The 144179-nt window shown below is 46.6% G+C and overlaps 1 long non-coding RNA gene across 1 annotated transcript; it reads left to right on the top strand.

Moving 5' to 3' along the window:
* The first annotated feature begins 72113 nt into the window (after positions 1-72113).
* On the top strand, positions 72114-74757 carry LOC123408846. Its single transcript, XR_006612793.1, has 2 exons — positions 72114-72649; positions 72743-74757. It is a non-coding gene; the product is annotated as an uncharacterized LOC123408846 (long non-coding RNA).
* The last annotated feature ends 69422 nt before the right edge of the window (positions 74758-144179 follow it).

The following is a 144179-nucleotide window of genomic DNA, read 5'->3' as shown; positions in this document are numbered from 1 at the left end:
CATTCCACATCAAAAATTATGTTTTCATAATTTACCTACTCGAGGACGAGCATGAATTAAGCTTGGGGATACTGATACATCTCCAACATATCTCTAATTCTTTTACTCTTCCATGTTGTTATATTATCATTCTTGGATGTTTTATAATCATTTTATAGCAACTATATATCATTCTTTGGGACTAACCTATTGAGATAGTGGCTAGTGCTAGTTGTTGTCTTTTCCATCATAGAAAATCCATATCACATGAGTTCCAATTGCCATGAAACTTTATGATGAATTTGTTTGGACCAGAAGGAAAATTGAGAGCCAAGAATGAGCAGCAGACGAGGCCCGACGGGCCCACTAGACATAAGGGCGTACCAGAGGACACTGGCACGGCCTGGTGTCTAGTGGGGTCCTCGGGCACCTCCTCCACCGCCTCTGAGCTCCATAAATACCCCAATATTCAGAAATCCCTAGAGGAGTCGACGTAAAATCATTTCAACCACTAAAAGTTCCATAGCCACGAAATCCAATCTAGAGCCCGTTCTGGAGAGAGGAACACGATCACAGAGGGGTTCACCATCCTCATTGGTGCTCCTCTGATGATGCGTGAGTACTTCATGTCAGATTTATAGGTCCGTAGGCAGTAGCTAGATGGATTGATCTCTTGTTTTGTTTCTCAATACAATGGTCTCTTGGAGATCCATATGATGTAACTCTTCCTTTTGCGGTGTGTTTGTTGGCATCCGATGAATTGTGAGTTTATGATCAGATCTATGAAAAATATTCATGCTTGATTATTATAGCCTCATATTTATTCTCCGTTATTTGGTTTTTGTCTCGCCAACTTGATCTTTTACCTTGTAATGGGAAGAGGTGCTTTGTGATAGATTCGATCTGGTGGTGCTCAATCTCAGTGACACAAAGATACATGACACACATGTATCATTTCTATCAAGGATAAAACGATGGGGTCTATTCCTACATGAATTGATCTCATCTACATCATCTCATCGTTCTTAAGGCATTACTCTGTTTCTCCATGGTCTCAATAAACTAGATTCATGTTGGATAGCGGTCGATGTGTGGAGTAATAGAAGTAGATGCAGGCAGAAGTTGATCTAGTTATCTTGGACGTGATGCGTATATACATGATCATTGTCTTGAATATCGTCATCGTTATTTGCTCTTCTATCAATTGCCCAACAGTAATTTTTCTAACCACAGTTTGCTATTTCTCGAGAGAAGCCACTAGTGAAACCTATGGCCCCTGGGTCTACTTCACACCATCTATTTGCAATCTCTACTTTGCTATTTGTGTTTCTAATTTATTTGCACTTTTTCTGATCTATATTATAAAAAAAACAAAGTACCTTTCTGCATTCTATTTTCTATCATTTTTATTTGCTACGATCAATCCATCCTTACTTTATTCACGGGGAATTGACAACCCCTCCACATGTTGGGTTGCGAGGATTTGCTATTTGTGTGTAGGTGCCGCTTACATAGTCTTGTGGATCTTCCTAGTGGATTGATACCTTGGTTTCTTAATTGGGATAAATACTTGTCGTCGATGTGCTACATGTCCCTTTAAGCTTGGAGGGAAACCAACGCATCAGCGAGAATAAGGAGTTAACGCCTCCCAACCTCCTCCCTAGGGGCATGCGAGTAATACTTTGCTTCGACAGAGCTAATAAAGCTTTGCAATAAGTATTTGAGTTATTTATGACTAATGTGAATCCATGTATGTACGCACTCTCACCTCCGCATATTGGTTGGCCTCTTCTATATCATGCATTGCCCATTCTCACCACAAGGATCCGTGCAAACTTCGCTGGTGCATCCAAATCCCACTGCCTCATACGCACTATCGCACATAAGCCACCTTATATCTTCCTCCAAACAGCTACCATACGTACCTATCATGGCATTTTCATATCCATTACGAGGTATATTTCCATGTGATACGTCTCCGTCGTATCTACTAACCCGGACTAACGCTGTTTTCAGCAGAATTGCCATGGTGTTGTTTTTGCGCAGAAATAAAAGTTCTCGGAATGACCTGGAAATTTACGAGGTTTTTTTGTGGAATATATAAAAAATATTGGCGCAAGAATCAACCAGAGGACTGGAGCATGGAGCCCACAAGCCCACTAGGCGCGGTCCCCCCTGGCCGCGCCTAGCAGGCTTGTGGGGCCCAGGGAGCTCCACCGCCTCCAATTCCAGCTCTATTTAGTCCCTTTCGTCCGAAAAAAAATCAAGGAGAAGAGTTCATCACAGTTTACGATACGGAGGCGCTGCCACCACCTGTTCTTCTTCTGGAGGGCAGATCTGGAGTCCGTTCTGGGCTCCAGAGAGGGGACATCGTCGCCATCATCATCACCAACCTTCCTTCATCGCCAATTCCATGATGCTCTTCACCGTTCGTGAGTAATGTCATCGTAGGCTTGCTGGACGGTGATGGGTTGGATGAGATCTATCATGTAATCGAGTTAGTTTTGACGGGGATTGATCCCTAGTATCCACCATGTTCTGAGATTGATGTTGCTACTACTTTGCCATGCTTAATGCTTGTCACTAGGGCCCGAGTGCCATGATTTCAGATTTTAACCTATTATGTTCTCGTCAATATATGTGTGTTCTTGATCCTATCTTGCAAGTTGTAGTCACCTACTATGTGTTATGACCCGGCAACCCCGGAGTGACAATAGCCGAAACCTCTCCCAGAGATGACCATAGTATGAGGAGTTCATGTATTCACTAAGTGCTAATGCTTTTTCCGGTTCTCTATTAAAAGGAGAACCTTAATATCCCGTAGTTTCCATTAGGACCCCGCTACCACGGGAGGGATGGGCAATAGATGTCATGCAAGTTCTTTTCCCTAAGCACGAATGACTATATACGGAATACATGCCTACATTACATTGACGAACTGGAGCAAGTTACATATCTCTCCGTGTTATAAGTGTTGCATGATGAATACCATCCGGCATAATTATCCATCACCGATCCAAAGCCTACGAGTTTTTCCTACTGGTCCTTGCTACGTTACTTTGCCGCTACTGCTGTCACTCCTGCTACTGTTACTCTGTCGCTACTGCTGTCACTGCTGCTACTGTTACTGCTACTACTGTCACTGCTACTATTACTGTTCCTACTGTTGCGATCACACTACTTTGGTACTGATACTTTGCTGCAGATACTAAGTCTTTCAGGTGTGGTTGAATATTCTTTGGCTTCCCCTTGTGTCGAATCAACAAATTTGGGTTGAATACTCTATCCTCGAAAACTGTTGCGATCCTCTATACTTGTGGGTTATCACCATGCAACTTTCAGTGTTGCATCATATGACTAGTACACTCATTGTCATATTGCTTTGCATGATCATGCAGCTGACATAGTATTTGTGGAAAAGCCACATTTCATCATTATTTACATGTTATGCTAGATCATCACACATCCTGGTACACTGCCAGAGGCATTCATGTAGAGTCATATTGTTTAGTAGTTTTTCATATCAAGTTGTAAGTAAATAAAAGTGTGATGTTTTTCATTATTAGGGCATTGTCTTAGTGAGGAACGGATGATGGAGCCAATGATTTCCCCAAAAGTTGGGATTAGACTCTGGACGGAAAAAATGAAAAAAGGAGAGGACAAGAAAAAAAATAAAAAGAAAAAGAAAAAGGGAATAAAGAAATGAGAAGAAATAGAGAAGGGACATTGCTACTACCTCCTTTTCCACACTTGTGCTTCAAAGTAGAAACGTGTTTTTCATATAGAGAGTCTCATGTTTTGTCACTTTCATATGCTATTGGGAATTTTTCGTTATAGAACCTGGATTGTATATTCCGGTAATGGGCTTCCTGAAATGTCCGAGGTCTTCATGAGCAAGAGAGTTGGATGCACACCCACTTAACTTCAGTTGATCTTTCATACACTTGTAGCTCTAGTACATCTATTGCACGGCAATCCCTACTCCTCACATTGATATCTATTGATGTGCATCTTTGTAGCCCGTTGATCCGCCTAGTTGATGCAACACTTTCTTCTCCACTTTTACCCCTTTGAAACCTACCACTATATTCTATTACACCTATATGCTATGTCCATGGTTCACGCTCATGTATTGAGTGAGGTGTAAAAAACTCAAGCGCGTTAAGAAGTATGATCGAATTGCTTGTCTTAAGACCGTGGTGCTTAACATATGTATTTATGTGGTGAAGACGGAGCCATGCCATCCTAATATGATGGAATTATGGGGGTAAACATTCTTTAAGGATCATATATTTTGGAATTTGATGATTGTCGGCGTCAAAACCGACAGATCTCGAGTAGGGGGTCCCGAACTACGGATCTTGGATTGATGGTAACCGGAGACGAAACATACAATGTTTACCCAGGTTTGGGCCCTCTTGATGGAGGTAAAACCCTATGTCATGCTCTTATTTATATTGATGAAAGAGTACCGAGTAGAGAGTTCATCTACCTCCAGATTGTATATTGTGGTCTAAATCCCTATGAGTAATGATCTTAACCTGCCCTACACTTCAAAGCCCTCTCGTTTATATAGATACCCGGGGTACTAGTGTTACGCTATGCCGGTTACACCAAGGAGAAAACATGGTGGTCATCATCCTGCTTTGGAGCGTACACCCAGTCTTCAAAGGAGTCCATTTTGGATACAACGTCATCTTGTAGTTCAAGTCCCAATGACAATTATAAGACGACCCATGAGTCCGGTTCATGAAAGTAGGTAGGCGGCCCGAGGACCCCCAAGTCCCGGACCCCCTGAGTAGCCCTCGAACTAGACTACAATGCCATAGTCTTGATCTAGCATCTTCACGCATCCAAATTCTTTGGCTTGCAGGGGTTCTCATCTTCCCCTATGTTCTGCTGACTCCAGTTCGACTTGTGTCGTATTCCCAATTATGGAAGCATCGCTTGGCCCAAAAAATTAACCTTTCCTCTATAGGTTTGACAACACCCCTTGATCCCAATGTGCCGATAAGAAATAGGCGGTTCCTATAATGTTTTCAAGAAAAACCTTCACCCGTAGGGGGGAAACCACTTATTAAGTAAGTCGAGCGCACTTCCAGCAACACACCCTGTTTCCCCAACCGTCAAGAAGAACATCAGAGAGACCAGAGACATGGCGAGTGCTCCAAGCTCTTCCCCTACCCCTCACAACCCTCTCCCATGCGACCGGGCAAGGTTCTCCATTTCCGTCTTCGTTTGCAAAAATTAGAGGTGTGGGGATATCTTCCTCCCTCAGATCTGGCGCCTTCCCATTCCGGATTAACTTCCGCAAATGGTGAAGCTTTCGCAGAGAAATTCCCTACTCCCCACAAGGACGAGAGGGTATGTTTCATTCCTTTCCTCTTACAAGGCCTAGGCTTTTCAGTTCACCCTTTTAAGGGGCTTATTAGAATTTTACGGGATTCAACTCCACCACCTCAGCCATGGATCCATTCTTCACATCACGGGCTTCATTGCCCTATGAGAGATGCTTCTGGGCTGTGAAGGCCATTTTGATACATGGAGGAAGTTTTTTTGCCTCGTCCCTCGTACTCAAGGAGGGACAATTTGTGAAGTAGGCAGAGCCGAAGTGTGACGTATAGATGGGACTGGGTAACTTTTAGGGACCCCAAAGAAAGCCTCTGAAGAGTGGACCTCCTAGTGGTTCTATATTGAAGACGTCCCTTTATTCAAACCAGTTCGGAGGGGGCCGCCCAAATTCTCAACCGTTCCTCTATTGAAATGATTCAACTGGCGCCCGAATAGCCCTTCCCACGAGGATAGTTAAGAAGTGAGAGAGCTGGTTGCCAAGGTGAGATGGTTAGCACATCATAAGCTAGCTATCATCAACGCGATCTCCACGGTCATTAATCGATGTGTCCATCCTCTTCAACAAAGATCCCATCCTCTGTGGCATTACAATGGATTAAGTGATGCGACAAGGTACACACGAGAAGGTCCTGCCAACCAGGCAGGCACCGCTGCTATATTGGTCGATCTCTTAAAAGGAGAAAAGGAAGAGTTCATCTGTATGAGCACCAACGAAGGCTGCTTGAATTATAACCCGTCGACTTGGTGAGCATTATCCTATTTTTATAATTCAGATTTTAATAGTAATTTTGGCTAATTGGACCTTTGGGATTCTCCAAACAGGACTGGAGGCGATGGATCAAGAAAATTAACTGTCCTCCTCCGTAACCAGAGAATTATGCTCGTGACGACGATCGAGGGTTCCATGATGACCCAGATACGTCTATCATATTCTGCAACAACGGGAGGTAATGCAGAGGTTCCTCCTTTCAACAAACTCCGAGAGGATCCGGAGGAGGTTTCAGTTACTAACTCTGAGGTTGAAAGCGTCATGAATCACCGTGACGGAAGAGTCACTACACCACCCTGAATTTTCAGAACATGAGCTTAACGGTTTTAATTCGATTTATGCATACCTCTTCGCTGCTCGAGTAGGTCTTGAGGGTGTTGCCAAGTGTGTATCAACAAGTCTTAAAGTACACATTAGATTTTAACAACCGGCCACAAACACTAACCCAGTAGCCCGCGAGCCTTAATTTGGTCAGGACGATCGAGTTAAGGATCTAAATAATCATGTTGCAATATTTTACAGGACTCAAGAGATCAAAACAAGAAACTGTCAAAGGAGCTTGAGATCAGCCGAACACGGGCTAATGGTTGCGAAGGCCGAATTGGAAGAAGTTAAGAAATTCACAAGAGAAACACACGGTGAGTGATTATTGCAAATAATTCTCCGTTGTACTATGTACCATTTTTAATGAAAGTTTACCTTATAGCAGTCGAGTCCATAGGTCCATTGCAAAAAGATCTGGACACGACCAAAGAATCACAAAGACATGCCGAATCGCGATAACAACCGAGCCCATAGGTTAGTTGCAAAAAGATGTGGATGCGGCCAAAAAATCACAAATAAATGTCGAATTGCGAAGACAGGTTGCGATTCGACATGTCTTTTATCATGTACCTACTCGCGGACGACCAAGAATTAAGCTTGGGGATGGTGATATGTCTACAACACATCTATAATTTTTTATCATTCCATGCTATTATATTATCATTCGAGGATTCGTTTTAAACATTTACTTGCTCATTTATATTATTTTTGAACACTAACCTATTAACCTAGTGCAAGTGCCAGTTGTTGTTTTGTACATGTTTCCGGATTTTCAGGAATACTATACCAAATGAAGTCCAAATACCCTCAAACTTTTTAATGATTTTTTCTAGACAAAATGAAGACCTGGAAGCTTCGGAGGAAGATCGGAAGGCACATGGGGTGCCCGCAAGTCAAGAGGGCGCTCCGAGGGGGTGGTTGCACCCTGATGGTTTGGGGCCACCTCCCAGCTCCTCTAGCGTCGTTATCTGGCATATAAATGCAAGTATATCCTAAAAACCCTAGAGAGCCGCCCAAATCACTTTTTTCCGCTACCGAAAGCCTCTGTCCGGTCGTGTGCCATCTAGAGCCCTGTTCTGGTGCCCTGTTGGAGGGGGGTCGATCACAGAGGGCCTCTACATCAACCTTGATGCTCCATGGTGATGTGTGAGTACTTCACTACAAACCTACGGGTCCATTGTTAGTACCTAGATGGCTATCTCTCTCTATGTTATTCGTTGCCATGATCTCCATGATTCCCCGCGGTGATCTATCTTATGTAATCACTCTTGAGTGGTGTGTTTGTTGGTATTCGATGAATTGTTGGTTTTTGTTCAGATTATTCATGAGATTATATTGATTTCATTGTTGGTCTTTCATTTATATGCATGATTATGATAGCTTCATAATTCTTCCCGATCTGTCAATTTGGTTAGGCCTACTAGGTTGATTTATCTTCAGTGGGAGTGGTGCATTGTAGTGGGTTCAATCTTGTTGTGCTCAATCCCAATGACAGAAAGGGACATGACATGTATTGTATTGCTGCCACTAAGGGTAAAATGATGGGGTTCATTCATATTATCTAGACTTACTTTGTCTACATCATGCCATTAACCTCCAAGCATTACTCAATTTTTACTTAATACTCTAGATGTGTGTTGGTTAATAGTCAAAGGGTGCAGTAATGGTAGTAGATGCAGGCATGATTTAATCTACTTGGTTACAAATGTGATGACTATATGTGCATTTTGATGAATAAATATTGCATAACCATGCACTTTTCTATCAATTGCCCAACAGTAATTTGTTTACCCACCGTATGCTTTCTCTGAGAGAGAAGCCTCTAGCAAAAATTGTGGCCCATGACTTTATTTACAAATAAAATTATAAAAACTATAAATAGTTTGATCCAATTATTTAATTTTTACTTATTTTAAATGTATATTTATCAAACTATCTCTCTACCAGTACTTATCGCTTGCAAGTAACGAGTTCAAGGGGATTGACAACCCTATTGCCCGCTTTGGGTGCACGTGTGTGCTCTTTTGTGTGTAGGCACTTCAGACGGGAAATTGTGTGGTTCTCCTATAGGTTCAATGACCTTGTTTCTCACCCATGGAAATATTTACCTCGACTGTGCTTCATGATCCCCTCCTCTTCGGGGAAAAACCCAATGCAGATCACAAGTATCATGAGGTAAGAGAGTCCTAATATTTTCTATATAAACATAAATTTATCGGGGTGCTATAAAATATAGAAGTGAAGTCCAAGAGAAATTTTGAAAAAATCCTCAACTAAACTAAAAAATGTCTAAGTGGAGATCAATGAGTATTCTATACAAATAGGACCTGGCGGGCCCGTGGGACTGGGGGTGCCGAGGCCCGTGTGTGTGCGGCCCAAGACGGGACGCATGCCATGGGTCCAGAATGGTCCACCAATGGACTTGATGCGCAAGGCCCTTGCGAGGTGCATCGTCAGGATCCACACAAAGCCCCCCCGCGAGGTCGCCTCCCAAGGCTGCCCGCGAGGTCCTTGCAGGACAGACTAATCCAGGGAGGCCCGACGGGGTCGCGTTGTCCTGCATTGTGACGTTGGTGACGTGCGCCGTGCCGAGCAGCGCCATGAGTCGTGCCAGCAAGTATGGATGAGGAGGCTTTCCTCTTCTGTGCTAAGGGAGCAGGGCCAGCTCACCGGTTCCCAAAGCAGCCTCCAAAGGTTTCCTACTTGGTGCAAGAAGACCAAGGCTCGGGCTCACTAGGACGGGGGTCATCCCCGAGCCCACCAGCGCGTCATGGTAGAAGGCTTTTGCAAGCGAAGACTAGTTTTGTTAGGATAAGCTGCAGTCCTCTCCCCCTTCAAACTTATTGTTGTGGCAATCCTTCCCGCTTTGTGTTCTCGCGGGAAGAGGACCGGGCTGGTATAATGTAGGGTAGGCTGTCGCCATAGAAGTGGATCGACCCAAAAGCCAGCGAGAAACCACCTTTGTACTCTCTCTCTCTCACACCCTCAAGCAATCCACACAAGCAGGAGTAGGGTTTTACTACACAAGGTGGCCCGAACCTGGGTAAACTGCCACATTCATTGTTCTTCTTCCTTAGCTCGAGCACATCACAGTGTGACCGTGAGGTTGTGAGGTAGAGTAGGGCGGGAGAACCAGCGGACCCCAGAGTTCGAACCTCTTTGGTTCCCTGGACCCCTAATTCTGACATTTGGCGCGCTAGATAGGGGTGCACCACGGTTCTTCACCTCCTTTTTGGCTCCAGCTCCACCAACCCTATGGATGACGCTTGTCGTGCTCATGCTTAGCGCCGGGCGGCCCGCATCGCCTAGACTACGCATGTTGGCAGCAATGTGCGCCACCATTATGTCGGCACTGCCGCTAGTGCCGCCACCGGCCGTGCTGCCCGTGAGTAGCATGACTCCTCCTTGCACCCTTCCGTGCAGCAGGATGGCGCACCGCCATGGCTTCCTCCTCCCATGCCCGCCTTGTGAACATGAACGTGCAGGCCACGCTCCTCATGGCGCATGAGCTGCTTCGCTACCGCCTGATGGACGCTGGCTATGACACCTGGCTACGTCGCATCATTGAGCTCGTCACCGCCACCGGAGAAGCCCATGCACCCTCTCCCTCGCTTTGCCCTCCATCCTGTCATGCTGGGGACATGGAGCACAAAGCGCCTCCATGACCTCCCTTGACCAACGACCTAGTCGAGCCTCGGCGTGACGCACGCCAACGCGACTAGCCCGGCGGAGCACCTTCACAAGCTCAAGATGAGCCCAACTGCCACGTCATGTAGAACGCTCCGCCCGACGCGCACGTGATCCTGGAGTAGCAGCACCAACGCCAGGACCGGATCGTCCAGGATGTCAAGGCGGCCGGGCGCCAGAACTAGGCGGACCTTGCACTTGGCGTCCCTTTGAGGAGTGTGGGTTGCCGAGCCTTCACCCGTGGGTTGCGCCGGGTGGTTTGGCCCATCAAGTTCAAGCGCAAGCTTGAGAAGCACAGAAGGTCCCCGTGTGGTTTGGCTCGTCATATTCAAACCCGAGGGAGGGCGGCCCCTTAGGGGGGTGGAGGCCCCCACTGCCCCTGACACCATGCCTCCGAGAGCCCCCGCAGCCCCGCCTCTTGAGCCTTCCGGCGAACACGACATGGACACCGCGGTCACGCGCCATGTAGAGCATCTTGTGTACTTTGCCAGCACGGTGCTGAGGGATGCACGCGAGCACTACCCCATGCAGCAAAAGCTCCTCCTCGTACTCCCCTTCACCTCGAGGAAACTAAACCACTATTTCCACAACTGTCCTATTAGGGTGATTTCTGCCTGCCCGTTGGAGCAAGTCTTGCACAACACCAACGCCGTTGGCATAGTTGCCGAGTGGAACATCAAGTTGCAGGCCTCCCACCTGGAGTTCTGCACCACCAGAGTCATCAAAGGTGCAACCCAAGCTGACTTCATAGCATAATAGACGGACCTGCGCAAGGAGGTGCCTCGCAAAAGCAAATGCCTCTTGCCTAGGGATAAGGCGCCCTGCGGCTAGATCCTGTATTCCGACAGCGTCTTCTCTAGGCAGGGTGCTGTGGGGACCCGACTCATAAGTCGTGATCACCGAATGCACGGGTACATCGATCCGAGGGATCAATGCTCACTAATCACTCATAAGCGGAAATACAAGAGTCTTACATCCTTACATACCGTCTGATACAAATAGAGACCATTAAGGTCAAGTCTTACATAGGTTGGGCCTCAAAGGCCGACACACCAAACATAACTAGTAGTGGGAATCTTGTACGAAAGCATGAACCAATGCCATCTGCCTGAACCTACATGCATTCTGAGTGGGAAGCATCCTAGTTCGCATGTTCGACACCGATGAACTCTTCTCCAAATTCATGCTCTTCCATGCCCGATCAATTAAATAACTATTGTCAAGCCAATGAGTACTTTGGATGTACTCGCAAGAAAACCATGATGTGGAACAAGGCAATAATAATGCATGATATAGCACTAAGTAGGTAATTTGCAGAAAGCTAGTTTTGAGCGCATTGAGATGATCAATATCTTGTGAGAGCATGCAGCGAGAGGTAAACGCTATCCATAAGAACATTTTACGGATATCAATTTCCACTGAGGGTCAGACACTCTCGTGTCCACCCATCTCGCCAAGTCGTCTGACTTAGCTCAGCATTCCTACTACCACCATTCTCACATAACCACCTTTCTTCCTCTCTCTCTCTCTCTCTCACACACACACACACACACATTTGGTTTGTGTGAAGACTTCTGGACATAGTTTAAGCAGCACCACCCAACTGTCCTTGACCGTGGACGTGACTATTCGAATAGTTTTACACTCCACACATGTAGCACACTTTACCCACAAGACCCGGGAAAGTTTCATGTCATTCCATGACTCGCGGTATTTCTCTTACCCGAGGTAAGTACCCGAACATTACCTTTCCCATGACGATAGTAGCAAAGAGTCCACTCGTTGGTGAGAATCCCTCGTAATGTAGATCACACATATCATCCACAAGGGCATGCAACAGTGTGCCCGGTGTTTGTGATAATAGCCCATGGCCGTCCTTTCCTAGCATGACCCCGTCTTGAGAGTGACCATGTCATTCATGCCACTAGTAATACAGTCTCTCTACTAGCAACAACCATGGTAATCAGCAAAGCCCATTCCCATAAGGGGTATCACGTTTGTACATGTAAGGTTGGGATGGTCGACAAATCTTAAATCTAATCCTGTTTTTGAAACCACACACACAACTTGCTTCGGTACACCACTTGTTTACCGAGGTGTTACCTAGCTCAACACTTCTCCCTTGGGCATTAGTGGCACCCGACGAGGTTTTCGAAAAGGTTTTGAAACCATTTTCCTTCGTCGTCACCATGCATAATCCCATCCCATTGCATAGCAACTACTATGAACCTAACTACTTCCCACCCGCACAACCCTCATAGGAAGATAAGGCCATTCTCAAGTGCAGGTATCAACGAGGAGTTACCGGAAACATCCCACTGAGGTAGACACCGATTTAAAATGATATTGTGCATCAGAATGAAATGCTATATGTGACATGAATAAAAGTAGTTTCTTAGACATCGTCAAAGGGTTGCTTGCGTTGCTCAACAAAGTCTTTGGGGTCTTCAAAGTCTTTTGGTCCAAGTCCCTAGTAAACAACGCAATCTATCATCACAGTAATAATAGGCAAAAATAAGAACTCAACAAAAACAGAGAAAATAATCTACTCAGAAAAATGTCAAACCATTTTTGTAAAATACTACGGTGACTATGGGTATTCTAAAATTGTTGGGTTTTATTTCTGAAGTGTAAAAAGTTGTGACAATCATTTTAACAAAGTGCTAAAATACCTTAAATAAGGTTTTAAAATAAAATAGTGCATGCAACAACCTGTAAAAAATACACGAGTAGCACTATAAAATACTACACAATATTACAAGATTTCAGGTGGAGGAATATTTGGATTTGGATACATATTTATCATTGTGGTATTTTCGCAAAATAAAACAAAAAATAAAAAATAAATAGGGCCACACCACCTGGGCTAGAGTCGGCCTTCAATTGGGCCGTCCCAAAGGCCAACCATCCCAAGCGAGCCAGGGAGCCATCCGCGGCAGGTTTAAACCCGACAGGCGGGGATCGGGGACCAGTGGGAGAGAGAGATGAGGGAGAGGCACTAGAGGATGAAGGTTGGACCTTACCTATGGGGTCAATCGTCAACCCCTCGCCATAGAGCGACCAGGCTCACTGGCGGCGACATGGACCACGATGAGGCAAGCCGGCGAATGGAATGGACTCGGGAGTGAGTCGCTGATCTGGTGGAGGTGGAAAGGACCATCGGAGTGCAGGGAGTCTCCGCTGACGAGATCTCACAACGGAGGAGCTTCGGGAGGTGGTCGTCGAGGCTTTTCCTGCAGCAAAAATACATGGGCCGGAGCGGCTTCCTACTACGAGATCGACGGCAGGCCGAGGCGGCGCAGCACCGGCTCCATCTTGAGCTCAGGGAGCTTTGGGGGGCCAAATGGGGGCACTCGCGCATAATTAGGAGGTGGGGAGAGTGACCAGAGGGGAGAGGGGGTCCCGGGGGATCCTTATATAGGCATAGCACGAGACCACTGTGGACCCGTGCACCGGAGCTGGCTACAACGGCCACTAGGGGCATGCGAGGAGAGATGGATGGCTCGGGGGTCTTCCTGGGGTCGTCCACGACCGCAAGGAAAGAGAGAGGAGAGAGGGGAGCATGCTCGAGCGAGCTCATGCATTGGATGACTTGGGATGCGTCGGCATGGGCTGGGAGGGCCGCTGGAGGAGGACAGAGGAGAGGGCCGACTGTCTAGCTTGTTGTGGATGCGAAGGCGCCTCGACTCGCGCGAGGGGAGAGGCTTGAGGTGGCCTCGGGACGGGCGTGGAGCTGGCTTGTGCTCGGCCGTCACTGTAGCATGCTCCAGAGCACAACTTTGGCCGGCATGACCATGCTTTTGTCGTGCTGTGGCAGGCCCTAAAGTGTGTGCCGGTTGCGGGGAGATTAAACAAAGGGGAAGGGGCATGGGATGCTCTGGAAATGCCGGGGTGGAGGAGAGCAGAGAGAGGGGAAATAAGTTCATGTCCAAGTGCGTGCATGTGGGTTTTCACCCCTGCATTCATGGATCTTGGTGCTAGGAAACTTACCAGTGGTGCTAGGGGTTCCTATCGAGTTGTGGTAAAAATTTGGGGTGAAGGGGAAAAGCTTTGGATGCTCTAGCAGCAGATTTGATATTCTCGCAGAAGGTGTTTGATGGGGGTTTGGGCAAGATTACTTTTCCCAAATGCTGTGAAACTTAACAGGATTCTATTGGGTTTAAAATCAATAGGGATAACCAAGTTTGAGCTCATCTCAGCAAAGTTGGCAATGTAGACATGAAAACCCTTAGAAATGGACAAAATCAGATTCCTTTGAACCTAAGTGATCAAATCAACTCCCACTAATGTACAACTTGGTGTAGAATCCTTATTTGGGGTCTAGGTCACTGTTGTAAAGTTTGCGACCAATTGGATAAACTTGGAAACGCAAAGTTGCTCAAATTTAGTTTTGGACACACAAGGTTCTAGGGTATTTTGGTGAATCAAATCAACTTGGATTGAGATGAATCTTTGCATGATCACCACATATATCATGTGTCACTTGCTAGAGTTTTCCTGGAATTTATTGAGAACATTTTCGATGGAAACATTTCAAAAGCTTGTAATAGGCATAAAGGGTTTTGAGGGGTTTCGTCAAATATTTTGAACATGACCATGCATTGAAATTCTTATGTATGGAAAATATATGTCCACTCAGTTTCCCTAATGTTTCTCAAATATTTTTGAAATGATAAAATAATTTTTCCTTATGAATTACCATTTCTGTCTTTAGGAAGAAGTGTTTAAATAAAGTAGGAAAATAATTTCTAAAATAATTATTTTATGGTTTTGGGAAACCTTTTTGATAATAGGTTCCAAATAAAATCTTTGGGGTAGGGAGCTCTCCTAAATTAAGGACTTGTAGTGCAAATCTCAAATGAGGGGTTTTAGAAAGCTTAAAATGAATAAATGTCTTTTGTTGAAATAATACTTTATAAAAATTGTTTTGTGGTCCTATTCACATGGCATGCTCATTGGGCAAAGGTTTGGGGTCAAGGAGATGAATTCTTAAGAGGAGAATAAATATAGTGATTCAAAAGTCAAACACACACACAAGCAAGTAGCAACCAAATCAATTACCACAAACATGCAAAAAGTTTCATTTGGCTCTAATTTTTATAAAAAATAACATGTGTCAAAAGTGGTACAAACAGAGTATGTTACATACCTAACCCCTTACAAGAATCTCATCCCCGAGATTCCTAGGCTAGGCGCTAAAAAGAGAAGGAATCTCTGATCTGAGGTAGTCTTCACGCTCCAATGTTGCTTCTGCTTCCGTGTGGTTGCTCCACTCGACCTTGAAGTACTCTATGGTGCGGCTTGTGGTGCAACTCTGGGCTTCATCCAGGATACAGATTGGTCTCTCATGATAAGTGAGGTTTGGTTGAAGATCGATGGATTGATGATCGATGTGCTTGTAGAGATCAGGGTGGTTGGGAACTTGGAGGCACTTTCGCAGTCGCGACATGTGGAAAACGTTGTGCACATCCGAAATTCAGATGGTAGCTCCAGCTAGTAGGCAACTTCCCCTTGTCTTCCGGTGATTTTGAAGGGGCCAATGTATCTTGGTGCAGCTTCCCCTTGACGTGGAAACGCTTTGTTCCTTTGAGAGGCGTGACTCGAAGATGACATGATCCCCGGGGTTGAGGTCCATCTGTCGGCGGTGGGAGTCAATGTAGCTCCTGTGTCTTGACTTGTTGGTCCCGAGATGCTCTTTTCCCAGTAAAACTTGTTCTTCGACTTCCCAGAGAATATCTGGTCCAAAGACTAGCCCTTCTTTGGTTTATGACGAGTTGAGGGGATTACGACACTTGTGTCCATACAACACCTCAAATGGTGCCATTTGAAGGCTAGACTGATAGTTGTTGTTGTAGGAGAACTCGGCAAAGGGCAAGCAATCTTCCCACTTGGCTCCATATGCCAGGACACAAGCAGGGAGCATGTCCTCGAGTATCTGATTTACTCGTTCCATTTGTCCGCCGTTTTGAGGGTGAAAGGCGGTGCTGAAGGATAGCTTGGTTCCAATGGCTTCTTGAAACTTCTTTTGGAATCTCGAGGTGAACTAGGTGCCATGATCTAATACAATCTCCTTAGGAACCTCGTGAAGACTCACGATGCGGTTGGTGTAAAGATTGGCCAACTAGCTTCCATCATAGGTGTTGTTGTCGGGGATGAAGTGGGCTACCTTGGTCACGTGGTCGACAATGAGCCATATGGAATCATGTCCTTTGCTTGACCTAGGTAGACCAATGATGAAATCCATTCCGAACTTGTCCCACTTCCATTCATGCACCTTGAGAGGTTTTAGCAGTCCAGTGGGTCGCTGATGCTCAGCCTTGACGCTTTGGCATATGTCACACTTAGAGACCTAATAAGTTATCTCTCTCTTCATGCCATGCCACAAGAATCTTTCCTTGAGGTCTTGGTAAATCTTGGTTCCACCGGGATGGATGGAATATGTAGTCTCATGTGCTTCTTGCAAGAGTAGGTTCTCGATCTCGACTTTGTTGGTTATGCAAAGGCAATCCCCAAACCATACAATTCCTCGTTCATCCATGGAGAATCCTGGGGCCTTTCCATTCTTGATCTTCTTCTTGATACCTTCAATGCTCTTGTGTCTCTTCTCAGCTTCCTTGATATCATCCATCAGCGTAGGCTTTGCTTCAAGATTGATGGGAAATCCTGGTGCGACTAGCTCCAACCCGAAGCTTTCAAGTTCCCCATACAAGGCCTGTAGCCTTTCCTTCATCATAGCATTCAAGGAAAAAGTTTTTCTGCTCAAGGCATCACATACCACATTGGCCTTTCCGGGGTGGTATTGAACACTGAGGTTGTAATCTTTGATCAACTCCAACCATCTTCGTTGCCTCATGTTCAATTCCTTCTGAGTGAAAATATACTTCAAACTCTTGGTGTGTGTATATCTTACATCGCTTTCCCAGATGGTACTGTCGCCATGTCTTCAAGGCATGAACCACTCCTGCCAGCTGAATCTCACGAGTGGCGTAGTTCTCTTCATGAGGGCATAGGTGTCTGGACAGATATGCCACGACACTGCCTTCTTGCATCAGGACACCACCAAGCTCGATCCTTGATGCGTCACAATATATCACAAACTCCTTGTGAATATCAGGGGTGGCCAGAACTGGGCCGTTGTCAACCTCTTCTTGAGATCGTGTAAACTTTCCTTGCACTTGGACGTCCATTCAAACTTCTTCTCCTTCTTCAAGAATTGAGTCATTGGTCAGCGATGCTTGAGAATCCTTCGTAGAACTTGTGGTAGTATCCCGCGAGTCCGAGGAAGCTTCTAACTTCCTTCATATTGGTTGGATATTGCCACTCCGTCATTGTCACCATTTTCTCACGTCATATGCCATGGGTAGGCTTATCGAGAGTGGTTGGGACCGAGAGGACACCGGTGGGCTCCGGTAATGGCATTGGTAACTAACGATGCAAGACACACGACCTACCCAGGTTCGGGGCCCTTCGTGGGAGGTAACACCCCTCTTCCTGCCAGAGTGGTTGATGAACCAATGGAACTACAATGTGCTCCTTGAGCTGTTTGACGGAGGAGGAAGATGAAGCAGCCGCCTTGTAGTCTACCTCTCTTGTATGAGAGTGTGTGTGGGTTGATACGTCCGTTTTGCATCATGCTTTTATGTTGATATGTATCGCATTATGGGTTGTTATTACACTTTACGATACAATACTTATGCCTTTTCTCTCTTATTTTATAAGGTTTACATGAAGAGGGAGAATGCCGGTAGTTGGAATTCTGGGCTGAAAAAGGAGCAAGTTTGATATACCTATTCCTACCAGAGTGGTTGATGAACCAACCAATCTAGAGCTCCGGCAGGGCCGTCCTACCGGGGAAAGTTCCCTTCTAGAGGGGGAAATCGTCGCCATCGTCATCACCAACACTCCCCTCATCGGAGGGGACTCATCTCCATCAACATCTTCATCAGCACCATCTCATCTCCAAACCCTAGTTCATCTCTTGTAACCAATCTCCGTTTCGCGACTCCGATTGGTACTTGTAAGGTTGCTAGTAGTGTTAATTACTCTTTGTAGTTGATGCTAGTTGGATTACTCAGTGGAAGATCATATGTTCAGATCCTTAATGCTATTCAATATCTCTCTCGTCATGAACATAATTATGCTTTGTGAGTAGTTACGTTTGTTCCTGAGGACATGGGATAAGTTTTGCTATAAGTAGTCATGTGAATTTGGTATTCGGTCGATATTTTGATGTGGTGTATGTTGTCTTTCCTCTAGTGGTGTTATGTGAACGTCGACTACATAAAAATTCACCATTATTTGGGCCTAGAAGAAGGTATTGGGAAGTAATAAGTAGATGATGGGTTGCTAGAGTGACAGACGCTTAAACCCTACTTTATGCGATTCTTCGTAAGGGGCTGATTTGGATCCACTAGTTTATGCATTTCTGCACAACTCCAAAAGCCATGAAAATCAACGAGGAATTATTTTGGAATATATAAACAATACTGGGCGGAAGAAACACTAGAGGGGAGCCACCAGGAGGCCACAAGCCTGCCAGGTGCGCCCTACCCCCCTGGTCGCGCCTGGGTGGCTTGTGGGCCCCCTGTTACCCCTTCCGTCTCCCATCTTCTCCTATAAGGAGGATTTCGTCCTAGAAAAAAATCACAAGAAGGCTTTCGGGATGAGACGCCGCTGCCACGAGGAGGAACTTGAGCAGAACCAATCTAGAGCTCCGGCAGGGCCGTCCTACCGGGGAAAGTTCCCTTCTAGAGGGGGAAATCGTCGCCATCGTCATCACCAACACTCCCCTCATCGGAGGGGACTCATCTCCATCAACATCTTCATCAGCACCATCTCATCTCCAAACCCTAGTTCATCTCTTGTAACCAATCTCCATCTCGCGACTCCGATTGGTACTTGTAAGGTTGCTAGTGGTGTCAATTACTCTTTGTAGTTGATGCTAGTTGGATTATTCGGTGGAAGATCATATGTTCAGATCCTTAATGCTATTCAATATCTCTCTCGTCATGAACATAATTATGCTTTGTGAGTAGTTACGTTTGTTCCTGAGGACATGGGATAAGTCTTGCTATAAGTAGTCATGTGAATTTGGTATTCGGTCGATATTTTGATGTGGTGTATGTTGTCTTTCCTCTAGTGGTGTTATGTGAACGTCGACTACATAAAAATTCACCATTATTTGGGCCTAGAAGAAGGCATTGGGAAGTAATAAGTAGATGATGGGTTGCTAGAGTGACAGACGCTTAAACCCTACTTTATGCGTTTCTTCGTAAGGGGCTGATTTGGATCCACTAGTTTAATGCTATGGTTAGACTTAGTCTTAATTCTTCTTTCGTAGTTGCGCATGCTTGCGAGAGGGGTTAATCATGAGTGGGATGTTTGTCCAAGTAAGTACAGCACCCAAGCACTGGTCCACCCACATATCAAACTATCAAAGTAGCGAACGCGAATCATATGAACATGATGAAAACTAGCTTGACAGAAATTCCCATTTGTCCTCGGGAGCGCTTTACCTCATATAAGAGTTCGTCCAGGCCTATCCCTTTCTACAAAAGGGATTGGGCCACCTTTCTGTACCTTTGTTACTATTTTTACTTGCTACTCGCTACGAATTATCTTATCACACAACTATCTGTTACCGATAGTTGCAGTGCCTGCAGAGAATACCTTGCTGAAAACGAGTTGTCAGTTCCTTCTGCTCCTCGTTGGGTTCGACACTCTTATTTATCGAAAGGACTATGATAGATCCCCTACACTTGTGGGTCATCAATACTCTTTTCTGGCGCCGTTGCCGGGGAGTGAAGTGCCTTTGGTAAGTGGAATTTGGTAAGGAAACATTTATATAGTGTGCTGAAATTTATTATCACTTGTCACTATAGAAACTAACACTTTGAGGAGCTTGTTCGGGGTATCTTCACCTCGATCGGAAGCACAAGGAGTTCCTCCTCAACCTACTGCACCTACTGAAAATATTTATTATGAAATTCCTTCGGGTATGCTAGAGAAACTATTGGCTAATCCTTTCTCAAGAGATGGAACATCGCATCCCGACTTGCATCTAATCTATGTAGATGAAGTTTGTGGTTTATTTAAGCTAGCAGGTTTGCCCGAGGATGAGGTTAAGAAGAAGGTCTTTCCCTTATCTTTGAGGGATAAAGCATTGACATGGTATAGGCTATGTGATGATACTGGATCATGGAACTACAACCGACTGAAATTGGAATTCCATCAAAAGTTTTATCCTATGCATTTGGTACATCGTGATCGGAATTATATCTATAATTTTTGGCCTCGTGATAGAGAAAGTATCGCTCAAGCTTGGGGGAGGCTTAAGTCAATGTTATATTCATGCCCCAACCATGAGCTCTAGAGAGGAATTGTTATTCAGAACTTCTATGCTCGGCTTTCTCATGATAATCGCACCATGGTTGACACTTCTTGTACCAGTTCTTTTATGAATTGAGATATTGACTTCAAATGGAATTTATTGGAAGAATTAAATGCAACTCTGAAGACTGGGAGTTTGATGAAGGTAAGGAGTCATGTATGAATCTTAAGTTTGATTGCGTTAAATCCTTCGTTGAAACAAATACTTTTTGTGATTTTAGCGCTAAACATGGACTTGACTCTGAGATAGTAGCTTCATTATGTGAATCATTTGCTGCTCATATTAATCTCCCTAAAGAGAAGTGGTTTAAATATCATCCTCCCATAGAAGTCAATGTAGTAAAACCCAATCTAGTTGAAGAGAAAGTCATTGCTTATAATGATCCTATTGTTCCTAGTGCTTACATTGAGAAACCACCTTTCCCTGTTAGAATAAAGGATCATGATAAAGCTTCAACTATGACACGTAAGGGCTATATTAGAACACCTACGCCCCCTGAGAAAATTAAAGTTGAACCTAGAATTGCTATTATCAAAGATCTCTTGTCCGACAATGTTGATGGGCATGTTATTCACTTATGTGATGCTGCTGCTAGAATTGCTAAACCTCATGCTAGAGAAAAACATAAGCCTGTTGTCGGCATGCCTGTTGTTTCTGTTAAGATAGGAGATCATTGTTATCATGGTTTATGTGACAAGGGTGCTAGTGTTAGTGCAATACCTCAATCTTTATATAATGAAATTAAATATGAGATTGCACCTGTCGATATGGAATTTATCGATGTAACTATTCAGCTTGCCAATAGAGATACTATCTGCCCTATGGGAATTGTTAGTGATGTTGAAGTCTTGTGTGGTAAAACTAAGTATCCTACTGATTTTCTCATTCTTGCTACCACACAAGATATCTTTTGTACCATCATATTTGGTAGACCTTTTCTCAATACTTTCAATGCTCAGATTAATTGTGAGAAACAAACTGTCACTATTGGCTTTGAAGGTGTGTCACATGAGTTTAATTTTTCCAAGTTAGGTAGACAACATCATGAAAAAGAATTGTCTAGTAAGGATGAAATTATGTCTACTGCTTCTATTGCTGTACCTCCTACTGATCCTTTAGAGAAATACTTGCTTGAGCATGAAAATGATATGCATATGGATGAAAGGAATGAGATAGATAGAGTTATCTTTGAACAACATCCTATCCTGAAGAATAATTTGTCTGTTGAACTACTTGGAGATACACCCCACCAAAGGGTGATCCTGTGTTTGAGCTTACACAGTTACCTGATACTCTTAAGTATGCTTATCTCGATGAAAAACAGATATATCCTGTTATTATTAGTGCTATCCTTTCACATCATGAAGAAAAGAAATTATTGAAAACTCTGAGGAAGCATTGTGCTGCTATTGGATATACTCTTGATGATCTTAAAGGCATTAGTCCCACTCTATGCTAGCATAAAATTAAAACTGATCCCGATTGCAAACCAGTTGTCGATCATCAACGAAGATTAAATCCTGCGATGAAAGATGTGGTAAGAAAAGAAATACTAAAGCTGCTGGAAGCAGGTATTATCTATCCTGTTGCTCATAGTGATTGGGTAAGTCTAGTGCATTGCGTCCCTAAGAAGGGAGGTATTACCGTTGTCCCTACTGATAAAGATGAATTGATCCCACAGAGAATTGTTACTGGCTATAGGATGGTAATTGATTTTAGGAAATTGAATAAAGCCACTAGGAAAGATCATTACACTTTTCCTTTTATTGACCAAATGCTAGAAAGATTGTCTAAACACACACACTTTTGCTTTCTAGTCGGTTATTCTGGTTTCTCCCAAATACCAGTTGCACAATCTGATCAAGAGAAAACCACTTTTACCTGCCCTTTCGGTACCTTTGCTTATAGACGTGTGCCTTTTGGCTTAGGTAATGCACCTGCTACCTTTCAAAGATGTATGATGGCTATATTCTCTGACTTTTGTGAAAAGATTGTTGAGGTTTTCATGGATGATTTCTCCGTTTACGGGTCTTCTTTTGATGATTGCCTCAGGAACCTTGATCGAGTTTTGCAGAGATGTAAAGATACCAACCTTGTCTTGAATTGGGAGAAGTGCCACTTTATGGTTAATGAAGGCATCGTCTTACGACCTAAAATTTCTAAAAGAGGTATTGAAGTCGATAAGGCTAAAGTTGATGCGATCGAGAAAATGCCATGCCCTACAGACATTAAAGGTATAAGAAGTTTCCTTGGTCATGTTGGTTTCTATAGAAGGTTCATTAAAGACTTCTCTAAGATTTCTAGGCCTCTTACCAATCTGTTGAAAAAAGATATTCCTTTTGTTTTTGACGATGATTGTGAGGAAGCATTTGAAATACTTAAGAATGCCTTGATAACTGCACCTATTGTTCAACCACCTGATTGGAACCTACCTTTTGAAATTATATGCGATGCTAGTGATTATGTTGTTGGTGCTGTTCTAGGGCAAAGAGTTGATAATAAATTGAATTTTATTCATTATGCTAGTAAAACTCTAGACAACGCCCAAAGAAACTATGCTACTACTGAAAAATAATTTTAGCAGTCATGTTTGCATGTGATAAGCTCAGATCTTACATCGTTGATTCCAAAGTTACTATTCACACTGATCATGCTGTTATTAAGTATCTCATGGAAAAGAAAGATGCTAAACCTAGACTTATTAGATGAGTTCTCTTGCTACAAGAATTTGATTTGCATGTTGTTGATAGGAAGGATGCTGAGAACCCCATAGCAGATAACTTGTCTAGGTTGGAGAATGTTCTTGATGACCCACAACCTATTGATGATAGCTTTCCTGATGAACAATTGAATGTCATCAATGCTTCATGTGGTACACCTTGGTATGCTAATTATGCAAATTATATTGTTGCTAAATATATACCACCTAGTTTCACATACCAACAAAAGAAGAAATTCTTCTTTGATTTGAGACATTACTTTTGGGATGATCCTCACCTTTATAAAGGAGTAGATGGTGTTATTAGACGTTGTGTATGTGAGCATGAACAGGGACATATCCTATAGAAGTTTCACTCCGAGCCTTACGGAGGACACCATGCGGGAGATAGAACTACACACAAGGTATTGCAATCCGGTTTTATTGGCCTACTCTCTTACAGGATGCTCGTAAGTTTGTCTTGTCTTGTGATGAATGTCAAAGAATAGGTAATATCAATAAACGTCAGGAAATGCCTATGAATTATTCACTTCTCATTGAACCTTTTGATGTTTGGGGTTTCGATTATATGGTACCTTTTCCAAAGTCTAACGGGTATACTCATATTCTAGTTGTTGTTGTTTACGTTACTAATTGGGTAGAAGCTATCCCAACTAGTAGTGCTGATCATAACACCTCTATTAGGATGCTTAAAGAAGTTATTTTCCCTAGATTTGGAGTCCCTAGATATTTAATGACTGATGGTGGTTCACATTTTATTCATGGTGCTTTCCGTAAAACGCTTGCTAAGTATGATGTCAACCATAGAATTGCATCTCCTTATCACACTCAGTCCAGTTGTCAAGTAGAGTTAAGTAATAGAGAGATTAAACTAATTCTGCAAAAGACTGTTAATAGGTCCAGAAAGAATTGGTCTAAGAAGGTTGATGATGCACTGTGGGCTTATAGAACTGCTTATTAGAATCCCATGGGCATGTCTCCGTACAAAATGGTTTACGGTAAAGCATGTCATTTACCTCTTGAGCTATAGCATAAGACTTATTGGGCAATCAAAGAGGTCAACTTCTATTTCCAACTTGCTGGTGAGAAGAGGTTATTTGATATTAGCTCACTTGATGAATGGAGAACTCAGGCATATGAAAATGCCAAGTTGTTTAAAGAAAAAGTTAAGGGGTGGCATGATAAAAGGATACAAAAACGTGAGTTCAATGTAGGTGATTATGTCTTGCTATACAATTCTCGTTTAAGATTTTTTCCAGGCAAGCTTCTCTCTAAATGGGAAGGTCCTTACATTGTCGAAGAAGTGTATTGTTCCGGTGCCATCAAAATCAACAACACAGAAGGGAATTTTCCAAGAGTTCTAAATGGGCAAAGAATCAAGCATTATATCTCAGGTACTCCCATAAATGTTGAAAGCAATATTATTAATACCATAACTCCGGAGGAGTACATAAGGGATATTCACCAGCTTGTTTCAGACTCCAAAAACGAAGAGACAGGTCTAGATCGCTATGGCGTCCCCAAAAGTTCTGAAGGACAAGTTCTTCGAGAAGGTCATCAACCCCTACCTCGCGGGAGTGCTGCAACACCCTCAATCTATCGAGATGCATGAGGGGGTGCTGCACATCCGTGATGTTGAGGGGCCCAAGAAGACCGGAAGAGTAGAGGCGAGGCTCGAAGCAATGGAGCAGCAAGTCTTGAAGTGCCAAGGGATGGTGGAACGCAGACTCAACGCCAACGAAATGATGATCACAGAGTTCACCAACAAGCACAAGATCGATGCTAATGACATCGGGAAGCACCTCTCGAGGCTCTATGACAGAATTGATCACCTCCAAGCCGAGATCTACGACCTGCAGAACCAAAACTGTGAGTATGAGTATAGATTTAAATCAATACGGTTGGCTGCAGATTTGAGGATTTTGGGGACTCGATCATCTTTCCATGATGGAGCACCTATGCCTTGGAAGACAGAGAATCAACCCCAGACTGCAACAACTTCAGCACCATCACCTTCGAAGGAAGACAATTAAGCACGGGTATGGGCACTCCCCTTGGCTTGTGCCAAGCTTGGGGGAGTTGCCCCGGTGTCGTATCACCATCACATCTTTTGCCTTTACCTTTATCTTAGTTTGATCCTTTTTGGTTTTATATTTTTCTAGTAGAATAAAGTTCTTAGTATGATCTAGGCTTGAGTTTTGCTTTGTGTTACCCCCAATGTATTCGAGTTCGTGAGTCATATAATACAGAGTATTTTAGTTAAGGGCCTTGCTTCATGCCATGATCTAAAGAAAAGAATAATAAAAGAACAAAAGCATGAAAGATCATGTAATGATCTTATGGGAAGTGATGGCTTCACATATAAAAAGAATGTTGATGGAAACCCGTTGTGGGTGGACAATCGTAGACCTTGGTCATTGTTGCAATTAATAGGAAGTAATAAATTAAGAGATGTTCACATATAAATATATCATCTTTGACACCGTCTATGATTGTGACCACTCATTAAACTATTACATGCTAAGAGGTAGATGTTGGACAAGGAAGACAACATAATGAATTATGTTTGCTTGGTTTCGAACAATGTTATATGACTAGAGATCCCTTAGCATATGACAATTGCTTCCACCTCATATCATCCAAAACTTCCGCACTAAGTAGATATACTACTTGTGCATCCATAAACCCTTAACCCGGTTTTGCCATGAGAGTCCACCATACCTACATATGGATTGAATAAGATCCCTCAAGTAAGTTGTCATAGGTGCAAGCAATAAAAATTTCTCCCTAAATATGTATGATCTATTAGTGTGTGGGAAATAAGCTTTGTACAAACCTGTGATGAGGAAGACATAAAATCGTAAACTGCATAATAAAGTTCTTTATCACAGGAGGCAATATAAAGTGACATTCCTTCACACTAAGAGGTCACACATCCAAACCTCAAAAGCACATGACAACCTCTGCTTCCCTCTGCGAAGGGCCTATCTTGTACCTTTACTTTTTATCTTTAAAAGAGTCATGGTGATCGACACCAATTCCTTATTTCACCATTATCTTGGCTAACGTCATGTGCTAGGGAAAGATCTATATTCATATGTCAACTTGGAAGTAAGTACTCATGAAGTATTATTATTGACATTACCCTTGAGGTAAATAGATGGGAGGCGAAACTGTAAGCCCCTATCTTTCTCCGTGTCCAACTGAAACTTTGATCTCATGAGTACCACATGAGTTTTAGCAATTGTAGAAGACTAAAAGATGATTGAGTATGTGGATTTGCTTTACAAGCTCTTATTTGACTCTTTCCGATGTTATGATAAGTAGCAATTTCTTCAATGACTAAAGACTATTGGTTGTTAATTCTCAATAAGGTTCTTGACCCATACTTTACATTGTGAAGGAATTGTCACTTTGGCCTAAGATATTTTATGACGATATTGCTATTCTCAATATGATCATGATGGTTGCATGTCCGTATTTTGTTTTGTCGACACCTCTATCTCTAAACATGTGGGCATATTTATTGATCTCGGCTTCCGCTTGAGGACAAGCGAGGTCTAAGCTTGGGGGAGTTGATACGTCCATTTTGCATCATGCTTTTATGTTGATACTTATCGCATTATGGGCTATTATTCACTTTACAGTACAATACTTATGCCTTTTCTCTCTTATTTTATAAAGTTTACATGAAGAGGGAGAATGCTGGTAGTTGGAATTCTCGGCTGAAAAGTAGCAAGTTTGAGATACCTATTCTGCACAACTCCAAAAGTCATGAAAATCAACGAGGAATTATTTTGGAATATATAAAAAAATACTGGGCGGAAGAAACACTGGAGGAGAGCCACGAGGAGGCCAGAAGCCTGCCAGGCGCGCCCTACCCCCCGGCCGCGCCTTTGTGGCTTGTGGCCCCCCCTGTTACCCCTCCGGCTCCAATCTTCTGCTATAAGGAGGATTTCGTCCTAGAAAAAATCATAAGAAGGCTTTGGGGAAGAGACGCCGCAGCCACGAGGCGGAAATTGAGCAGAACCAATCTAGAGCTCCGGGAGGGCCGTCCTGTCGGGGAAACTTCCCTCCCGGAGGGGGAAATCGTCGCCATCGTCATCACCAATACTCCTCTCATCAGAGGGGACTCATCTCCATCAACATATTCATTAGCACCATCTCATCTCCAAACCCTAGTTCATCTGTTGTAACCAATCTCCGTCACGCGACTCCGATTGGTACTTGTAAGGTTGCTAGTAGTGTCCATTACTCTTTGTAGTTGATGCTAGTTGGATTACTCGGTGGAAGATCATATGTTCAGTTCCTTAATGCTATTCAATACCACTCTGGTCATGAACATAATTATGCTTTGTGAGTAGTTACGTTTGTTCCTAAGGACATGGGATTAGTCTTGCTATAAGTAGTCATGTGAATTTGGTATTCGTTCGATATTTTGATGTGTTGTATGCTGTCTTTCCTCTAGTGGTGTTATGTGAACGTCAACTACTTAACACTTCACCATTATTTGGGCCTAGAATAAGGCATTGGGAAGTAATAAGTAGATGATGGGTTGATAGAGCGACAGAAGCTTAAACCCTAGTTTATGCGTTTCTTCGTAAGGGGCTGATTTGGATCCACTAGTTTAATGCTATGGTTAGACTTAGTCTTAATTCTTCTTTCGTAGTTGCGGATTCTTGCGAGAGGGGTTAATCATAAGTGGGATGTTTGTCCAAGTAAGGACAACACCCAAGCACTATTCCACCCACATATCGAACTATCAAAGTAGGGAACGCGAATCATATGAACATGATGAAAACTAGCTTGACAGAAATTCCCATGTGTCCTGGGGAGCGCTTTACCTCATATAAGAGTGCGTCCAGGCTAGTACCTTGCTACAAAATGGATTGGGAAACCTTTCTGCACATTTGTTACTATTGTTACTTGCTACTCGCTACGAACTATCTTATCACACAACTATCTATTACCGATAATTTCAGTGCCTGCATAGAATACCTTGCTGAACACCACTTGTCAGTTCCTTCTGCTCCTCGTTGGGTTCGACACTCTTACTTATCGAAAGAACTACTTTGGATCCCCTATATTTGTGGGTTATCACATGTAAGAATGGTCGACCCTCTTCATGGAGGGGGGACGGGGGGTTTTATAGATGAACCCCCCGGCCTAGAATATTAATATAAGGTAAAACGAGGGGGCCAGCTGGCAGCCTCCGGCTAGCCACAGGGCCCGCGGTTGATCGGTCTTGTTGCTGGCAGGGCCTACCGGCTGCAGGTTCCCATGAGGCTCTGGGACCCGCCGGCTGGCCTATGGGATTGGTGCGTGCTCCCTATTGGGGCATGAATGGTACGATGTTCGTCGTCTTGCGGGATCCGGCGCCGGTCAGCAGTACGGCCACCTCCACTATAGCCACGTCGGGCCAGGTAATGGAGTGGGTGGTGGCGTGCGGAAACTGTGCATGGTTGATGGGTCACAGCCGGCACCGGTCAGCGGTACGGCCGCAACAACTATAGCACGCGTATTCCTCTCAATCGTACTCGAGCTGATGTATTTTCGTCTTTAATCGAAGGCCTCCGTCACATCATAGGGGCTCATGCGACGGGTGCTCCCCAGCCGGCTGGCGGCTAGCCATCTGTCCAGAGAGTAGACGACAATGCTCCTAGCTTGCGCATCCCACGCAGCCGGCCAGGAGGAGCCAGCTGTGAGGAGGCTTTCGCCACACTCTATGCCGAAACATGAAGGAGTAGGCTTGGTGAGCCTACCCCGGGTTAACCCCCGTCAGTAGTACCCAAAGCAGGGGAGGTCCGCCGGCTTGGAGGTCATGCCCGCGGGCCCTGGGAGCCTGCGGCCAGCGAACCCATGTGTTAGAGATGGCCAGGCGGGTAGCCGGCCTGCTTCCGCGAGGCACCTCGGCTTCTCCGTTTAATGTGGCGTTGTGCCACACGTCGGGCTTCGGGGGTTGCGCCCTGACAGAACATGCGTGTGACGGGACTGGGGCTGCATGATGGGGCCCGCCATGTGGTAGCCTCGGCCCACGTGCGAGGATCTTCTGCGGATACGGGGCGACGGTTGACGTCCCCGGGTGCATTAATGTCTCCGTGTGGCGCGGTGGGAACGGGGATCATGTGCATCGGATCCCCTTCCCACTACCCTGATCGGCGTTTAAGTGGACACGTGGGGAGGCTGAAGAGGCCATTCGCCCCATCTTCATGTACTTCCAGCGCCCCTCCCCTCCTAAAGCGAGAGAGAGAGAGACGCCGGTCGCAAGCTCGCCGCCGCTCACCGTTGACATCCAGTGCATCTTCAAAGTCTTGCGCCGCGCCCTTTCCATGTCTCGAGACACCACCAGAGCAAAGAGGGCCCGAGGTGCTTGGGAATGCAACATCGTTTGCAAGGGGCACATCGAGTACCTCCGCCATCGCCGCATGCTGCCTCCAGCAGAACTCGTTGCCGCGCGCGTCCCTGGGAGAGAGGGTTCTCTGGCCCCGAGAGTTGGCGAGGTGGTGGTGTTCACTGAACACTTCGCTCACAGTTCGGAGTGCCGGCGAGCGACTTCTTCTCGAGTTTTTGGCGCACTTTGGCCTGCAGCCGCACCAACTTGCGACGAACGTTGTGCTGTAGTTGACCACCTATGTCACCCTCCGAGGGTTCCGTACGGATCGAGCCGCGCCTGGATCTTTGGCACTGGCTGTTTTTCTTCAAGCAACAGTTGATGCCGGACGGGACCGCCAACAAGAAATGGATGACCTACTGTGGCGCGGCCCTCATCCATCACCGGACCGCATGCGACTTCCCGAAGCTCCCTCTACACGACTCGGTGAAGAAGTAGTAGAAGGGGTTCTTTTGCATATAGAACATAGACCCCAAGAACGACTGCATCAACGTGCCGCCGAAGGTGAAACTGAACTGGAAGAGCACCCATCCGAAGCTGGCTGGGGAGGTGAAGCTGATATGTTCCCACCTCGAGGTTCTCAAGCCGGAAGGCCTCACGGCGTAGGAACTTCTTGCCACCATGGTGGCGCGCCAGATTCTACCGTTGCAGCATGGACCGCATATGATTGGTTAGATGAGCGGCCGGCGTGACGCATGTTGTCTCTTGACGAAGGATTTGTGTGCCGGCAAGGTGGCGGAGCGAGTGAATCTGATCTCCTCCACCTCCATGGACGAGGGCGGCGCATGGGAATGGGGCAAGGCCCCTTACGACCGGGATCATCCGGCCCTGATGGTAAGCTGCACCATGATATTGTTCTTTACTTTTGTTTGGGATGCAGCCCAGCTCTTGACGTCGGATGCCGGCTACTCCACCGGTTGTTCGACCGTCTACAGGTCGACCGCTAGTCGGCTGCCGAACTAGACGTGTCAGACCCTGAAGAGATCGAGGATGTGGACGAGGTGGAGCCACGACCGGCAGGCTCCAAAGAAGTCGAGGATGTGGCGGAGTCGAAGGGGACCGAGCTGGCTGGTGAGTTTCTTGCATCTGGATTGCTTGACTGGGCCGATGGTGACGGAGAATCACCCCCGTTGTGTGTTGCAGTCGCCACAGAAAATTTGGAGGAGCTGGAGGACGTCTCCAACCCACCGGTAATACTGCCGTGCCGAGCGATTGCCAAGCCGGCCGAGGATGACGAAGGAGCGATGAGGAAGGGCAAGCAAGCCGTTGTCGCTAAGCCGGCTCCCAAGCGCGTGGCGGGAGGACCCCCAGTTGGGGGCCGGGACGCCAATTCAAAGAAGCAACGTGTCGGCCCGCCCATCCTCTGCCAACGGCTGGTTCCCGTCGTCGTCGGGTGAGCAGCCGCACCTTTCATTTCCATTGCTTTGTTCTTGTTTCTTTTTTGGGGGCCCCTCACCCATTAGGATATGACAAGCAGGGCCGCCCAATCGGCGATGGGGGAGGAAGTCTCCGACAAGGAGTAGGCCACCTAGGCTGAGGCGTATGCGGCGAGGAAGGTGCTAATCGAAGAAGAGAGCCGCCCGTGAGAGGAGGCTACTCGGAAGGCGGTTGCAGGCCGGGACCACCTCGAGAAGCGAGCAGCTGACACCACTCAGAAACCACCGTCCTAGGAGAGGTGGTCCAAGAGGAAGCACGACCCTACATCACGGAGGGACGTGGACCTGCGGGCCGGCGAACAGACGCGTACCAGCACGAGCGTAGGAGACACCGCGAAGGAGGCCGAGCCGGAGCTTGACGTCACGCCGGAGGCACCTGATGCAGCGCCTGAAGTGCCCAAATTTGGGATGGACGTCGCACCAGATGTGTCGATGGACATGCCAGGGACCGAGAGCCCGCCACCGAGGATGGAGACCCCCGGTGGAGGATCCGAAGTGACCAGCGAGTCGACCTCCATGGCGAGAGATGGGGCCCTGAGGATAGAGGATCCGGCACCGCAACCGCCCCGTCGGCCTGACGCATTGAAGGAGCCCACCAGGAGTGCACCACTGGGAGACGACACTCTGGTTGTGTCTGTCCGCACCCCTCCCGCCTCCGGAGCCGGTACCATCGCCGGGAGCCGGCCCATGGAGTCCTGGAGCGCGGCCAGAGCGAGCCGTATGAGCATTCTCCCTCGAACCACGCTGAGCAGAGTTCCGGCGCTCATCGCGACGTTTGCCCGAAGCTGCGATCACATGGTGCATGCAGCCTAGGTGGCACGGGAGGATCTGAACCACCTTGAGGAGTGGGTTGCGATAAGTTTTCCTTCTCCTTATGTGTTCATCGAGTATTTTCTTCTTCCCTGTTCATTTTAGTAGGGGGCATCAACACACCCACTAGGTGTAGCTCCCAAGGGCTGGGCCGGATTAAATTTAGGCGACTCGAGTCTCACTCATGGCACCTATTTCTTCCCTTTCTTTCAGTGGGGGCACGCAAGCGCACACATTGGGTGTAGCCACCGAGAGGCGGGCCTACTGGAAATCCGCCGGGTCGAGTCTTACTCGCGGCTAATATTTTGGTTTTTTGTGTTGTAGGAACACCACGACGACCGTGCTCAAGCTCACAATGCGCTGTTGAATTGGCTCCAAGAGGCGAGGGACAACTGGCCGACATTCGGGGCCGGCTGGACCGAGCCGGCCCGGACCGTGACACCTTGCGCAATGAATGAAGGCGCCCGGCTATGCCAGGAGATAGAGCTTCTCCAGGCAGAGAAGAAGGACCACGAGGTGGTCCATCAGACGACGTTGCAGCAGCTGCCTCCCACCCATGTTGATGCCTTGGTGCAGATGGATGCATCCCACCGCGATGCTCTATCGCAAAAGGAGACGTCCCACACCGCCGAGCTAGAGCGGTTGGAGCTAGCGCACCACAACAAGAAGGCGAAGCAGGACGCGTCCATGAAGGCCAAGGACACCCAACTGGCAAAGGAGGTCTAGGTGGCGCAGGCCGTGCAGGACGAGCTTGCCTGCGGATCCAGTAGTACGCGACCCAGGACTGCGTGCTTGAAGCAGAAGCGGGTGAAGTCGACATCCTTCTCACGAGTAAGTCATCTTGTCATTTCGTCGTTGGTTCTGCCTCTTTTTTCCTTTTCCCCACACCGTGCAACCGCCATTGCTCCCCAGACCTCTTTTCACGGACAAGGGCGGTGGAGGACGCGGTCGTGGAGGCCCACCGCGAGGAACGACAAGCCGCAGCTGTCGAAGTGAGGGCCGACGCTTGCTGGACCGTAGATTAGGTGGGAATTGCTACCAAGGCCCGGATGCAGGAGTTGGCGCGATCCCTAACCCGGCTCCAAGACGCCGGGCTGTTGATGGTCGACGCCCTCTGGATGGATGTGGTGCAGCCGGCATCGATGAGCCAGCTATCTCGGTGGCTCGAAGCAGGGAGCACCCGGTTGGACGCCTGGCGTGCGCCCGCAGCGCGAGCCGGAGCATAGATGGCGCTTCGGCTCGCCAAGTCATGGTACTACAACCTTGACTTGGGCCTGCACACGGCGTAGCACGCTGGCACGGACGCGGTGTTGGCCGCCGCCGAGGAGGAGTTGCACGTGCGGGCCAGTGACATCGCGTCGTTCGCCGCGTGGAACAAGTACATCGTGGAATGGAGGGCCGACGGAGGTTTGATCCCGGAAGATCGCTACCGGCTAGTGATACTTCTCCGTTGTATCTATTTTTCCGAACTCTTTTGCCCTTGTTTTGGACTCTAACTTGCATGATTTGAATGGAACTAACCCGGGCTAACGCTATTTTCAGCGGAATTGCCATGGAGTTGTTTTGTGTAGAAATAAAATTTCTCGGAATGACCTGAAAATTTACGGAGAATTTTTCTAGAATTAATGAAAAATACCTACGCAAAGAACCACCGGAGGAGGTGAGCCAGTGGGCCACAAGCCCAGGGGGCGCGGCAACCCCCAGGTCGCGCCATGAGGGCTTCTGGGGCCCACGAGGCTCCACCGCCTCCAATCTCAGTTCTATATATTCCATTTCGCCCGGAAAAAAATCAGAAAGAAGGATTCATCGCATTTTACGATACGGAGGCGCCGCCACCTCCTGTTCTTCATCCGGAGGGCAGGTCTGGAGTCCGTTCTGGGCTCCGAAGAGAGGAAATCGTCGTCATCGTCATCATCAACCTTCCTCCATCGCCAATTCCATGATGCTCTTCACCGTTCATGAGTAATCTCATCGTAGGCTTGCTGGACGGTGATGAGTTAGATGAGATCTATCATGTAATCGAGTTAGTTTTGACGGGGATTTATCCCTAGTATCCACTATGTTGTGAGATTGATGTTGCTACTACTTTGCCATGCTTAATGCTTGTCACTAGGGCCCAAGTGCCATGATTTCAGATCTGAACCTATTATGTTGTCGCCAATATAAGTGTGTTCTTGATCCTATCTTGCAAGTTGTAGTCACCTACTATGTGTTATGACCCGACAACCCCGGAGTGACAATAGCCGGAACCACTCCCGGAGATGACCACAGTGTGAGGAGTTCATGTATTCACCAAGTGTTAATGCGTTGGTCCGGTTCTATATTAAAAGGAGAACCTTAATATCCCGTAATTTCCATTAGGACCCCGCTGCCACGGGAGGGATGGACAATAGATGTCATGCAAGTTCTTTTCCCTAAGCACGTATGACTACATACGGAATACATGCCTACATTAGATTGACGAACGAGAGCTAGTTACTTATCTCTCCGTGTTATAGCTGTTACATGATGAATCACATCCGCCATAATCATCCATCACCAATCCAATGCCTTCAAGTATTTTACTACTGGTCCTTGCTACGTTGCTTTGCCGCTACTGTTGTTACTTGCTACTGTTGTCACTTGTTGTTACTTGCTACTTCTGTCACTACTACTGTTCCTTGCTACTGCTATCACTACTGTTGTTCCTTGCTACTGTTGTCACTATTGTTGTTACTTGTTACTTTGATGTTACGTGCTGCAAGACCTTTTTCTGGCGCCATTGATACAACAAGTCAGGAATAGTCTGCAGTCAACAGACCCTTTTCTGGCACCGTTGCTATCATACTACTTTGCTACTGATACTTTGGTTGCAGATACTAATCTTTTAGGTGTGGTTGAATTAACAACTCAACTACTAATACTTGAGAATATTCTTGCGCTTCCCCTTGAGCCGAATCAATAAATTTGGTTTGAATACTCTACCCTCGAAAACTGTTGCGATCCCCTATACTTGTGGGTCATCAAGACTATTTTCTGGCGCCGTTGCTAGGGAAGCATATCTATATTCTCTGAGTCACTTGGGATTGACGTCTCCTTGTCACTATGAGGAATCCGAAAGATCCAAGAACTGAAATCTTGCCCTCAACTATGAGGACAGGTGAGGAACTGCCATCTAGCTCTGCACTTGATTCACCTTCAGTTTTGAGAAAGTTTGCAACATCACCTCGTGCTAGAAATCTTGATATGTCGCCTGTGCTTGATGATGCTACTTCTGCTGCCCATGATGCTTATGATGATGCTATGCATGATACTGCTTTGCCTGATGATGCTATGCTAGATACTGCTTTGCCACTTCGTGCATTCCTTGATGCACAAATTGCTAGAGTTGTTGCTAGGTGTGATGATACTTCTGAAACTACTAATACCATTGAAGTAGAAGCTGCTACCATGCGTGAATTGCCTGTTACGCCTGAGCGTTATGTCATGGAGGGAGAGATAGCCGAGGATTTTTTTGCGTGTAAGGATAGCTATGATGTTGAGAAATTACTGCTCAAGTGGAAAGAAAAATCTCTGAACGCTAGGATGAAAGATGACCCAAAGTTTGCTACTTCGCCTATCTTTGTGACCGATAAGGATTATGAATTCTCTGTCGACCCTGAGTTAATCACTCTGGTCGAATCAGATACTTTTCACGGTTATGAGTCTGAAACGGCTGTAGCCCATCTTATGAAACTGCACTATATAGCCACCCTATTCACGAGTGAGGAAAAGATCCGCCACTACTATATCCTCAAGTTGTTTCCTTTCTCGCTAAAGGATGATGCTGAGACCTGGTTCACTTCTCTTGCTCCTGGTTGTGTGCGTAGCCCCCAGGATATGGTCTACTACTTCTCTGAAAAATATTTCCCCGCCCATAAGAAGCAAGCTGCGTTGCAGGAAATATACAACTTTGCTCAAGTTGAGGAAGAGAGTCTCCCACAAGCTTGGGGGAGGCTCGTCCAGCTACTGAATGCTTTGCCTGATCACCCTCTTGAGAAGAATGAAATACTTGGCATCTTCTATAATGGACTTACCGATGCTTCCAAAGACCACCTAGATAGTTCTGCCGGTTGTGTTTTTAGGGAACGAACCGTAGAACAAGCTGAGATCCTACTGAATAACATCTTGTGCAATGAGAATGCTTGGACTATTCCCGAACCACCTCCTAAGGCAACTCCGAAGAAAAGAGGTATTCTATTCCTCAGTCCTGAAGATATGCAAGAAGCAAAGAAATCTATGCAAGAGAAAGGCATTAAATCCGAAGATGTCAAAAAACTACCACCTATCGAAGAGATCCATGGTCTCTATAACCTGATACAGGTAGTAGAAGTAAATTCTCTGCGTATGTTGGATGAGAGTGATATTCCTTTTGATAAACCTGCTAGCCTATGCCTGGATGAATTTGATAACTTTGTTGCCAAACAACAGAGTTTCAATGCTTATGTTAGCACACAATTGGAACAGAATGCTCGTATGCTTAGTCATTTTAGTGCTTGTGTGGACAGAAATGTCAATGATCTTAAGCTTCTGAGTAAACATGCCTCTATGGTTACTACTCAAGTAGAACAAGTACTTAAAGCTCAGAATGACTTGCTCAATGAGTTGAATGATAATTCTGTTAGAGTCGTTACTAGAGGCGATAGAATGACCTAGGAACCTTTGTATCCTGAGGGTCATCCAAAGAGAATTGAACAAAATTCTCAAGGAGTTAGCACTGATGCACCTAGTCATCCTAGGAAGATGAAGAAAGATGATAGGAATCTGCACGCTAGCAACCCTGTTGCTGCTACACCTGAGAGTCCAAACGATGCCTCTGTTTCTGATGCTGAAACACAATCTGGTGATGAACATGAGCCTAATGATAATATCAATAGTGATGTTCATGATGATGCTCAACCTAGCAATGATAAGGATGTGGAGATTGAACCTGTTGATCTTGATAACCCACGGCCTAAGAATATAAGATACGATAAGAATGACTTCACTGCTAGGAAGCATGGTAAAGAAAGGAAACCATGGGTTCAGAAACCTATGCCCTTTCCTCCCAAACCATCCAAGAAAAAGGATGATCAGGATTTTGAGCGATTCGTTGAAATGATCAGACCTGTCTTTCTGCAAATGCATTAAGATATGCTTAGAATGTCTCCCTATGCTAAGTACATGAAAGATATTGTGACTAATAAGAGGAGGATACTTGAGGTTGAGATTTCCACCATGCTTGCTAATTATACCTTCAAGGGTGGAACTCCTAAGAAACTAGGTGATCCCGGTGTGCCCACTATACCTTGCTCCATTAAAATTAACTATGTTAGAACTGCTTTATGCGACCTTGGAGCTGGTGTTAGTGTTATGCCTCTCTCTCTTTATCATAGACTTGAACTAGATAAGTTGACACCCACTGAAATCTCTCTACAAATGGCTGACAAATCAACTGCTTTCCCTATCGGCATTTGCGAGGATGTGCCTGTTGTGATTGCCAATGTCACTATCTTAACAGACTTTGTTATCTTGGATATTCCCGAGGACGATGCCATGGTGGTCACGCTCGGAAGACCCTTTTTAAACACTGCAGGGGCTGTTATAGATTGCAACAAAGGCAATGTCACTTTCCATGTCAACGGTAATGAGCATACCGTGCACTTTACGAAGAAACAATATCGAGTACATTGCATCAATGCTATCGAAAAAACTTCATCGATTCTTATTGGGAGCTTTGAATGCCCTATTCCTCGTGTCAAGATGAAGTATGATTTGCTTGTTGGGGAGATACACATCCCCATTGAGGTGACCTAGTGACTATTCGAGAACTCTCCGTTCTCTTCTGCGATTCGAAAAGGTTTCTCGAGGAGACTTGATCAACCTCATTGACGGATTTCTTTTGATGACCATGAGATGGATGAATCGAGGATTCACGAACCTCTGTTCCAAGCTTTCACCTTTGGTTGCTTGGAAGAAAAATAATAGATTTAGATTAGTTTTTCCTGTTTTTTGTTTTTGCGTCCGGTAGAAAAGTACCCCGAAAATAAAAGTTCTCCCAACGTCCTGAAAATCTAGTATGATTTTTCTGGAATTTTTAAAAATACTGGGACGAAGAGCTTGTCTGGGGGCTGCACCAGTGGGCCACAAGCCCTTGGGGCGCCGGCGCCCCCTGGTCGCGCCACCCAGGCTTGTGGGACCCACAGGCACCCCTCCACTCATTCTTGCTCTCATATGGTTCTCCTACCTCCAGGAAAAATCGTTTCGCAGCTCAAACCCGTGTTCTTGCTCCTCTTGCTAGGATTTTCGATCTCTTTGCTCAAATCACCATTCTCCGAACTGTTTTGGGGAAATTACTCCTTGGTAAGTGACTCCTCCATTGGTCCAATTAGTTTTTGCTCTTGTGCATCATACTCCGCATATTTTTGCTGCCTTGGTGACCATGTTCTTGAGCATTGCATGCTAGTTATAGCTGGTCCCAAGTGGTTTTGATGTGTAATATGGCCTCTAGGAACTTGTGGGAGTAGTTGCTATGAGTTTTGTTGAGCCTTGTTCACTTTTCCTTAGAATCACTAAAAATTTCAGAAATTTTCAGAGATAGAAAAGGGAAAAGTTGAGGAGGTTCTTAAGATGCTCTTCAAGCCGTGACCCCAAGGATGATGGAAGTGAGAAGAAGCCCAAGTATCTGGTCCCTCGAGTCGCGGAAGTTTGAGCGTGCGAGTGGCCAAGCGACGTGTTCTTACGCGCCGCTGGAATTTATGAGGACTTTTATCACTTGGTGGAAAACGCAGGCCTTACCGCCTTCTTTGAAGATAAGTGTCCGCAATACCTCCTCCTCACTAATATCTTCGTACGAAGCTTTAACTTCTATCTGAGGAAGAATCCTGCTATGGTTGAGTTCAAACTTTATGATATCCCCCAGCGCATGTTACTCCAGGATTTTTGCAATGTTTGCAAATTACCTTACGTTGAGGATATTCATGAACCTCGTCCACGGGACTTGGAAGCTTTCATCAATACAATTGATGTAGGAGAGGAGAGAGGAGTGTCTTGCGCTAGAGCCGCTAGCATTCATTTTCCCGTGCTTCGATACTTCTCACTTTTTGTGGGAAAATGTTTGATTGGTCGTGGGAAAGCTGGGTCACTTAGTTCCCTAGATCTTGCGGTCTTGCGTGAAGCCCTTTACAATGATAAAACTTATAGCTTGGGTGCCATAGTAGCTCAACGGTTGAACACCAACCGTTCTAAGGGCATTGTCTATGGAGGTATATATGCTACTCGTCTTGCTAGACACTTTGAGATACCTATTAGGCTGCAGGAGGAAGAAGAGATTCTTCTTCCCCGGAGATATCTAGATTACTATAGCATGGTTTGCCATGACTTTCTTGATAGAGATATAAATAGAAGGATGATTTATAACCTGGTATTTAGTCAGGGTACTCGTGACACTATTACTTTGCCTGCTCCTTCTTTGTTCAATCTTCATACAGGCAGGTACATTATTATGCCCTCAGACATCTACGCATATTGGGGCCTAGCCCAACCACAGGTGCCCGTGCCCGAGCCACGAGTCGAGTACCAGACGCCAGTTTATCAGTGGGAGCCAGAGGAGCTCACACAGTAGTGGCATCCTTAGTCCACTCCGGAGTATCCCGGAGCTGGTTATTTCCCTCCTTGGGAGTAGACCAACTTAGGCCAAAAGCCTAAGCTTGGGGGAGTACGTGTTCTCACCGACTTTACATTCTTGCTTATGCTTTCGCTTTGTTCGTCGGTGTTCACACTTTGCCACAGTATCATCCATGCTAGTTTATTTTCTTTTTCTAGTTTTCTTTTCGTGTGTCTGTCTAGTTTGAGACAAAGCAAAAAGATTTTATTTTTCTTCTTTTGCTTGTTGGGAGCTTTCCCGTGTAAATAGTTTTCTTTTTCTTTGGGTCAAGGTAGAAGATAATGGTTACAATGTTTAGTGTCTCTCGCATGCATACCTGTTTAGCTCTCAAAGAGCCATATTACTTTGTCTTCTCCTTTGTGTTTGCCTGTAGATTCCAGCTTTAGTCCAATGCACGAGCACGCTTATTATCATTCACATCGTTCGGTCGTGCAAGTGAAAGGCAATAATGACGATATATGATGAAGTGACTGAGCCTGGAAAGGTTGGTATGAACTCAATCTATTTTGTTTTTGTAAATATGACTAGCTCGTCATGCCTGATTCAGCTTTGTTGTGAGAGAAACATGTTTGCAATGACAACTTAGAGATCATAGTTTGTTATGCCATGCTTACTTAGCTAGGAGCTTATAATGGTTTGTCTTGGATGCCCACATGAATTTTGAGATGACTGTGTTGTAGTATGATAGGATGGTATCCTCCTTTGAATTATTCAAGTGGCTTGACTTGGCGCATGTTCACGCATGTAGTTGAAACAAAATCAACATAGCCTCTATGATATTCATGTTCATGGTGATTTATGTCCTACTCATGCTTGCACTCAATGTTAGTTAATCTCATTGCATTTTGATGACCGTTGTCGCTCTCTAGTTGGTCGCTTCCCACTCTTTTGCTAGCCTTCACTTGTACTAAGCGGGAATACTGCTTGTGCATCCACCCCCATAAACCCAAAGTTGTTCCATATGAGTCCACCATACCTACCTATATGCGGTATCTACCTGCCGTTCCAAGTAAATTTGCATGTGCCACTCTCTAAACCTTCAAGAAATAATCTATTTTGCATGCCCGAACCGCTCATGTGGTGACAGGGGGCTATCAGTATCTTGTGTGCTAGGCGTGTTATCCTCGATATGTGTTTATTCACTATCATTCACAAGAAAGGGGTTGGTAATTGGAATTCCCAGTTCAATGCTCAAATATAATTGCAAACAAAACTCCCCCAGGATTGATGTTGGCATGGACGGCACCCGAGGATTCGGCTAGTCGTGGAGTGTGTTTGATTAGTGGTGGGGGAGCCGTCTATAGCGTGTGTATAGCGTGTTTGGGAACCGTCTATAGCGTGTGTAGCGTGGAAGATGTTGAGAACTCTTAGTCAATGTGTTGACAATGAAAGCATGCCACCCAAAATTATTATCTCTATTTTCAAAGCTTGAGCTCTGGCACCTCTGCAAATCAATGCTTCCCTCTGCGAAGGGCCTGTCTATTTATGTTCCTGTCGAGTCATCCTCCTCTTATAAAAGCACCAATTAGAGAGCACCTCTGTCGTTTTTATGCTTTGCTTTTAACTCTGTTGAGTATGACTGTGACTGGATCTTCTTTGCCATGAATTACGATGTTTAGTCAGCCCTTGGTCTGTGAAGGTGCTCTGCATTTATGTTTTGCGGTCTCAGAAAGAGCTAGCGAGATACCACCTATTCGTACTGCTTCATGTTGTTTTGATTGAAGTGTTGACATTTGAGGCTTATTATTATTTGCTCTCTAGTTCATTATGCCATTGAGATGTGTTTACCGTGAGACCTAGATGTCATTTGCTTTTGTGGTTTGCTTGTGATCTTGCTGAAATTCTGGTTATGAGTTAGACATAGTTGCAACAACAAGATCAAACAGAGTTCGTCAAAGTTTTTTTTTGTCTCCTTCAGTTTGTCAACTGAATTGCTTGAGGACAAGCAAGGCTTTAATCTTGGGGGAGTTGATACGTCTCCGTCGTATCTACTTTTCCGAACTCTTTTGCCCTTGTTTTGGACTCTGACTTGCATGATTTGAATGGAACTAACCCGGACTAACGCTGTTTTCAGCAGAATTGCCATGGTGTTGTTTTTGTGCAGAAATAAAAGTTCTCGGAATGACGTGAAAATTTACGGAGAATTTTTTCTGGAATTAGTGTAAAATACCTGCGCAAAGATCCACCGGAGGAGGTGAGCCAGTGGGCCACAAGCCCAGGGGGCGCGGCCACCCCCAGGCTGCGCCGTGAGGGCTTGTGGGACCCACGAGGCTCCACCGTCTCCAATCTTAGCTCTATATATTCCGTTTCGCCCGGAAAAAAAATCAGAAAGAAGGATTCATCGCGTTTTACGATACGGAGGCGCCGCCACCTCCTGTTCTTCATCTGGAGGGCAGATCTGGAGTCCGTTCTCGGCTCCGGAGATGGGAAATCGTCGCCATCGTCATCATCAACCTTCCTCCATCGCCAATTCCGTGATGCTCTTCACCGTTCGTGAGTAATCTCATCGTAGGCTTGCTCGACGGTGATGAGTTGGATGAGATCTATCATGTAATCGAGTTAGTTTTGACGGGGATTGATCCCTAGTATCCACTATGTTCTCAGATTGATGTTGCTACTACTTTGCCATGCTTAATGCTTGTCACTAGCGCCCGAGTGCCATGATTTCAGATCTGAACCTATTATGTTGTCGCCAATATATGTCTGTTTTAGATCCTATCCTGCAAGTTGTAGTCACCTACTATGTGTTATGACTCGGCAACCTCGGAATGACAATAGCAAGAACCACCCCCGGAGATGACCATAGTATGAGGAGTTCATGTATTCACCACGTGTTAATGCATTGGTCCGGTTCTTTATTAAAAGGATAACCTTAATATCCCGTAGTTTCCATTAGGACCCCACTGCCATGGGAGGGATGGACAATAGATGTCATGCAAGTTCTTTTCCCTAAGCACATATGACTACATACGGAATACATGCCTACATTAGATTGACGAACAGGAGCTAGTTACTTATCTCTCCGTGTTATAGCTATTACATGATGAATCACATCCGGCATAATCATCCATCACCGATCCAATGCCTACGAGTCTTCTACTACTGGTCCTTGCTATGTTGCTTTGCCGCTACTGCTGTTACTTGCTACTGCTGTCACTACTTCTGTTACTTGCTACCGCTGTGTGACAACCCGATGCCGACGTTCCAGAAGATTCCCCCTTTTTTTTCCGTTTCCGTCGTGTGCTTATTTTTTATTTGTTGCATCATCATGTAGTTGCATCATCGCATCATGCATGGCATCTTGCATCGTCTGTCGCGTGTGGTGTTTGGAGTATTGTGCTTCGAGTGATCACCGAGACGTAGAGCGATAGTAGCTCTCCCTCTCTCTCCCTCTTATTTCGTTTTTGTGGTTTTTGCTAAAGAACAGTTTTAACCCCGTCAAGGGTTTGTTTTCTTCTTTTCATTAAAAATCATTTTATTAAATGTGGGGGCAACCCTTTGGGTTTTGATTTTATTTTTCCTTTTGTTTTATTTTAAAACCGTCTCATTTTCTTTTCGATTTTAAAAGGCTTTTATTTTATCCTTTAAATGAAAGAGGTTCTAATTTATCCTTCAAAAGGGTTTCATTTTTTTTATTTGTTTTGAATAAAATGCCCAATCTATTTTATAGTTTTGGTATATTTTTAAAGGAGTCAAAAGGCATTTATTTTATGTTGTTAAAACCATTTTCTTTTGTGGTTGATTTCTGATTTTTTTAGGAAAGAGAGAGCAAGAGAGGAGAGAGGCCCATTAAGCCAGTCGGCCTAGGCGAGCCAGCCCCTGCCCTAGCGAGCCTCGCCCGACCTCCTCGTCGCTCTCCCTTGCATCCTCCCGCAGCGCCGTCGCTCCCATCTCCCTCTCGTCATCCCCTCCTCTGCGCCTCGCCTCGGCCTCGCCCCGCCATGCCCGCCGCCGCGCGCCGGCTCCCCTCCCTGCGTGCTCGCTAGCCTGCCGAGGAGCCCCGAACCCCTGCCGTGGCCTCTCCAGCGCCGCCTCGCCCCCTCGCCCGCGTGCGCGCCTCCAGGCCGCCGGAGCAGCCCCGTGCCTCGTGCCTCCCAGGTCGCCGCCGTCGGCCTCGTCCTCCCGCATCCGTGCCGCCGCCCCTGCCTGCGAGATGCAGAGCCGAGCCCCCTTCTCCCTCGACCTCACCCCGCCATGGCTGCTGCCGCCATGCTCGTCGTGCTCGTGCCGCCCCACCGCACCTGTCCGCGCGCCGACCTCGCCCCTCCCCACGCCGTGCTGGCCTGCCTTGGTCCTCTGTGTGCCCAAGCCGGAGCTAGCTGCTGCTGTGCCATGCTGGTTGTTGCTGCGTGCTTGTTGTTGCTGTGGCCCGCTAGCCGCTGGCGATTTCTTGCTGCTGTGCCGGTTGCTTGCTGTTGTTACTTGCTGTCGTTGCTGCTTGATGCTGCTTAGCTGCTAGTCACTAGTGATGTCACTTCTGTGCTCTTGCTGCTGCCTAGTTGATTGCTGCTACTAGATGTTGCTCTTTCTTGCCGATGTTGTAGCCTGATGCTGCCAGCTTGCCTGCTGCCGTTGTGTGCCGATGCTAGTAGTTGCCTGATGCATGTTGCTGCCTGCTGCGCTGCCGACTTGTTGCTGCTGCCTGTAGGTATCTAGCTGTTGGCGTTGCCGTTGCTGCCACTGCTTGCATGTGCAGCCGTGTCGTGTCGCTGCTGCTTTGTTAGCTTGCTGTTTGCCTTGCATGCTAGGCTAGTTGCTTAGCTCGGTTGGTCGCTTGCTGCTGCTAGGTTAGTTGCTGCTTGTAGTCTGCTACTAGATGGCTTAGTGCTATTAGCTGTTAGCTGCTGCTGTAGTTTGCATGCTTGCTAGCTTGCTAGTTGCCGTAGCTTACATGCTAGAAGATGTCGTTGCTTGTTTTGCTGTGTTGCCGCTTGCGTCGCCGCGTGCGCCGTTTCCCTCCGCCGTGGAACCGACAAGATCACCGGGCACAACGACGACCCCCGACCATCTTCGGAAGACGTGATCGACTACCGACGCCGAAGACCGTGAACCACGACGCCGAGCGAACGACTACCCTCGACGAGACCAAGTACCTCGACTTCCACGACGACCACGACTTCCACGACGAACGTTGGTCTCCTTCTTCGAACCGAACCGCTCTGATATGCACGCGTCGAAGGTATACCGTTGGAACGTGTCGTGACCGTGTAAATATGATGTATGAGTTGAATATATGTATGCACCTTATGTTGTCCTTTGTCTTTTTTCGTCGTGCCTCGACACATGGGAACCCGAGATACGGGATCACCCCATTCTTTGTTTAACGTTCCCGCACACGCTTCATATACGTTGGCACGATATCTCGACGAGTTATCGGGATAGGAACGTTGCTGTGGCATCGTTTCCGTCTTGCCGCCATGGTTCCCTCTTGCTCGCCGTGGCGACACCTGTTTCTTTCCGTTCTTGCCCGTGTTATGAACTCGCATGCATGACGCACTCATGGCATGTACATCTTGTGTTGCATGTCTCTTGTGCAGTAGCGTCCGTTCTATGCTCCGCGTGTTAACCGTCTAGGATGCCATGTAGGATCATCGCTACACCCTTGCCATGTTAAAAACATTTAATATTGTTGTGTAAATAATCGGGAGTGAATTAAATAATTGATCGTGGAGTTTCGCCAATATGAAACTCATGGCATATTGAACTTCCCTTAATGTGTAGTGTTTGACTGTGTGAATTTTCATGACGTGACTTGCATGTATCCAGCTGCTCATGCATCATTTGTGTTGTGCATCGTGTGGTGAATTCCGTGTGATGATTTGTGTTTCTGGTTTGCTCCGTCTAGATAAAGTTCCGCAAGCGTGTCGGGATGTGAGGACCGTTCGACTACGTTGGTTCGCCGACTTCGCGGAATCATTCTTCTTCCAAGCGGGATCTCAGACAAGATGATCATTTCCCCAGATACCATTACTATCATTGCCATGCTAGTTTTATCGCTTCTATCGATTATGTCTTGTTGCCTACAACATGTTAAATATCAGCCTCTCAACAATGCCATGAAACTTTCAACCTGTTGCTAGTTGCAGGAGCAGATGCTTCCATGTGAAAGCATGGGTTCCTTGTTCTATCACCATATTAATGGTATTTAATTTATTGCACCTATATACTTGCTAAAAGGTGGAAGGCTTGGCCTTTCTAGCCTGGTGTTTTGTTCCACCTTTGCCCCCTTAGTTTCGGCTACCGGTGTTATGTTCCATAAACGAGCGTTCCTAACACGTTCGGGGTTGTTATGGGGACCCCCTTGATAATTCGTTTTAGATTAAAGCTGGTCTGGCAAGGCCCAACATTGGTACTATTTGCCCAACATAATAATTCTGTTATTTGGAAATGCATAGGGAGTTAGCGCTATCCGAGGAGTAATTCTACATAATACAGGGGGGCCAGTTATGTTGGTGCTGGTCCAAAACTAGAGCCGTTTGCGCGGCCAACCCGGGGAAACTCGGGAGATTTCTATCAGGCCACCGCACGCTGTGCTTATCCGCCGTGTCCTGAGAACGAGATACGCGGCTCCTATCGGGATCGTCGACACGCCGGGCGGCCTTGCTGGATTAGTTTTACCTTTGACGAGATATCTTGTGCATCGGGATTCCGGTGATGCTTTGGGTAATCTCAGAGTTGAGGTTTTCCACTAGGGAATCCGACGAGATCGCGAGCTTCGTGATTGAGGATTTCTATGTGGCTTGTGGTAATTTGTGATGGACTAGTTGGAGCACCCCTGCAGGGTTAAATCTTTTCGAAAAGCCGTGCCCGCAGTTATGTGGCAACGTGGAGACTTTGTTTAACACTGGTTCTAGATAACTTGAAGTTAACTTAATTAAAATATGCCAACTGTGTGCGTAACCGTGACTGTCTCTTTCGTGAGTGCCTTCTCCGATCGAGGACATGGTGGGGTTATGTCTGACGTAGGTAGGTGTTTAGGATCATTCATTTGATCATCAGTAGTTCACGTCCGCTATGCGTAGATCATCCCCCTCTTATTTCTTGTACTCGTAAGTTTAGCCACCAAATATGTGCTTAGTCGCTGCTGCAACCTCACCACTTAACCATGCCTCACCCATTAAGCTTTGCTAGTCTTGATACCTTTGGAAATGAGATTGCTGAGTCCCATGTGGCTCACATATTACTACAACACCAGTTGCAGGTACATGTAAAGGTTATTGACGCGAGTGCGTTGATTGTTCATTTGGAGTTGCTTCTTCTTCTTCTTCTTCATCGATCTAGGATGGGTTCCAGGCCGGCAGCCTGGGATAGCAAGGATGGACGTCGTTCTTCTTTTGTCGTTTGTTTTCGTCCATAGTCGGACCCTGCTCTTACTCTTGATGATTATGTAATGTAGTGATGTGACTCTGATGTAGCTTGTAGCGAGTGTAAGCCAATTCTGTATATATATCTCTTCTTTTCAGTACATGCACTTGTAACGATATCCATTCTTGCGACACGACGAGATGCGCTTCTATCCCTGACGGGGCCTTCGGGCCAAATTGAGGATAGGGTCGCATCTTGGGCGTGACAAGTTGGTATCAGACCAGTACCGACCTAGGAGCTCCCTTGTTTGATCGAACTTGGCCGAGTCGAGTCTAGTGAAAAACTGCTTTGAGTCTAGTTATATATCGGAGAGTAGGATTCTTTTTTCTCCTCTTCTTTGCTCTGGTGAGGCATCTTGACGTAATAATTTATTCTACTCCTCTTCTCACTCAAATTTTTTTTAGGATCACGCGGATATTTTTGATATCTATATGATGCCGATGTAACGGAGTTCTGTCTTCGTGCCTCCTGTCTGTTTTAAGTTTCAGGGGAGTTGAGCTCCAGGGGATTCTTGAGCACATCGTTATCATTCAGATTTCTTAGTATCTCAGTACGAAGGATGTTCGTAATTGCTTCAATACTAGTAGTGGCGAGATAACCCCGATGTCCCCAGTACTGGTGCAAATTGTTCGGGAGTACTGCCATACTTTGTATCGTTGTGATCACGAGGGTCTGTTGTAGATGAAGGTCCGAAATTCTTGTTGTGTGTTGACGGATGTGATACAGGTGATGGGTTAGTATAGGAGTTGTGTGACCTACTCCTTGTATGCGTGTACCAGATTGCATGACCAGTTATTTCGGGAATTCATAGGTGGGAATTCAAGTAGTTGCTTATAGGACAATCTTCCAACAAATGCATGATGTTAGGTTGGGGTTCGATATCTAGTGGATTCGTTTGTTCACGGCCGACTTACAGCGGTACACGTTGTGTCTTAAAGAGTCCTTGTAGCTTGCTACGACTCGGGGACGCTTCGTATGTCGGGTGCACTGCCTTGCACTTGATGGCTACTGTAAAATCGAGCCCCTGCGATCCTGTCCACGAAAATATCGGACGAAATCTTTCTCATGAGTGTCTTCTGGCTAATTGTAAGCCGCATCCTTTGTTTTGTTGAATATGGTAATTCGAGTTGCTTCGATGTCAAGTGGTGATTTCAAATCTTTTCTAAGTAGTGTTCTCATATTCATACGAGAGTGCTAATCCTTTTGCTTAATCAATTGTCTTATCAATTTTGGCAACCGGAGTTGTTATGTCAAGTCTTTTCAACCGGTGTGCTTCTCTTCAGTGAATTCAACCCTCTCCAATATTACAGATCGTTCTCTCATTTCGTACGGAGTTCATCTCATCTAGCCCAAGTTGTCTTTGTTTTTCCCCACCCTCCCGCCCTTTTCTCAGTGATTCAATTTTCATCCAAGAGTTTTCTTTCATATGCTTCCGTTTTCTGTTCTTTTCTCTCTTACATGGTGTTTCATTGTGAAGATTCTTAGGAGGTTCGTGTCATATTTGATCATTCTTGTCATGCTTACCGGTGAATTTAATTCAGTTGTCCGTGTTCATCATATCCTACTTATCCTTGTAATTCTTTCATGTGTTGGAAATTCTTATCAGTCTTCTTGTTATTTATTCCTCTCTTTTCGATCCGGAGCGTTGAAGCTATCTTAGAAGTTTTTGTTTCCAATCTTTTCAATTATTTTGTGGTGCTAACCTCATATAGTTCTCTTCATACCGGTGCATTATCTCTCTTCTAAGCAATCTTTTCTAACGGTGGTTTCTTTGAGTGGGCCCATAACCCATAGGTTTTTCCCAGGATCTGTTATAGCTCTTGCAATCTTCCGAAGATCTTTAAATTCTTTTCAGCTATGACGTAAGTATGATTTTCATCAGTCATATCCCTTCTCCAAGATCTATTTGAATTAATTCTCATATTTGGCTCAACCTTGCATTCTTCTTTATTCCGGAGTGTCTCAGCTATTCTTGGTGTTGTTCCTCGTCATCATTCTCAGCTTGCAAATTCGAAGGAGTGTTTCTCTCAATCTTGGCCTATTCTCTTGGATATTCGTCATTTTAGCTTCATGTTATCATCTTGAATTTGTTCCAATCATGAGTAATCCCTTTCTTGCGATCCGGTGCATTTCTGATTTGTTTTATTTCTCGTTCCTCCGAAGGCCATCATTTTAGAAGATTCTTCGTTCTCAGCTTTCAGCTTTCATCCTCAATTCTTCTCCATTGTTGTCTCTTTGTTCGTCTCTCGGTTATTCCGGTGCCTTGTTCTAGTTTTTCTCTCAGGTGGCTCATGATCTCTTCGTTCTCATGTTTCTCCATTGATTCTTGGTTTTCCATTCAACTGTGAATTCTCACCGGTGCTTCCTTCAATCATGCCTCAAGTGATGCTTATCTCTCTCCTCAATCATTTCTAGAAGAATAAGTTGTATGCTAAATCCGTTGCTTGTAATCAATTAAACTTGATGAAGGATAAGCATAACATAATTCTTATTCTTGTTCTTCCTTCTTCCAAGAGATTTCAATTCTTCTTCCGGAGTGGCTCATGATATCAATTCTTTTCTCAGGTGCTTATCTTTCTTTTCTGGAGTTCCAACTTCTTTTAAGTATCTCTTTGTGAGGCTTCATCCAAATCATTGCAAGGTCATTATCTTATTATTTTCTACCTTCGTATCGTTGCTTCATTCTTACGGAGGTCCTTCATGGCGGTTCATCATCATATCAATTCATTCTCAAAGTGTTCTTCAAGATTCTTGTTGGAGAACCTCAAGTATTCTTTGTCTTGCATTTGAAATTGCAATTCTTCCTCCTTTATCCTATGTGGTGGTGTTATAACATTCTTGTTAGGTGAGGAGTCTCTAAGAGAATTTGTTTCAAGAATTAATATGTAAACCCACCAATTCTATGATCATGAGATATTTTCAACCCATGATTTCCTCATTGAGCTACCTTGGTTTAGATTTCACCTAAAGCTTTTCCTATGGATTGTTGCTATCATGGAGCTTGTCATTAATCCAAGTTCTCAATGCACCCTCGGTGTAAGAAGTTTTGATATATTTGCTTTCAACTATCCTTGTTTCTTTTAGTGGTTGGTTGTGACCTCATATATGTTGAGATGATTTTCATAAGTCCACTACTATATTGTTATTTTCGTTGTTGGTTTTCCAACTACTACGTCAATTCTATGATCGGAGGCTCTTCAATTCTATTGTGATGATAATTGGCATTCTTTCTTCATTCTCTTCTTCCGCTTGAGCTAGTTCATATTCTCTTGTTCCGGAGGCATTGTGATGTTGCTCTTTTGGGTCTATTATGTTGTTCTATCAAGATCATGGTGTCCCCTTGCTCTACTTAGTTGTTTGTTGTGCATATTGTCTAATTCTCTCTTCTTATCGAATTCTTTGTCCCATTTTTCCTACCGAAGTGCTGCCGAAATTTTCCGTGAATTCTTGCCTCTTTCTCATATCATTCCTCATCTCTTTGCAACCTTCAAGGATCGTTGGTTTCACTCGTTTGTCAAAGAAGCGACTAAGTTTTTACCTTTTGTTCTTTCTCATCCTCTCCCCCCTTTCATTCTTGGATCTCGGGGCGAGATCCTCTTGTAGTGTAGGAGAGTTGTGACAGCCCGATGCCGACGTTCCAGAAGATTCCCCCTTTTATTTCCGTTTCCGTCGTGTGCTTATTTTTTATTTGTTGCGTCATCATGTAGCCGCATCATCGCATCATGCATGTCATCTTGCATCGTCTGTTGCGTGTGGTGTTTGGAGTGTTGTGCTTCGAGTGATCACCGAGTCGTAGAGCGATAGTAGCTCCCCCTCTCTCTCCCTCTTATTTCGGTTTTGTGGTTTTTGCTAAAGAACAGTTTTAACCCCGTCAAGGGTTCGTTTTCTTCTTTTCATTAAAAATCATTTTATTAAATGTGGGGGCAACCCTTGGGTTTTGATTTTATTTTTCCTTTTGTTTTATTTTAAAACCGTTTCATTTTCTTTTCTCTTTTAAAAGGCTTTTATTTTATCCTTTAAATGAAAGAGGTTTTATTTTATCCTTCAAAAGGGTTTTATTTTTTTTATTTGTTTTATAAAAATGCCCAATCTATTTTATAGTTTTGGTATATTTTTAAAGGAGTCAAAAGGCATTTATTTTATTTTGTTAAAACCATTTTCTTTTGTGGTTGATTTCTGATTTTTTTTAGGAAAGAGAGAGCAAGAGAGGAGAGAGGCCCAGCAAGCCAGCCGGCCCAGGCGAGCTAGCTCCTGCCCTAGCGAGCCTCGCCCGACCTCCTCGTCGCTCTCCCTCGCATCCTCCCGCAGCGCCGTCTCTCCCATCTCCCTCTCGTCATCCCCTCCTCTGCGCCTCGCCTCGGCCTCGCCCCGCCATGCCCGCCGCCGCGCGCCTGCTCCCCTCCCCGTGTGCTCGCCAGCCTGCCGAGGAGCCCCAAACCCCTGTCGTGGCCTCTCCAGCGCCGCCTCACCCCCTCGCCCGCGTGCGCGCCTCCATGCCGCCGGCGCCGCCCAGCGCCTCGTGCCTCCCAGGTCGCCGCCGCCGGCCTCGTCCTCCCGCATCCGTGCCGCCACCCCTGCCTGCGAGATGCAGCGCTGAGCCCCTTCCTCCCTCGGCCTCGCCCCGCCATGGCTGCTACCGCCATGCTCGCCGTGCTCGCGCCACCCCCCCCCCCCCCCCGCACCTGTCCGCGCGCCAACCTCGCCCCTCCCTGCGCCTTGCTGCCCTGCCTTCGTCCTCTGCGTGCCCAAGCCGGAGCTAGCTGCTGCTGCTGTTTATGCTGCTGCTGCGCCATGCTGGTTGTTGCTGCGTGCTTGCTGTTGATGTGGCCCGCTAGCTGCTGTGCCGGCTGCTTGCTGTTGTTACTTGCTGTAGTTGCTGCTTGATGCTGCTTAGCTGCTAGTCGCTGGTGATGTCGCTGCTGTGCTCTTGCTGCTGCCCAGTTGATAGCTGCTACTAGATGTTGCTCTTGCTTGCCGATGTTGTAGCCTGCTGCTGCCAGCTTGCCTGCTGCCGTTGTGTGCCGATGCTAGTAGCTGCCTGATGCATGTTGCTGCCTGCTGCGCTGCCTACTTGTTGCTGCTGCCTGTAGGTATCTAGCTGTTGGCGTTGCCGTTGCTGCCAATGTTTGCATGTGCAACCGTGCCGTGTCGCTGCTGCTTTGCTAGCTTGCTGTTTGCCTTGCATGCTAGGCTAGTTGCTTAGCTCGGTTGCTAGCTTGCTGCAGCTAGGTTAGTTGCTGCTAGATGGTTTCGTGCTATTAGCTGTTAGCTGCTGCTGTAGTTTGCATGCTTGCTAGCTCGCTAGTTGCCGTAGCTTACATGCTAGGAGATGTCGTTGCTTGTTTTGTTGTGTTGCCGCTTGCGTCGCCGCGTGCGCTATTTCCCTCCGCCGTGGAACCGAGATACGGGATCACCCCATTCTTTGTTTAACGTTCCCGCACACGCTTCATATACATTGGCACGATATCTCGATGATTTATCGGGATAGGAACGTTGCCGTGGCATCGTTTCCGTCTTGCCGCCATGGTTCCCTCTTGCTCGCCGTGGCGACACCTGTTTCTTTCCCTTCTTGCCCGTGTTATTAACTCGCATGCATGACGCATTCATGGCATATACATCTTGTGTTGCATGTCTCTTGTGCCGTAGCGTCCGTTCTATGCTCCGCGTGTTAACCGTCTAGGATGCCATGTAGGAGCATCGCTACACCCTTGCCATGTTAAAAACATTTAATAATTCCGTGTAAATAATCGGGAGTCAATTAAATAATTGATCGTGGAGTTTCGTCAATATGCAACTCGTGGCATATTGAACTTCACTTAATGTGTAGTGTTTGATTGTGTGAATTGTCATGACATTACTTGCATGTATCCAGTTGCTCATGCATCATTTGTGTTGTGCATCGTGTGGTGAGTTCCGTGTGATGATTTGTGTTTCCGGTTTGCTCCGTCTAGATAGAGTTCAGCAAGCGTGTCGGGATGTGAGGACCGTTCGACTACGTTGGTTCGCCGACTTCGCGGAGTCATTCTTCTTCCAAGCGGGATCTCAGGCAAGATGATCATTTCCCCAGATACCATTACTATCATTGCCATGCTAGTTTTATCGCTTCTATTGATTATGTCTCGTTGCCTACCACATGTCAAATATCAGCTTCTCAACAATGCCATGAAACCTTCAACCTGTTCGACCTAACAAACCACTGATTGGCTATGTTACTGCTTGCTTAACCCTGTTGATAGCGTTGCTAGTTGCAGGTGCAGATGCTTCCATGTGAAAGCATGGGTTCCTTGTTCTATCACCATATTAATGCTATTTAATTTATTGCACCTATATACTTGGTAAAAGGTTGAAGGCTCGACCTTTCTAGCCTGGTGTTTTGTTCCACCTTTGCCCCCTTAGTTTCGGCTACCGGTGTTATGTTCCATAAACGAGCGCTCCTAACACGTTTGGGGTTGTTATGGGGACCCCTTGATAATTCGTTTTAGATTAAAGCTGGTGTGGCAAGGCCCAACATTGGTACTATTTGCCCAACATAATAATTCTGTTATTTTGAAATGCATAGGGAGCTAGCGCTACCCGAGGAGTAATTCTACATAATATAGGGGGGCCAGTGCTGTTGGTGCTGGTCCAAAACTAGAGCCGTTTGCGGAGCCAACCCGGGGCAACTCGGGAGATTTCTATCAGGCCACCGTACGCTGTGCTTATCCGTCGTGTCCTATCGGGATCGTCGACACGCCGGGCGGCCTTGCTGGATTAGTTTTACCTTTGACGAGATATCTTGTGCATCGGGATTCCGGTGATGCTTTGGGTAATCTCAGAGTTGAGGTTTTCCACTAGGGAATCCGACGAGATCGCGAGCTTCGTGATTGAGGATTTCTATGTGGCTTGTGGTAATTTGTGATGGACTAGTTGGAGCACCCCTGCAGGGTTAAATCTTTTCGAAAAGCCGTGCCCGCAGTTATGTGGCAACGTGGAGACTTTGTTTAACACTGGTTCTAGATAACTTGAAGTTAACTTAATTAAAATATGCCAACTGTGTGCGTAACCGTGACTGTCTCTTTCGTGAGTGCCTTCTCCGATCGAGGACACGGTGGGGTTATGTCTGACGTAGGTAGGTGTTCAGGATCATTCATTTGATCATCAGTAGTTCACGTCCGCTATGCGTAGATCATCCCCCTCTTATTTCTTGTACTCGTAAGTTTAGCCACCAAATATGTCGTTAGTCGCTGCTGCAACCTCACCACTTAACCATGCCTCACCCATTAAGCTTTTCTAGTCCTGATACCTTTGGAAATGAGATTGCTGAGTCCCCTGTGGCTCACAGATTACTACAACACCAGTTGCAGGTACAGGTAAAGGTTATTGACGCGAGCGCGTTGATTGTTCATTTGGAGTTGCTTCTTCTTCTTCTTCTTCTTCTTCTTGTTCATCGATCTAGGATGGGTTCCAGGCCGGCAACCTGGGATAGCAAGGATCGACGTCGTTCTTCTTTTGTCGTTTGTTTTCGTCCGTAGTCGGACCCTGCTCTTACTCTTGATGATTATGTAATGTACTGATGTGACTCTGATGTAGCTTGTGGCGAGTGTAAGCCAATTCTGTATATATATCTCTTCTTTTCAGTACATGTACTTGTAACGATATCCATTCTTGCGACACGACGAGATGCGCTTCTATCCCTGACGAGGCCTTCGTGCCAAATTGAGGATAGGGTCGCATCTTGGGCGTGACATGCTGTCACTACTGCTATTCCTTGCTACTGCTTTCACTACTGCTGTTCCTTGCTACTTGTGTCACTACTGCTGTTACTTGTTACTTTGTTGTTACCTGCTGCAAGACCTTTTTCTGGCGCCATTGATACAACAAGTCAGGAATAGTCTGCCGTCAACAGACCCTTTTCTAGCACCATTGCTATCATACTACTTTGCTTGCAGATACTAATCTTTCAGGTGTGGTTGAATTGACAACTCAGCTGCTAATACTTGAGAAAATTATTTCGCTTCCCCTTGAGTCGAATTAATAAACTTGGGTTAAATACTCTACCCTCGAAAACTGTTGCGATCCCCTATACTTGTGGGTCATCACCTAGCCCTTAGCGATCCCGATGGCAACTCCAGCAAGATGACTTTCGAGGACGCCGACTCGTGCGACGAAGGCTACGCCGACTCCACCACGGGTCGTGGCTCAACCGCGAAGTCCGATGCGGAAGGCGCTCGAGCGGATGACGGAGCATCTACCTCAACTACCGCGGTCGATGCCGGAGGCAAGGGTGGAGCCACCACCCGCTGAAAATTTTCCTACTTCCAGCACTTCTTGTTAATTCTGCAGTTCCACTCACTTGGGGTGTAATGTAATGAACCTTGGCCGTGGGCCTTTGCATGTTTTGTGTAATATATGCTTGCTTGTTTTCATTTTTGCCTCCGAAGGTTGTGCTTGCCGACTCGCTCTTCCGTCCTTTGTTCCCCTTGGCTTCCATCTACCCAAAAGCTTGCCCCTTCGAACTTCCGCCCCGCCAGTCTGATAGCCTGGAGCCGTTCGGTGACTGGGATGAGCCTTTTGCCATTTGGGGTACCAGCCTTGGATTTCTCAAAGCCGTGAGGATCCTTAGACTTGGAACGAGTCGGCAGAGGCCAGCTAAAAAATGGGGATCAGAAACGATCAGACCAGCCCGAGCCGGTGACCCCTTCGTAGTCGAACTTTGTGTGCAGCCGGCCTTCCATCCAAGAGACCCTTAGCCGAACAGCCGGGAGACGGTCTGTAGCTTACACGTGGGTGGTAAGGGTTTCGGCTCGACACACACCATGTGTTCGACTACGGCTAGTAGGTTAATTCAAGCCAGCTAGCAAGCCCCTGAATCCGAGGAGTCGGATCGAGGAACTTACTGTTGAAGCGACATCTATTTAGGAAATCGAAAAGGTATGCCATAAGTGTTGGCTTGAGACACCCATTGCATTCATTTAATCCCAAAAGGGTAAGGGATACATACGTACACATTTTTCTCTCTTGTTCTAGCAGTAGAATGGGCAAACTAGTGCCGCGTTCCAAGGACGCTCCGTTTCTTCGCCGGAGGCATCTCTCTTGCGGTTCTACGACTTCTGGGCGTTGATGACGAGATGTTGTATATAATTCTCGCACCTCGTTGGTTACCCCAAGTGGAAGGTTGAGATGTAGTTAGCAACAAGTTTTCCCTCACACGAAGACTGTAAGGTTTATCGAACCAGGAGGATTCCTAGGATAGACAAGTAGGTGTCTGCTATCCTGGCTAGCAGTAGACATGGACCTGCACACACACAAATAACTTTCCTCCCAACGAGTACAGAGAGGTTGTCAATCTCTCCGGCCTCGTAGTTTGCAAAGGATCAAAACACAAGAGGGAAAAGTAATAGTGATTGAAACGGAAAAGTAAATGATGGAGGTGTAAACACTGATGGTGATATGGACCGGAGTCACATGATGTTCACTAGTGATGTCTCTCTCCCAAAAGATGATAAACAATTATGCTTGGGTAAACAAATTACAGTTGGGCAATCGACAGAATTATGAACGCACCGCAATGCGAATTATGCTACTTGATAGTTAGAGGTTCAATAGTAATGGGCAGTACGCCAAGACAAGTAGACCGTTTATTCATCAACATCTACTTACTAATCATCCACCTTGAGATATCTATCCAGAACATCTCGCCGATATTAATTTGCGAGCCCCACCCAAAGTGTAAACTCAAAGCAACGGACAATTGCATTAACGAACTATGCGTAAGGTAAACAATCCTTTCAACCATGGTCACAAGCACCGTTGTTTTCCCCCTGGTGGCAACAGCACATCCCCTAGTCTCATGTTTTTCTCACTAAAGCTAGACATCGAGGGGCATGAACCCACAATCATACATAACGTTCCCTCTTGGAGTTACAATCTACTACTCGGCCAAAGCAATAAATAGCAACGGAGAACATGCATGAATCACTAAGGAACATAATATAAAAGGATAATCAAATATATAACTCATAACAATCTGAACATAATCTCATAATCCATCGGATCCCAATAAAACAAGCATAGCAATAGCAAGATAATTACATAGATGCCTTGATCATGTAGGGAAGCTCACAAGGACTAACCATTGAAGCACAAGATTGGAGAGAAGACATCACATAGCTACTGGTCATGGACCCATGGTCCAAGGAGGACTACTCACGGTAGGTCCGGGAAGCGTCCATGGCGGTGGAGAAGCTCTCGGAGGTCAATCCTCCCTCCGGCAGGGTGCCGGGAAGAGGTCTCATGACGCTCCCGATCTCGGAAGCGCTGCGGCATCGGAAAAATGGAGAAATTCGCGATTCTGGATCTCGTATAGGGTTTTTCTCGTCAAGTGGTAAATATAGGCGAAAGGAGGGCACCAGAGGGCATGGGACACACCCAGGAGGCCTCTTGGCGCGGCCAGGGGGTAGTCCGCGCCCATAGGTTGCCTGGGCGGCTCCTGGCCCCCTTTCGTGCTTCGTGAAGGTTCTGGTGTGCCGATTTTTTATATATTTTTCTCGGGATTTTTTGGGCTTCGGAAAATTGGGTAAAAGTCGCTACAAAATAGACATCATCAAATAGAAACTGGCACTTGGCGCAACGAGTCAGTAGGTGATACATCTCCAACGTCTCTATAATTTTTTATGGTTTCATGCTGTTATCTTGTCAAACTTTGGATGTTTTATATGCCTTTTATATCTTTTTTGGGACTAACCTATTAATTCAGTGCCAAGTGCTAGTTCCTATTCTTTCCGTGTTTTCGACCCTTTTTCAGGCGGAGTCCAAACGGAATAATTCTTTCGCGATGATTTTTTATGGAAAATATCAAAAATACCGAGAAGAAAAATATACAGGAGAGGGGTCCCGAGGAAGCCACAAGCCCTGTCGGCGCCCCCAGGCCGCACCAACCAAGCTTGTGGGCCCCTCAGGGGCCCACTTGACGCAACTCCACCGCCATCTGGTCCTACAAATCCAGAAACCTCCAGAAAGAAACCTAGATCGGGAGTTCCGCCGCCGCAAGCCTCTGTAGCCACCAAAAACCAATCTGGAACCCGTTCCGGCACCCTGCCGGAGGGGGAATCCATCTCCGGTGGCCATATTCATCATCCCGGCGATCTCCATGACGAGGAGGGAGTAGTTCTCCCTCGGGGCTGAGGGTATGTACCAGTAGCTGTGTGTTTGATCTCTCTCTGTCGTGTTCTGGAGATATCTTGATCTCGATGTACCATGGGCTTTGCTACTATAGTTGGATCTTATGATGTTCTTCCCCCTCTCCCTCTTGTAATGAATTGAGTTTCCCCTTTGGAGTTATCTTATCGGATTGAGTCTTTGAGAACACTTGATGTATGTCTTGCACGTGTCTATCTGCTGTGATCAACTTGCGGGTTTGTGACAATTGGGAACCTATGCATATGGGCTGGCACACGTGGATTCATGTGAGTACTTGATGTATGTTTTGGTGATCAACTTGCGGGTTCATGACATTGGGAACCTATGCATAGGGGTTGGCACACGTTTTGACTCTCCGGTTGAAACTTTGGGGCACTCTTTGAAGTTCTATGTGTTGGTTGAATAGATGATTCTGAGATTATGTGATGCATATCGTATAATCATTCCCACGGATACTTGATGTGACAATGGAGTATCTAGGTGACATTAGGGTCTTGGTTGATATGTATCTTAAGGTGTTATTCTAGTATGAACTCTATGATGGATCGAATGGAAAGAATAGCTTCGTGTTATTTTACTACGGACTCTTGAATAGATCGATCAGAAAGAATAACTTTGTGGTGGTTTCGTACCCGACAATAATCTCTTCGTGTGTTCTCCCTATTAGTGACTTTGGAGTGAATCTTTGTTGCATGTTGAGGACTAGTTATATGATCCAATTATGTTATTATTGTCGAGAGAACTTCACTAGTGAAAGTATGAACCCCAGGCCTTGTTTCCACGCATTGCAATACCGTTCGTGCTCACTTTTGTGACTAGTTTCCTTGCTGTTTTTGTAATTTCAGATTACAAAAACCTATATCTACCATCCATATTGCACTTGTTTCACCATCTCTTCGCCGAACTAGTGCACCTATACAACTTACCATTGTATTGGGTGTGTTGAGGACACAAGAGACTCTTTGTAATTTGGTTACAGGGTTGCTTGAGAGAGACCATCTTAATCCTACGCCTCCCGCGGATTGATAAACCTTAGGTCACCCACTTGAGGGAAAATTGCTACTGTCCTACAAACCTCTGCACTTGGAGGCCCAACAACGTCTACAAGGAGAAGGTTGCGTAGTAGACATCAATCTCTTTTCCAGCGCCATTGCCGGGGAGGTTAGCGCTTGAAGGTATATCTTTAGATCTTGCAATCGAATCTTTTTGTTTCTTGTTCTTTCTCTAGAAAACTACAAAAAAATAGAATTGAGGATGCCTCATATGCTCCATCTTTTCAATGTCTTTCGTGAGCATGATGGGAAGGAAAATTGTGCGCAAGTACTGAAAGAAGAATTACATAGAATGCTTGGCATAGAATATGTGAATGATGAGCATGATTGCAATGTTGTTAGCTTGAACTCTTTGAATACCCATGATGCTAATGATATGAAAACCCACAAGCTTGGGGATGCTATATTTGATGAAAATGATCTAATTATTTCTTCCCCTTTGAATGATCAGAATCATTTTGATGAAAGCATGCCCCCTATCTATGATGATTATTGTGAGGATACTTATGCTATAAAGAAGAGGGATAATAAAACTTGTCATACTCTCAAGAACCCCTTTGCTAATCCTTGCTTTTTCATTGTGGACACAATTTGTAGTGCTCAAGTCTTTTACGATACTCCCACTACTATTCTTGAGAATAGATTTCCTTATGTGGATTGTAGTAAAATTCCTATGCTTGTAGATCATGAAAAGAAAGCATTAGGTGCTGGTTATATTGTTGAATTCATTCATTATGCTACTGAAAATTACTATGAGAGAGCATCATATGCTTCTACTTATTGCAATAGTATAAAGCTTCCTCTCCATATGTTGAAATTTTTGAAGCTATGCTTGTTTTCCCTTCCTATGCTAGTTGATTCTTGCTCCAATAAATTGTTTGATCACAAAATCCCTATGCATAGGAAGTGGGTTAGACTTAAATGTGCTAGCCATTTGCTCCATGATGCTCTCGTTGTGTTTCAATCCTTACCTTTTTATGTGAGCATCATTGAAATCAATGCCTAGCTAAGGGCGTTAAACGATAGCGCTTGTTGGGAGGCAACCCAATGAATAAATTTTTCTTTGCTTTTTGCTTCCTGTTTTGTTTTCTCCACACCATCATAATTCTGTTATGATTGTGTCTTTTGTGTTTCTTTTTGTGTTTGTGCCAAGCAAAACCTTTATGATTAGTCTTGGTGATGATTGTTTGATCATGCTGGAAAAAGACAGAAACTTTCTGCTCACGAAAAGAATTTTCATTTTTATTTTGTAAGAGATTTTGAGTTGATTCTTTTTGCTGCCGATTTCTATGCAATGTCTTCAGACTGTCGTAATTGTTCAGATTTTTTGAAGGAACAGAAGTATACGAAGTATACGAAGTATACAGATTGCTACAGACTGGTCTGCTGTTAACAGATTCTGTTTTTGTTGAGTTGGTTGCTTATTTTGATGAAACTATGGATAGTATGGGAGGGTACTAGCCATGGAAAAGTGAAAATACAGCAACCCAACAACAACATAAGTAGAATTTAAGTTTGCTACAGTACCTAAGGAAGTGGTGATTTGCTTTCTTATACTAATGATATCACGAGTTTCTGTTTAAGTTTTGTGTTGTGAAGTTTTCAAGTTCTGGGAGAAGTTCTTATGGACAAAGAGATAAAGAGTGGAAATAGCTCAATCTTGGGGATGCCCAAGGCACCCTAAATTGATTCAAGGATGCCTAAAAAGCCTAAGCATGGGCATGCCCCGAGAAGGCATCCCCTCTTTCGTCTTCAATCCATCGGTAATGTTACTTGGAGCTATATTTTTATTCACCACATGATATGTGTTTTGCTTGGAGTGTCTTGTATCGTAGGAGTCTTTTCTTTTTGTTGTGTCACAATAATACTTTCTGCACACCTTTTTGAGAGAGAGAGACATGCACTCATCGTGATTTTGCTAGAATGCTCATTGTGCTTCACTTATATCTTTTGAGCTAGTTGATTTTGCTCTATGTGCTTCACTTATATCTTTTAGAGCACAGCGGTGCGTGGCTTGGTAGTTGATCTATGCTATGAAAGTAGTCTCAAAAGGGGTAGTTATCCAAAGGGATATGAAAACTTCCACCTTCATGTGTATTGAATAGTTAGAGAAGTTTGATTCATCTGAACTAGTTTTGAGTTGTGGTTATGGTAATATTGAAGTTATATTAGTAAGGTGTTGTGGATCTAGAAATACTTGTGTTGAAGTTAGTGATTCTCGTAGCATGCACGCATGGTGAACCTCTATGTGATGAAGTCTGAGCATGATTAGTCTATTGATTGTCATCCTTTATGTGGCGGTCGGGATCGCGCGATGGTTTATACTTCCTCCGTCCCAAAATAACTGTCTCAAGCTTAGTACAAATTTATATTACAACTAGTACAAAGTTGAGACACTTATTTTGAGACGGAGGGAGTACCTACCAACCCTTCCCCTAGGAGTATGCGTTGAATGCTTTGTTTCGATTACTACTAAAACTTTTGCAACAAGTATATGAGCTCTTCATGACTAATGTTGAGTCCATGGTTTAGATGCACTTTCACCTTCCACCATCACTATCTTCTTTAGTGCTGTGGAATTTTCGCCGGTGCACAAAACCCACCATTAGCCTCCCTCAAAACAGCCACCATACCTACCTACTATGGCTTTTTAAAAGCCATTCCGAGATATATTGCCATGCAACTACCACCATGACATATGCCACAGCTTCTACATTGCCATCGCATGATCATAAGATAGCTAGCATGATGTTTCCATTGATGTCTATGCCATGCTAGATCATTGTCACGGTACACTACCGAAGGCATTCCATATAGAGTCGTCGTTGCTCTAAGTTTTGAGTTGTAAGTGTGATGATCATCATTGATGGAGCATTGTCCCATGTGAGGAAATAAAGGAGGCCAGCGAAGCCCATTTACAAAAAGAGGCCAAAGATGCCCACCAAAATAAATAAATAAATAAAAGAGGCCAAAGAGCCCAACAAAAAAATGAGAGAAAAAGAGAGAAGGGGCAATGCTACTATCTCCTTTCCACACTTGTGCTTCATATTAAGCACCATGATCTTCATGATTGAGAGTCTCTCGTTTTGTCACCACCACATAGCTAGTGGGAATTCTTCATTATATAACTTGGCTTGTATATTCCTATGATGGGCTTCCTCAAAATTGCCCTATGTCTTCGTGAGCAAGCAAGTTGGATGCAGACCCACTAGTTTTCCTTAAGAGCTTTCACATACTCATAGCTCTAGTGCATCTTTTGTATGGCATTCCCTACTCATTCACATTGATTTCTATTAAGGGGCATATCCATAGCCTTCTTAATATTCCTAGTCAATGTGACCATCTTCTTGCTTTTTGTCTCACAACCTCCACCACTCCATTCCACCTATAGTGCCATAATCATGGCTCACGCTCATGTATTGCGTGAGAGTTGAAAAAGTTTGAGAAAGTAAAGGTGTGAAAACAATTACTTGGCCAATAGCGAGGTTGTGCATGATAAAATTTTGTTGTGCAAGGATGATAGAGCATAGCCAGACTATATGATTTTGTAGGGATAACTTTCTTTTGGCCTTGTTATTTTGAAAGTTCATAATTACCTTGCTAGTTTGCTTGAAGTATTATTGTCTCCACATCAATAGCAAACTATTGTTTTGAATCTAACGGATCTGAACATTCATGTCACATAAGAGGAGTTACAAAGGACATCTATGCTAGGTAGCATTAAAGCATCAAAAATTCATTCTTTATCACTTCCCTACTCGAAGACGAGCAGGAGTTAAGCTTGGGGATGTTCGATATGTCTCCAACGTATCTATAATTTTTTATGGTTTCATGTTGTTATCTTGTCAAACTTTGGATGTTTTATATGCCTTATATATATTTTTTTGGACTAACCTATTAATTCAGTGCCAAGTGCCAGTTCCTGTTCTTTCCATGTTTTTGACCCTTTTTCAGGCGGAGTCCAAACGGAATAATTCTTTCGCGATGATTTTTTATGGAAAATATCAAAAATACTGGGAAGAAAAAGATACCGGAGAGGGGTCCCGAGGAAGCCACAAGCCCTGTCGGCGCGCCCCCCCAGGACGCACCAACCAAGCTTGTGGGCCCCTCAGGGGCCCACTTGACGCAACTCCACCGCCATCTGGTCCTATAAATCCAGAAACCTCCAGAAAGAAACATACATCGGGAGTTCCGCCGCCGCAAACCTCTGTAGCCACGAAAAACCGATCTGGAACCCGTTCCGACACCCTGCCAGAGGGGGAATCCATCTCCGGTGGCCATCTTCATCATCCCGGCGATCTCCGTGACGAGGAGGGAGTAGTTCTCCCTCGGGGCTGAGGGTATGTACCAGTAGCTATGTGTTTGATCTCTCTCTCTCGTGTTCTTGAGATGTCTTGATCTCGATGTACCATGGTCTTTGCTACTATAGTTGGATCTTATGATGTTTTTGCCCCTCTTCCTCTTGTAATGAATTGAGTATCCCCTTTGGATTTATCTTATCGGAATGAGTCTTTGAGAACACTTGATGTATGTCTTGCACGTGTCTATCTGCTGTGATCAACTTGCGGGTTTGTGACATCTGGGAACCTATGCATATGGGTTGGCACACGTGGATTCATGTGAGTACTTGATGTATGTTTTGGTGATCAACTTGCGGGTTCGTGACATTGGGAACCTATGCATAGGGGTTGGCACACGTTTTGACTCTCCGGTAGAAACTTTGGGGCACTCTTTGAAGTTCTATGTGTTGATTGAATAGATGATTCTGAGATTATGTGATGCATATCGTATAATCATGCCCACGGATACTTGAGGTGACAATGGAGTATCTAGGTGACATTAGGGTCTTGGTTGATATGTATCTTAAGGTGTTATTCTAGTACGAACTCTATGATGGATCGAACGGAAAGAATAGCTTCGTGTTATTTTACTACGGACTCTTGAATAGATCGATCAGAAAGAATAACTTTGTGGTGGTTTCGTACCCGACAATAATCTCTTCGTTTGTTATCCGCTATTAGTGACTTTGGAGTGAATCTTTGTTGCATCTTGAGGACTAGTTATATGATCCAATTATGTTATTATTGTCGAGAGAACTTCACTACTGAAAGTATGAACCCTAGGCCTTGTTTCCACGCATTGCAATACCGTTCGTGCTCACTTTTGTTACTAGTTACCTTGATATTTTTGTAATTTCAGATTAGAAAAACCTATATCTACCATCCATATTGCACTTGTTTCACCATCTCTTCGTTGAACTAGTGCACCTATACAACTCACCATTGTATTGGGTGTGTTGGGGACATAAGAGACTCTTTGTTATTTGGTTGCAGGCTTGCTTGAGAGAGACCATCTTCATCCTACGCCTCCCGCGGATTGATAAACCTTAGGTCACCCACTTGCGGGAAAATTGCTACTGTCCTACAAACCTCTGCACTTGGAGGCCCAACAACGTCTACAAGGAGAAGGTTGCGTAGTAGACATCAGTAGGTTAGTCCATATATGTGTAAAATGATATATAAGTGTAGCAAAACATATAATAATGTCACCCAAAATATCATGGAATAAGCAAAAATTATATATACGTTTGGGACGTATCAACATCCCCAAGCTTAATTTCTGCTCATCCTCGAGTAGATAAATGATAACACAATAATTTCTGTGGTGACATGCTAACACACATATAAGAACTTCAAAGTAAAGCAAGTGAGATATGCAATCCAGGTCAAGACAATAACAAGCTAGAGTGTATATCTAGTATTGAAATTAGCAAAGTAAGAACAAAATGGTGCAAGGGCTCTCGCTGTCCGTGACTCGAATGTCTCCAAATGGTGTTTGAGTGCAAGAAGTAGGAGATGGGTTGAGATCATAATATTTTCTTTAATTGAGAACTCAATCTACTAAAATTTTAGACTTGGTCTCCTTCGGAATCTTAGTTTGACTCATCCCCAGACCACTAGTCAGACACAAGTGAAAATGATCCTCTCCCTTTCGACTTTGAGCACTCATGCAATGGATGAGCGTAAGCAAGATATGTTGGCACTTAGGATGGTAAATAGAATAATGATGGGGAAGAAGACAAAAATGTGTGGAAGGCTCACATAAATGAGGACAACCATAGGCGAGAGAAAGGCAAATGATAGATATGATACGAGGAGTAGGGATTGCCATGTAACGGATGCACATATGAGCTAAGGTAAGCTCTCCAATGGAACTAGTGGGGGTGCATCCAACTTGTCAGCTCATGAAGACCTAGAGCTCCTTTGAGGAGGCTCGTCATTGGAATATGCAAACCAAGTTCTATAGTGTAAGGGTCCCCACATAGTTATGCATGAATGATAATCTCTATGTATTACGAATATAGCAATGGAGTACGAGTGTGGATCTTTCAAAAGGAATAGTAGTGTTTCCCCCTTCTATCTTTTTATTTCTTTTTCTCTCTTTTTTTTGTGGCCTCTTTGGCTCTTTCTTTTATCTCTCATTTGTCCTCTTTGGGATCTTTTGTTTTGTCCTTTTTGGGATCTTTTCCTCACTTAAGGGAAACACTCTATGTTTTACATGAATAAAAAGAAGATCATCACACTTTATAAGAAGTACTCAACATAAAGACAAGTGAAAACTATCATGATGTATGCAAATGTATGCCCCTACGAGTGTAGCGGGATATTCAATGATACTAGCGCGTCATGTAGCAATAATAAGGGAAAGGCCCAACTCATGCAGCTCCTCGATCAAGCAAAATCATGTATGACATGAAGATCAGGTCATGAGATGGTGGATGTTGCATGGGAATGTATCTCGGAAAGGCTATGGAAATGCCTTAATAGGTAGGTATGGTGGCTGTTTTTAGGAAACATATGATGAGGCTTATGTATGACAGAGCGTATCATGTCATGGGTTTGGATGCACCGGCGGAGTTTGCACCAACTCTCAATGTGAGAAAGGGCAATGCACGGTACCGAAGAGGCAAGCAACATATGGATGGTGGAAGTGCCAACAATCGGATACTCACATTAGTCCGAAGAACTCATATACTTATTATCGGTAACTCCCTATCTAGTTAGGAAATTCTCAAAGAGAAAAGTACCCGAGGAGGAGTGTTTGGGGGTTTGCTTATCCTTGCGCATCCTCGACTCATGGTAATGTGAGGATACTCTATATATTCCAACCCCTCCATAGGTTAGCGATCAATTTAGTAGCTAGAGTTATCAACTAATTTTTAGTTTTTGAAAAACACACGGATTTCCCAAAATACGACACCTATCACTAATAGGCTCAAGCTCTTGGTACCAATAGTCCAAACATTACTCAAATCAATACCTCAAAACTATTGCAAGTTACTACTATACTTAAATAGCAACCTCAATTACCTACTCATGGAAGACACACAACTCAGTGCAACAAGCCAACTCTCTAAACAAGATAAGCATGATAACTCAAGAGAGTTCCAAAAGCAACCTAAATAAAAGCTCTTAAAAATATAACCATGAAAACTATGAGCTAGGCATGACAGTAGCAATGGAAAGATAAAGAACACACAAAAAAGATAAGCATGCAAACATATGTTGTGTTCTAGAGTGGAATGGAGCGTGTTTCTCTCCCAAACAAGGTAGGCTAGGTTCCGACTTTTTATGAACAGCAAGAAAAACTAAAACCAACTAAAAAGTAAAGAGTGGGACGCTCCAAGCATAGGACATAACATATGAATTGATAAAAATATAGCATGGAGATGGACGAACTATTGATTGATGATAGAGAAAGGGATGCACGGGGGCATCCCCAAGCTTAGACGCGTGAGTCTCCTTGAATATTTCTTGGGGTGCATGGGGCATCCCCAAGCTTGAGCGCTTGACACTCCTATATCTTCTTTCATCATCTTCCATCGCATACTTGAAAACTCCCTTCATACGAAACTCATCATAAGCTGATTAGAGTGGTTAGTACCCTTAATAAAATAAATTATTACCTGCTGGAAATAAAAAATTTCATGAATAGCTACTGGTTATCATGATTGCCAAAAGGTTTTTTCAAATAAAAAGTAAGCTTAGGATTTGCAAAACAATGAAAACTCAAAACATGGCAGAATATGTGAAAAATAGAACAACATGTAGTAAATAATTTATTCGGGGCACTTATGCAACTCAAACCAAAAAACTCAGAACAGATGCCTGAAAGGAAATTATGTAGAGCATGTTGTCAAACAAATTCAGACCAAAAATATGATCTGGTGATGTTTGGCAAATTTTTCCGTCAAGCAGACAAAATCTGTTTCTGGAAAGCATGTCACAATTTTTGAACTTTCTTGCAATCGGAGGCTATAACTTGGCACAAAGCTAAAAAATAAAGATACAACGATGTTGCTATAGTAGTAACAAACATCAATACCACTAAAATTGAAAGTAAAAACAAATTGGGTTGCCTTCCAACAAGCACTTTCTTTTATGCCTTTGAGCTAGGCATAATGCAAGAAGATCAAGTGTTATCAACTCCAATAACATAACTTGCCTGAGTAACAGACTTGTAAGGTAACTTAACCTTCTTTCGAGGGAAGTGTTCCATTCCATTTTTAAGGGAAAATTGGAATTTAATGATCCCCTCTTTCATGTTAATGATAGCACCAGCGATGCCGAGAAAAGGACATCCCAAAATAATTGGACATGAGGGATCACACTCAATGTCCATAATAATAAAATCAACGGGCACATAATTATCATTGACAATAACAAGCACATCATCAATTCTCCCAAAAGGTTTCTTTATGGAAGAATCAACAAGACGAACACCAAAAGAACATTGATCATAAGGTTTCAAATCAAGCATATCATACATTCTTTTGGGCATAACGGAAGCACTAGCTCATACATCACATAAGGCAAAGCAAAAGATATTATTCAATTTAATATTGACCATAGGATCCCATCCATCTTCTAGTTTCCCAGGAATAGAAGTAGCTAGGTTGAGCTTATCCTCGCTAGCTTTATAAAGAGCATTTGTAATATGCTCGGTGAAGGCAATATTGAGTGTACTAGTGTGGGGGTCTTTAGCCATTCTTTGCAAAAAGGTGGTAACTTCAAAAATACTACAATTGTCAAAATCAAGGTTACTACCATTAATTAAAGCGGTAGTAATTTCATCTAAGCTCATTCTTTTGGTAGTCTATAAATTCGAAGGACCTTCTTTTCCTATAGATGAGGTATTAGCATCACCATTAATAGGTTCATTGGGACTAGGGGTGTGGTGTGTGGTAAAAGTTTTGAGATCCTCAACAACTTGTATAGTAGCAATGGTAGTGTGTGTAGGAAGGCTCTTAGTCCTATATTCCTCTTCTTTTTCTCTAGCCCATCTATCTTTAAGTTTGGCTAGCATTCTTATGTTCTCATTAATTTGGACTTGGATAGCATTCATGGGTGTGGTGTTCGTTTCCTCAAGGGGGGAAGTTCTAATTTTAAGCATCTCTACATCATGAGCTATGTTGTCCACCTTCAAAGAGAGACGATCTAATTTTTCTAATTTCTGTTCTACTCTCTTGTTGAAGGATTTTTGAGAAGTGATAAAGTCTTTAAGCATGCTCTCTAATTCAGTAGTGGAGTTTTTGGTGCTAGGATAATTGTTGTTGTTCCACGGTTGTTGGATGGAAACGGTCTAGGATTTCTACCAAAATTACTCCTATAGGCATTATTATTTAAGTTGTTCCTAGAGATAAAATTAACATCAACTTGCTCTCTTTCTTGAGCAACCAAAGAATTTAAAGGAACATCATGATGATCAATAGGAGCTTGCTTAGTAAGTGGAGTCATGATCATGTCAACCTTATCATTAAGGGAGGAGATCTCCTGAACAGAGTTTACCTTCCTACATATTTGAGCTCTCTTGGTGTGCCATTGAGAATAATTTATCATCATCTCATCCAGTAATTTTGTGGCAGCACCAAGTGTAGTTGACATAAAGGTTCCTCCCACGGTCGAGTATAATAGATTCCGCGAGGTAAAGTTCAATCTTGCATAGAAAGTTTGGATAACCATCCAAGTAGTCAAACCATGTGTAGGGCAATTCTTAACAAGAGATTTCATACGTTCCCAAGCTTGAGCAACATGTTCATTATCCAATTGTCTAAAATTCATAATGTTACTTCTTAACTGGATAATCTTAACAGGAGGGTAGTACTTCCCAATAAAAGCATCTTTGCACTTATCCCAAGAATCTATGCTATTCCTAGGCAAAGATTGAAGCCACACTTTAGCTCCTCCTCTCAAGGAGAAGGAAAAAGCTTAACTTTAACAATATCACCATCTACTTCATTATATGTTTGCATATCACAAAGCTCAACAAAATTGTTCAAGTGATAAGCAACATCATCTCCAACACCGGAAAATTGATCTTTCATCACTACAAGAAATATGCTCATACATGACGTTTCTTAAGATGTCGTTGATGAATTCGTCATAAATCTATGACGATTTCATCCGAGATCGTCGTAAACCGTTTGAGGGGATCAAATCTACATATAAATTACGACGATGTGAGTTAAAAACATCGTAACCGCATAAGATGAGATCGTCATAACTTTTACGACGATTGTAAAAATGTCGTAACATGTTCTAACTATGTTGACATGTCACTCGTGGGTCCATTCTATCCCATTTCATCCTAGTTTGTGAAGCAACCTACTATTCTGTCAGTCCAAAAATTCTCGAACAATTCTCATAAATACTTTGGATCATATATTCCTCAAATATGTGAAGACCCTTCCTTCCATAGTTCAAAAATAATTCAACAATATTCATTTTCCTATTTTGTTCAGAATAGCACTTTGTGAAGGAATTGTTATTTATATTTCTTTAATTACCCTCATATTTTTTGGGCACTGTTTCATATCCAAATCATTGCCTCATGAAAACTTTCGTAACCATTTGCCTAGTAAATCTTTCTCAGCAAATTTCCAAAGTTTGTGTTCAACTAACAGCTTTGTGAAGAAAGTACTAGATAGGAATATCCTGATGAGTTGAATTTTTCCACATCTTTTATGTGCCCAAAACATAGCTCTCCACAGAATTTTATACCCATCTAACAATCCATGTGAGCTCATCATCCAATCTTTGTTTCTGGTAATATTTTCGTTTTGTGAAGCAACTATATTTTATATTGATTTATAGTTGATGAAACTTTACCACGGGATGAAACTGACCATATAATCTCACTTCACAAATTTTAGCTCATTTAATTCAGCCATTTTCCCTCAATATTTTTTCCAATATTCTGTTCAGTAGAGAGCATTATGAACGAAGTACAATTTTTATTTATCCAAAATTTATTAAATTTTAGAGTGCCTTAATGTGCCCAAATTACCGTTCTCCTTCAAATTTCAGCTCAATCCAATTATCTATGTAAGCACAATTTCAGTTACCATTTTCTGTTCAGATTGGCACATTGTGAAGGAAGTGTCACTTTGGCATGTCCAAATCTAACCCGCTTCGAGCTGAATCGACATAAATTTGTCCTTTTTACGAGAGGTGGATAAAAGCTTTTAACACCGAACAATTTTATAAATTGTACATTAAATATGACCTAGTATTTTAGAAAAGTGATTTGGTCCAATTTTGAAACAAATATATGGTAGGTCCTTCACAAAAAAACTCATTTTGGGCACTTCAAAAATGGAAAATGAATTTTTCATACAAGGAAAATGAAAACTTCCTTAAACAACATTGTTTGCCATTGCAATATGCATCTTTGTGCATAATATTAGATCTTTTGTACAAACTATGTCATGAATGTGGACATAAGATTGATCATTTGACTTGAAAGTCATGAATCTTCACACATGATAGCTCATTTTTTAGAACTCTTTTTAAAATTAATTACTGTATTATAAGTTTTTTATTTTTCCTCGTAACTTGGTCACATATAATGACACAAATGGGAAGGTTTTCCAATTTTTTGATATTTTTTTGAAATTTTTATGGCCATTTCAAAAAGCGGTCAAAACGACGGGTATAACCGTTCCTACGTAGTTGTTGACTCTTGGAATTATTCTGTGTTGCTATCATTAAATAGATACCTGTGTAACTCCCATCCCAAGGATCCCACATCGCCGCCTGCGCGAGGGACCCAACGATCAAGGGCCGCCTAAGCCGGGATGCGGGTGAATCGGACGCTGGTCGATCTTGCCAGTCCGGGCGATCCTCGTGCGGTGAACAAAGGTATGGGTGTTGGCGATAATGGCCGATGCTTCACCTACACGAAACTGCTCGACTCAGTTTCTAGGCACGCATTCATGGCGGGTAATGGCGTACATAAACTGATCGGTCCACCTCACCTCTTTGGCTCATATACTTCATGCTATTTATTCTCTGCTCTTTGCATCTTTCCCAAAGTTTTGGATTTCATTCGAAAAAAACAAAATTCCAACGATTTTCGTCCATCTCGTTCTGGACCGGTATTACTCTGTACCGGCCCAAAAAATTCGGCCTTTTTTAAATTTACAGCCCAGCCCGTGGTCCACTACAGCCCACAAATACCACCTCTGGTATAAAAGCACGAGCTCACCTTCTCCTAACCCTAAATTTCATCTTTCCCGTCTCCATCCCACTAAGCGGCGGCTGCAGCGCCGCCTCCTCCATCCACCTCCCACCTCCCACCCCCTTCCCAATCTCCCCAGCAATCACTCCTTCCAGTCGACGGAGTTCGAAAGCGTCATGGAGAATCACCGTGCCGACCAGGTGCGCGGTGGCAGCTCCATGGAGCGCGGCTGCACAACGTCGATGCCCGGGTAGGTGGGCGCCGGCGTCGAATGAGCACCACGCGGCGCATCCATCTGGGCTCAGGCGGCACCGGGTGGTGGCAGCACCATGGAGCGCGACTGCACAACGTCGATGCCTGGGTAGGTGGGCGCCGGCGTCGAAGGAGCAGCACGCGGTGCATCCATCTAGGCTCGGGCAGCGCCCCGGCGCCGGACGCACGCGCCGGCCTTCAGGGACGGCAAGCTGAGCATGGTATTGTTCGTGTATCCCGTAGATGCATGTCTATCTTGATGTAGCAAGCTGTGTGAAGCGGCAAGTCACTTGAGGGCTGGATCGTGTCTGTAGATGCAAGCTTATTTGTTAGCTTTTTAATCTTGATGCAGCATGCTGTGTGAAGCGGCAAGGCACTTGACGGCTGGATCGTCAGTGTGTGTAGCTGTTGTATTTTACAGTCCTACCAAATCGATCGGTCATGTTACGCTCTCCCAATCTTCTTCCTTGCCACACGCCCATATTTTTCCTGTGACATATTCGTTTTTTAACAGCTAATCTGTTTCTTTGCATCTCCCCTTCATGTATATAGCGTACTCATGCCCTATGAACTCATCGCTCTGACCACAATAAGTATAGCTCGATTCACCAGCGAAGCAAGATGTGGTGAGGTACAGAAATGAGTTGCAGATTTCTATGCACAAGAGCAAGGTCAAGCTCCAGGTTCGGTCGTGGAACATCTGAATGAGATTTCTGTTCATCTGTCCAAATATACTTCAATGATTCCATGAGTGTTGATTCAGGTGGTACAACTGACCAAGCAAAGGCAAAATTCAATTTGTTCTCTTTCTTAGCCGCCTCTTTACCTAATTACCGTTATTGGCAATTTTGTGCAGAGTGCTGTTAACGATGGAGCATTTGGAATTTATTCCTATTCACACGTAGGTGTCTTGACCCTAATGTATATTTAATCTGCTCTTCTGTCAACGTACACGTACGTTTGAAGGTTTGGTGCTAGCAAAATTCAAATAATTTACCTCTTTTGTTATTAACCAGTATGATAGATTTTATAACATTTTATAACCGAAATTGTTGATTTTCTTTTTTGCATGAAACTTTGAAAACAATATGACCAAATCTCCTTAATACAGTTAACCATGGGAGGAGTTCACTGATAGTAGATGGCAGACATAATATTTTAATTTCATACATCACAGCTGCAGGATAACATGCTAAAATGCTAAGGAGGATGAGTAAGAGTACATGGCTTTACATTACCAAATGGATTATTATAGATGTTTTCTGTCATTTTGTAGACTTGCTCTAAGTTATGTGGGCTTCTGGCTACAGTTTATTGTTCACAAAACATGAAAAAACAAAATCGAGGAGGGTATTTGCATATAGCAGTAGCTCCAGCATCTGCAATACTGTGTGCTTTTCCTTCTTTTATCTTAAGATTACTGAATCAGCCGATCCTTCATTGTTGTGTGTGATGTGTACAATTGTAGGATGCTATTAAAAGAAATTATGATTAATGTAAGACGTACATGGTGTTTCATTCGCATTTTATACACTACATTTGATATCTTTTAGACGTACATGTTGCACTTCTGAGTTTCAATATCCGTCGGTCTGTTGTAAAGTGAATGAACCTATTTTTATATAGAAATCACATCCAACTATAGAAACATTCTCTTTAGTTTGGTCAACCCCCCATGCTTAGTTCTACCTCTTATTGTCTAGACAAGTACTTATATTGATAACAATCTTAGTGAAATGATAGTGCCGATAAATCTTTAGAGAACAACTGAACTTAAGAAAAATGTATGCTACTTTTGATCCTACATACTAATTATAGTACTATGTTTATGGAGAGTATAGTGCGAGTTACTCCATGTAAGAAAAAGTAATATGTCTTCTGGGCATTCAGAAAGAAATAAATGTTATCTAAATGTGTAATCTGATAATTACATAACTAGCCCGTGCTGGTGCCCGTGCTGGTGCGCGGGTTGACGACTAGTAATATTAATAGTTATTATTATGTGGTGACCTGGACATGTGCCCAGATCCATATATGCATGTTTGGTACCTGTATAGATCTACAAAGGGAACAACATCTGACACTGCCTGTCCTCCGATTAATTATAAATAATATTACTACATATTGTTACTATCTGGCACAGTAATTTTTAGATTTTTCTTCTCAAACACGAATACAAGTACATGGCAGTTTGTATTAGAATTTCGTCGATTCGTCATGCTTCCCTAACTACCATCAGGGAGTGGATCAAGATGATGCGCTATACATGCATGTTGCTATGCTATTTATGTGGGTGGGAGTTGATCATTCAGTAATCAACAATGTCGACTCATGCATTGTGTTTTTCTGTTACTACTTGTATTTATTCCTGGTATATGCCTTTCTCGCAATTGTGTATCAAGTTGGTATGCTGAACATTGACGGATTCTACGATCAACTAGTGCATCATACTTGTTTTCCTTCAAAGTTTTCCTGAATATTATTATTTTTGTGTGCAACTTATCTTAGAGTGGCCATGTATGTCAGTATACTCAAGTAACTGAATGTATTCACGTTAACTTTGTTAAGTACTAGTAGATTCAGAAATTTAGTTCATAGAATTATTGGTAGGAGCAGTTAACGAGTCAAACAAAAATATCCATATGCAAATGTCGGTCTATGTTTGATTCAATTTGGTTTGCTCTGCTACTAAAGCTCCTATCTGGTCTAATGTTTTTTGTTTTGTCTCTTTTTCTGTTGCTAGAAAAGTGATGAGAAGATGTCGTTCTTGCTATATTCCTATGTAAGGAAATGTATTTATGAGATGATTTATTGTGATATGTAAACCTGAGAGATGTATTATGTGATGTTATATGATGGATGATTTTAATTTGAGTTGGAGTATTCTTGATTTGAATATGAAATAGTGTTGGATTTAATATTGGACAAATAATTGGGTTGCAAAGGCCCAACAAATAGAAATGAAACCAAGTTCAGGAACAAAAAGTTGCTGAATTTAAAAATGAAAAAGGTCAAAACTGAAACTGGACCAAATGTATTTAGGCACTAAAAGGCCAGGGTCTAAATTATAATGATAAAAAAAATTCGAAAAAAACATACTAAAGTGGCTGTAAATATGCTAAGGCCTAAAAGAAGTCCAATAAAAAAAAGCCGAAAAAAATAAAACCAGCCCATGTGATCAATTGAAATGGGTTGGGTTGATTTCAACTATGATGTTTTTATTTTGTCGTAACTTTGCCACGTAGGACTGCCACGTAGGACTGAGTTATATTGTCAACGATGATTTAGGATCGTCGTAAAGGTTACGACGATCCAGGAATCGTCGTAGAAGTTACGACGATTTCGATCAAAACGTCGGTGCTGTTCATTTCTGACGCTCCGTTTTCGACGCTTGGTTTTTCGTCGTGAGATCGTCATAAACTAAAAACCGTTACGATGTAGCGACGAAAATATAGCGTCGTGTATTAGCATATTCCTTGTAGTGCATAACTAAGTTCAGTAAACCAGGTTTAATCTCATAGGACATAGCCTCAGTGGCAGGAGCAGCAATAGGAGGGCAGATAAAGTCAGTGTTGTTGTGACTAGTGAAGTTACACAACTTGGTGTTTTTTCAATGGAACCCATAGCATCAGCAACAAGCAAGAACAAAGCAACTAATTTTTTTGTGTTTTTTGGTATAAGACTCTAAATCAAAAACTAGGAAGCAAACTAACAAGACTAAAAAGCAAAGGTATAGGATAGTGTGCAACTCCCCTATTTTGAAGACTGGAGTCCCCGGCAATGGCGCCAAAAAACTTGGCTTGATGACGAGATGATGTATATACTTCTCGCACCTCGTTGGTTACCCCAAGTGGAAGGTTGAGATGTAGTCAATAGCAAGTTTTCCCTCACACGAAGACCGTAAGGTTTATCGAACCAGGAGGACTCCTAGGATCAACAAGTAGGTGTTTGCTGTCCTGGCTAGCAGTAGATGTGGACCTGCACACACACAAATAACTTTGCTCCCAACGAGTACAGAGAGGTTGTCAATCTCTCAGGCCTTGTAGTTTGCAAAGGATCAAAACACAAGCGGGAAAAGTAATAGTGATTGCAACGGAAAAGTTAATGAAAATGGTAAATGATGGAGGCGTAAACAATGATGGTGATATGAACCGGAGTCACATGATGTTCAGTAGTGATGTCTCTCTCCCAAAAGACGATAAACAACTATGCTTGGGTAAACAAATTACAGTTAAGTAATTGACAAAATTATGAATGCACCGCAATGCTAATTATGGAAGTTGATAGTTAGAGGTTCAATAGTAATGGGCAGTACGCCAAGACAAGTAGACCGTTTATTCATCAGCATCTACTTACTAATCATCCATCTTGAGATATCTATCCGGAACATCTCGCCGATATTATGTTGCGATCCCCACCCAAAGTGTAAACTCAAAGCAACGAACAACTGCATTAACGAACTATGCGTAAGGTAAACAATCCTTGCAACCATGGTCACAAGCACCGTTGTTTTCTCCCTAGTGCCAACAACACATCCCCTAGTCTCATGTTTCAGTCACTCAAGATAGACATCGAGGGTCATGAACCCACAATCATGCATAACGTTCCCTCTTGGAGTTACAATCTACTACCCAGCCAAAGCAATAAATAGCAAAGGAGAACATGCATGAATCACTAAGGAACATAATATAAAAGGATAGTCAAATATATAACTCATAACAATCTGAACATAATCTCATAATCCATCGGATCCCAACAAAGCGAGCATAGCAATAGCAAAAGAATTACATAGATGCCTTGATCATGTAGGGCAGCTCACAAGGACTAACCATTGAAGCACAAGATTGGAGAGAAGACATCACATAGCTACTGTTCATGGACCCATGGTCCAAGGAGGACTACTCACGGCAGGTCCGGGAAGCGTCCATGGCGGTGGAGAAGCTCCCGGAGGTCAATCCTCCCTCCGGCAGGGTGCCGGGAAGAGGTCTCGTGACGCTCCCGATCTCGGAAGCGCCGCGGTAGCGGAACAATGGAGAAATTCGTGATTCTGGATCTCATATAGGGTTTTTCTCGTCAAGGGGTAAATATAGAAGAAAGGAGGGCACCACAGGGCGTGCGAACCACCCAGGCGGCCTCATGGCGCGGCCAGGGGGTAGGCCACGCCCACAGGTTGCCTGGGCGGCCCCTCGCCCCCTTTCGTGCTTCGTGAAGCTTCTGGTGCGCTAATTTTTTATATATTTTTCTCGGGATTTTTCTGGCTTCGAAAAATTGGGTAAAAGCCTCTGCAAAATAGACATCAGCACACATGAACTGGCACTGGGTACACTGAGTTAGTAGGTTAGTCCATATTTGAGTAAAATGATATAAAAGTGTAGTAAAACATATAACAATGACACCCAAAATATCATGGAACAAGCAGAAATTATTGATACGTTTGGGACGTATCAGGCTTCTATTAGATGGTACGTGTTGTTGTGCATCGCCGTGCTGATGATGAAGGGTCCCTCCCATGGGGAGGAGAGCTTGTGCTAGCCGGCCGTTTGCTGGATTTTTGTAAGTCCGAGGCCTCCTTCGCGAAAAGAGAGGTGCCTGATCTTTTGTTGTGGTAGCGTCTCAGCTTTTGCTGGTAGATGGACGATTGGCTCAGGGCCAGCTCCCGTGCCTCCTTGAGTAGATCGATGATGTCTTCTGTTTCCTCTCTTGCATCCGCCTTCTTGTACAGGGTGACGCGAGGCGAGTCGAACTTGACATCCGTGGGGATGACCGCCTTGGACCCGTAGACAAGGAAGAATGGCGTGAAGCCGGTTGACCGGTTCGGCGTGGTGCAGAGGCTCCACAGCACAACCGACAACACTTTGATCTAGAAGCCGACTAACCTGATGAGTGGAGCCATGAGTCTTGGCTTGATGCCGGCCAAGATCAGCCTGTTTGCCCTCTCCGCCTGGCTGTTTGACTATGGATGCACGACCGATGCAAGGTCGAGCCGGATGCCCTCCTTGGCACAGAAGAGCGCCATTGCACCTTTGGCGAAGTTAGTGTCATTGTCAGTGATAATGTTGTGGGGGATGTCATAGCGGATGATGATGTCCTGTGGGGACCCCGACTTACGAGTAGAGATCGCCAAATGTACGTACTGAGTGATCTGAGAGATAATGCTCACCGAACACACATATACTGAATAATAAGAGTCTTACATCCAAGTACCGAATTATTACATCACGTGATCGAATGGTCAAGCTCACAAGGTAGGGCCTATAAGGCCAAATCACACTGATACATCTAGTAGTGGAAATATTAGGGCTAAGCGGGTTCCCATGCCATCAGCCTACACCAACAGGCATTCTGACTGGGAAGCATCCTAGTTCGCAGGGGCGTCTCCGAAGACGTACTCATCTCCAAACTCCGGTCCTTCCATGTATGGTCAATAATATAACTAGTGGCAACCAATGATTAGTTTTGAATGTACTCGCAAACAACCCATGATATGAACACTGCAAGTGAAGGATAACAATAAGATGCTTCTTTGGTGGATATCTACTTGGCAGTAAATAAACATGATCATAGGTACGCATCATAAGTTAAGAACTACTTTTGAAGAACAGGTTACATATATCAATATATCTGTCGAGGGCTGAAACATCCGGGTTCACCCTATATCCCATGTCACCGAACTTGGTTATATCATTTCGTCCGTAATAACACCATGTATGACATACGCACACACACTTGGTTTATGCGGAAACAACTGGACGTAGTTTACGCAGGATTACCCAACTGTCCTTGACTGTGGACACGGCTATTCGAATAGTTTTACACTCTGCAGAGGTAGTACGCTGGATCCACAAGATCCGGGAAACTTCCGTGTCATCCATGACTCGCGGTATATAACATACCCGAGGTAAGTACCCGGTCAATGCCTTTCTTCTGACGATACTAGCCAAAGAGGTCCACTCGATTGGTACCCAGCCCACATGTTATACAACTTATGAGCACCGACTCTGGACAGTATCAACCATGCGGGGACCAATGGTGTGCCTGGACCACGTAAAAACGGCATAGTCACCCTACCTGGCACGACCCCATCACGAGAGTGACCACACATCACTCCTGCCACTAGTAATGTGGCTCTTTGCTAGCACCGACCAGAGTAATCAACATAGCCCCGTCCCATAAGGGGTAACGTGGTCGTACATGTAAGGTTGGGATGGTCGACACATCATAAATCTAATCCCATTTCCGAAACCATACTCACACAAATACCCGGTGCACCACTTCACCAAAAGTGGCCACCTAACTCATCATCACCCTTGGCCATTAGTGGCACCCGATGGGGTTTTCATAATCTTTGATTTATACCAACACATGCTCATGCTAATATTACTCTAACTTTACTTGTCACCATGATACTAGCATGATCCTCATAGGTGGTAGGATCAAGCTCAATGCATGTGCTCCGGAGGAGCCATAGGTAACATAACTTCAAATGATTTACCGACACTTATGATCATATGCAACGGAAATACTTGCTATACTAACATGCAATATAACATATGCTCAGTCATGGTCAAAGGGCTGCTTGCCTTTGCTTACATAAGTCCTCGGGGTCTTCGAGGTCTTCCGCTCCAACTCCGAGTACTTTGTCTACCCGTCAACTATCGTTGGAAACAACCACGGTAAGCCACACAACAGGCATAAATAAAAGTTCTACATAAATAGAAGGTATATTTTTCTTGGACCTCTCTGGTCATAAGAAAAATACCTGAAGTGTGGCACCCTGACTCAATGAATCGGATTACCAGTGTTTCCAACCAAGAGATCATGTCTTTTGGAAACACTCAACAACTTGGAACATAACTGAACTGACTTTATTGATAGCATAAGGTTACAAGTACATATCTTACAATGATAGCGAGGCCAAAGGCACCCTTGGTGCTGCACAGTATCTACATTATTTATGAGACATAGTGGGGCCTCAAAACTACTAAGTACTTCTACAGCGTAGCACAACATAGCGGCAACTCCATACATAGGGACACTGCTGTGGACACTTCCTAGTACGCATCATCAGGACCTCCGTCCTCGGCTTCTCCTGCATCTGGCATGATACGCTAGGTGAGTACTTGGAATGTACTCGCAAGCTCATAATAACCAAGTAATGCAACAAACAATAGCATGGCAACAAATTAGGAATAATACCACTTGGCTTTATAATATCCACTTGCTCATGTCTGGGATTATCTCACAACCACCGGAATGCTTATCAAGCATCTCCATTCAATTGGAGGGTTCCTCCATCATTACTAACATCCACATGGTTGACCATCTACTGAGGTCTGGTCGGGATGTCCATTACCGTGGACACGGGTATTCGAATAGGTTTGACACTCTGCAGAGGTTGCACACTTTACCCACACTCTGGAGCACTGACCTCGTGATCCCAATCGGGTGGACCAGCATTGCTCCAACGAAACTTGCCTGACCCGTGACTCTCTCATCATATCCCCGGCAACCACTCCCTTCCGGAGTCCTGCCATGGGTAGTCCTGTGTCCTCTTGACACCTGCCACCATCGTGGCCAAACAAAATTGTCCCAACCGGGGACGGGCCCAACTCAACTTAACTGGGCTCACAGGGTTATCACCGCCCACCGGGCCAAGGTAGCACGCATGCATAACCCTCCCTCTTTGGGGATATCGGTGAGAGATCACGCGGACAGCCCAAGTCACGGCCTTCCCATACTGGCAAGAGGTGGTTGTACGATTATGCCCGGTCAGGTGACTCATGATCAACCACTATGCCATAGTAACCATAGTGATTTATAACCATAAGCATATATTTCTATATGATGGTTTATTAAATGATTATTTATTAACAAGGTAAGAAAGTATAATGCATGAAGTCGTGAGTTTTGCTATGCAATACTACATCACATGGATATGATGGCTTGCCTTAATCAGTGGGGTTGTTCAAACACTCCTCTTCTTCAAAGTTTCCCTCTAAAAATGTGTTTGAAATAGCAAAAGAAAAGGAAAATCATTAAATAACTTTTTATTAACCAGAAATTCTTTGTGTGGGAAAAATACCAAAATTTACTAGATTGTAAAGAAATTGAATACCAACTCAATGCAAAAAGAATCAAGTGATTTGGACTTGTAAATAAAAAGATTTAAATGGTCAAAGTTTCTGTTTAAATTTGGAATTAATAAATGAAAAGAAATTCCTTGGAGGGGCCACGTCGAAGGCATAAAGTGGAGGGGCGCCTCCACTTACCGCTTCGGCCGCGGGCCTCAGACACTGACGGGTGGGGCCTGTCCTTTTTAAAACACAGAGAGAGGAGGGGGAACAGAGGAAAGCGGCTCACCGGCAGCGCTCACCGGCGATAGAGATGGCGGTGGGGCTGGGAGATGACGGGAATGGATCAGGCTCTCGACGGCGGTCCTCCCTATACCCGTAGCTCCTTCGGAGGTGGACGGGCGGCGTCGCCCCTTCTTCTCCGGCGGGTGGAGGCTACGGTGGTAGTCGATGGCGACGGTTCCGGCAGGGGTTTGACTCACCGAAGGCTCGAGGAGCACCAGAGAGACTATGGGAACTCGACAGAGGCCTCGGATTTGACTGGGGAAGGGCGGAGGTGGCTGGCGACAGAGGTGATTTGGCGGCGGAGCCTTTCACCGGAGCTGAGGGAGACGAGCTCCCGGCTCTTGCTAGGGGTCTCTAGGGCTAGTCCAGGGGTGGAGGAGAGGGGTGATGGCTAGGAGGGGTTCGGGCAGCGCCTTATATAGGCCAGCGACGAGCGCTGCCGAGCTCTCCCGAAGCGGCAAGTCTCGGGCATGCCACTGGAGCAAGGATGGCGAGTTGACTGTCACGGCGTGGAGGTGAGGTGATGGAGGAGGTCACGGGAGCGACGGGACGGGTCCGAAGCCATTAATGGCTTGCAGACGATCACAGTGGCCGAAGCCCACTGTGCTGCCCGTGGCGGAGCTTGGCCGGGAGCGGCGGCGGCCCTCTCCGGCGACCCAGAGGCTTTGGGAGGTGCCACGCAGCTACCAGGGACCTCATCGGTGCTCATGACAAGGATGGGGGAGCGAATGATGGCTCGGGGCGGCTCGGCTGCCACTGAAGTTGCGCAGAGCGCGCTCTGTGGCATGCTAGTACCGTGATCACCACGGTTGTGGCTACCCCGATGCCACGCAGGCCTGGATACCTTGTCCATTGCGTCGATCAGCCTTCCTTTAGTCACCATCCACTGCTTGCCTGCTCATACACTCTCTGTTGCGACTAGGAACATCAATAACAGTTTCTGTCTAAACACTTTGGGTGGTTTTAGAGATCAACTGGGTTGGGGTTGGAGCAAGACAAGATCTCTAGGAGGATCAGCATAGAAAAGACTCTAAACTGGCAAAGATTCGCAAGGTTTGAAGATCAAATGAATATAGTTCCTTTGAAAACCATCTTTCTGGTCCAGAATACAAATGAGCTCCTAGCACTCAATTGCAAGCTTTGCTACAAATGAGCAAATTTTTTGGGTCTTAAAGTTCATCCAAGCTATAGGTTGCTTCACAACCCATAGTGATGCTATAATTCCAAAAAAAAGAAAAAGAGAATTATTTGATGGAATGAAATATTGCAAATAAATCTCAGAAAGGTTTTAGTAAGAGGCAAAAGGTTTTGAGTTGCTCGAGACAAGAAATCAGAGACCTCACAATCCAACTTGCTTTGAGGATTTCAAAATCCACCAAATTGCAAGTGATCTTCAAAAATATTTTCAAAACAAAAAGTTCGAAAAATCATGGTGTTACAAACCTACCCCGTTAGGATGAATCTCGTCCTCAAGATTCGGTTGCTTAGGGAACAAGTATGGATATGCGGATCTCAAGAAATCCTCTCTCTCCCATGTGGCTTCGTCCTCAGTATGGTGTTCCCATAGTACCTTATAAAACTTAAGCACCTTACTCCTGGTAGTTCTCGACATCTCATCAAAGATTCTTACGGGTTTCTCCTCATAGGTCAGATCCTTAACCAATTCTATCTCACTCATATCTTCCTGCTTAATTGGAGGTGCAATACACTTTCTTAGCTGTGAGATATGAAAGACATCGTGCACATCTGACAATTCGGGCGGTAGCTCTAACTGACAGGCGACTCTGCCTCTCCTTGCGATCACTCGAAAGGGACCGATATATCTCGGTGCGAGCTTTCCCCGTGTGCGAAATCTTCTCACTCCTTTCATGGGGCTTACTCGGAGATAGGCATATTCTCCTGGTTCAAAGGTCACTTCTCGGTGCTTTGGATCATAGTAGCTTTGCTGACGGGACTTTGCTGCCTGAAGGCGTTCCCGAATATCCTTGACCTATTTCTCGGTCTCCAGCATCAAGTCGGTTCCGAAGATGCGACTGTCTCCTATTTGTGACCAATTCAATGGGGTTCGACACTTTCTGCCATACAATGCCTCAAAGGGTGACATGTTCAGGCTTGTCTAATAGCTGTTGTTGTAGGAAAATTCTGCATAGGGTAAGCTATCTTCCCGTTTGGACCCATGGGTGACGGCACATGACCGAAGCATGTCCTCTAGTATTTGATTTACTCTTTCTGTTTGTCCATCCGTTTGAGGGTGGTATGTGGTGCTGCGTTTTAGCATGGTTCCCAAGGCTTGGTGTAGTCGTAGCCAGAATGCTGAGGTGAATAAAGAGCCTCTGTCTGAGGTGATTGACTTGTGTACCCACTGTAGGCTTACTATCCGGGACAAGTATAACCGTGTCAGTTGGTTGGCGTTGAAAGTAGTCTTTACCGGGATAAAATGGGCTACTTTAGTGAGCATATCCAAAATGACCCAGATAGCATCATTGCCCCTTGTCGACTTGGGTAATCCGACAATGAAGTCCATGCATATGTCGTCCCACTTCCATTAGGGAACTGGTAAAGGCTGTAGTAACCCCGCGGGCTTTTGGTGTTCCGCCTTAACCTTGTTGCATATATCACATCAGGCGACATAATATGTTATATCCTTCCGCATTCCTTACCACCAAAATGTTTTTCTCAGATCTTGGTACATATTCGTACCTCCTGGATGAATAGAATATGCGGAATCATGCGCTTCTCTGAGTATTTGTTGTCTCAGGCTGTTTTGGTCGGGGATGCATATCCGTTTTTTGAACCATAGGATGCCTTGGTCATCTACTCCGAAGGATTTGTCCTTCCCTTTTGGCAGTGACCCTTTGATCTTCTTGATTACTTCGTCTGATTCTTGAGCTTTCTTGATTTCGTCTATGAGGGTGGGGTTAATTTCCAAGGTCTCTAGGTAATTGGACCGCATAGCATCATGTTAAGACTAATGAATTCTTCTTGCACTCTCGGATGCATACTGCCCAATAATGCATTTACCGTGATTGGCTTTCGACTAAGAGCGTCTGCAACCACATTAGCTTTTCCTGGATGATAGTTGATCCCAAGGTCATAGTCCTTGACTAGTTCAAGCCATCGTCGTTGCCTAAGATTCAGATCGGGCTGGGTGAAAATATACTTAAGACTTTTGTGGTCCGTATATATCTCACACTGTTGTCCAATGAGGTAATGCCTCCAAATTTTCAAGGCATGAACCATGGCTGCTAGCTCCAAGTCATGAGTGGGGTAGTTCTCTTCATGTGGTCGTAGCTGTCGGGATGCGTATACTACAACCTTCCCTTCCTGCATCAGCACACATCCAATTCGTCGTCGGGAAGCCTCACAATATATGTCAAAACTCTTGTGAATATCCCAGAGGATTAAAACAGGTGCGGTTGTTAGTCTTGTTTTTAATTCCAGTAAACTGCTTTCGCATGCTGTCGTCCATACGAATCTCTGGTTTTTCTTGAGCAATTCTGTCAGCGGTTTGGCTATCTTGGAGAAGCCTTCTATGAATCGTCGGTAGTAGCCTGCCAATCCCAAGAAGGTACGAACTTCTGTCACCGAGACTGGTGTTTTCCAGTTTAGCACTGATGTTACCTTATTGGGGTCGACGGCCACAACTTGTTCTGACAGGATGTGTCCCAAAAATCCCACTTCCTTTAGCCAGAACTCGCATTTACTGAACTTGGCATACAGTTGATGGGATCTCAGTCTTTCCAAGACAGCACGGAGGTGACGCTTGTGATCCTCTTCATCCTTAGAATATATCAGGATATCATCAATGAACACTACCACGAACTTGTCTAGGAAATCCATGAATACCTTGTTCATCATGCTCACGAAATAGAATGGAGCATTTGTCAGTCCAAATGACATGACTGTAAACTCATACAGGCCATATCGGGTGGTGAACGCTATCTTAGGTATATCTTCTTTTTTGATTTTTACCTGATGATACCCGGTCCTGAGGTCAATTTTGGAGAACACTCATGCTCCACTCAAGTGGTCGAATAGGTCATCGATGCGTGGTAGTGGGTATTTGTTTTTAATAGTGACCTCATTTAGCTGACGATAGTCTATGCACATTCGCAAACTTCCATCCTTCTTTTTGACAAACAGTACTAGTGATCCCCATGGTGAGATGCTTGGGTAGATGTATCCTTTTTGCAATAATTCGTCCAATTGTTTCTTTAGCTCTGCCAATTCCGGTCCTCGCATACGATAGTATTTCTTGTAAATTGGGGCAGTACCGGGAAATAGTTCGATTGCGAACTCCAACTCCCAGTCAGGTGGCATTCCTGGCAATTCCTCGGGGAACACATCTCGAAATTCACATACCACTGGAATCAAGTTTATATCCGTGACATCTGCTTGGTATGCCATTCCGTTCCTTGTCTTCATGTTGTTGGCGATAAAATGGACGGTTTGACTGGCCGGATTAACCAGCGTCATAGTTCTGGTGGCACAATTGATGCACACTTGATGGGGTGTCAACCATTCCATCCCTAGTATTACATCTAATCCCGAGGATTCGATGGAAATTAGTGCAGCTGGAAAGGTAGCCCCTTGTATCCGTATTTCCAGATCCCGGTATACGAGATTTGTTCTGAGCATAGAGCCACGGGATTGTACCACCATGATTTTATCCAACAACGAAAGGGAAAATTGGTGTATGGCGGCAAAAATCCTCGAAATAAACGAGTGGAAAGCCCCGGAATCAAATAAAACTATTGCTGGTATGTTGTTAATAGAGAACATACCGATAACGACTTCTGGAGCTTCGCATGCTTCTTCGGCAGAGATGTGGTAGACGCATCCCTGATTAAACTTAGGGTTAGGGCGGCGTCCAATAGTGTTGACCTGCAGTTTGATGTCGGAGGATGGTTTTCCGCTATTGGTGGGGCACTGCTTTGCATAGTGTCCACTTTGGCCGCAAGTGAAACAGGTGTTGTTGCGGCGACTATCCTCTAGAACTAGCTGTTTGCCGAAGGCCTTGTTATGGCTCACTGTCTTGTTAGTGTTGTTACTGTTGTTCCAAGTGGGCTTGTAGACCGTGGTGTTTGGTTGCTAGGTACGTGGCTTTTGTGCAATCTACTCCTTGTTGTCCTTCTTGGTTTCAAATTTCCTCTTGCGGTCATCGTATCCAGTCTTAAGCTCTTGTTCGGCTATGAAGGATTTGTTTACCAGCGTCTGGAAGTCTGGAAAGTACAGCATACAAAGTTGAAGTCGGAGAGCATGGTTTAGACCGCCTAGGAAGTGGTCAATCTTCGTTTCCTCACTGGATACATCATGAGTCGAGTATCATGCCAGATTGTTAAACTTGTTCAGATACTCGGCTATAGTCATGCCTCATTTTGTAAGAGCAAGGAATTCTCTTTGCTTCACCTTCATAATAACCGTAGGAATATGATATTTGCGGAATGCTTCCTTGAATCTTTCCCATGTATTCTCTTCTCCACAGGGCCATGTTACCTTAGTATTATCCCACCATATGGCTGCTGGCCCTTCTAGGTAGTGAGTGGCAAAAGGAACCTTGTCTGCTTCCTCACAACGGGCAATGTCTAGCTTCTTCTCCATAGTCCTTAACCATTCATAGGCTTCAATTGGATCCGCAGCTTGGCCAAAATTGGGAGGCTTAGTACGCTGAAAATCTGACAACTTGGATCGTGCCCCGTTGTGGTTATTCTGGCCTACCATAGCCTGCATGCTTCTCAAGAATTCCATGAGGTCCTGATTTCTCTTTTCCTCAAACATCCTCATGATCTGCTCAGTACTTGGTGCCTGGGGTGGTGGATGTGGTAGGTCTTCTGGTGGTTGACCTGCCTGCCTGGCGGATCGATGCATAGGGGTTCCATCGCTGCGTTGACTACAACTTCCTTTCATCCTAAATTATTGTTCCCATTGCAAAGTACCGAATCGATGAGCAACATCCATAAGGAAAATCATGGTCATAAAACACCAAAGAAATTCTCATGAAAAGGCGAATAAGCGAATAACATAATTATACAATGCGAATTCACATTACTCCCGACAAGCTAGTAGGGGAAACATATCATGACTAGACTGCTCACACTGGAGTTGACATATGCAAAGATGCATGCTCAACAACTCCAACCTCGGCTCTAGTGGCGCAGATGGCACGAACACTGGAAGACCTCTGACTCCTCGTCGTCTGATCCTGAGTTGGAGTCTGAACTGATGATGGTGACCTCAATCTCCGGAGCAAAGGCTACGCGACGACGCTGACGAGACGGTCCTGCTTTCGAAGGAGCACGACGCCTCATCATCGGGGCAGCAGGAGTGGCAAGGAGTGAGGCCCACTCAGAATGAGTCTCACGGCAGCTGCCAGATGAAGTGCCTGGCGGTGCTGAAGAACTAACTGGGATCTCAAATCCAGGTGGTGGTGGAACTGGTGGTGCATCTGAGGGTGGAACAGAAGACTGGGTGGGGGTGGCACTGCAGTTGCAATGACAAGTGTCGCCCGAAGACGGGATAGATCCTCAGCTAGGGACACAATTGTACGACAGCTGGCGCTCACATAGCGAGACAGCATAGCAGTCGCACGGTCACATGCCCGGTCTACGGGAGCAAAAATGACTCGCCCTGCCGAAGGCGACAAGGTGGGGTAGTGGAAGAAACCTGGATGAGTCTGCATCTCAACCTCGTGGTAACGCAAGTTGGTGAGAGCCTCCACCGCAGCAAACTGGATTGCCATGTCTAGAGTAGAAGCCGTTCTGCCGTTAGTAGAGCGAGAATAGCTACCAATATCCAAGCTGACAACCAGGTAAGCCTAAGCATGGAACTCGTACACGGACTCGGCAAGCTGCTCCCGAAACATCTGGTACACTAGTTCCTTGCCATGCGGGTACAGTCGAAACCAGACGTTCCACAGCAGTGATGGGAAGGAGGATGGTGCAGGCTCATACTAGAAATGATACTGAACTGGTGCCATCTACACTCACAAAGCCAAAGGTTAGTAAAACAATGAGTCATGATGCATGCCATGCAACAATCAAATGCAGCATCGAAATGCAACAAGCAAATGCATACTCACGACCCTATATTACCCGTTGTGCTAACGCGGCTACTAGGGTGTCCTACAGTTAGTGTGGCTCTGATACCAAGCGGTGTGGCACCCTGATTCAATGAATCAGATTACCAGTGTTTCCAACCCAGAACTGGAAACACTCAACAACTTGGAACAAAACTGAAATGACTTTATTGATAGCATAAGGTTACAAGTACATATCTTACAATGATAGCGAGGCCAAAGGCACCCTTGGTGTTGCATAGTATCTACATTATTTAAGAGACATAGTGGGGCCTCGAAACTACTAAGTACTTCTACAGCATAGCGGAACATAGCGGCAACTCCGTACACAGGGATACTACTGTGGACACTTCCTAGTACACATCATCAGGACCTCCGTCCTCGGCTTCTCCTGCATCTGGCATGATACGCCAGGTGAGTACTTGGAATGTACTCGCAAGCTCATAATAACCAAGTAATGCAGCAAACGATAGCATGGCAACAAATTAGGAATGATACCACTTGGCTTTATAATATCCACTTACTCATGTTCGGGGTTGTCTCACAACCACCGGAATGCTTATCAAGCATCTCCATTCAACTGGAGGGTTCTTCCATCATTACTAACATCCACATGGTTGACCATCTACTGAGGTCTGGTCGGGCTGTCCATTACCGTGGACACGGCTATCCGAATAGGTTTGACACTCTGCAGAGGTTGCACACTTTACCCACACTCTGGAGCACTGGCCTCGTGATCCCATTCGGGTGGACCAGCATTGCTCCAATGAAACTTGCCTGACCCATGACTTTCTCATCATATCCCCGGCAACCACTCCCTTCCGGAGTCTTGCCCTGGGTGGTCATGTGTCCTCTTGACACTTGCCACCATCGTGGCCAAACAAAACTATCCCAACCGGGGACGGGCCCAACTCAACTTAACTGGGCTCACAGGGTTATCACCGCCCACCGGGCCAAGCTAGCATGCGTGCATAACCCTCCCTCTTTGGGGATATCGGTGAGAGATCACACAGACAACCCAAGTCACGGCCTTCCCATACTGGCTAGAGGTGGTTGTACGATTATGCCCGGTCAGGTGACTCATGATCATGCACTATGCCATAGTAACCATAGTGATTATAACCATAAGCATATATTTCTATATGATGGTTTATTAAATGATTATTTCTTAACAAGTTAAGCAAGTATAATGCATGAAGAGGTGAGTTATGCTATGCAAAACTACATCACATGGATATGATGGCTTGCCTTTATCAGTGGGGTTGTTCAAACACTCCTGGTCTTCCAAGTTTCCCTATGAAAATGTGTTTGAAATAGCAAAAGAAAAGGAAAATCATTAAATACCTTTTTATTAACCAGAAATTCCATGAGTGTGGGAAAAATACCAAAATTTACCAGATTGTAAAGAAATTCAATACAAACTCAATGCAAAAAAGAATCAAGTGATTTGGAGTTGTAAACAAAAAGATTTAAATGGTCAAAGTTTCTGTTTAAATTTGGAATTAATAAAAGAAAAGAAATTCCTGGGAGGGGCCACGTCGAAGGCGTAAAGTGGAGGGGCGCCTCCACATACCGCTTCGGCCGCGGAACTCAGACACTGACGGGTGGGGCCTGCCCTTTTTAAAACAGAGAGAGAGAGGGAGGGGAGGGGGAATAGAAGTAGGCGGCTCACCGGCCGTGCTCACCGGTGATAGAAACAGAGGCGGGGCCGGGAGATGACGGGAATGGATCAGGCTCTCGACGGCGGTCCTCGCTGTACCCGTAGGTCCTTCGGAGGTGGACGGACGACGCCGCCCCTTCTTATCCGGCAGGTGGAGGCTACGGTGGTCGTCGACGGCGAAGGCTCGAGGAGCACCAGAGAGACTATGGGAACTCGATGGAGGCCTCGGATTTGACTGGGGAAGGGCGGAGGTGGCTGGCGATAGAGGCGATTTGGTGGAAGAGCCTTTCACTTGAGCTGAGGGAGACGAGCTCCGGGCTCTTGCTGGGGGTCTCTAGGGCTAATCCAGGGGTGGAGTAGAGGGGTGATGGCTAGGAGGGGTTCAGGCAGCGCCTTATACGGGCCAGCGACAAGCGCTGCCGAGCTCTCCCAAAGCGGGAAGGCTCGGGCATGCCACTGGAGCAAGGACGACGAGTAGACTGTCGCAGCGTGGAGGTGAGGTGATGGAGGAGGTTAGGGGAGCGACGGGACGGGTCCAGAGCCATTAATGGCTTGCGGACGATCACAGTGGCCAAAGCCCACTGTGCTGCCCATGGTGGTGCTTGTCCAGGAGCGGTGGCGGCCCTCTCCAGTGACCCAGAGGCTTTGGGACATGCCACACAGCTACCAGGGACCTCGTCGGCGCTCAGGACAAGGATGGGGTAGCGAATGACGGCTCGGGGCGGCTCGGCTATCACAGGAGTTGCACATAGCGTGCTCTATGGCAATGTGTCTATGCCAGTACCGTGATGACCACAATTGTGGCTACCCCGATGCCACGCAGGTCTGGAGACCTTGTCCATTGCGTCCACCAGCCTCCCTTTAGTCACCATCCACTGCTTGCCTGATCATACACTCTCTCCTGCGACTAGGAACATCAATAACAGTTTTTGTCTACAAACTTTGGGTGGTTTTAGAGCTCAACTGGGTTGGGGTTGGAGCAAGACAAGATGTCTAGGAGGATCAGCATAGAAAAGACTCTAAACTGGCAAAGATTGGCAAGGTTTGAAGATCAAATGAATATAGTTCGTTTGAAAACCATCTTTCTGGTCCAGAATACAAATTAGCTCCTAGCACTCAATTGCAAGCTTTGCTACCAGTGTCATTTGGTGGGGAAGTGTCATTTGGTAGTGCAGACATGCCCAAAAATTTGCAGCTCCATTGTGCACTCCTAGCTAGCACTTCCTTCACAAGGGTTCAGTATTACAAGAAACTTAGCACAGTGTTTTTGCTCAAAGTTTGCATTGGACCATCAGATGTTTTTACATATTGGAACCATATATGATCCCTAGCAGCTATAGGATATTATTGGGAATTTTCCAAAACAGGAATCATGGGTTGCTTTACAAATGGACAATTCTGGTCGGAAAAGAAATAATTATTCTAACCACTATTCTCCATTGGACAAAGAAATATTTTTGAATATTTTTAAATCATATAGTATTGAGAAGATGTTGTAAAAATTTTGTGTCTTAAAGTTCATCCAAGCTATATGTTGCTTCACAACCCATAGTGATGCTATAATTCCAAAAATAGAAAAAGAGAATTTTTTGATGGAATAAAATATTGCAAATATATCTCACAAAGGTCTTAGTAAGAAGAAAAAGGTTTTGGGTTGCTTGAGACAAGAAATTAGAGACCTCACAATCCAACTTGCTTTGTGAATTTGAAAATCCACAAAATTGCAAGTGATCTTCAAAAATATTTTTAAAAGAAAAGGTTTGAAAAATCAGGGTGTTACATAAAGCTTGCCATAGGAGGTTTGGATCATCAGGGATTTCTTAATTTCGGAAAGGGGGAGCAGGGGATTCTTTATGAAGCCCGCGGAAAATATTATGATAAAAATGAGTGGAGGCACTCATTTAACAAAGAACACTTTTAGACATATTTAGGAAGTTGTTTCACTAGATTTAGAGTTGAGGTGAATATTCTATGGATTTTCTGACACTTTTAGAAATATTTAGGAAGCTATTTCTTTAATGAAACAAAAATAAGCCTGATAAATATGTTGACCAAGGTTTCAAAAATTAGGGCATGATATTAGAAGGCTCTGGAAATTGGAATCACTCCAATTGGAGTTGATTTGAGTCCTCTAGGATTTTCACAAAGTGGGATGAATATATCCATATTTGTAGTTTAATAAATACACCAGAGGAATTTTCTCTCGAAAAATGTGCCAAGCACAAATTTGGATAGCCCTCGATTTTAGGAACCTGCGGGAATTTGAATCAACCACTTTGGAGTTAGAATGATTTTTGAATGGATTTTTGAAGTTATGCCAAATAGAAAATGATAAAAAGGAGCTCAGCCTCGAGGTTACTTCGCCCGGGGCGTTAGATTGGCCTTCGGGCCGGCCCACTGGCTCGGCTTGGCCAGCCGTGCCACGCAGGAGGCGCCTTGCACAAAGTGCGCCTTCCACGCGAGGAGACGGCCTTCTACTAAGGCGCGACCACTTAAGTGGCGCGGCCCACCTAGCGGCCTCACCAGCTAGCTGACGTGCGGGCCCGCTGGCCTTCTTCAACCTCCCGCCTCTGCCAACTAGAGAAGAGCACAGGGCGCCGACGCCGCTCGAGCCAGCGTCCTGCACTGCGCCCGGCGAGGCCCGGCCTCCCGGAGCCCGAGGGGGAGGCGAATACTTGGAGGGGAAGGTTGCCCGTGCCCAGGGAGGACCTGGTCGCGTCCAGGCCCTGCCATGGCGGATGCAGCCAATAGCGACGGAGGCACGGTGCCGTGGCCACAAAGCAGGATGGTGAGCTGCGGGGAAGGGCTCACGTATGCAAGGGGAACCCCATGGCGTGGCTCAGAGGAGGAGGGGATGCCCAACGTGCTCGAATTCGAGCCGAGGTCGCCGGAGCTCCTTCGGCCATGGCACGGAAACCAGGGCACGGAAGCGAGATTGGGGGCACAAGGTCATTTGGGGGAGAGAGGAGGATCTAGGGGAGCGAGGGAGGGCTCGGGAAAGAGGGAATAATAGGGGGAGAGGAAGAGATAGCTCGGGAGGTCTCGGAGCTTCGGTGCATGGCAAGAGCATGCATGTCGGGGGATATTTGGCCGCTTCTAGGCGTCGGGATGGGTTGGATTGGTCAAGGGGAGCGTCCTGGCGCGCTGGGACATGTTGCCATGAAAGAGAAGATGATGTAGAGCATCATTACCGCATGCTTCCCGCGCGGTCACCGTGGCCACTCGTGTCTAGAGGGCCACTAGGACTAGTCAAACTTGTCCAACATGTAGGGCACACATGCAGGAAAGAGACTCTGGAGTTTGGCAACTAGTGGAGGTGGTTTGGATGGGTTTGAACTCTGATTAAGTTTGCAGCAGCAAACTAGGGGCTGGCATAAGTGGTTTTCACAGGAAGAGATGGGAGGTCCAACCATGTCCTCGAGCATCTGGTATGGAAATACTACACCACTGCAAAGTTTCAGCTCAAGCAAAGAAGGGTAGCTAGTACTTGTTGTACAAAGCTACATTTCAGCCACAATTCCACTTGAGGATGTGCTACTCATTTTCTCCACATGAGCATGCCATCTCTTAGATTGAAACAAGGCTTTGGGTTGCTAGGAACCCTCTGGCAAGAGGTGGGGGCTTTGGCTTAAACAGAAGTGGGGCAAGAGGGGTCAAAATGGTGATTCCAGGGGTAAATTTAGGAATAGTTACATGGAGCCTCTCTCCAATAATTGACCAGTGGCCATGGAAATGTTACTCGAGGTAGAATGTAACTATATGAAGTTGTGGTAGAAAGTTGAGCTCAAGTGTTAAAGTGGAAATGGCCAAAGTAGCCAATAAAGTGAATGCACACAAGGTGTTTGATGAGTGGCAGAGCAACCAGATGGACTTCAATGGATTTGAAACTTAAGAGGATCAAATAATAGATAAAAATAAGCTTGGACACCAAATTTGGGATTTGGTGGGCAAGGTTTCCAATGTAGACTTGGAAAACCCATGAAATGGACAGAAATGGCCTTCTACTTACAAAGATGTTCAAATCAATTCCCAAACATCCAATATTTGGTGTGGGGACATTATTTGAGCATAAAAGCATGCCCAAAAAGGTTTGGGGTCAACTGGAGAAACTTTATAATGTAAAGTTTCCCATAGTCAGAAATCAACATATATGGTTTTGAGGGGCTTATGACAAGTTCTTCTACTCTCCTTGATGCACCACTTGGTGTGGATGCATTATTGGAGTATCAGAACATGTCTACCAAATTTGAGCACAATAGGATATACTTGACAATGTGGAGTTGCTCAAATTTGAATCTAGACACATAGGGTTTTAGAATAATTAGGGGAGTCAAATCAACTTGGATTGAGATGAAACTTGGCAAGATCATCAAACATATCATAGGTGACAGGCTGGAATTTTACAGGAATTTATGGAGAATATTTCTAATAGAAATATTTCAAAAGCTTGAAATATGCAGGAATGGTTTTGAAGGGTTTGCCCAATAATTTGAACATGACCATGTGTTGAAACTCATATATATGGAATATATATGTCCACTGAGTTTCCCTAAATTTACTTAAGTATTTTGAAAGCAATAAAAATAACTTTCCTTCATAAGAGACCATTTGTGGCCCCACAAGAAGGTATTTAAATAAATTAGTAAAATAACTTTTAAAATAGTAATATGGTGGTTTTGGAAAGTAATTTTGATGATGGGTTTTAAATAAATAATTGGTGCAAAAAAATTCCTTAATTTGAGGACTTGTAGTACAAATCTCATTTGAGGTGTTTGAAAGTTTAATTCAAAGAAATGTTTTTGGTGAAAATAATATTTAGTAAAAATAGTTGCTGGTCCTAAACACATGGCATGATCATTGGGCAGGAGTTTTGGCCTAAGGAGGTGAGTCTGGAGAATAGCAGGAAGTATAGAGAATCAACACAAGCATTCCAGCAAACAGGCAAACAAGAGTCACTTCAAGCATTCACAAAAAATTAAATTGGTCCTAATTTTTGAAATAAGATAATTAGTCAGGAAAGCTAAACACACGGTGTGACATGTCCTTGATGAACCTGACGGTCGTGGGGCCTAGCCACGATCCATCTGGTGAACTTGATAGGCCTGGCCACGATCCATTTGGTGAACTTGTCGACGGTTTCCACGAGGTGCGTCATGCCGCCACGAGCCGTCTTGAATGGCCCTACCATGTGTAGCCCCCAAACGGTGAAGGGCCATGAGAGGGTGTCACACCGTGTTTTTACCTCACTTCAATTGTAGCTTCTTCAAAATCTGAGTTTATTAAAAACTTTTTAAGCAAGTGCTATGAGTGCCATGATTGCCATTGTTGTGTGTATGTTTGAATGAGTGGATCCAAAAACAGCATTTTATAACATGATATTTTCATAAAAACCTTTTTCTCATTTTGACTATTTCAAAACCTTGCTTGGGTTTGCACTACAAGTCCCTAATGTCAAGGGAGTGCCTTCACCCAAAGATGGTAATCTAGTTTTAGAACTATTTTAACTCTCCAATATCATAAAATAATTATTTTATAAAAAAAATTCTATTTTATTTGCATGTCTTTTTCTGAGGCGAGAAATAATATTTCTGTATGAAAAATTACTTTTCTGCCTTAGAAAAATCTGAGGAAATTTGAAGATACTCACAGGACATATATTTTCCATACATAATATGTTCAACCCCTATTTATGTTCAAAATATTTGAGCAATCCTTGAAAAGCTATTCTGACTGTTTTGAACTTTTGAAATATTTCCAAAGGAAATATGTCCAATAAATCCCCAGAAAATTCTAGCAAGCTTCCCAACCTATATTTGGTGGCCATGCCAAGTTTCCAGTCATTCCAAGGCGGTTTGGTTCACCAAATAATCCTAAAATAATCTGTGTCTAGAATCAAGTTGAAGCAACTCTACGTAGAAAAGTTTGTCCAAATGGCTTGAAACTTTGTAGTAGTGCTCAACACCGCAAATAAGGAGTCCCTGCCAAATATTGGATTTCTGGGGATTGATTTACCCACATTCCCTTTGGAATGGACAGAACTGCTCATTTGGGGGTGATTTCAAGTTTGCACTACTGAACTTGTCCAATGAAGCTCAAATATGGTGGAGCATCCTATTTTGCATCAAACCTAATCATGTTAACTTGCATCACCAGTGGTGAAGTGTAGCTACCCCAAACACTTGTCGAACACCTTCTACCAGCTTAGTAAAACATCACTGACCTCACTCTAGACCCGTGCACTTTCCTCCAAACTCATAGTCCAAGTAGCCAGCACCACTCCTCAACTGCAGACGAGTGGCCCCTCTCTCGTTCCAAGTAGAAGAGCCAAAATATCCATTTTAGTTTCTAGCTCAAGTCTGGCATCATCTCTTTAATCACTCGCTTTGACCAACACTGAGTCCCTCGGCTCTCAAATGGCTAGGGATCATCTAACCCAACCCCAGGACACACAAGACACGACCAAAGTACCGTAGAGCGCTCGAGCATGTCGTGGCATGCCCAAACTACGCTCTGGAAGCGGTACAGAGCGCACCCGAGACAAAGGTGGCTAGGCCCGACCGGTTCAAGACTCCCCTCGATGCCTCTCCATGTCCCCGACAACCCTCCTGCATCAGGGTAGCATCAGGGCCCCTTCTCCCCCGCTTTGTTGACGGGAGGGACGTGTGCCCGCGCGCTCCAGATTCGGCCAGAAAAACGCGGCCACGCATGCACGCACGCTCCTCGCTCTCTCTCCCTCTAAGTGAGTCACAGGGGTCCGAAACCACGTCTGCAATACCGTGGTTTCGACCCCAAGATCTCTCTGCCACTCCTGCGAACCATGGTGAACCACTCGCGCTTCCCTCTTGGTGCACCATTGACGGAGTATAAATAGTCCTCCCCCCTTGCTCCAGCACCCTCACTCCACTCCTCGAGAGCCTAAATCGAGCCCCTAGCTACCCCATTCGAACACAGCGAGCTCCGGTGCTCGAGATCGACCGAGGCCCCGCTGCTTTGGAGCTCCGTCGATCTTGGGATACAAGCCACCTCTCACGCTCCTCTCACCTCCTCCGTGACCGTAGTGAGCTCAGGGAGCTTCCCCACCTCTTCCCCAAGCTAATCCGTGCCCATAGCACCCACTTCATCCACCTCCCGAATCGGCTCCGTCACTTCCTCCTCGTCGCCGGTGACCCAGGGCCTCCCCGTTGTCCCTTCGAACATCAGCAGGTAGGCGGTGACGTGCTTGTTCTATTCCTGTCATCGTTGAGGCAATTAGGGCATCGATGTCGCCGCTGGCGTGCCTCCCCTCCCCTCTGTCCACAGGAGGAAGACGACCCCGGCAGGTGTGCCCCCACCTGTCGGTGGCTCATCTCTCCCCCTCTCTCCTCTCTCAGCCACTGACCGTAGGGGCCCGCGCAGTAGATTTGAACCTAACGGCGCACGCGCCTGGGTTGGCTGACAAGTTGGCCAGTTTGGCCAGCCCATCCACAAGCCGAGCCAGGCCAGGGCTGAGCCCTTTTTCATTTTTGATTTTATTCTGATTTGTAGGATTTGTTATTTAATAGAGCGTGTAAGATTATTTTGCATGTCAGATTATTTCGTAGGATTTGTTATTTAATTAAATTTAATTAATTTTCCACCACAATTATTCTAAAAATGAGTAGAATTTAATAGAGCTGTTAAACACATTTTTATGACAACTTTTCTGCATAGCTATAAGTCAAAGGCTTGTTTTGAATATTTTAGCTCCTGTTAAATTGATTTTAGAAATAATATTTTTACCAAAACCAGAGACAAATATTTTTAAAAATATATTATAGATTTATAAGAATAGGATAACATTTTTGTAGTAAGTTTGTGTTCTGTTTTTGAGTGAGCTACTTATTTAATTGTTATTATTAGGATGATAGATTCCATGTTTGACGAAGGAGTTGGACACGAAGACCCCGAAAACCCTGGATACTTAGCTGATCAAGGCAAGCAGCCCTTTGACCATGTTTGAGCAAAATATTATTTGCATGCTTAGTAAAGCAATTATTGCCGTTGCATATGATCATGAGTATTCGGTAAATCATCGATATGGTGTTACCTACGACTCCTCCGGAGCACTTGTATTTGAGCATGATCCTACCACCTATGAGGGTCAAGCTAATATTATGTTGTCAAGTAGACAGTAGTGCTAAGCATAGTAGAAGCATGAGCATGATGATGGTAAATATCAAAGGCTTTATAAAAACCCCATCGGGTGCCACTAATGCGCGAGGGTGATGATGAGTTAAGTGGCCTCTTATGAAGAAGTGGTGCACTGGGTAATATTTTGGTGTGAGTAGTTTCAGAAGCAGGATTTGATTTATGATGTGTCGACCACCCCAACCTTACATGTGCGACCACGTTACCACTTTATGGGTCGGGGCTTTGTTGATTACTTTGGTCGGTGCTAGCAAAGAGCCACATTACTATTGGCGGGAGTGATATGAGGTCACTCTCGTGACGGGGTCGTACCAGGTAGGTCGACAATGCCATTTTTATGTGTTCCGGGCACACCGTTGGTCCATGCATGGATGATACTGTCCAGAGTCGGTGCTCGTAAGACGTACATCATGTGGGTTGGGTACCAATCAAGTGGAACTCTTTGTCTAGTATTGTCAGGGGAAAGGCATTCATCGGGCCGGCGCTTGCTGAGTCCCATTGTCTCCCCTGGGGCGAAGTCTGCCCTCATGTGGCCGCTGTGGTGTACCGGTGCGCCGGGGTGCCCATCTCCAGCGAAGAGAAGGACTCCGACACCAAACTTGTTGTCATCAAGGGCGCCGCCTGCGGTTCCTCCCCCAAGGCGCCCCATCTTCTGCTTACATGTTCGTGGAATGTCAAAAAAGACCCTGCCCCATTAGGCGTTGAACCTTGTTGTTATTACCTTTGCCATTCTCATCTTTCTTTTTTCTCATGAGTTGATGGCTTGCATGTTTGTGGTTGTTGCGGCCGGGCTGCAAAGCTTAGGGCCCGTCACTGCACCCGTCGTAGCTCGGGGCGACGGGGGAAGCACGACATTCTGGAAGTCCGGCCCTCCTGAGGCACCCCTTGTGTCACCGCGTTCTTGGGTGTTGGACTCGCTCCTTGCTGCCGTCGAATTCTTAGGCCCTGCATCCCTTCGCTAGTGCGCTTGTTTTTAATTCACCGTTAGTTTGTCGTAAAGCAAGAGGGTCCCGGTCGGGGTCTGTGAGGCACTTAGCTCGGGGGGTTGTGTCGGTCCCTTGTGTAGTTTCTCCTGTGCAGTTCCTGTTTCATAAGTTGCATGAGGTGAAGACCCTTTCGGCACTCTATGTCTACAGGTCCTGGTCCCGCAAATTTCCCTGGCACCATGGGGCACAACCAGTTACCAAGGCTGGCCCTCATGAAGCAAAGCACCGGCGCCCTGGGGCCGAGTGGCTTTGCGACCACTAAGGCTCCTGAGGCGCACTGCTCCGGAGCCCCCCTTGACACTCAAGCTACTCTGCGTCGTCAGGCCCCAACCTTAATGGCCGGTAAGGCTCCTGAGGCGTGCCCAGGAACCCCCACCCCTTTCTGGCGCCCGAGCGATTGCACACTTCGTTCCTTTGGTCATCGCCCCAAGGGCCCCTAAGGCCTCCCGAGACTCTTTGTGGTGGTATCAAGTTTCGGTCCGGACCCCCGAGTGGGGGTTGACCACTGAGAAATGTTGCCCCTAAGGTGGCAAGTCCTTGCATTCATGCTCCTTGACTCCTAGGGGTGGCGCTGAGCTGTTGTCTCCAAACACATCCTCCGAACGGGAGGTTTCAAAGCCAGTGAAATAAGAAATGCCAGAGAAAGTTTCCCCCCTTTATTTTTCAAACATCGAGCATTGACACTGAAAACCCAATTTTGAAATCAGCCAGTTCAAACTCAGCGGAAGATTGATCAAATCCAAGAAAAAGCAAGAAAGTGCCGCGTACGGCATTAAAGATGGCATAGTCATTGGCGGACTATATGGGTTTCCTTGCCAGCTGCGAGCATGGTCATTGGCGGACCATGTTGATTGCCTTTGTCTTCTACCAAGTGTAGAGCATAGGTCTTCCACTAGGCGTGGGGTGGACCCCTTCCGCGTCCTCGGGGGGCCCTAGGCGCATACAACCTCGGCTCGTTATTACGTGAGAGTGTCACGATGAGGGTGTATATGGGAGGTCGCAAGGATGCTTTGGCCTAGCGAGTGTCCATACCCTTGAGGCATTGGTGCCCGATCTTCTAGAGTCATTGGTGGACTGTGTTGTACCCAGCATGAAGCATAGGTTTCACACTTGGCGTAGGGTGGACCCCTTCCGCGTCCTCGGGGGGTCCTGGGTGTATACAGCTTCGACTCATTATGATGTGAGAGCATCACGGGATCAAGTAGGTTCCAGAAGGATTGAAGGACGATGCAGAGGTGTGACGGGTTGATGCAGGTCTTGCGTGCTGCCTCCCGAGAGGCCAATTGAGGGGGGTTTATGACTCTACGTTGACAGGTCCCAGTCCCGCACATTTCCCGACCGCCGTTGCGTGGGACCGAGTGAATGGACGTAGCTACGGGGTCGGGCCCTACCTCCCCTAACAACAACCGGATCACCAAGGACGTTGTTAAGGGCGGAGGTCGCCTTGTGACTGGTAAGGTCCCCGAGGCACGATGCCTAGGAACCCCCCCTCTAACGTTCGAGTGGCTCTACGTCACTAGGATCCAGTCCCACACATTTCCCAACCGCCGTTGGGTGGGACCGAGTGAACCGATGTAGCCACGGGGTCAGGCCATGCCTCCCCCGACAACAACCGGATAACCAAGGATGCTGTCCGGGGCGGTAGGTGGCCTTGTGACTGGTAAGAACCCTGAAGTGCCATGCTCCGGAGCCCCCTTTTGACGTTCAAGCGGCTCTGCGTCGCCAGGACCCGTTCCCGCACATTTCCCGACCGCCGCTACTTGCGGCCAAATGAAGGATCTCATCTATGCGGTCAGGCCCTGCCACCCGTGATAATGACCGGATCACCGAGGCCGATATCAAGGGCGGTAGGTGGCCTTGTGACCGGTAAGACCCCTGGAGCGCCATGCTCTGGAGCCCCCTGGATGCTCAAGCAACTGTGATTTTATCCTGTCGATTGTGGTCCTGAGGAGCAGTGGGGCTCCCCAATCCCTGTGTTGGGGTGATGCGTAGCAGCCGGTGCCCCTGAGCGACGAAGGTGGATCACCAAAGGATGCAAGCAAGACAGTGTGTCAGATCGCCAAGTGGATGCAATGGAAATTGTAAAGGATTGGGCGAACAGTACGACATGCAGAAGCATGCCCCAAATAGTTGAAGTCCCTACAGTCAGGAGACACTTCTGAAGGCAGTAAATCCAAAAAAAAAACCTCGAATAGCCTCCTTGTGCCTGAGGAGCGCCTCGCGAGGCCTAGCCCCCGACGTACACGCCTGCGTCGTGGTCGTCGCGGGTGATCCGTGCCACTTGGGTCTCGTCGCGGCATTCGACTCGTCCTCCTGAGTCCCGTGGGTTTGGCCTTACGTAGTCCTTCCGCAGGGAAGGCGGCTAGCGCCACGCCCCGCGGCATGAGGGTGCTTCCCTGCCCACGCCTGTTGCGCCCGGCTCCAGGAGGAGCCCCCAAACGTTCCTCACTCCTTAGGAGGATAGGCGCCCGGGGGGGCCTGAAGCTCTTCCTCATTGGGAGGGTCAGGTATTGTCGCATACTCCGGTACGTACGGCTCCATGTAGGCGCTCGACCGTCGCCCGTGGCCGGTCAGCAGTGCGGCGGTGGCGACCCCCCTTGGTGGCGGAGGGGCGGGGGGGTCTTCCCGACCATATTTCTCGAAGTTCTTCCCGCGAAAGGCCTCCTCATGAAATTGCTTGTTCCTGTTGCTCCCGTTGGCTGGTCCCGGCGCCGCCCGATGCTGGCTCCCTCCTTGGTGTCCTGCCATGTCTTCGCTGTCGTAGTTCGTCCGCACCATCGCCTCCGCCCTCTGCTGGCTGCACCGGAGGGAGCACTCCTGTCGAGCCGACCCGGGCTGTCGAGGGCCGACTTGGTCTTGGCGATGCGCGCTAGCGTGTGCGTCGGTCGTCCCGCCGATCTCCTCGCGTCCCTGGTGGTTGTCAGCGTGGTGCGCCTCGGGGCCGGTCCCTGGGGTCTGGAGGAGGCGGAGGGCAGCGCGAAGAGCATCTCTCTCGCCCACCCCTAGAGCAGGTAGGGCCACGAATCTTGTAGGCTTGGGGGGCGGCACGCGGTGCGAGCCCCTGGCGCCCGACACGTGTGTCCTTTAGGATGCACTGGGTTGGATTATCTTATGGGCGATGGCGATTAGCTCCATGATGTGGTCTGCCCATGCGTCGAAGCCCCCTCGTGTCGGTCGTTGGCGGAGCATCTCTCTTTCCATCCGCAACGCATCATGTGCGCTGAGGTCTCCCAAGTTGATGCCGCGCACTACGGGTGGCTCGGCCGCCGCCCAACCACCATGCGCCTGGGTGGCACTGGTGGCCACCACGATGGAGACGATGTTGACGACCAGGTATGAGCCAACTAGTACCGCAACACCGACGTGCGAGCTTCCAGCCACTGTGACATGGCGGTCGGAGACCAGCTCGATGAGGCTCGGAGAAGCTGGTTGGTTGCCAGCCATCGGTGCAGCGGCCTGGGAAGGAGGAAGCTAAGAGAAGGCCTTCACATGCCCTACCTGGCGCGCCAAATGTCGGATTTCGGGCTCCACAAAACCCTAAGGATTCGAACACAGGGGCGTGTACGGCGATCTCTACCGGCTCGACCTTACCTAGTCCGCTACTCGATGGAAACGACGAAGGTCTCACTCGATGGTGAGGGGAACACAAAACACAACAGTTTACCCAGGTTCGGGCCACTGCGAAGCGTAAAAGCCTACTCCTGCTTTTGGTGGATTGCCTCTCGCGGAGGTTGTTGGATTAACTAGTACATTGCTCTTGAGCCTCCGGAGGCCAAGTGGCTAGGTGCATCGCCCTATGAACTCTCCTTGGTCTCGTCTCTCCTCTGAATGGACCCCCCCCCTCTCAAGTATCCTACTCTCTCTATTTATAGTGGAGGCCCGGGTCCTCTTCCCTTATCGTTGGTGGGAAGGGATCCCACAACGACCAATTTTGGTGGGGGACAAGGGAACATGCTTCCCGTGTCAAAAGTGGTATTCGCCTGCAAAGTAGCTGCGAGCGCTGCATAGGTGAGCACAGGGATGACGCTCGTCCTGCCCGCGGGCGGCTGTGGTCTTGTTGCACCGAAAGGGAAACCTTTGGAGGATTCCTTTGGAGCCCTAGGACGCTCCCACCTCCTTTGCACTAAATGGGAAACTGTCCCGTCCTCTCATCTATTGCTCGCATGTCCTTCCCTGGCATCACCCTTGACACCTGAGGCCCGGCCTTGCCTCAAAATATCCACCGCTTCGGAGGGGTCTTGAGGAGGCCCCCTACGGGTCTTGGTGTCGCTCTTCCTCGCGAGGCTTGGCCCCTTACGAGGGCCTTGTCCAGGGTGGTGCTGTTCGAGTCAATCTTGCGTTGATGAAGTGGGCCAGCCCTTGGCCGCAGGCATGCAGGTATGGGTACCGCCATTCCCAGAACGCCGACACATACCCAACAAGGCTGAACTCAAGGATTTAATCGTGCAAGAAGATCATGAAACACCCTACACAATTCACCCCGGCGGTACCAAGATGTATCAAGACTCCCGAGAAAGGTTCTCGTGGCATGGCATGAAGAGGGAAATAGCTTCCTATATTGCCAAGTGCGACGTGTGCTAGCGAGTCAAGATTGGGCACCAACGACCTGCTGGATTGGTACAACCTCTCAATGTGCCCGAATGGAAGTGGGACCAAGTCGGCATGGACTTCATCACCGGCCTGCCCAAGTCAAGCAAAGGGCACAACTCCATATGGATCATTGTCCACCACCTAACCAAGGTGGCCCGTTTTATTCCGGTCAACACCAATTATGATGGTAGCCAATTGGCCACCCTGTATATCCATCGTATTGTGAGCCTCCATGGAATTCCCAAGGAAATTGTGTTTAACCGAGGCACGCAGTTCACCTCAAGATTCTGGAAGAAGTTCCAAGAAGCTCTCGGAACCAAGCTCTCCTTCAACACCGCTTTCCACTCGCAGACGGGCGGACAGATGGAGCGGGTGAATCAGATACTTGAGGATATGCTCCGCGCTTGTGTCTTGGCACATGGGACCAAATGGGAAGACTGTCTGTCGTTCGCTGAGTTCTCCTATAACAACAACTACCAGTCCAGGCTCCAGTTGGCCCCATTTGAAGTGCTATACGGATAGAAATGTTGCACCCCGCTTAACTGGTCCAAAACTGGTGAAGGATTGATTTCTGGGCCAGAAGTTCTTCGTGAAGCAGAAGACAAGGTACAACTTGTCCGGGAAAACCTGAAGGTGGCCAAGTCACGACAAAAGTGCTATGAGGATTCTCTCCACAAAGAAGTGGAGTTCAATCCTGGAGACCAGGTGTACCTCCGCGTCACACCTCTCAAGGGAACCAAGCGTTTTCATGTCAAGGGGAAACTTCCTCCAATGTTCATTGGACATTTTAAGATCACGACAAGGCATGGAGAAGTTGCTTACTAGTTCGAGTTACCTCCGGAACTTTGGGCTGAGCACAATGTCTTCCACGTGTCACAACTTCGGAAGTGCCTACAAGCGCCAAACCATCCAGATCTTTCTAAGGACATTGACCATCAAGCCATCAACCTCCAACGAGATCTCACTTATCGTGAGAGGCCGATCCGCATCCTGGATGAAGCACAGCGTTGCACCAAAAGCCGCACCATCAAGTACTTCAAGGTTCAGTGGAGAAACCACACCGAAGCAGAAGCAACATGGGAACGTGAAGACTATCTCCGATCCGAATTTCCATACCGTTATAGCACCTAGCTTAGGAATCTCGGGGGAGAGACTCTTGTAAGGGGGATAGGTCTGTCACACCCTGTTTTTACCATACTTCAACTATAGCTTTTTCAAAATCTGAGTTTATTAAAAACTTTTTAAGCAAATGCTATGAGTGCCGTGATTTCCATTGTTGTGTGTATGTTTCAATGAGTGGATCCAAAAACAACTTTTTATAACATGATATTTTCATAAAACCCTTTTTCTCATATTGACTATTTCAAAACCTTGCTTGGGTTTGCACTACAAGTCCCTAATGTCAAGGGAGTGCCTTCACCCAAAGATGGTAACTGGTTTTAGAACTATTTTAACTCTCCAATATCATAAAATAATTATTTGATAAAATATTTTCCTATTTTATTTGCATGTCCTTTTCTGAGGCCAGAAATGATATTTCTGTATGAAAAATATTTCCAATAAATTCCCGGAAAATTCTAGAATGCTTCCCAAGCTATATTTGGGGCCATGGCAAGTTTCACCTGATTCCAAGGTGGTTTGGTTCACCAAATAATCCTAAAACCCTCTCTGTCCAGAATCAAGTTGAAGCAACTCTACATAGCAAAGTTTGTCCAAATGGCTTGAAACTTTGCAGGAGTGCTCAAGACCCCAAATGAGGAGTACCTACTAAATATTGGATTTGTGGGGATTGCCTTACCCACATTCCCTTTGGAATGGACATAATTTCTCATTTGAGGGTGATTTGAAGTTTGCACTACCAAACTTGTCCAATGAAGATCAAATTTTGGTGGAGCATCCTATTTTTGCATCAAACCTAATCCTGTTAACTTGCATCACCAGTGGTGAAGTGTAGCTACCCGAAACACCTGTCGAACAACTTATGCAAGCTTAGTAAAACAACACTTACCTCACTCTACGCCCATGCACTTTCCTCCAAACTCATAGTCCAAGGAGCCAACACCACTCCTCAACTGCACACGAGTTTCCCCTCTCTGGTTCCAAGCAGAAGAACCAAAATCTCCATTTTAGTTTATCGCTCAAGTCTGGCATCATCTGTTTAATCACTCCCTTTTACCAACAGTGAGTTCCTCGGCTCTCAAACGGCTAGGGATCATCTAACCCAACCCGGGGACACACCTGACACAGCCAAAGCACCCCATAGCGCGCCAGCATGCCGTGGCATGCCAAAACTACGCTCTGGGTGCGCTACAGGGCGCACCCGAGACAAAGGTGGCTAGCCCCGGCCGGTTCAAGCCTACCATGGATGCCTCTCCACGTCCCCGACAACCTTCCTACATGAGGGTAGCATCAGGGCCCCTCCTTCCCCGCTCTAATGACTAGAGTGACGCGTGCCCGCGCGCGCCAGATTCGGCCAAAAAAACACGGCCGCACATGCACACACGCTCCTCGCTCTCTCTCCCTCTCAGTGAGTCGGGGTCCGAAACCATGTTTCCTTCTCCTGCGAGCCACGGTGAAACCACCGGCGCTTCCCGCTCAGTGCACCATCGAGGGCCTATAAAGAGGCCTTCCCCCTCGCTCCAGTACCCTCACTCCACTCCTCCACAGCCTAAATCGAGCCCCTAGCCACCCCATTCGAGCACAGCAAGCTCCGGTGCTCGAGAACGACCGAGGCCCCGCCGCTTTGGAGCTCCGTCGATCTCGGGCTACAGGCCAGCTCTCGCGCTCCTCTCACCTCCTTCGTGACTGTAGTGAGCTCAAGGAGCTTCCCCACCTCTTCCCCGAGCTAATCCCTGCTAGTAGCACCCACTTCATCCAACTCCTGAATCGGCTCCATCATTGCCACCTCGTCGCCTGTGACCCAGGGTCTCCCCGTCGTCCCTTTGACCATCAGCAAATAGGGAGCGACGTGTTGGTTCCATTCCTGCCGTCGTTGAGGTATGAGGGAGTCGGTGTCGCCTCCGGCAAGCCCCCCTCCCCTCTGTCCAGAGAAGGAAGCCGACCCGACAGGTGTGCGCCACCTATCGGTGGCTCATCTCTCCCCCTCTCTCCTCTGTCAGCTACTGACCACAAGGGCCCGCGCGTTAGGTTTGAACCTAACGGCGCGCGCCTGGGTTGGCTGCCTAGTTGGCTAGTTGGGCCGGCCCAGCCACAGGTCGAGCCAGGCCAGGGCTGAGCCCTTTTTCATTTTTGATTTTATTATATTTTAAAATATTTTTGTAGGACTTTTTATTTAATTAAATTTAATTAATCTTCCACCACAATTCTTCTAAAAATTAGTTGTATTTCATAGAGCTGATAAACAAATTTTTATGACAACTTTTCTCTATAGCTATAAATAAAAGGCTTGTTTTGAATATGTTAGCTCCTGTTAAATTAATATTAAAAATAATCTTTTTACCAAAACAAGACACAACTATTTTTAAAACTATATTATAGATTTTTCAGAATAGGATAGCATTTTTGTTGTAACTTTGTTATTATTAGGATGATAGATTCCGTGTTTGACGAAGGAGTTGGACACGAAGACCCCGAAAACCCCGGATACTTAGCTGATCAAGGCAAGCAGCCCTTTGACCATGTTTGAGCAAAATATTATTTCCATGCTCGGTAAAGTAATTATTCCCGTTTCATATGATCATGAGTATTCGGTCTATCATCGATATGGTGTTACCTATGGCTCCTCCGGAGCACTTGTATTTGAGCATGATCCTACCACCTATGAGGGTCACGCTAATATTATGTTGTCAAGTAGACAGTAGTGCTAAGCATAGTAGAAGCATGAGCATGATGATGGTAATTATCAAAGGCTTTATGAAAACCCCGTCGGGTGCTACTTATGCCCGAGGGTGATGATGAGTTAAGTGGCCTCTTATGAAGAAGTGGTGCACTGGGTAATATTTTGGTGTGAGTGATTTCGCAAGCAGGATTAGATTTATGATGTGTCGACCATACCAACCTTACATGTGCAACCACATTACCCCTTTATGGGACGGGGCTTTGTTGATTACTCTGGTCGGTGCTAGCAAATTGCCACATTACTAGTGGCAGGAGTTATATGTGGTCATTCTTGTGACGGGGTCGTACCAGGTACGTCAACCATGCCGTTTTTACGTGTTCCGGGCACACCGTTGGTCCCAGCATGGATGATACTGTCCAGAGTCGGTCCTCGTAAGACGTACATCATGTGGGCTAGGTACCAATCGAGTGGAACTCTTTGTCTTGTATCGTCAGGGGAAAGGCGTTGGCCGGGTACTTATGTGGGGTGGATAACCCCGGGGTAGGATTTTGGAGCCTACTCCTTTGCCTTCTACCAAGAAGGAACAACAATAACCATTCTACAAATCCCATGTCCCCCTGGCCGGCTAGGAATCACCTATCGGCTGGGAGTCGAGACAACCAACTCTCTGGCCGGCCAGGAAGCACCTGCCGGCTAGAGGCAAGACGACTAACTCCCTCTGGCCGTCTAGGTCAAGCCGGCCGGCTAGAGGTGAGGCGGCCGTGCCCATGCCGGCTAGTCAAGCGACTAGCCGGCTAGGGAGCTCAAGTCACATCAGACCACAGGTCATGACGAGACCCTACGTTTAAAGGTGGCTACGCGTCAGCAAAGGTACTGGATCGGGGTGCACGGCAGGTATAGCGTCGGCGGCCGTGCCGCTGACCTCCTCCGGCTACGATCCATCACCCTGCACAGTGTCGGCCCGTCAAACTCCCACTCAATTACTGCACTCGGCGTGGGAATAGTGGAGACTGCCGTACTATCTGCCCATGACAAATCCCGCTGGACGACGTCGGATGTACCACGTGTGTCCTGCGTCAACCTTACGTGAGAGCCTTACTGGCTAGCCTGCGGGTCCCACAGCCAGACGGGACCTCGAGCGACAAAACAAGACCCCTGTGGACCCCCTGGCCAGCCGGCGAGGCTGCCAGCCGGGTCCCATTCTCGTACCTTTATCATTATTGTAGGTTGGTGGGTTCGTCTATAAAACCCCCCGCCCCCTCCATGTAGATGGTCGGTCAACTCAACACACATACACACCACATAGCAGAGGTAGACGCGAGCCGGCTGCTCCTTCTTCCTCCTCCACAATAAAGCTCCAGGAGCACATTGTAGTCCCATTCATACATCATACACTTCAGCAGGATTAGGGGTGTTATCTCTACGGAGATCCCTAAACCTGTGTACATTGTGTGTTCCATGCTTGTACCATCATCGTTCCCAGCAGCCTCCGGTGCCACTTCGGTTCCCACCATCTTTAGCCTACCCATCACTTATGTTGTGAGTAAACATCGACATTTGGTGCCCACCATGGGGTCGTCCACGGCATCGGCTGGCTTTATGCACTGGGCGGGGCCCTGCGCTTACACCGCCGGATGCATCGCATCTGGACCAATCTGCATGACCGTGGAGCCTACTTACGAGCAGGCTTCTCCGATGATGATCGACGTCCCAGTCTTTCATGCGGATTCTGATGGGGAGTCTGACGACGAGTCACTCCCTAGCGTCGTCATCGCTCCTGTTGAGAACCTCAGCGTTCTCTTCAGTGACTTGCGCCTCAACGATGGTCCTCGCTACCCCGACGAGGACTTCGACATCGAGGAGTTGTGTGCCAGCTTTACAAGGCTCTCCCTCGCTGATACACCTACATTTGACGTGTACCCTAGCAACATGCTCGTCTTTGATGGTCCGCCGTTATCTACGAGGTTCCTTACACCGTATCATGTCACCGTCGTCTCCAACGTCGTGGAGGTGATGGTTATCGGTGCCGGCACCGGCACGACACATGGCAAGGCGTCAGCAGACGCTGGTGAGCCTGCTGATGTATCTGCCGACACGCTTCAGGCCGCTCTTACCGGCTTGAAGACACCCATCGCCACCTCCGCAAACCCCACCGATGTGCGGGCCTCGCTGGAGGAGGCTCACAGGCAGATCTTGGAGGAGGGCATTGCCATCGCCGCGGCAAAACACCGGATGGAGGCCACACAGCGTGAGTATAACTCCGGTTATGGCCTCACTCCAGTTTCCGAGGGCCCTAGCCGGCTTGGCACGGTCCGCGGCCGCGGCCGTGTCATTGCCGAGATCCTAGGCAGCAAGTAGCCCATCTACGAGACTCCTGCGACCAACTTACACGCGGCCCAGGCGGCCATAGCAGAAATGCCAGGCATGGAGGGCGAGGAGCACGTACTTCAGAATAAGCGGGTCAAGGATCTCCTTGACGCCACCAACGAGCAGCAGACACAGCTTGACCCTAGTCAGGCACAGTCGTAGTCTCCGGGATCCAATCCCAGAGCGCCCGTAACTCGAGCGGTCATCATCAAGCCGAGGGATCTTCCTCGCATCACACTTCCAGCCGGAAGGGCGAGGGCAGCCACGACAGGCGTTCTAAGCGCCAGACCGAGCCGACTTCGAGCCGGCGTCACGAGAGGATGAGAGTGACACGGTGTATGAGGTTCCTCGTCCGGGGAGGACCCATGCCGCCGGCTCACAAGGCACCCTTCCAATCACAGCTCGGATCAGCGCTCGCGTCCCACATGGCGACAATGAAGTCGCAAGCGCCTCAGTGCCCTGGCACAATCAGCTCTCCTAGAAGAGGACGGGCCCATTGATCCGGGGTGCTTCGGCCCCCGGATCCGAGGGGAGCCATTTCCCCGAGGCTTCACTCTCCCTCGGGACACCCCATGTACAACGACACTGCCAAGCCCAAACACTGACTGATCGACTACACCACTGCTGTTGGTATTGCCCGGGGCAACAAGCGCGTAGCCGTATGCTCCGGGCCACTCATGCTGGTCGGCTCGGCCAGGACATGGCTTAACAGCCTTCCAACCGGCAGCGTCAACTCCTGGGTTGACTTCGAGGAGGCGTTCGTCCGCAACTGCACTAGCACCTACAAGCGCCCTGGCCGGCCTCGCGAGCTGGCCATGTGCGTCCAGAGGCCCGACGAACCCCTTCGCGACTATGTCATGCGTTGGACTGAGCTAGGCAAGTCCTGCGAGGGAGTGCATGAGGTACAGGACATCCAGTACTTCATCGACGGCTGCCGAGACGACACTCTCCTCAAGCACAAGCTCATGTGCTCTGAGCCCACCTCTCTGGCGGTGCGCATGGCCAAGACAGACAAGTACGCCACGGCCGACTCCGCGATGCGGGTCAAAGTAACCGCCTTGGGCAAGGTTGTGCCCATGCCGACTACTCCCAAGCCGTCTGGCGACAATCGAGGCGGCCAGAACAACAACAAGCGCAAGGTGGATCGACTCGACTCGCGCTCCAACAACAATCTGGTAGCCAACATGGAGGGAGATGTGCTGGCTACTCAAGTCGGCTCACAACGGAGGTGGAGCGGCAAGAACGACTGGCAGCCCAAGCTTAGCTTCAAGCAAATGCTTGACCCGCCCTGCAAGATGCACTCTGGGACGAAGCCCTCTACCCATATCCTTCGACAGTGCAGCTTTGCACAGCGGCTGTCGCAAGGAGAGGGCCTGCTGGCTTCCCAAGGTGCAGCTGCAGCGCCTCATGCTCCGGCTCCCGGTCCAGCTCTGGCTCGGCCTCCACCGCCTCACAAGGACGACCGTCTCCACAAGGACTACCCCCATCAAGGCGGAGCATTCGTTGTCTTCACCAGCGAGGGTGGGGACAAGCACAACCAGCGCCAATGCCGTCACGAGGTGAACGCCACGGTCCCCCCAGTTCCACAATACATGCATTGGTCTAAAAAGCCAATTACATGGAGCCGGGTTGACCATCCTGCGATGATGCCAAATCCTGGCTTATACGCGCTCGTCCTTGACCCCACTTTCGCCTCCCAGAGGCTCACCTGCCGGTTCTCCCGGTGTTGGTCGACAGCGGCAACAACATCAACATCCTCTACCTCGACACCTTGCTCAAGCTCGGGCTCAAGGAGAAGGACCTCCAGCCGACCAGCACTGTCTTGCACGACATTGTGCCGGGACAGTCCTGCTCGCCGATCGGAAAATCCAGCTGGACGTCCTTTTCGGTGACAAGGCTCACTTCCGCCGACAGTCCATATGGTTCGAGGTGGTGGATCTCAATAGCCCGTATCACGCGCTGTTGGGCAGGCTGGCTCTGGGAAAATTCATGGCCATCCCCCACTACGCCTACCTCAAGATGAAGATGTCGGGTCCAAAGGGCATCATCACCATTTCTGGCGACTACAAGAAGTCGCTCGAGTGTGCACAGGATAGCAGTCGTCTGGCCGACGCCATGGTGATTGCTGAGGAGAAAAGGCAGATTGACCGGCTCGTGGCTCAGGCTACCGAGCAGCCGGCGATCCCTACTGCACCATCCCAGTCGGCCGGAAAAGGCTCCTTCAAGCCGGCCGAAGAAACCAAGCAGGTGCCACTCGACCCTGCGAACCCCAAGCAGTGCGTCACCATCGGGGCTAACCTCAACCCCTAATAGGAAGGCGAGCTCGTCGACTTCCTCCGTGAGAATCGGGACATATTTGCATGGTCTCCCAAAGACATGCCAGGGGTTCCGAGGAAGTAAGCCGAGCACAAACTTCACGTGCGACCGGATGCAAAGTCGGCGAAGCGGCACACAATTGGAGAAGAGATTGCCCGGCCTCTTGGAGCCTCCTTCATCATGGAGGTTTTTCACCCGGACTGGTTGGCCAATCCAGTCCTGGTGCTAAAGAAGAACAACACCTGGCGAATGTGTATCGACTACATGAGCCTGAATAAGGCATACCGGAAAGACCCATTCGCCTTTCCCAGGATAGATCAAGTGATCGACTCCACAACCTACTGCGAACTGCTGTCATTTCTGGAAGCTTATTCAGGCTACCATCAAATCAAGCTCGATCCAGCTGATCGCCTGAAGACCTCCTTCATCACGCCCTTTGGGGCCTACTGCTACACCACCACGATGTTCGTTCTGAAGAACGCTGGTGCGACATTCCAACGCTGCATGCAGCAGTGCCTCCTGCCACAGATTGGCAGAAACATCCACGTCTATGTGGATGACATCGTGGTCAAGACCAAGCAACACTTCAGTCTCCTTGACGACTTGCGGGAGACGTTCGTCAACCTGCGCGAGTACAAGATCCGGCTCAACCTGGGGAAGTGCGTCTTCGGGGTTTCAGGCGGCAAGATCTTGGGGTTCTTCGTGTCCGCTCGTGGCATCGAAGCGAACCCTGAGAATATCGGCACCATCGAGCGGATGGTGAAGCCAGCTCGAATCCTCGACGTACAGAAGTTCGTCGGCTGCCTGGCGTACCTTAGCCGATTCGTGAGCCGGCTCAGCGAGAAGGCACTTCCACTCTACCAGCTCATGAAGAAAACAATCAAGTTCGAGTGGAGTAACCAGGCGGACGAAGCCTTCCGCGACCTCAAGCGGGTCATCTCAATCCTGCCAATCTTGGCAGCACCGGCTGAAAGGGAACCCATTCTCATATACATTGCAGCGACCACTCGCGTGGTTAGCGTAGTGTTGTTATTAGAGCGCAAGGAGGAGGGAAAGGTACTGTTAGTGCAACGACCTATCTATTACCTCACCGAGTTCTTGTCCGCCTCCAAGCAAAACTACCCCCACTACCAAAAAATGTGTTATGGTGTTTACCTTGCCGCAAAGAAGTTGAAGCAATACTTCCAAGAGCATGCCATCACTATGGTGAGCACTCCTCCTCTTTCGGAAATCATGGGCAACCGTGATGCGACTGGCCGGATTGCCAAGTAGTCCATCTCCATGGCCGACCACGGCATCCGCTACGAGCTGCGCACTACCATCAAATCTCAGGTGGTGGCCGATTTCCTTGTCGATTGAGCTGAAACCCAATTTGAGCCGCCGCCTACAGACTCCACTCATTGGAGGATGCACTTCGATGGCTCAAAGATGCGAATTTGTCTGGGAGCCGGCATCATCTTGTCGTCTCCTAAAGGAGACCAGCTTAAGTATGCTCTCCAGATTCACTTCGCCACCTCCAACGACGTCGCCAAATACGAAGCTCTCGCTCATGGCCTCCGTCTTGTCAAGGAGATTCGCATCCGGCGGCTCCTTTGCCTCGGCGACTCGGATATCGTGGTGCAGCAAGTCTGTGGTGAATGGGAAGCCAGGGACGCCAACATGGCAAGCTATCGCTTCCTCATCCAGCACCTCACCGACCCTTTCGAGGGTTGTGAGTTTCACCACGTTCCTAGGGCGGACAACGAGGCGGCTGATACATTGGCCAAGATCGGCTCTACAAGACAAGCAATTCCAGCCAGTGTCTCCCTCAAACAGCTGCACAAGCCGTCCATCAAGCCGCCTCCGAAGTCGACGTCAATTTTTGTGCCGGCAGATCCGTTAGTACAAGCGTCGTCGACTACGCCAGTTGTGCCGACTACACTGGCTCTACCGACTTCAAGTGTTGTGTCGTCTACAACTGCTTCGTCGGCTACAACTTCTCCGCCTGCTACAACAACAAATACGGCTTCGCCAAGCCTCGAATCCTGTCGTCTCGACACCAGTGGGTGGCCGTCATGGAGGTAGACGGCGAGCCGGCTGCCACGACGACATGAGAGACAGACAGTCTCGAGCCTGCGGCTGCTTCATCAAGCGCGGGGGCTGCAGATGCCCCTGACACTCAGGTCGGAATGGACCCAACCCTTGTGTCGGCTCTGTCGTGGGCTCAACCCATCTTGGCCTTCCTTCTTCGCGGCGAGTGATACGTCTCAAACGTATCTACAATTTTTGATGGTTTCATGCTCTTATCTTGCCATCTTTGGATGTTTTATGTACCTTTTATATCTTTTTGGGGACTAACTTATTAATTCAGTGCCAAGTACCAGTTCCTGTTTTTTCTGTGTTTTTGGCTCTTTTTAAATCTGATTTTGGAATGGAGTCCAAACGGAATAAAATCCCCGAAATATTTCTTTCCTGAATGGAAGAAGATCAGGGGGCTTGTGGGCCAAGCCAGGAGAGCTACACGGAGCCCACAAGCCCCCTCTCCGCCACCAGGGGGCGGCGGTGGGCAGGCTTGTGGCCTCCTTGGCCCCCCTGACCTAGATCTTGTGCCTATATATTCCCTAAAAATCAGAAAAAAATCAAGGGATCCACGATAATACTTTTCCACCGCCGCAAGCTTCCGTTTCCGCGAGATCTCATCTGGAGACCCTTCCCGGTGCCCTGCCGGAGGGGACTTTGGAGTTGGAGGGCTTCTACATTAACATCATCGCCCCTCCAATGACTCGTGAGTAGTTCACTTCAGACCTACGGGTCCGTAGTTAGTAGCTAGATGGCTTCTTCTCTCTCTTGGATCTTCAATACAAAGTTCTCCATGATCTTCATGGAGATCTATCCGATGTAATCTTCTTTGGCGGTGTGTTTGTCGAGATCCGATGAATTGTGGATTTGTGATCAGATTATCTATGATATATATATGAGTCTTGGCTGATTTCTTATATGCATGATTTAATATCCTTGTAAGTCTCTTCGAGTCTTGGGTTTTGTTTGGCCAATTATATCTATGATTCTTGCAATGGGAGAAGTGCTTGGTTTTGGGTTCTTACCGTGTGGTGACCTTTCCCAGTGACAGTAGGGGCAGCAAGGCACACATCGTGTAGTTGCCATCAAGGGTAACAAGGTGGGCTCTGTCGTAGATATGAGATTGTCCATCTATATCATGTCATCTTGCTTAAGGCGTTACTCTGTTCTTTTGGACTTAATACACTAGATGCATGCTGGATAGCGGTCGAGTGTGGAGTAATAGTAGTAGATGCATAAAGTATCGGTCTACTTGTTTTGGACATGATGCCTATAGATATAATCATTGCCATAGATGACGTCAAGACTTTGCGTGGTTCTATCAATTGCTCGACAGTAATTTGTTCACCCATTGTCTACTTGCTTTCATGAGAGAAGCCACTAGTAAACACTACGACCCGCAGGTCTATTCACACCTATCGTTTCCACTTTCGCTTTTACTTTGCTTTGTTACTTTGTTGCTTTCAGTTCTCACTTGGCGAACAATCTATAAGGGATTGACAACCCCTTCATAGCGTTGGGAGCAAGCTTTTGGTGTTTGTGCAGGCTCTTGTGATACTCCTTCATTGGATCGATACCTTGGTTCTCAAACTGAGGGAAATACTTACCACCGCTGCGCTACATCACCCTTTCCGCTTCGAGGGAACACCAACGCAAGGCTCCGAGGCCACGGGGGAAACCTTTGCATATTTTCCTAGGAAGTCCCTTAAGGCGTAGCCGTAGCAGAAGGATTCCTGGTGCCGTCAACACACCTATTTCTGGCGCCGTTGGAAGGTCTTTTGTTGCAGTAGCAGTAGTATTTATGGCACCGTTGCCGGGGAAGGAGAGATCTATCCAAGTAGGTCTCATAAACTCATCTCTTGCATTTACTTTTTTGCCAGTTGACTATCGTTTTCCTCTCCCCCACTTCACATTTGCCGTTTTCATTTGTCTTTCTCGTTTGCCTTTTTCGTTTGCCTTTTTCATTTGCCTTTTCGTTTGCCCTTTTCTCTCGCTTGCTTTCTGTTCGCTTGTGTGCCATGTGCCTTCATTATGATTGCATCTTCGCTTGCTGAAAATCGATTGATATCGATCCTCATCCACTAGCTAATCTCTTTCAGAGACCCACTTATGTGAAACGAATTGCTAGTGAGTTGAGTGCACTTGACTATCTTTATGGAGTTTTGCTTGAGATGCATGAATCTCAAAACTGTGAGAAAGAAATTTATGAAGAGATTCACGAGGGCTCCTTGGATGAAATGCATGATTGCAATGGTTTCACTATAAATTCTATTAGTGACAATCATGCTAAAAATATGCAAAACCCTAAGCTTGGGGATGCTAGTTTTGCTTTGTCCACTACTTGTTGCAATAATCACGATTGGGGTGATGATCTTTCTTATGATCTTGAAAATTTGTTCAAACCTCATGATGAATATGATATTAGCAACAATACTGAAAGTGGGATTGGAAAAGTCATGACTTTATTTGATGATAATCCCACTATTTTTGAAGAGCGTCAACTTTGCATGCATGTGGATCATGAAAAGAATATCCTATGGGGTAGCTATATTGTTGAATTCTTAATATGATCCCACATGTAATTGCTATGAGACAGGAAAATATTTTGGTAGAAACTTTCATGTTACCAAATCACCTCTCGTGATGTTGAGATTGCTCTTGTCTCTTTCTTCTTACTTGCATTTGGTAACTATTGGTTGTCTTGACAATCTGTTTTCCTATAAAATGCCTATGCATAGGAAGAATGTTAGACTTAGATGTGATTTTCACATGCTTTATGATGCTCTCGTTGTGCTTCAATTCTTGTCTTTTGTGAGAGCATCATTGAATGCCTAGCTAAGGGCGTTAAACAAAAGCGCTTGTTGGGAGGCAACCCAACGAATCTATCCTTTTTATTTTTCTTTTGTGTTTTCCACACTTTCATAATTCTGTTATGATTGTGTTTTTTGTGTTTCTTTTTGCGTTTGTGCCAAGCAAAACCGTTATGATTAGTCTTGGGGATGATCTATTGGTCATGCTGGAAAATACATAAACTTTCTGCTCACGGAAAGAATTTTCATTTTCTTTCTGTAAGAGATTTTGAGTTGAGTTTTTTTGTTGCTGATTTCTACGCAAATTCTTCAGACTGTCGTAATTTTTCAGAATTTTTGAAGTACCACACGTATACGAAATATACCGATTTCTACAGACTAGTCTGCTGTTAACATATTCTGTTTTTGTTGTGTTGGTTGCTTATTTTGATGATACTATGGATAGTATCGGGGGGTATTAGCCATGGAAGATTGAAGATACAGTAACCCAACATGAGCATAAGTAGAATTTAAGTTTGCTACAATACCTAAGGAAGTGGTGGTTTTCTTTCTTATACTAATGTTATCACGAGTTTTTGTTTAAGTTTCGTGTTGTGAAGTTTTCAAGTTTTGGGTGAAGTTCTTATGGACAAAGAGATAAAGAGTGGCAAGAGCTCAAGCTTGGGGTTGTCCAAGGCACCCCAAGAGATTCAAGGATGCCATAAAAGCCTAAGCTTGGGGATGCCCCGGGAAGGCATCCCCTCTCTCGTCTTCAATCCATCGGTAACGTTACTTGGGGCTATATTTTTATTCACCACATGTTGTGTGTTTTTGCTTGGAGCGTCTTGTATCGTAGGTGTCTTTTATTTTTGTTGTGTCACAATCATCCTTGCTGGACACCTAGAGAGAGAGCCATGCACTCACCGTGATTTTGTCGAGCTTCACTTATATCTTTTGGTGGACAATTCAGCTCTGATGTGCTTCACTTATATCTTTTAGAGCACAGCGGTGCGTGGCTTGGTAGCTATCTATGCTTTGAAAGTAGTCTCAAAAGGGGTAGTTGTCACACCCTGTTTTCCACCCCAAGTTTTCTGCATTGCAAAAATCAGGGCTTGTTAAAAATTCTCCAAATAATGTTGTGAGTGCAATGTCAACCCTTGTTTGAGTGTATGCTTGCTTGTTTGATGACTCAACCCATGAAAAACTTATTATTTTGCTCTCATCAAAAACCCTTTTTCCTTTACATCAAGATCACCTTCATCATGTTGGGATACACTACTAGCTCATGAAGCCAAGTGGCACTTTCAACTAAAGTTGGTGATCTGATCCTAATATCATTTTCATTCATTAAAAACACTATTTAGTGATTTAAAATATCATTTTTCTATTTTATATCTATGTCTATTTCTAAGGCCAGTAATGATATTTCCACAAGGAAAATTACTTTCCTGCCTTAGGAAATTCTGAGTAAATTCATGGAAGCTCAGAAGGACATATATTTTCCATACATAATATTTTCAACCCTATTTTATATTAATATTATTTGAGTAAAACCCTGAAAACCATTTCTGTCTGTTTTAGCTTTTTGAGATGTTTCCAAAGGAAAGTATCTCAGTAAATTCCCATAAAATTACAGGAGCCCTCCCAAACCATATGAGATGCTCACCTAAAATCTCACTTTGATCCAAGGTGGGTAAGTGCACTTAGAGAGCCCAAAACCCTCTCTGTCCAGAGTAGAGTTGGAACAACTCTACATTGCAAAGTTTCTCCAATGGAGCTGAAACTTTGCAGAGGTGTTTAACACCCCAAATGAGGACTCCACACCAAAAATGGGATTTGTGAGACTCTGTTTGACCACACTTCCTTTGTAAGGGACAGTACTGGTCACTTTGAGACATTTTCAAGTTTGCAAAGCCAAACTTGTTGAATGGAGCTCATATTTGGTGGAACCCCATGTTTGTACTCCAAGACCAAACCTGTTAAGTTTCATTTACAGTGGTGGAGTGGAAGCTCCCCAAGTCACTGTCGAACACCTACTGACAGGATGGTAAAAACCTTCCTAGCCACTGTTTTACCCAATGTCAAGGCCCCAAACTTGGTGGGTTAGAGCACCAGAACACCCTGAGAACCCAGTCAACCAGCCCCTCCCCAATTCCAAGCACAAGTGACAAGAACTCCAATTTGAGCTGCAGGACAGTACTGGCAACACTAGTGTTCCTTGCTCCCTTGACCAGCTCGAGCTCCCACTAAACCACAATGGCTAGGCACACTCCCAGCAACACTCAGGACATGGAGGACACGTCCCAAGTGCCCCAGAGCGAGCCAGCATGCCGTGGCATGCCAAAACTGCGCTCTGGGCACGCTGCAGTGATCCAACGAGCCTTGGTAGTTCGCTACTGCTCCGGACACAATGGTGGACCGGCATGTGTCCTTCTTAGCTATTGTGCCTGTCCCCTTTGGGGAAATGTCACGTGATGTAATGGAGTCCTTGTAGCTTGCTACGACTCGTCTACATCCGCTGATGACCGACACCTGCTTTGTTGGGTCATGTATGCCTGTCCTTGTGCGGTACTGCCACTTTGGTTTATGACTAGACATGTCGATCCGGGTTCTTTGACATTGGATTGCTAGCGACACCTTCGCATACGTGAGTCAAAAGACGCAAACGGTCCCGGCTAAGGTAAGGCTGCAGCCGTGTTGTTAACCGTGCGTGAGACCACAAAGGGATGCGATGTGTTACAGGCTGGATTCCTATGGCTTAGGATCGGGGTCCCGACAGCGTTGGTAACAGAGTCTGACTGACTGTAGGATAACTAAGCCAAACTGGTCGAAGTTGAGTCTAGAATTTCTTAAGTTATATATAAGGGAATTGTTTGTGGAAGGGAACATAAGACTCTTGTTCTCTTCTCAAGATATTCTATTCTGGTCATCCTCGTCTTTTCTGCGGGAATTAAGGACTAGGTTACTCATCTTCTCCTAGGCTCGAGTTTCTGAACGGTAGATTATAGGACTACGGGTCGAGAGATATTGGGTTTCTTTTATTCCTAGGAAGCAGGAAGTAAGTTTGATGATCAGAGAGTTGAACTTGATAGTGGAGTGGTTACGCTATTCCATTTTTGGGTTGTCTCAAAATTTGTTTTTGAGCATTTACAGCCGTTATGCTGCCCAAATTTTGCATTCAGAGCTCTAATTCTTTTGCATTACTCTCTATTTACAGATGCCTGGCCGTCCTTCTCGTCAGGTGGTACGTCTGACCAGGTGCATTGATGTGCCGGGTCATACGGCCATGCTGGTCAGGGTGATGTCGGTGTGCGGTTACCGCTGGTACCCCGAGTACACAGTGGAGGAACAGTACCGAGACTTCAACCAGAGCCAGTACATCTGCACTGTTAGGGTATTTCCAGACTACCGTGGAGCGGAGAAGCCAATCCATATGTCCTATGGGTTGGGGGTCACTGTTGACATGGCAGTACAGGATGCTGCCTACTCAATGCTGACCATTATGAGAGCAAGACATGCACTGCTGCAGAATTCAGAGTTCTGCTATGTTCCGGCCTCTCAGCCTGGTGAAGAGGGATACCTCACTGGAGTCTATTTTGATTCTTCTATGGAGGATCCACTACTGCAGTCCACTGTTGAGATGCTAGAGAACAGAGACAGGGATGCTCGTGCTCTCCACATGGAGCTTTATGCTACCCGTGCCCGTCTGTGGATAGCTCTGACGCAGCTGGCACCGGTAGTCCAGACAGGGTATGGAGAGATGGAGATGTTGAACCCTGTTAGGACCCATCTTCCGGCCCATGTTGACTGGCCAGCTATAGGAGGAGTCACACCTCTTCGGGGACCCCTCTTACCACCAGTCAAGGGACCAAGGCCACAACCGTGTCCTTATGGATCCCAGGGATCTCAGGCTAGAGTGTTCCCTGATCCGCAGGTTGAGCTTCCAGGCCATGGAGGTAATCTCTATGAGATGTTCTATGTGGATGCCTGAGCTGTGAGCAGAAGGATAGTATGGTAGTAGCCGTACGTTCCCAGTCCTGCGTGACTTGTGAAGTATGGTTGTAATGTGAAATGAATTCCGGAGGCCTAGATAAATAATGTATAGGCAGCTTGTAAGCCTCCGATGAGTAGTTTCACAATTTCAGTAGTTTGCTCTTCGGTTAAGGGTGTACTGAACTATGTAAGGGTGTGTACGAACCATGGTGTATATATAGCAGTTGCTTGTTACCATGCTGTTCGGATATTCATTTCCGCATTCCGTGTGTTCAGTACATTCTTAATCCATAGCTAGTATTGATATGATATTGGTCTAAGCTATGAGTTTGTTTGTCAGGATGGTGTTCACCAGGTTGAACCGTGCCCCTGCTCATGAGCAAGGTGAGGATAGTCAAGCGTCGCAGGAAGACCTGCCTCACCCACCTTCTCTGGTAGAAGTGATGCTTGAGGCAGAAAGAAATAAAAGGGAGACCAACCGACTGCTAGAGCGTATTGAGCAGAATACGGCTCGACAACGTAGGAATGATGCAGTGTCCCTCAATGACTTTGTGAAGCTGAATCCTCCAAAGTTTCATCATTCCGGCGATCCCCTCGACGCTGATGACTGGCTGTGCAGCATCTCACGCAAGATTCGCTCTGCGAATGTGTCTGAGGCCGACAAGGTGACCTTTGCGGCGTATTTCCTGGAAGGACCCGCCAATCTGTGGTGGGAGAATTTTGAAGCTATGCGTCCCTCTGAACCAGTGGCCACATGGGCAGACTTCAGTGCAACTTTTCGTCTGCACCATATTCCAGAGGGCCTGATGGACAGAAAGAGAGAGGAGTTTTGTGCCTTCACTCAGGGCAAGTTGTCTGTGGATGCCTATAGCCGCGAGTTCGGTAACCTCGCCCGCTATGCAACAGAGGAGGTGTCTACTGACGCCAAGAAGCAAGCAAGGTTTCGTTAGGGTCTGAGCCCTGAGCTCCGTCGTGATCTGCACCTCCATGAGTGTGCAAGTTTTCAAGCCCTAGTCAACAAAGCGATCAGTGCCGAGACTGGTCATACTGACTTCGAAGCCACAAGGAAGCACTCCCGTGACTTTGGCTCGTCTTCTGGTTCCGCGTTTCCAAAACGCAGACTGTGGGTTCCAAACAGTTCTCTGCCGCCAAGATACACTCCGAGGCCATCCTACGTGGCGCCTCAGACGAATCAGGCCAACCCTCCAGCAAAAGCTTATGGTGGTCCAGCTAGCAATGCTGCACCACGTGCCAACCAGGTGATATGCTACAAGTGTGGAGAACCAGGGCACTATTCCCGTGAGTGTCCTCAGAATGTGGGTGCCAAGCAACCCGGAAAGTCCGTCGGGCAAGCCAAGTCGGGCAAAGCTTTTTATGTGAAGCCAACTCCTGCACGTGGCCGTGTGAACTATGTGTCAGCAGAAGAAGCTGCAGAGGATCCCGACGTCATGCTGGGTACGCTTCTTGTTAATCATCACCCAGCGTCCGTTCTCTTTGACACTAGGTCTTCTCATTCCTTCATTTCAGAAAGTTATGCACAGTTGCATAACATGTCTTTTTGTGATATGCCAATCCCATTGGTTGTCCAAACCCCTGGTAGAAAATGGCAAACCTCTAGGATAACCTATGACAATGAAATTCTAGTAGACAGGCTAGTTTTTCTAGCCTCATTGATAGCATTGAAATCTTCGGATATTAATATCATCTTGGGCATGGACTGGATGTCAGCTCACTATGCCAAGATTGATACTCATTCTAGAAATGTCCAGCTTACCCATCCCTCGGGTGAGATAGTAAATGTCTCTACTCGAGTTGCCAAATGCCAACTCTATTCTTTAAATGCCAACCCTCTTCCGGAACTTGAAGACATTCCGGTAGTCCGTGACTTCCCGGATGTTTTTCCAGAGGAACTGCCAGGAATCCCACCTGACAGAGATGTAGAGTTTGTAATAGATCTTGTTCCGGGAACTGTCCCAATAGCCAGAAGACCTTATAAGATGGCACCCCTGGAGCTAGCCGAACTTAAGAAGCAATTAGATGAGGCCTTGAACAAGGGTTTCATTCGTCCTAGCTCTTCTCCTTGGGCTTGCCCCGTCCTCTTCGTCAAGAAGAAAGACGGAACGGATCGGATGGTTGTAGATTATCGACCAGTTAATCTGGTCAGCATTAAGAACAAGTATCCGCTCCCCAGGATCAACGACTTGTACGATCAGCTCGCTGGATCCTCAGTCTTCTCCAAAATGGATTTGAGGTTGGTATACCATCAAATCAAGATTAAGAACGGGGACATTCCAAAAACGGCTTTTGTTACTCGTTATGGCCAATATGAGTACACCGTTATGTCCTTCGGTTTAACCAATGCCCCAGCCACCTTCTCTCAGCTGATGAATTCAATCTTCATGGAGTATTTGGATAAATTCGTCGTAGTATACCTCGATGATATTCTCATCTACTCGAAGAATGAACAAGAACATGCCGAGCATCTAAGGCTGGTATTGATGAAACTTCGAGAGCATCGCCTTTATGCCAAATTTTCAAAATGTGAATTCTGGTTACCAGAAGTGACCTATTTAGGCCACGTAATCTCTGGTAAGGGTATTGTTGTCAATCCCGAGAGAGTTCAAGCTGTCCTTGATTGGACTCCACCTGAATCGGTTAAGCAAGTTAGGAGTTTTCTTGGTCTAGCGAGCTATTGTCGCCGCTTTGTCGAGAATTTCTCCAAGGTTGCAAAGCCTCTAACTGAACTCCTCAAGAAAGACAAAAAGTTCGAGTGGACACCACAGTGTGAGCATAGTTTTCAGGAACTGAAAAGACGCCTGACTTTCGCACCTGTGTTGCTACCACCAGATTTTTCTAAGGACTTTGTTATCTATTGCGACGCCTCGCGACAAGGATTAGGTTGCATTCTCATGCAAGATCGTCATGTGATCGCATACGCATCTCGACAGTTGCGTCCACATGAGGATAATTATCCCACACATGACCTTGAGCTTGCAGCTGTGGTCCATGCACTAAAAACCTGGCGACATTACCTTCTGGGTAATCGTTGCGAAATATTCACTGATCACCAAAGTCTGAAATATATCTTCACCCAGCCGGATTTGAATCTCAGGCAAAGACGGTGGGTTGAGTTGATCTCGGATTACGACTTAGGGATAACTTACACCCCGGGGAAGGCCAATGTTATGGCCGATGCGCTAAGTCATAAATCTTATTGTAACAATTTGATGCTACAACAAGGTCAACCACATCTCCATTAGGACTTTCGGAAGTTGAATCTTCATATTGTTTCTCAAGGATTCCTTTCTACCCTGGTGGCGAAGCCTACTCTTAAGGATCAAATTATAGCTGGCCAAAAGCGTGACAAGGGTATATCATGGATCAAGGAGAATATTTTTAGCGGAAACGCTAAAGAATTTTCCATGAACGATCAAGGTGTTGTGTTCTTCCAGAAACGTTTAGTGGTTCCTAAGAACCCACATCTAAGGCAGTTAATCCTTAAGGAGGCTCATGATTCTCCTCTCACCATTCATCCCGGTAGTACTAAGATGTATCAGGACCTACGCCAGAGGTTCTGGTGGACTAGGATGAAGAGAGAAATTGCTGAGTTCGTTGCTAACTGCGACGTTTGTCGTCGAGTTAAGGCAGAACATCAAAGGCCTGCTGGCACCCTTCAGCCTCTAGCTATTCCTGAATGGAAATGGGATAAAGTTAGCATGGATTTCATTACCGGATTTCCCAAGACCAAGAAAGGGAATAATGCTATCTTTGTGGTCATTGACCGTCTTTCCAAAGTGGCTCATTTTCTTCCCGTTCGTGAGAGTATAACAGCTAGCCAGCTAGCAGAATTATATATCTCTCGAATAGTGTCTCTTCATGGTGTTCCCCTGGAGATTAACTCGGACCGTGGGGGTATCTTTACTTCTCGCTTCTGGGAAAGTTTTCAGAATGCCATGGGGACTCACCTATCTTTTAGCACTGCTTTCCATCCCCAGTCAAGTGGTCAAGTAGAAAGAGTGAATAAAATCCTAGAAGATATGCTCCGAGCTTGTGTTATATGGTTCGGTATGCATTGGGAGAAGTGTCTTCCATTCCCGAATTCGCTTGTAACAATAGTTACCAATCAAGCTTGGGCAAAGCCCCTTTTGAAGTTCTCTATGGACGAAGATGTAGAACACCTCTTAATTGGTCAAAAACCGGAGAGAGGCAACTCTTTGGCCCGGATATGATCCAGGATGCAGAAGAGCAGGTTCGCATTATTCGTGAAAAGTTGAAAACAGCCCAGTCTCGTCAAAAGAGCCAATATGATCGTCATCATAAGGCTGTGACCTTTGAAGTTGACGAGAAGGCTTACCTTCGGGTTACACCTTTGAAGGGCACCCATCGATTCGGAATCAAGGGCAAATTGGCTCCTCGTTACATTGGTCCTTTTCGCATTCTTGCCAAACGAGGAGAAGTTTCCTACCAGTTGGAACTTCCTCCGCATCTTTCCAAGGTTCATGATGTTTTGCACGTCTCGCAACTCAGGCGTTGCTTTTCGGATCCTATCCGTGAAGTGGACCACGAAACGCTTGATCTCCAAGATAACCTTTCATACCGAGAATACCCCGTGCGTATTCTTGATCAAGCTGAGCGTACCACTCGACGTCGAAACCTCAAGTTTCTTAAAGTTCAATGGTCAAGTCATTCTGAAAAGGAGGCAACTTGGGAAAGAGAGGATCGTCTCCGACTTGAGTATCCTGCGTTATTCCCGACGACTTCTAAATCTCGGGACGAGATTCTTTTGAGTGGGGGTGAGTTGTCACATCCCTGACACTTTAAGCAAGTTAGTCTTGTGCTCATGTCTTCCTTGCATTTGCATCTAAGAATTTTTCAACAAGAACAAGAAAGTGGCAAAGGAAAAACTCAAAACCCTAGCCACTACTTTAAATAAAGAAAATCTCAAACTAGTTGAAATCAATGAACCCAAAATGGCCTCAAGAAATGTTCAAACTTTCTGATAAATCATGAAAGTAAATGAGCATTGGAGAAAACTATTTTCTTGACACTTTAAGCATTTTAAATTAATGCAAAAAGCCACTGGTTTGAAATTTTAAATTTGAAATCAGAAACTATAAATTTTCAAAAATGTTGAAAACTTTGGAAATGATTGAGAATATTATAACAATATTTCAGGAGGTCCAAAATAGTTTTTACTTTTTGTTTTGGAGCTGAAATAAATAGCAAAACAATAGTTAGCAAAACAGAAAAACAAAAACAGAAAAAATGGGAAACTCTTAGTTGTCGCCTAGCCTGGCCCGGCCCATCTCCCTGGCTCGTCCCCTCCCTCGCGCCAGTAGGAGCAGGAGGTGGCCGCCGCCTCCTCCGGCGCAGCCACGCACGTGTGCGCCTGCCTGGCCGCCGCCTCGCGCTGGCAAGGCGGGGGATAAGCTCCCCGAGGCCTCCTCTATCCATTCCCAGCGCTAACTCTCTCCCTCCTCTCGGATCTTGCCCTCCTTCCTGCTGCCGCCATTGGAGCCGAGCTCGAGCTCGAGCCGCAGCACCTCTAGCCATGGGAACCCTCCTCCGAGTAGTCTGTTAGCTCCGCCTCGTCGCCCTAGTCATCTGTGCAGAAGCCGAAGCTTCCCCGAGCTCTGCATCGCCCCCAACGCCATCGTTTTCCACCTCCGGCCGCCGGACCTCTCCCGTCGATTCGCTCCCTCCGGCACATCCCCGAGCCCCTCAACAGCACCATCGGAACCGCCGTGAGCTCGTTGTCGTTTCCCCTCTCGCCCCACGCTCTCCCGTGCATCGTAGCCTCCTTCCCCACCAAGGACGAGAGCTTCTCGCCGCCGGTCATGTCGTCGTCGTCGCTGTGGTGTCTGATCCACGCGCTCGAGCTAGGATTCGAGCTCCTGGAGCCTCCAGGAGTGCGATGAGCCCTCCAGCTGCCCTCCCCATGCCCTAGAGCCATCGCTCATAGAAGGCCGAGCTTCGGCCACCGCTCCGGCTCGTCACCGGCGCCTCTCCCGGCGACCCTAGCTTCCCCTGATGCCCCTGCTAGATGCGGCGTTGCACCAGCGTTCCGTAGCTGCAAACCGCGTTCAAATTGGTGCTGTGCAGCGCCGATTATGTCGTCTCCGGCGAGCCCTCCGCCGCGGGCTTGGTCGCCGGCGACCACCCTCCGATGGGCGTCGACGTGGCCGACCATTAGGGCGTAATTGCCCTCCCCTCAGTCGCTGCTAGAGGGCCCCACGCCTGGTCAAACCCCAATTAGGGGCTGGTCAGCGCGGGACTAGTCCCAGAGAGGCTGACCAGTGGGGCCCCCCTGTCAGGTTTGACCTGAACAGGTCGGCTGACCTGCTGACGTCAGCCTGATGCAATAAATAGAATTTCCAGTATAGAAATAATTCCAGTAAATTGCTAAAACTTGTAAAAATCATAGAAATTAATCTGTAACTCCAATGAAAATAATTTATATATGAAAAAGTATCAGAAAAATTCAAGGATTCTGATTATGCTATTTTCAACCATGTTTGAAAAAGTTACAGAACCCTAAAATGTGGAATAAGGAATAATTCAATTCTTATAATTACTTTTAAATGGAATTTGGAAAATATTCAAATTTCATTATGAATGCAATGATCACACACTGTCCTAGTTACAAATCAGTACCCTAACATGACATCTCATGCAAGCTAACATCAAGTTGATCTGAGCATCAGGTCGAATCAATTAAATCGGTAACCGTGAATACCCCGTTTGAAGTGATACCGAATATGATTCAAATCAACTCTAAACCTAATACATGTTGATTATAATAACTTATCACCTTGCATTCTCATGCCATGCTCATGCATCATTTTGGTTGCATATGATTGTTATTGAATGTTGCCATTTATTTCGGTAGGCTCCGCAACCCCGGATTCCACCGAATATCCGTCTGACAGATATCGTTCCTCCTCTGAGCAACAAGGCAAGCAACCCTTTTGATCATCCCGATAATTCCCATGTTCTTGCTCCTGCACTTATTTATTGCATTAGGATCAAATGCTTCAACTCCTTTTGCCACGATAGTTGAACCCATTTCCTTTGCATGACCTAACCTTGTCACAGTAAATAGCCGAACCTTGCAACCTAGCATACCTGATAGTTTCTGGAGCTATGATGTGCCTTATCCTGCTATGCATGCTATGCTTAGAGTTGTGTATGGTCTGTCATCTGGGAGATGAACAGAAATGTGGAATGTGTTCGGTGAGCAAAGGTTGTGTGTTGAACTTGATTTGGTAAAGGTACCGGTGAAAGGCTGTGTAGGAGTACATGGCGGGTTGTTTCATTGGACCCGTCCTTAGGAACTGAGTTCCGTGTATGTAATCCAAGACTAGATACTACCACATGCTGGGCCCTGAAATATGACCCCGCTCGGCCTATTAATCACGTAGTACTCGGTCCAGGAGTTGCAAGTAGTTTCTAGTGTTTATAGTAATGCTGGAGGCCGTGCATGGTGCTGACCTGAGAGGTGGGCCGTGATGCGGTAGGCAGTGGCATGGTGTACCAAGTGGCACCCGGATGGTGGGCTTGGGAACCCTGCGCCCATCGATTGAGGCCGTGGCGGAAACCTCGGCCGGACTTCCGTACGGGTTACTCTCAGATAGGCGATAGACCTGGACTAGGTACTAGTGTGGTGAACGGTCGTGGCCGACTCCCTCGCTGGGCTTCCGCTTGAAGGTTGCCGAGGTGCATGACGTGCACATGGCGATAAGTGGCTAGAGCGTGTGTGACGAAGTACACCCCTGCAGGGTTATGATCTATTCGAATAGCCGCGTCCGCGGATATGGACTACTTGGAGACATATGTTGTTCATAGATAACTTCAATGGCTACTCATAAAATTGCCGAGATAAGCGTGAGTGTCGTGGACGGCATTTCCGTAGGGAGACGGAATGATTCTACGATAGTGTATTGTTGTGGTGTCAGTGGACTCGTGTGTGAGAAATCAAGTTGTCAAAATTATTTAAAAAAATGCAAGTTGTCTAGCCACGAGTCAAATGCTGGCTTTCCGCATGAAACCCCACAATACCTTTTTGATACCTTGCATGAGTAGTTAGTTATCCTAAAGTCTTGCCGAGTACCTTCGTACTCATGTTTTCTTAATAAATGTTGCAGAGGTTGCTAATGACCCTAATAGAGGGTTCTTCGTAGACATCGGCGACGACGAGTAGCTGGTGTCCCAGCTACGATCTGGCCCTACGTCGGCTCTGTAGTATAGTCAGGCCATGTGCCTTCTAGCTGCCCTGTCTGTACCCATACAGTTTATAACTCTTCCGCTGGCTTGTAATTGTATGACTGCAATTATGGGTCGTGAGACCCTTAATGTGTAATATTATGTGTGTGGCTCTTCCGAGCCTCTTAAATAAAGGTTGTATGTTTATGGTTATGTTGTGATGCCATCGATGTATCTATACATATCGGTATGCCATGCGTACGTGTGTCGTACTTGATATGTATGGGGTTCGATTACTTAGTCGTGAACTTTAGTAGCACTCCTTACAAGGAAATGCCCCTTTGTGATCTAACGAGCCTTGGTAGTTCGCTACTGCTCCGGACACAATGGTTGACCGGCATGTGTCCTTCTTAGCTGCTGTGTCTGTCCCCTTTGGGGAAATGTCACGCGATGTAATGGAGTCCTTGTAGCTTGCTATGACTCGTCTACATTCGCTGATGACCGACACCTGCTTTGTTGGGTCATGTATGCATGTCCTTGTGCGGTACTGCCACTTTGGTTTATGACTAGACATGTCGATCCGGGTTCTTTGACATTGGATTGCTAGCGACACCTTCGCATACATGAGTCAAAAGACGAAAACGGTCCCGGCTAAGGTAAGGCTGTAGCCGTGGAGTTAACCGTGCGCGAGACCACAAAGGGATGCGATGTGTTACAGGCTGGATTCCAATGGCTTAGGATCGGGGTCCCGACAAGCCGGCTCCTGGAGCATCTAGGCCGCGGTTGGTCACGATGATGGCGCCGGCTCCACATGGCTGGTTAGTGGCCGGCTCCGTGGACGTTCTGGTCGGCGCCATCTCTGCAGCTGGGGTGGATCCGCCGCCTCCGGCGCATCCATGGTCACCTCCAGGTTCATCTCCAGCGCGTCGCCTACATCGGCCTCTGGCGTGTCGGGGATCAACTCGAGATCCATACGTGTGGATACGTCCGGCTTGGGAGGCTTAGCTGCCTCGGTTCCCTGGGTGCACCTCGGAGCCGCCTCGCTAGCTGGATCCTCCACACGAGTTTGCTTGGAGGGGTCATGTCTAGCCTTCGAGCACTTCTCCTTGGGCTTCTCAGCCCGGCTGGGCCGAGATTGGCCCGTGGCCATCTTCTTTGTCGCCACTTCATAGCGAAGGGCAGATTCGACCTCTAGAGCCTTCTGGGCAGCGTCAGAAGCTGCCCATCTGGCTCGCTCGGTGGCGGAGGTGGTTTCTTCCTCCATGTCTTCTGCCTCCCTACCAGGCACAATTTGAGGAACCTATCCACGCACGACAAAATAAAAAGAGACAACGAAGGACTCTTACCGCGCCACGACGGGCACCTGCTTCCTGTTGGCGCCGGCGCGACGATTCTTGGCGCCGCTTGCACGTCCTCTGGCTAGAGGTCCTAGCGCGGCGCATTTCGGGCCGGCTTGGAGGTTGTGGCACCCTTGCCCTTGTTCCTGGCCGCCTCGCCAGGCACGGGCATCTCGCCAGCATGGCGGCGGCCTCGTTTTAGGGGAGGGTTGGTGACTTCCTCCACATCCTCGGCATCCTCCCCGAAGGCAGCATCATATGAAGAAGGCGGCGTCTCATCATCATCCGTCAAGTGAACAAGGGGAGGCCTCGGGTGCTCACCAGATGGCTCGGAGCCCTCCGACTCCAGCGCCTCCTCCGAGACGGCCTCCCGCGGCTCGATCATCCCCTCGTCCTCAATCTCCAAGGGGTCCGACATCTCCCCATCAGGAGCCAACGGATTGAGCCCTTGAAGGTTCTCAAACAACTAAAGCAACAGAGTTTGCAGCTGGCTCAACAGATGAAACAACAATTCCAAAGAGAAAGAAAAACAAGATCTAAGAAGATACTCACCATTGGGGGAGGATGGGCTCTGTCGTAAGGGACCAGCCCCCATTCCCAATCTCCACTCTCATTCATGTTGGCCGGGGAGGCCTGGTGCACGTTCTTCACTACCGCGCCGGCATGGAAGTTTTTGGTGGAGAGCCGGCAGGGATCGCGCCGGCCGCTCATCTAGCATATCAGGTGAGGCCGTCTCTACACAGGAAGGATCCGGTGGGTCATCATGGTGGTGAGCAGGTCGCGGCCCAGGAGGACGCGAGTCTTCAAGCTTTCGTGGTAGACGCCTATCTGCGCTACCTCGGCAATCGGCTTCGGGTACTTGGCTTGCCAGTTCTTCTTCGCCGTCGGAGGCTCGATGGCGAAGTGGGGCATGTTGATGGCGTCGTGGGAGGGGTTGGCGTTCTTCACATAGAAGAAGCCCCTCTGCCACTACTTGATGGATTCCTGGAGCGGCATCTGGGGGAAGCCGCACTTCGTCCGATGATGCACCAGTGTCGCGCCGCACGGGGTCATCAGGCGAGGGCCATCGAGCTTCTCCAACTCGGCCTTGTCCATCTTGATGGACTTTTGCTTATAGAAGAATAGGCTCTGCCAGAGGTCGAGGTGGGGCTCGATCCCTAGAAATCCCTCGCACACGATGATAAACGAGGCAGGCTGAAGGATGGCGTTTGGTGCCAGATGGTGCGGCTGCAAGCCGAAGAATGTGAGAAAGTTGGCAAAGAAGTTGCTCGCCGGGAGCCCGAAGCCTTTGTAGAAGTGTTCGTCCAACACGACTACATCTTGCTCCTGCGGTGTCGGGGTGGTCTCGGCTCCGGGAATCCGCACGGCCATGAGGGAGGCTGGAGGCAGCATGCGGCGATGGCGGAGCGCGTCGATGTGGTCGGCGCAAATGTCACTGCCGAGCCGACACCATTGTGCTGGCCCTTCGTTCTCTGGGTTGGCAGCGAGCGGCGATAGCTCGAAGGGTTGGCGGCGACGGTCTGCAGGGCGGCGAAGATGAGGACGAAGGCGATTCTCTCTCTTTCTCTGGGCTCAGGGAAGTAGGGAGCGCAAGTACGGGGCGAGAAGGGGGCGAATAGCCTCCATGGTACCCCCGCACCCCATTTAAACACGACGAGGGATCATGGGGAGGGGATCCGGTGCGCACCGGTCCCATCATCTCTGATTATTACGGAGGCACTATGACTCCCGAAACCCAACCATCGCGGAGTAAATCCGTAGAGGATCTTCCAAGCGGGGGCCGAGGGGCGTCGTGGTGGAACCCATGGCTCAGGCCCAGTCCCGCCATCTGAGCAATCCATCGTCACGACAGGTCGGGGCTGGCACGTGGCGCAATTTGCGCAACCTACGACGAAGCTGAGGCGTCGCTTGGAAGCCAGCCAGCTTCCGAGCCGACGTCTCCTGCCACAGGCGGCGGCAGGAATTCAAGAGCAAACAACTCAAGCTGGCGAGGCCGCCCGCTCCAAGACGGCGGGCCTCCCCAGCTTCGGGAACTACTGTCGGGTGGATAACCCCGGGGTAGGCTCATCGAGCCTACTCCTTTGCCTTCTACCAAGAAGGAACATCAAGAACCATTCTACAAAGCCCAAGCCCCCCTAGCCAGCTAGGAATCACCTGTCGGCTGGGAGTTGAGACGGCCAACTCTCTGGCCGGCCAGGAAGCACCTGTCGGCTTGATGCAAGACGGCTACCTCCCTCTTCCTGTCAAGGACAAGCCGGCCGGTTAGAGGCGAGGCGGCCGTGCCTAGGCCGGTACTCAAGCGACTAGCCGGCTAGGGAGCTCAAGTCACATCAGACCTACTAGACGAGACCCTACGGTTAAAGGTGGCTATGCGTCAGCGAAGGTACTGGATCGGGGTGTACGGCAGGTACAGCGTGGGTGGCCAGGCCGCTGACCTCCTCCGGCTCCGATCCATCACCCTGCATAGTGTCAGCCCGTCAAACTCCCACTCCATTACTGCACTCAGCGTGGGAACAGTGGAGATGACCGTACTGTCTGCCCATGACGAATCTCGCTGGATGACGCCGGACATACCACGAGTGTCCTGCGTCAACCTTACGCGAGAGCCTTACTTGCTAGCCGCTGGGTCCCACAGCCAGACGAGACCTCGCAGCGGCCGGGCCCCTCCAGTGACAAGACAAGACCCATGTGGACCCCCTGGCCAGCCGGCGAGGCTACCAGCCGGGTCCCATTCTAGTACCTTTATCCTTATTGTAGGTTCGTGGGTTCGTCTATAAAACCCCCTGGCCCCCTCCATGCTGATGGTCGGTCAACTGAACACACATACACACCACATAGGAGAGGTAGACGAGAGCTAGCTGCTCTTCTTCCTCCTCCACAACACAGCTCCAGGAGCACATTGTAGTCCCATTCATACATCATACACTCCGGCAGGATTAGGGGTGTTATCTCTACGGAGAGCCCTGAACCTGGGTACATCGGGCGTTCCATGCTTGTGCCATCCTCATTCCCAGCGCCCTCCGGTGCCACTTCGGTTTCCACCATCTTTAGCCTACCCATGGCTTATGTTGTGAGTAAACACAGACAACTTACCTTGGGTATGTTATATACCGCAAGTCGTGGATGACACGGAAGTTTCCCGGATCTCGTGGGTACAGCATACAACCTGTGCAGAGTGTTAAACTATTCGAATAGCCGTGTCCATGGTCTAGGATAGTTGGGTGGTGCTGCTTAAACTACGTCCAGTCATTTCCGCATAAACCAAGAGTGTGTGTGTGTGTGTTTAAAGGTGTTATCTGAGTAAGAGGTGATATGACCAAGTTTGGTGACTTGGCATACTGGGTGAACCAGAAGTGTTCAACCCACAGCAGATGTGTTGATATTTGTACCTGTTCTTCTAAATACCATCTAGCTTATGTTGCACATCCATCTATGATCATGATTATTTCCAATCAAGCTGCTATCCACCAATACTGCATATTACTTGTTATCATACCAACTGCATTATCCATATCATGGGCTATTTGCGAGTACATTTAAAGTACTCACTAGCTTGCCACTGGTTATGTTATTGACCAGACATGGAAAGACAGGAGTATGGAGAAGAATTCGTCATCGGAGACGGACTTGCAAACTAGGACGCTTCTCTGTCAGAATGCGTGTTGGTGTAGGCTGATGGCATGGGCTCCCGTTTAGCCCCAAGATTTCCGCTAGTAGATCTATCGGTGTGATTGGCCTTATAGGCCCTACCTATGTGAACTTGACCTTGATGGTCATTTGTTGTATTAAATGACATGTTGGATGTAAGACTCTTTATATTCAGCATTTGTGTGTTCCGTGAGCATTGATCTCTGGGATCACTAAGCATGTTCCTTCGGCGATCTCGACTCGTAAGTCGGGGTCCCCACAGAGGGGGTTGTTTTGAGCGCCGAAGCCGACAAGTGGATTTGCATGCTGAAGCGTTGGCATCCTTCACACTTGTCGACCAAAGCTGTGGCCTCCTCCAAAGCCGTGTGCCAGTAGAATCTGTGGCGGAATGCCTTGGCCACCAGGGCTCCGGAGGCGGCATGATGCCCACACTTGCCCTGTTGTATGTCCTTGAGAATTTCTTGCCCTTTCCCTGATTCAACGCAGTGTTGAAATACATCAGTTGCACTGCATCGAAGCAGCTCGCGGTTGATGATGCCGTAGGCGGGATATCGGCATTGAATCTACCGTGCCTCTGCCTCGTCCGTCGGGAGCTTCCCACGAAGGAGAAAAGCCAGGATCCAATGCCGATATTGTGGGAGTCGTCATTAGTCTTCGTTCCTGCAGACCCATCCGGCCCAACGAATTCAGGTCCGGAGGCACTGTCGGCTTCATCAACTCCGCCGGGATATCGAGGTATGCCGTACTACAGTACTTAACATTGCAGCAGCAGCTAAGATAGCACACTTTATTCAGCCATCAGATTCATAGGCTCGTAGAGGCTAAGAGCGGATCCGCACTTTGCTTCAAGTAGCACAACAACAGAATTCAGTTGTATCGCAGTCACTCAATCGGTTTCACATCAATTCACCAAGAGCAGACACGGTCCATTCAGTTTTTAGTCGAGGGTCACCCAAACATCGCAGAGACGGGGGTTACAGAGAGAATCAGCACAGGGACCAAGGGCGGAACCAGTTCCCCCCTCGTTATCACTGTGATGGCCATCGTCGGGTGCATTCTCCTCCACGGAGCGGCACGTATGTGTCCCTACACTACGATGACCAGCTTTCGTTCGGTAACAAGCGGAACCTAGAGTTTGATGCGAGAAATGTTCTCGCGCAGAGCAGGATCGACCAGGGCAGAGCTAACAGAGATGGTTTCTATAGAGATCATCCGAGTGGAAGTGGTACTGCTGTTTCTGGCCCCGAGTGTTTTAGGAGGGCAATCTGCTCTGCCGATATTCCCCCAACTTCAGGTTGGCGGGTGGAATCAGCAAATTCATAGGAGAATCCAAGCGCAAAACGTGGCTAGAATACTATCGAGTCGCAGTGCAGATCTGCGGCGGCAACAACAATGTCACGATGAAGCACCTGCCCGTGATGCTAAATGGTTCGGCCCGTGCATGGCTGAATCAGTTGGCTCCCTCAAGCATATATTGTTGGGTAGATTTGGCCCGAGTGTTCATCGAGACCTTCTAGGGCACCTGTAAGCACCCTGCCGGCCTTTTTGAGTTACAACATTGCATAGAGAAGCCGAGTGAATCCTTGCACGATTATATTCAGCGCTGGACCACCCTCCACCACACGGTGGAAAATGTTACCGAGCATCAAGCAGTCTGCACCTTTAAAGCAGGTGTCAAGTACGAGGAGTTGTAAGTTCAGTCAGACAGGCGACATGTCAATGAGGATAATGATGGAGATAGCAACCCGTTATGCGAACACGGAGGAAAAAGACCGCCTCCATAGCGTCAAAGGTAAAGTAGTCGACATTGACGCAAATTCCGATCGGAAGCAGAAGCGGAAGGTTGAAAGCGCTACACCAGCAGAAGCAGCCGCTCTGGCGGCACGAAAATATATGGGAAAGTCCAAGACACAGTTTCCTCCCAAGAAATCCAAGACTCAATCAGATGTTCTAGATCAACCGTGTGTATTCCACACGAAAAAAGACGAAGAGGAAAATTTGATATTGCCAAAGCACACCACTCGGCAGTGTCGACTGTTGATCCCGGAGTTTAAGGAGGGTCAGTCAAGTGGAAAATATCTTGAAAAAGAAAACAATGAAGAAAAAGATGATTTCCCTGAAGTCCAAGCAACGCTTATAATTTTTGTTGATGTAGAGAGAAAAAGTCAACTAAAGGTCATCAGTAGAGAAGTCGACATGGCGGTGCCTTCCGCTCCGACATACGTGAAGTGGTCGCAGACCCCCATAACGTTTGATCAGTTGGACCACCCAACACATGCTCTGGTCGTCGATCCAGTTGTGGAGGGTGTTCGGCTTCATAAAGTATTGATGAATGGAGGAAGCGGACTGAATATCGTGTATGCAGAAACTTTCAAGGGAATGGGCATTCCGATGTCCCGACTCAGTGAGAGCACTATGTCATTCCATGGAGTCATCCCGGGAAAGAAGGCCAAGTCACTCGGCCAGATCGCACTGTATGTTGCTTTTGGCTCCGACAAGAAATTCGCAAGGAGAAGATGACGTTCGAGGTGGTAGACTTCCAGAGTGCTTATTATGCCATTCTAGGTCGTCCCACCTATGCACGTTTCATGGCCCGACCATGTTACGTGTACCTGAAGATGAAGATGCCAGGGCCTAAAGGAGGCATTACTATCTCAGGCAATCGGGAGAGAGCTGAAGAGTGTTTGCAACAAGGATCAAAAATTGCAGATCAACAGATGGCTGTAGTCAAATTGGAAGAGTATTGGAAGAACGCCAACCCTGCTGACCTAATGCACTCCAAGAAGCCTGCTTCTGAGTCTGCTTTTCAGTCGGCAGGCAAGGTCAAACCAGTGCACATCCACCCGATAGATCCCAGTGCTGCTTCGACCAACATATCCACAACACTCGATAGCAAATAGGAAGCCGAGCTTACCCAGTTCCTCTGTGAGAACAGGGACATCTTTGCATGGAAGCCTGCTTACATGTCGGGTGTACCCAGGGAGCTGGCTGAGCACCGCTTGAGAGTGGATCCGAAGGCAAGGCCGGTCAAGGAGCGCTTGCAACGGTCTGCCGCTGAGAATAGAAAAGCAATCGGCGAGGAGGTGGTGTGAGGCTTGGAGGCCAAATTCATTTGCGAGGTCTATCAGTCTGAGTGGCTCGCGAATGTTGTCATGGTCCCCAAGAAGGACAAATCCCTTCGCATGTGTATCGACTTCGAGAACATTAATAAGATCTGCCAGAAAGACCATTTTCCGCTCCCCCATTGATCAAATTGTCGATTCAACTACGGGGTTTGGGCGTTTATCTTTCCTTGATGCTTATTCTGGCTACCATCAGATCCGTCTGTTTGGTCCAGATGAAATAAAAATGGCATTCATCACCCCTTTCGGGTGTTCCTGTTATATCACCATGTCTTTATGTCTGAAGAATGCCGGTGCAACTTTCATGCGTATGATCCAGAAGTGTCTGGTCGATCAGATTAGTCGGAACGTTGAAGCGTACTGGGATGATATTGTGGTCAAGTCACGCAAAGGTTCTGACCTGCTGACTGACCTAGTAGAAACATTTGCTAATTTGATGAAGTATGATATCAAGCTAAATCCAGCCAAGTGCACTTTCGGCATTCCTGGCGGCAAGTTACTCGGTTTTCTCATTTCCGAACAAGGGATCGATGTTAACCCCAAGAAGATCGACGCCGTCGTCCGAATGCAAAGCCCTGTACGAGTGCATGATGTACAAAAACTCACAGGCTGTCTCGCAGCATTGAGTCGGTTCTTCTCTCGTCTTGGTGAGAAGGCAGTGCCTTTATACCGACTGATGAAGAAATCAAATGTGTTCGACTGGAATGATGAAGCAGAAGCAGCTTTTGTAGAGCTCAAAACCCTGCTTTCCACCCAGCCGGTGCTTGCTGCTCTGCACAGCAAAGAACCACTACTCATATACATCGTAGCCACCAATCAGGTCGTCAGCACGGTTCTGACAGTTGAGAGAGAAGAAGAAGGTAAAGCCTACATGCTCCAGCGCCCAGTCTATTACATTTCAGAAGTATTGACCCCTTCGAAGCAAAGGTATCCCCATTACCAAAAGCTTCTTTATGGAATATACTTGTCAGCAAAGCAGGTGGCGCATTACTTTCAAGGTCACTCCATACGAGTCGTTAGTGATGCTCCACTATCGGAAATTCTTCATAATCGAGACGCAACAGGCCGAGTGGCTAAATGGGTCATGGAGTTGTTATATTTGGACATCAAATATGAGGCAAAGAAAGCCATCAAGTCCCAGGCCCTTGCTGATTTTATGGCCGAGTGGGTGGAACAACAACAGCCAACTCAGATTCACTCGACACATTGGACTATGTTCTTTGATGGCTCCAAAATGTTAAATGGGTCTGGTGCTGGTGTGGTGATGGTGTCTCCAAAAGGCGACAAGCTTAATTATGTCCTTCAGATCCATTTTGATTCCTTCAACAATGAAGCTGAGTATGAAGCTCTTCTTTACGGATTGCGTATGGCCATTTCACTCGGCGTCCGACGCCTGATGGTATGCGGTGACTCGGATTTGGTGGTTAACCAGGTGATGAAGGAATGGGATGTTAGGAACCCCGCCATGACAGGATACTGCAATGTTGTGAGGAAGCTGGAGAAGAAGTTTGAAGGCTTAGAATTTCATCACGTGCCCCGACTGGAAACCCACACAGCTGATGAATTGGCTAAGATTGGATCCACTTGGAAACCTGTACCCAATGATGTGTGCTTGTAACACCTGCACACCCCTTCGGTGCAAGAAGACCCTTTCACTGAAGAGCCCCCGCAACCTATGAGTGGTTCCAATCCGACTGAAGTCGATGTTCCAGCAGTCATCGATCTGGTCATGGAAATTTTGGTAATCACACCCGACTGGACAATGTCGTATATTGCATACATCTTAAGGCGAGAGTTGCCAGAAGACGAAGACGAAGCCAGACAGATTGTCCGCAGGTCAAAGGCCTTCACGGTGATGGGCGATCAGCTCTACAAAGAGAGCGTTACCGGTGTAGCCCAATGATGCATCTCCCCTGAGGAGGGCCAACTGATTCTATAAGAAATCCACTTGAGGACCTGTGACCATCATGAGTCCTCTCGGACCATCGTTGCCAAAGCATACCGAGTCGGATTCTTCTGTCCACGTGCAATTGAAATGGCCAAAGATCTCGTTGATCATTGTGAAGGCTGTCAGTTCTACTCCAACTTGTCTCACAAACCTGCATCTACTTTGAAGACCATCCCTCTTATCTGGCCGTTCGTTGTCTGGGGCTTAGATATGGTCAGACCTTTCCGAACGGGTCAGAGTGGATTCAAACACTTGCTCCTAGTAGTCGACAACTTTACCAAATGGATCGAAGCTAAACCAATCAAGAATCTGGATTCCTGCACGACCATCAAATTCATGAAAGAAATTACATTCCGGTATGGAGTCCCGCACAACATGATCACGAACAATGGGTCAAACTTCGACTCGGATGAATTCAGACGTTTCTTTTGTGACCAAGGGACCCGAGTGGATTATGCATATGTTGCCCATCCCCAAACCAACGGCCAAGCTGAGCAAGCAAATGGTATTATCCTCCAAGCATTGAAGCCTCGACTCATGCAAGACCTTGAGTATACCGCGGGCACTTGGGTGACTGAATTGCCATCTGTTCTCTGCGGTCTGAGGACAACCCCAAATCGGTTGGCTGGGCAAACACCATTCTTCCTGGTGTATGGGGCTGAAGACGTTCTACCGAGTGATTTACTCCATAATTCACCTCGAGTGGACCTCTATTCAGAAGCTGAAGCCGAGCAAGCACAACAGGATTGAGTGGATCTCTTGGAGGAGGAACGCGAGATGGCGTTGATTCGGTCGACAGTTTACCAACAAGATCTACAGTGTTTTCACTCAAGACATGTCAGGAGTCGGGCGTTCCACGAAGGCGATCTGGTACTCCGAGTAGATCAGAAGTGACCTCATTAGCTAGCTCCAACTTGGGAAGGGCCTTTCATCGTCACCAAGTTGCTGAACAATGGAGCTTATCGACTCTACAATCTCGAGAAGAGGATCGACGAACCGCGTGCATGTAATGTTGATTTACTCAAACGCTTTTATGCTTGACCACCCATTGATCTGATGTAACAGATGAAGTTTGCTGAATAATGTAGCTTGTCAAATTCATAACTTCTTCAATTTGTGTCGATTCCGACCGAGCAGCTTATAACCCAAATCATACTCCGAGTCAATAGCAATCCTCACACTCGGGGGCTTAGCTGCGAACATGATTCACGAAGTTAAAAAACCCTTCTGAGTGAATAAGAAACTATTCACTCGGATGCTTAGCTGCGACCGGTTTTCACCTAAGTACGAAACATACTCCGAGTGAAGAGCAATCCTCACACTCGGGGGGCTTAGCCGTGAACACGATTCACCTAAGTAAAAATATACTTCGAGTGAAAGGAAAACTTTACACTCGGAGACTTAGCTGCGAGTAAATCGCCTAAGTCAAAAACTTTTCCCGAATAAATAGCAACCTATTCACTCGAAAGGTTCATAAATCAAGCAAATCTCAGAAGCAGATAAGTTCAAAATAATTCGGCACAGATCAAGTATTTTCAATTTTCCTTGGGGACCAAGGGAGGGCCTTTTTATCGAGAACATCTATCTTCCTATTTTGTGAAAGCACGTGACCATTTATAGTGGAGGAAAGATTAAGCACATTACGGAAGTTCACGTCTAAACTAGCTTTCATTTCTTTTATTGATTCATTTTGATAAAAACACATGAGGGTGGTAGACTCATTTTCTCCTTTGGGATGCCCAAATATTGCTTTCATCCTTTCATAAGTGTCAAAGTCATCTCCAACAAGGAAACCCTTATTGAATATAGAATCCAAGACTTGTTTAAAAGAGTGGGGCAGCCCCACGTAAAAACTTTTAAGTACAACTCAATATGATAAGGAGGGATATGACTGGCTTGAATCTTTAGCAGTCTATCCCAAGCATCTTTCAAGGATTCATTGAGCGAATAATGGAAAAGTATAGGATCCCCATCATCAACATTTCTAAAGGTATCTCTAGCCACCTAGGGACATTTTCCCATAGACTCATTATTTATGAGTTTGGAAAGGACAGAGGGGCTATCCAAGGTATTGAACCCAGGTAGAGTATTCTTGTGTTTGAGCAATTCAGACATGATGACTTAGCAAGCACACAAGCACACAAGCAAACATAAAGCAAGAAAAAGAAAGGGCGAATGAAAAAGGCAAATATTTTTGTAAATTTTGTTTTAGAAGTGGGGGAGAGGAAACCGAGAGGGAAATGGCAAATAATGTAAATGCTTCACTTGAATACTCCCCGGCAACGGCGCCAGCAATTCTTCGTGCTACTTCTTGAGCTTGCGTTGGTTTTTCCCTTGAAGAGGAAAGGGTGATGCAGCAAAGTAGATATAAGTATTTACCTTAGTTTGAGAACCAATGTATCAATCCAGTAGGAGTATCAAGATGAGGCACCAATGAACCTGCGCAAAAACAAACAAACTTGCACCCAACGCGATAAAGGGGTTGTCAATCCCTTCACGATTACTTGCAAGGTGAGATCTTATAGTGATAATAGGTAAATATAAATAAAAGTGCAGTAAGGTATTTTTGGTATTTTTGTATGTAGATCTGAATATATAATGTGTAAAGTAGACCCGGGGGACATAGTGTTCACTAGAGGCTTCTCTCATGATAGCAAATATTACGGTGGGTGAACAAATTACTGTCGAGCAATTGATAGGATCGCACAAAGTCATGACGATATCTAAGCCAATGATCATACATATAGGCATCACTTCCAAGACAAGTAGACCGATACTTTCTGCATCTACTACTATTACTCCACACATCGACCACTATCCAGCATGCATCTAGTGTGTTAAGTTCATAACAAACAGAGTAACGCCTTAAGCAAGATGACATGATGTAGAGGGATAAATTCATGCGATATGATATAAACCCCATCTTTTTACCCATGATGGCAACAACACTATGCGTGCCTCGCTACCCCTTCTATCACTAGGTGTGGACACCGCATGGTATGAACCCAAAACCAAGCACTTCTCCCATTGCAAGAATTATAGATCAAGTTGGCCAAACGAAACCCATAACTCGAAGAGAATTACAAGGATATGAAATCATGCATATAAGAAATCAGAGGAGACTCAAATAATATTCATAGATAATCTGATCTTAAATCCACAATTCATTGGATCTCAACAAACACACCGCAAAATAAAGTTACATCGGATAGATCACCTTGAAGATCATGGAGAACTTTGTATTGAAGATCCAAGAGAGAGAAGAAGCCATCTAGCTAGCAGCTATGGACCCGAAGGTCTATGGTGAACTACTCACGCATCATTGGAGAGGCAATGGTGTTGATGAAGAAGCCCTCCGTGTCTGAATCCCCCTCCGGCAGGGCACCAGAATGGTCCCAAGATGGGATCTCGCGGAGACAGAAGCTTGCGGCGGCGGAAAAGTATTTTTCGTGGCTCTCTCTATTGCTTTCGGGATTTTTGGAATTTATAGGCGAAAGAGGTAGGGCAAAGGAGACAAGGGGGGCCCATGAGCCTGCTAGGCGCCCCCCTGGGCGCGCCTAGGGGGCTCGTGACCTCCCACGAGACTCCCTGCCTTGCTTCTCTTTTCTTCTGGGTATCTTCTGTTATGGAAAAAATCATCCTGCATGTTTTATTCCGTTTGAACTCCGTTTAATATTCTTTTCTGAAAAAGGTCAAAAACACGGAAAAAACAGAAACTGGCACTAGGCACTAAGTTAATAGGTTAGTCCCAAAAATGATATAAAATGGCATATAAATGCATATAAGACATCCCAAGTTGATAATAAAATAGCATGGAACAATAAAAAATTATAGATACGTTGGAGACGTATCACCGCGTACTTCTGAGGGCGGCCTCGTCCCCTCTTGGCGGTTGGAGCAGCAAGACCTTTGCTAGGGGTTTCCCCTTACCGGCAGCAGAGAATCTCCTCATCGGGGCCATGCTGTGAGAGTGGAGGGATGAAGGTGGAAGGCGAAGAAGAGTGAGGCGATGCAAGCCTTATCGCCCTCGTCGGGTTAAATAGGCAGCCCAGAGCAGGTAGGCGTTCCTTCACGTCCCCGGGACCACGCAACTCGTGAGGGGACGCGACCACGTGGCGTGTGTACAGGTGCCGCTCCCAGGGAGCAATGATGGCTGACGCAGCATCCAGGCATCACATCAATTTGACCAGGCGCGCCTCCGGGCGCTTCGGGACCTGGAGTGTTGCCGCTAGGCTACGCGGCACATGTAAAGCCTGGCCCACAGACGTTTAGGGCTCGCGACGCTTCAGGCTGCCTCCATGGCTTCGCCAAGAAGCCAGCCCGGGCGCGCATTGGGCCCGGGGGCTACTATCGGCGTCCTCAGAACGGGGGTACCCGCACTTGCCTGTCCACGGACCAGGGCCGGCCCACTCCATCGATCAAGCACCAGCAGGCTTGGCAAGGCCCTCCTGAGGGGCCAAGCCTCACGAGGAGGAATGGAATCTAGACCCGCAGGGGCCTCCTCAGTTTCGCTCATGAGCGACGGATATTCTGAAGCAAGGCCCAGCCTTAGGAGTCAAGGATGACGCATAAGGTGGACACGCGACCCGCAGATGGCAGAGCAGTGCAGTTCCCCCTTTGGTGCAAAGAGGGCAGGAGCATACATGGGCCCCAAAGGTATCTCCCAAAGGTTTCCCTTCTGGTGCAACGAAGCCGCCGCCGCCCGTCAGTAGGGCAGATGTCACCGTGGGCTTTTCCCTCCAGCGCGGACAGTTACTTTGGAGGGAAAGACCACTTTTGACTGGGGAAGCATGTTCCCTTGCCTCCCACTGAAACGGGTCGTTGTGGGTTTCCTTCCAGCCTACGATAAGGGAAGAGGACCCGGGCCTCCACTATAAATAG

This window comes from Hordeum vulgare, chromosome 7H (genome assembly GCF_904849725.1).
Source record: "Hordeum vulgare subsp. vulgare chromosome 7H, MorexV3_pseudomolecules_assembly, whole genome shotgun sequence".
Lineage (NCBI taxonomy): Eukaryota > Viridiplantae > Streptophyta > Magnoliopsida > Poales > Poaceae > Hordeum > Hordeum vulgare.
The sequence above is the reverse complement of the archived record's forward strand: the minus strand, read 5'-3'. Positions and strand labels throughout refer to the sequence as shown.